Raw genomic sequence first — 127,759 nt, forward strand, 5'->3', positions numbered from 1 at the left:
GCTGGCTCATGGCCGACCTGTCGTCCACCAGGACACCCAGGTCCCTCTCCGCAGAGCTCCCCTCCAGCAGCTCATCCCCCAACCTGTACTGCTGCATGGAATTATTCCTCCCCAGATGCAAGACTCTACACTTGCTTCTGTTAAACCTCATCTGTTTTTTTTCTGCCCAGCTCTCCAGCCTGTCCAGGTCTCGCTGAATGGCAGCACGGCCTTCAGGCTGTCAGCCAATCCTCCCAGCTTAGATGAGAATGGCCTCATGTTGTGCCAGGGGAGATTCAGGTTGGATGTTATATATTTCTTCTCTGAGAGAGTGGTCAGGCTGGAATGGGAGGTGGTGGAATCAACATTCCTAGAGGTGTTCAAGAAACGTTTAGATGTTGTACATGCTTTAGTTGGAAATATTGGTGGTAGGTGGACAGTTGGACTGGATGATCTATGATTCTGATCCTCTAAGCACTTGGCTCTGAATGTGTGTGAGCTTCACCATAGCATATACAGCTGTGGCAGTGCTCCTCTAGGCTCAGCTGGCTTCTAGGAAGGTAGCCTGGAGAAGGAAATTTGTGACTCTTTCTACCTGGTCATGTACATAAACTCTTGGGAAGAAAACAGGTTGCTAGGCATGATACTGAAGTGTCAGTGCTTTCATGTCCTCTTCTCCCTTCACTGGGCTGCTTTTTACGTCTTAATGATTATTTTGGAGTCATCTGAAAAGGCAGAAGTGCATTGAGGACTTCCTTTAAAGAAAAAAAAAAATGCATAACAGAATCACAGAATGGCTGGGGTTGGAGGAGGTCTCAAAGATATCTAGTTTAAATCCTCTAGCCATAGGTAGGTTTGCCAACCACAATCAGACTGCCCAGGAACTCATCAGGGCTGGCCTTAAATGTCTCCAGAGATGGGGCATCCGCAGTTTCTCTGTGTACTTTTAGTGCTCTTTGAGTTTCTTCTTTCCCAGATCAGGGTGCAGTACTTACAAGGGCAGAGCAGAGGGGGGCAATCACCTCTCTTACTTGTTTATCAACAATCTCATTGATCTCACTGATTGTATGAGAACTGCTCTGAAAGTAATGACCCTTATTGTATTACATTTGCCCACCAAGTCAGAGATGAATATTGGTGGTATGGCAGTAAAAGTTGAACCTTCCTGCCAATATTCTGGTACATTTCAGTGCCATGTTACAGACAGCAGAAAAGGAGCAGTCTGACAAAATGGAAATGTGTATGAAACAAAGGCGTGTAATTTAATTATCCTTGCAGAAAAAAAACCAAACCAAAACAAAAAACACCTGCATCCATTGACATTTGCACTTTGAGTACTGTGTTCAGTTTTGGGCTCCTCACTACAGGAAAGATGTTGAGGTCTTGGAGTGTGTCCAGAGAAGGGCAATGAAACTGGTGAGGGGTCTGGAGCACAAACCTTATGAGGAGCAGCTGAGGGAGCTGGGATTGTTCAGTCTGGAGGAGAGGAGACTCAGGGGAGACCTCACTGCACTGTACAACTTCCTGAAGGGAGGCTGTGGTGAAGAGGGATTTGGCCTCTTCTCCCAGGCAACAAGCAGGACACGGGGTAATGGCCGCAAGTTGTGCCAGAGGAGGTTGAGGTTAGACATAAGGAAGAACTTTTTCTCTCAGTGATCAGGCACTGCAATGGCTGCACAGGAGGTGGTGGAGTCGCCGTCCCTGGCAGTGTTCAGGAGGCGTCTGGACAACGTGCTGCGTGACGTGGTTTAGTGCTTGTGGTGGCAATGCTGATGAGGAGATGGTTGGACTGGATGATCTTGTAGGTCGTCTCCAACCTTGTGATTCTATGATTCTATGATTCATCAGCTCTTGCTGAATGTTTATGGAGACCTAAGAACACTGCATGTTAGCACAGCGAGGCAGTGTGTGGTGCGTTTCAGATGTAGTGGTTGTCCTCTGCTGGTGCAGATCTGTACAAGTACATCCAAGTACAAGTGCAAGAAAGACACTGAGGCCCTGGAACATGTTCAAAGGAGGGCAGCAAAGCTGGTGAGGGGTCTGGAACACAGGCCATATGAGGAGAGGCTGAAGGAGCTGGGAATGTTCAGCCTGGAGAAGAGGAGGCTCAGGGGAGACCTCATTGCTCTCTATAACTTCCTGAAGGGAGGTTGTAGTGAGCTGGGGGTCGGCCTCTTCTCTTGTGTCATTAGTGATAGGAGCAGAGGGAATGGTTTCAAGCTACGGCAGGGGAGATTCAGGCTGGACATGAGGAAGTATTACTTTTCAGAAAGGGTGGTCAGGCACTGGAATGGACTGCCTAGGGAGGTGGTGGAGTCACCGAGCCTGGGGGTGTTCAAGGAAAGACTGGATGTTGTGTTGAGGGACATGGTTTAGTAGGAGCTATTGGGAATAGGTGAACGGTTGGACTGGATGATCTTTGAGGTCTTTTTCAACCTTGGTGATTCTATGATTCTATGATCCTGCAGGCTCATGTTCATTGCTGTCAAATATGCACAGCTAGTGGTGTTGACGACTCTGAAAAATAGCATTCTGTAGCTGAGAATTTTCTTCACCAAATAGTGTCATTGTGTTTTTGTATCAGTTGTATTTTCCATGGAAATAAACAGGAGGCATTACTTTTGGAGAAGACATGCTTACTACAAATAGTCCCAAAGTGTCTGCTGCTTTTCAGATTATGTATATGTATATGGTTTGGAGAACTTCATGGGCTTGGAGAGAACTGCTCTCCTGTCCTGTCTAGCATGGCTCTGTCCTGACTTTCTACATTACTGTTATCCTTGGCTACCACTACTGAGCAAACCTCTCAACTTTCCGTAGGGCAACCACTTCCTTCAGTTGGATGTTGGTTACATCTGAACTGACATTGTACTTGTTTAAAACTGACAGGTATATCTACTTGTTGGGTTTAGATCCTGTGTCACCCTTGAGATTAAATTAATGGGAGGTGGGCAGGGCTACTATATTTTATAAACAGTAAATACTACAAAATATTACAAAGGTCAAATAACTTTCTGTTTATGAAGAAGAATCAAGAATGCAAGTTGCATGTGCTGAGCATTTAAACTTACCTAAGGCTTGCTACTCTGGAACACAAACCAGGAGAAGAGGCAGAACTTTTTCACATACGTGCACACTATGCTCTGTATTTTTTAAGAAAGCAGGAGGCCTTATTATTTCTGCAGGGAAGCAAAGTCATACAGACACCTCAGTGCTGTAGCTGTAGTCTACAGTAGGTTTACTACAATTTTTGGAAAAAGTTAAAAGTTCCTTGCAAAGCTCTTGACTGCATAGCAGAAACCATAGGGATCACCTAAATGCAATGTGCAGAACACTGCACTGCCATCATGCAAGCGTGTACACCAGGTGCCCGTAATTCACTCCAGGAAAATGAAACATAAAAAAAGAGAGAGGAGTAAATCAGGAGCAACCTGTTATTTTCAAAACACAAACAGCATTCATGGAAGACTTCCACTTTAAAAGTGATGCTCCTCTCTGGATAAACTTACCTGGCACAACTATGAGAGTAGGAGCGTTTATTCGCAGGACCTTACATCTGCTTTTTGCATACCAGCAGCTTTACAAATATTTGGTTTAAAAATTCTTTGCTATTTGTGGTGCATAATTAATTTCATATACATATGTGTATGTATATATTACCTATGGCCGTGTGTACAAAAACTCTAAAAGGATTTAAAAAAAGACACCACACTCCATAATTCATTTTCTAGGATAAACTATATTTTTAATTAATCCCCATTGAAATTGAAGCTGTTGTTGATCTTTTAAAATGACTATACATTATTCAGCACACTGTTAGATGAACACAGATTTTTTTCCCCCTCCACTGCAAGCAAAGTTTAGAGAATCAGTATTACTTCTGAGGGATAATGATTATGCTTCAATTTTGTTTCTTAAAGGTTTATAACTAGACTTTGTGATTGTGAGCTTTTTTAAAAAACTGTTAAAGTTCAAGTAATCAAGAAACAATGTGCAGAAATTAACTTCTTTATTATATTGTATATTCTAGTAAGTAAAGATTGTTTGAAATGCATGAATAAAAAGTCAGTGAAATCGCAGGAGGAACAATGTAATATAGCAATAATAGGTGCATTCATTGTGCATCTGAGAGGAGGAGGGGGAAAAAAAAAAGAAAAAAGAAGAGTTTTCACTCGTTTTGGCCTAAAACATTGTGTTCAGGTTTCCAGGACTCTGACATCAGAACCCAGATAACACTGGTTAGAACCATAGGGCTTTACAATAAAAGCTAAAATATTGACCATATGATGGCAAAAAGTCTTTATTTTGCAGTTAACTTATTGTCTTCTAGCTACTCTCCGATGAAGTTGGTGGTGCTGTGGAGGAGGATCTCCTTCTTCTTGACAAAGATCGTGATCGCTCAGCACTGTAGGTAACATGCTTATCATAATTTTGCATCTGAGCCTCAAGGAAATCCCTGTGTTGCTGGCTGATCGTCTGGCTAATCAGTCCAGGGAGAGCTTGGATGCTACCAATTAAGGTTTCCAGTTTAGTTTCCAGAGTAACAATTCTCTTCTCAAAATCTTCGCTTCTTTCATTTAAGTCAGAAATCATGTCATACATGATGTTTTGAGTCTGGAAGCAGAAGGATGTAAACAAAGGTTTAGATAGATCTTGCAAATACTCTAACATGCAGTAAAATCTACTTATGCACACCAGACATACACGCACACACAATAAAAGAAAAATATGATAAGATGTAGCCTTGTGAAATAATTACACTTGCAGAATAAAATTATTTAGCATTCAGTATAAACTTGCTGCTGCATTTGCTGACAGAAATGTAATGTGTGTTGAGAAGCACTTTGAAAGTCAAAATGTAAATGAATTAGATAAAACACCAGGCCTATCTTCAGAAGCTCAGGTGCTTAGAAACACACCATAACGAGACGTGAACAAAGTCAGTAGTGTAAGCCATAAGACTAAGCATGACAAAGCAGCTTTGTACCCCTTGACTCTACTGTATTTCCTCTTAAAAGCTTTCGTTCTTTTAAGCAGAACACAAATTTTGTTCATTTGTTTTCTCCTTAAATTGACCAAAGTTTCTTATACTGCCTGTAGTAACAGTAGTTGAGTGGGCTGGCTTTGAATTGCAGTGCAAGGAGTACAACTGAATTGCGTACTCCTCCACTTCTGTGTTCTCCTATTCACCTTCCCTCTACAAAAACAGCAGGTGGCTACGGGAATTATACAGGATGAACTTTAAAATGTCACAGTGTGCAGAATTTACGTCACAGAGGTCATCACTGTCTGTTATTTTCCATTTCCTTTTGTGTTTTTTTTTTGTGCAAGCGAGGCAGGTAAGTGGTCAAAAATACTGAATTTCACCATCTTGTAAATTGAGGTTTAGACTTAAAACTAAAAGTGCATATAATTCAACAGACAAACTGGCTGAAGTTCACAAACCATCCAAAGAGAATAAAAATTAACTGAAGGACAGACTGCCTGAAGTATGAAATACTTCAGATGAGTGCAGACAACTCATTTCTCTGCCCTTCCTTTCAAGATACCAACACAATCCCTGAAAGTGAAGCATTCTTCATTAAATAATCTCTGAAAAGTCCTTATCAGCTGCTTATCAGGAAGCAGTAGAGTGAAATGTACTTTCATTAACTCAAATTGTCAGGTGATTCTCTAAAATAAAGGAGAAATAAACACTAAACTGTTAATTTCGGTGGGAGAGCCTGTGTGCTATGATTCCTCAAGGTAAAGTCACTTTCATTGGACAGGAAACCTCTTCAATACACAGGATTGCATTGCTAAGGCCCAGCTGCAGTTCAGTATTTACCACAACCACTGCAGTCACATCAGCTCTCAGGGTCACCCTCTTCACCTCTTTTTCAAATAGCCAAAAAAAAAAAAAAAGAGAATTTAAATTTTGGTCAGAGGCACAAAGAAGATGTTTCATTTAATAAGCCAAACCCAAAACAAATCCATACCTTCATTTCCTTAAAAAAAAAAAACACAACATACCCACACTCTTGTCAACAGTACCTGCATTTGCAAACTCTTCCATTTTGAAAGGATGCATACTAAAACAAGAATAATAGCCTACTAACCTTTGCCAGGTCCACCAAAGTGTTGGCTTGGTCATTCAGTTTCCTTTGCTCCATTTTTACACTTCTTAATCTAAAAAGTGGAATTTCAAGTCAGACGCGTGTGAGAGATCACATAAGGATTTCTAAAAAGCATGCAAGAAACTCACAAGAACAAGTAACTGCATGGACAATGCCTTGAGTACTTTGTGTAAAGTCAAAACCGTTCATGTGCCTGCTACGATGAGAAGCATGCTTCTTCAACACCACAAAAAAAGGAAAGAGCAAGGAAATGTGATGTCCTTGAGAAAACCGTTTGCCATGATTAAAGTTGAATTCAAAAAGGGAGGTAACAGTTTATCCGGACTACATGAAAGAAAGCCAAAACATTCCTCAAAGCCTCAGTATCGTGACAAGTAGATATAGGAAGAAACATAGAACAACTGTTTTGGTTTTTTTTCCATCAGTGTTGCAGTAAGCAAGAATCTTCCCATGCCTACATGACTAGATACAGGTATTAGCCCTGTTCTGTCGGAAATGGATTGGGTTGGCAGGTGTTTGAACCTGATGGAAATACAGTGATAAGTGAGTTTCACATTCATTTAAACACAACTCCCATCTGACTAGCAGCTAAATAATCAGCACACTTGCCAATACGCTTAATTTTCTTACATAACTTGTGAATCTAAATATGCTTACATTTTAAACTCACACTAGACATACATTTACAGGGTACTATTTAAACTAGAGCAGTGAGAAAGTATGCAAGAAGAAGAATGTTTTTCACTTTAATACCTAGCCATGTGCATTACTACTAATTAGTTATGCACAATATTTGAAAGATATACAAACGTTTGTATAGGTTCCCTGAATCAAAGTAAATATTTCTTTTAGATCAACTCCTAAAGGAGTGGTTTATAGGTGTGAATTTCACAAACGAACAACTTCTTGTGCAAACATGAGTGCTTTGCAGCAAAGAATTTTGTGTACTTTCAGTCATTCTGCTGAATGCTGCAAGATACAGCATTTTTTAAAAAATAATACTCTGATTTACGAAAGACACAATAAGGTGCCATGCAGTCTATAGGATGTTATGGGGCAACCAAGATAACCATCTGATAGCTTTCACCAAACGAAAATAACTTGGCAGCATTCTGTGGCATATGATTTGCTAGCTGCCCTGCCTATTTCCCAATTATCGTGCAACTTACAAGGTTAAGTGTATCTTATAAAGCAAACATGATTTCAGTCAGGCATATAAACCTGTTTTTGTATAAACAAGAACTCAACTCATAGCAGTGGCACCAAAGTGTCCCGTATCACTGTGGCTCACCCTCTGCAGCTGCAAAGGAGTTACTCTTCTTCCTTTCTGTGGGCCTCTAAGTGCTCTAAACACTAACGTGGAAATTCGGATCCCCTTTAAAATTAATGACAAAACTGCTGAAGTCTGCAGTGGGATCAGAGTTGTTTCGCCAGTTTTCTGGAACTAAACAACATTCTTCATCTTCAACAGCTGTATGTTTCTGTGAGGGCTTAAAGTTATTTTATTTTAATCTAGAGGCATAATTGGACTCCTTTCTAGTGATGCTTAATTTTCCCACAGGGGAAATGGCTACAAATGACCTCCTAAACACAGAAGTAGATGTCAAGAGAAGTCTTCTTCAAAATACTCTAAAATTGGGAATTTTTTGTTCAAACCTGTAGCTTGATACGTAGCACATATTTATTTAATATCTAGGCTAACCTCCCTGAGAAAGAAAGTGAAGTAACTCCAACTGCTTGCATAAAAACTGACATTCCAGAAGCCTTTCCCTGAAGGCTTCCTTTGGAGCACAACATTAATTCAGATTGTAGGAATGGTGCCTTCAGAGGCTTATGAACTGGAGCTATTCTGAAACCAAAATACGGAGGCATCTCCGAAATATGGACATGTATCATTACAGTCTCAGAAGAGAATAACTAGCAATAGGTGGGTATGTAATGATTTGACTAGAGAATGGCAATCCTGCTGTTTCAGTAGCTCCCAGTATTTGCAGAGCACGTGTTTTCTGCTTTCCTTCTCTACTTGCTAAGTGAGCATGTCAACTGTAGAATTTTGAACACATTTAGAAATTGGGAAAAAAAAATAAAAAAAGGTGCTAGCTGACACCAACATGATAATTCCTAACCACAGTCAACTCAGAACATGTATCCCTAGGTAATGGCAAGTTTTTAGCTGCATCAGCCAGATATAAAGAAAGCTGTCAGATTGTTGTTCTTAAATTCTTTAAGTACGAAACATGTTGACTTTATAAACTTCACTTATCACAGCAAAAGATCATGATTCTGGATCGCGTTTCCATGGCAGCAATCAGACCATTGAAGTTCACAAATAAAACTCTATTTTTTGCATGCAGACAGTGGTAAATTCTGCAAATTTAGAAAGGAATAGCTCATAAAACTTACTTCCGAGCTCTATTTTCATTTTGTTGAAATAAAAAGACAAAACAAAAGAAAAAAAAAACAAAAAAAAACTGTAAAAGATACTAAAACAACCAGATGAGCACAGTGAGCTCAATTCAGCAGGTGAGAAGTACTAGAGAATTGCCACTGCTCCCAGCAATTGCCACAGGTGAAGTTATGATGAAGGAAACTTCAAACCTTCCCACTGACTATCATCTGTACATTTGCTTAGTCATAGTATTTTAAAAGTGGCTTCTAATATATTATTGTTTACTATGATAATAAGACTTTCACCTTATTTAGTATGCATGAAAAGCAAAATCATCCAGGCCAGCCATGGAGATTACCATATTAGGACTGAACTTGTGAGTTTGAAACTGTTATCATAATCTGCTCTGGTTTTAAGTATGAAACTGGCCCTGAAGCTTCACTTGTTTTATTCCTATCTTCAGCCAAATGATTGGAAAGCTGAAGGAAGTGGACCAGGAAAAAAACAATAAGAATCCATAAAGATAGAAGAGAGCCATATTCTACCATGAATTTCTTGGACCCTTGAAAAAAGCTCAGAGATGTACAGGGATAGAAAATAAATCACATTCAGCTACTCAGCTGCAGCTAGAGGGAAGCAAACTGCTAGAGCAATGTTTTCATCCATGAGGCATTCCTTAGCATACTGAAAAAAATTTTTGTGGTTGAATATAACACGTTTTGCAATGGGATACACAGTGCCAAGGGGCAGAGTTACATGGATTATTAACACACCTGTTTGAAGTTTGGCTGGCACAGCAAGGAAGAAACTTACTGCTGCCATGTTCTCCACCCAACCCAATTAATGAATTTTTAAGGCAGGTGCAGGACAGCAGTTTACAGACTATGAAGCTCTTCTGAGTTCGAATGAGCTGCAGATTGAGCCTGCTGTGCTTTTTAGATTCTTATTTGCATACAAGTGCACGCACACATACACACAAGAAATAGCGAGGTTAAAATGTTAAGGAATAATCTTTGCAATAAGGCATTCAAGTCCAGCAAAGGATATGCAGGACATGCCATCCTCTACCCTAAAACCCCAGCCAGCCCTCTCCCTGCCTCCCAGTCCTTTAAGCTGAAAAGGATAACTCAACTAGGCTGATACACTTTTTACTTATGAGAAGAATGTCTCAGCTTTTGCAGTCCTTCCATTGCCTCAAGTGTATCTGTGGCATAGTAACATATAATCCCGCAAGTTTGCTAAGTATGAAGTAGTAATCAAGGTTATTGAATGCTTAATACCTTCAAGGCTTAACTACCTATTCATTTAAAACATTGTTATGAAACTGAGAAGCAATGTCTGTAAGCCTATATTTACCAATAGGAAGTAAGGAAACCTTGCTTTTCTTTCTCTGCCTCATGGAAGATGAGCCAGGAATCCTTTTTCACTGCACAGAAGTGGATCACATGGGCACTCTCCTTGCAGGCTGGCTCACACAGACTCACAGGGAGAACTTATCAAAATATCAGTTCAAAATGAACCTTAAACACTTGATCCACATTTCCCCAAGGATCTCAGAAAACCCATTTCATAGGCCCTACAACAAATGGCTTCCTCAGTCTGGATACAGACATCGAGCAGCATGGATAAATAGTAGCATGGGTGCTGATCATTCCTTATGATGAATTTGTGGTTCCTGGGGACAAAAGCCTCTTCCCCCTGACCCCCGATATGATCCAAAGAGTAATGGAATCATCACAGAGGTCTGTTGAGCTTTATGTGCTTTATGACAAATACATACTATGAATTTCAGTTAATACTTAAAGTCTGGCATTATTATATTACTGCTCACAGCTCTCATGCTTGTCTGCAAACCTTTGGGAGTTCATTAGGGAGGAAGAACTCATTGGAATTACAGCAAAGGTATTCAAGGGTCGTACAATGTCTGTTGGAATATGATAATTTTCTGTGTATTGGGTTCATACCTTGCACACCAACACCTGACCTCCTCTACTGAGGAAACAGAAGCAAACTGCTGTTAAGCTGTGAAAAGGAAGCTTGATGCACACTCTTAATTAAGTACTACATCAATACTGATATCCTCTCTTCAACTATTTCATTCTGATCTGAAATTACCGAATCTACAAATGATTTTTTTTTCTTTTCTTCTATCTGTTGTAGCTTGTATCTTACTACCTGTAAACAAATACATAACAGCAAAGGACAGTTACAGTGGCAAAAGACAAATATGTCTTAGCTATTTCAGGAAGCATGGGAAACTAAGAAAACTACAAACAACTCTGATTTAACTTGCGTTGGGCATACACAGTTAACATACCTTCTGTTGAAAGCAGGTATACAGTAAAACCTTATTTTTGTCATTCTCAAATAAAAAACTCAAGAGCAATATTTTCTGAAAAGGGAGAAAGAGAGCATAGGAAATAGAAACTAAAGGAAACAGAGAAAAGAAGGGGAAAAGGGAGAGAAAATAGCTGGAAAGGAAAACCAAAACAAAATAGTACTTACTGATGAATAGCTTGCAAGAATTTGCGCTGATGTTTCCTTACTTTTGCATGGTCTATCTTTTTAACCAGCTTTGTGTTTTTATAAATTAACCATGTTTCCCTGAGTACATTGGCAGCTGCATTTTTCACCTGTTTAATAAAAGAAAAACACCAACCTGACAAAAAATATTATTATGTCATGTTTTTTTTTTGTTTGTTTGTTTTCCTGTTGCTTTTTTATTATGTCCCTGCCAAAACATGGGAAATGGGTACATGGAGGAGCTGCAGCAGAAAGAGCAGAGAACAGAAGCTGGACCAAGGGCACTACTGAGCAATTTCTGTGTTGTTACTTACAATAATGCTACCAACTATCTTTGCATCTGAGAATCACCTGTCCTTCTTTAACAGAGCTTGTACGACCCGGCATTTATGGCAATACAAATTACAGCAAGAAAATACCGATAATTATCTGCATGGTAATTCACTGCAATATTTTATCAGATCATAAAGTTCTTCTCGTTCTTGTTGTATTGTTATTACCTTCTTTCTCTTCGCAGTTTTTACAGCCTTTTAAACATCCAGAGCTGCTTGAGCGTGTTTTTGTTGTTTACATTTTGCCGTCGTGTTTTTTTTTCTTACCATTCTTAGAGGAGATGAAAAAAAAAACAAAACTCCCTAATTAATGTAGACAATGTTTTGTTTCTTAAGGGTTTTGATTTTTTTTTTCTTTAAAAGAGACTTTCCATAAAATGTTAAAGAGTACCCACAGTTCCTTCCTCCGTTACCTTCAAGAACGACTGAAAACAACCAACAGAGAATTTCAGTGCAGTATTTATTAACAGAATTAGTAGGTTAGTTGCAAAGGCTATTGATCTTTATATTTTCTCCTTCCAACTGTACATTATGCCAGTTGCTGCGGCATCAAAGTAAGCCACTGCATAGGTAATGGCACTGTAGGAATGCAAAGCAGCAGCTCCATCCAGCAGGAGGTTCCCACCTTGTATGTGCACTGCAGAACCCTGGGCTTGACTTCAGTGGGAGCTAAGTCACATTTTAGAGACTGCTGCACAACCTCTGCCTGGCCCTTGCAGTTTTCCCAGAAGATATGGCTAACTTCAGGTGACGTGGAAACCTCTGCACTGTCTGTGTAATGCTGGCCAGTAATCCGTCGTGCACCTCAGACTTGTTTGCTTTTCATTTGCTTTGAGTGCCATGCGTTTGAAGCTACAAAGCACCACTCAGGTACACTATGAGACTGATAATTAGATTTACATGAAGGTATACAGGAGAAGCTTTAAAAAGCACAAGTGAACACTAGGCTCCAAATCTGGCCAATCTCTGCAAAGCCTTCTTTTCTCCTACAGGACATTTAGAGTTCAGTTGTCGGTTTCAATGAAAAAATATTCCTATCAGATCTTCCAAACAGCAACTTCTTACCTCACCATGGGCAAGCACTGAAGCTGTCTGTAGCTCCTACTCACTTTTGTGTTTCCTCACCAGTGACCTGTTTTTCTTCTATAATGGACTTCTTTCATTTTCTAAGATGTTATTCGTGAATTAAAAAAATAGGAATGTCTCATACAAATTGAAATTGGTGTTTCTTTAATGAGTTCTAACAACTTCTGAAGTCTTTTTTGTTTCGTTTTGTTAAACCATCGCTTTTGACGTATTTCTGTTATCTACAAAGCATCTTTCAGGGTGCTTCATTGCTGTATGTAGCTGAATGAACGCTGTGCTGAGCACACCAAGCAGTTGCAAAGACTGCCTCATTCACAAGGTATGAATCGGGATTTTTTTTTTAAAAGAATATCCTGCATAGCTTGAAATTCTTACTTATCAGTCATTTTACCTATTTTAGCTATAAATTCTTCTCCTATGCTTTGCATTTCTTTAACATATAGCTCTCTAGTTTCACCATATTTTGCTGTTGTTTACTCCAATTATCATACAGCTGGAAGACCCTCCACAGAAGAATACTCAAATCATCAAAAATCTGCATTTATCCTCAATTCCAAGAAAAGCTCAGAGCATTCGACTTCCTCCTTTCGAAATCACAATTATGAAAAAGTCCAGTAGAAGAATGGAGCAGGAGACCACTTAAAACAAATGCAAAAGTAAGTTAACATACATTTCCTTTTCAGTTGTGAATATAAAGTGTGACTTACTCTTTTAGTTAGCTGGGTGTCCATCATGAAATTATGCACATGTTTTTCAGCTTTGGTAAGTTCTAACTTCCTTGCCACCACAGCTACCACCAGTGCAGTGCACCCAGCACCCTGAAAACAATAAAACAAACCCCCAAAATGTTACTACTGCATTTTGCAGAGTTTTTAGTGGAAGTTTCTCCTTTGTTGTAGAAATACAGCAAGCATCAGGTATTTCAAGCCTGTTAAATACACTGAAGATGCTACAGCTATTTCTATTGAAAGTAATAGAAAAAGTCAGCAGTTACAGGCTGGTAAACTGTCAAAGCATCCAAATAATTAGTGAGCAGCATCATTTAAAAGTCCTGCTTTGTATTTTTCCTCCAGTGGTTAAAAATTTGAAGACATCCCATTTCTAGTGCATAAGAAAGGGAGGCTGGTGAACAAAACATCTTCCAAAACCCACAATGTTAGTAAAGAAATGCAAAATATGCCCTGCTCTTAACAACTGTCTCAAAGTTACAGCAATTGCAAAAGATGAAATAGGATTAGATGAGCATCTAGGACACACACACACACACACACAAGCTTCCTAGAATTTGTTATATGGGCCAAAAATAAACGTATTATCAATGCAGTATTTATTCATTTTAATATAGTTCTAAGTTGCTCTCTGGAGACTTCACTTACTTTTTCCTACAATACTTCTGCTTTGCTTATTACCATTTGAAACAGCACACGTAAACAACACATCTAGTAAAAGCTGGGTAGAGAAAATACCAAGTTCCTAATTGGTGCTGCCTGTATGTATGCATACACATTGCATATGCACACATCCATGCTCCTAGCGTCCAAGTTCCTTTGTTCCTTTTGTTCCTAGTGTCCAAGCGAAGTATCTTTGTTACCATTATAATTTTTGTGGGGTCTTTTTTTTTTTTTTTTGGGGGGGGGGGGGGGGGGGGGGGCACTGGAGTGGTTAAAGGGGTTAATGGGAAGAATATTAAAACCTTAACAATAATCTCCACCAAAGCTGACCTCTAGATGAACCTCACAACCAAGCACTATCTGATCATTACTGAAACATAGCTTAGATAAAACGTCTCATCAGAAAGAGATGTAGCTTAAATAAAATGTTATGAGAATATTAACCTTGCCTTGTTTAGAAGCATGGTATTTAATGCCTGAAAAAGGCACAACTTTAAAAAGTACACAAACTCCCTTGGTTCCTCCTTGAGAACTGGCCAGGCTTGAGGTGGAATCCAAAAAAGGAGAACGATACCAGATGTTTCTGCCCTTGAAGCAGTGGAAACTTGTTTATCCAACAATATAAGAGCTGGATCCTTTTGCAGAGAAATTGGAGAACTCACCTAAGGATGGATACATCACATAGGACATCCCAGTTGCTGGGAAAGACTCTCCAAACCATTGCTGTAACCAGGGTTCCCCAGTGACTGTGGATCTGGATGACGGTAATGTATTAAGGGCAATTGGTGATGTTTCTTTCCTAATCACTGCAGTTAATCTTACATTGTAATGATTAGGTGCATTACCTCGACATGTTCTATTGCTTCTGTCTCATTTCACCTTGCTTTGTTTTGTTCTTGCTGTCTAATTTCACTTACTATTTTATTGCTTTAAGTGTAAGTAAAGATAAACCCATTTCTTTAACTTGGTGTTGGTGTCCTTTGTGCTTGGAAAGGACATTGTAAAAACGATCTGTCACACAGTGAGAAACAGCATGTATTATACACAATCAAGGTATCATCTACTTGAACATCATTACTAAAATCAGCTGGGTTTGTAGGGTTTTTGTTTGTTGCTTGTTTTAAATCTCTACATGTTCTCCTTTTTTTTAAGTGTAAAAATCACATTAAATAAATAAGGCTGCATTTAACTTGCATGTTCAGTCCCACCTACGCGTTGTTACACTTGCATCAGTTATTCTCTAGTGTAAAGCAGTCTCTTGTTGCACATTCAAACTTGCTCTATTTTCAGCCACAGAACTTCCTTCCACTTTCTGTATTTCTCTTGTTAATTTGTTTTCTCGGTTTCTTTCTCCTCCAATATTTGCCTTGCTGTCTCCAGAAGATGCAGACTACATCTCTGAAGCTAGCTTCCTGAATACAAATTCCACTACTAAACACATACAGAATGGAAAATAAACTCACTGGAGCCCCTTATTCACAATGCCTCCAATTAAGCTTCCATTCCAATGATAGATCATTCCAGGAAAATCACCTGCTCTCTCAGACAGACCTGATCTCTGCAGTCAGTTCTTACCTTGCAAAGGTACAGCACTCTTTAACACTCTCTTCAATGTATCCCTTGTGATTTTGCTGCACTTCCCCATCTAGCTTCTCTTCTGTCCTCCACCCAAGCTTTAAAACTTTGCTGTGCCCTCTCCCTCTGCTTGCCAGTCCTTTGTGTTGAGCAAAGCTGTCATACATTTGAAGTCTCTCTTCATGAGACAAGGGCAGAACTGGGACAGCTACAGCCACTCATTTGCATTCCCACATCCCATTCTATGACAGAACGTATAAAGACAACTAACACTGGGGACTGAGGGCTTCAGGAATGCACCCAGCTTTTCAAGGTCTGGGCAGGAGCTGCTCTCTACCGTGTGCCCTACACCCCCCACAGACAGCTCTTTTCCAGTCTCCTTCCTATGAGGGATAGCAGGAGGGAGCTGCTAACATGCAAGACGCTTTTCTGCGGGCAAAAGAATAAGAATTTCATACAATAGGAAGAAAAAAAAAAAAAAAAGGGAAAAACAGAAATCTTTTGGCCCACTCAGAATAACTGGCCAAATGTTGCTCCAGTGACATAATCTGATTTCTGCCTGCTTACAGCAAGAATGCTAAAATAGGTTGAGGTGGTTAAAACAGTCTGGTCTGGCAAAGTAGTACAAAACAGCTGTTTGTGCCAAGGAAAGACAAATACTAGATTCCTGTTGTCATTACCACCAGAACAGATTCTTGCAATCATGCAGCACGTTAGATGCAATTACCCCTTTTGGCTTTTTAGCTTTCACAGTTTCTCAAAACTGCAGAAAAATTTTGCATGATGAATGTTTGAGCATGTTGGTAACTTGCTCCATTTGCTAGAAACATGCAAGTAGATAAAACAGAATTAACCATCCAGCATTTCTTCCACGTGCTGTATGAAAAAGAGCTAGTCAGCAATCATAAAGTTTAAAAACTAATCTATTTGAATTTTTCTGCTTGCCAGAAAAATCACAGAATGGCTTTGATTGCAAGGAACCTTAAAGATCATTTAGTTCCAACCGCCCTGCCATGGGCAGGGTTGCTAAGCAATACATCAGGCTGCCCAGGGTTCCATCCAACCTCCCCTTCAGGGATGATGCATCCACAACATCTCTGGGGAACCTGATCCAGCACCTAACCACCCTGTGACAAAAATCTCCTAACATCTTTCAGTTTAAAACCATTCCCTCTTGGCATATCAGTTTGTGCAGAAAGACAGTCTCCCTCCCATTAATAATCCCCTTCAAGTACTGGAAGCCACAATGAGGCCTCTCCAGAGCCTTCTCTTCTCCAGGCTGAACACTCTCAGCTGCCTAGTCTTTCTTCATAGGAGAGGTGCTCCAGCCCTTTGATCACCCTTGTGGCCCTCCTCTGGACCCCCTCCAACAGCTCCACATCTTTCCTGCATTGGACTCAGTACTCCGGATGGGCTCCATGAGATGCAGCTCAAGATGCTGTCGGTCTTCCATGCTGTGAGCACACACTGTTGGCTCAAATCAAGCTTTTCATTCACCAGAACCCCAAAACCCTTCTCCATAGGTCTGCTCTCAATTTGCTGTGCATACATGGGACTGGCTCAATTTAAGTGCAACACCTTGCATTTGCCCTTGTTGAATCTGATTAGGTTCACAAAAAACGTGGTAGCTGAACAAACTTAACTACCAAACCAGGGGAAGCATAAAAGATATGAGCTGAAAATTGGCTTCTCTAAAATGACAAAGACTCTGCTAATGAACTGAGTGAAGCCTATATTATTGCTGTAAAGATCTAGCATTGACAGACACAGATCTTCCGAATGCTTGATTGATATAAAAGATTCTCCGCTGGTGTTCACAAAGCACAAAGTCTGAAAACAAAGAGATAACACATGCTCAGTCTTTCAAACGGGCTGAAAAAAAACGTTGGCCTGGATTTGACTGCATAGTGGCATCATATCTCTCCTTTTGATCATCAGATCTCTCTTTTTAATTTAAAACTTGCATTCACGATCAGTAAAATCTCGAAGCATGAGATTTACAACCATTACACCGTGCAGAACACCCTTTGACTGTCAAACCTTATAGCCTCAGTCCTGTATGACAACTTCAGCACACTCTTTGTATCTAATGTTCTAAGCATGCTACTCTATCCAGAACAAAGAATGACGACTCAAGTTTAGATGCTCACACAAGTAAGCAATAATCCAGGAAAGATCTCCTTAGCTATTTTTACTGCATATAATCAAAATAAATTTGCATGAATAGAAGTGTGCGTGGTTATACATATATGGGCTCATACATGTATTTACACACTTGTTAAATACTTGTAGGCTTATTTCTTAGTTTCACAAGCCTAGTTGATGACTGAAAAAGTGGTAGCATGGACTAAGTTGAGCCAAAAAAATACAATATGTCAACAAGCACTGGCTTTTTGACATAAAGCTTATGCTATTACAAAAAACAGACAAGAAAGGTGAAATTAATTGAATTTTAAGTTATATTTTAAATTTACCAGCTGAAAAAAAACCTAAATATTCTATTCAGAACAAAGTAACTGTGACTTGACACTGCCTTTCACTTTGCCATTAGACCTCAAACTGCAGCATTTCCTAACTGCTCAGACAGTTAAAACTTTCCTCTTGGTATTTAGATCTGAATTATTCTAAGCACTGCTTCATCTGCTTGAATAAAGCAAACTCCCTTCTCAATGGCATCATACATGGAACATTTAACCTCAGTTTCAGTATTTTACACCTCTAGGCTCTTCCAACTCATCAGTATGGAAGCAATGTATTGTGGTTCTGATAATCCCTTTTTCAGACAAAATCCTTTGCATTGTCCCTTGGCTAAGAAAAATTTCTCCACAAAAAGCCCAAATCTAACATGTAGTTTTCTTTCAAGTTACATCCTCCCCCACCATGCATCCCAGTCTTTTTTAGGCTATTACTACAAATCCAAACAAAACAATACTAAGGATTCTTGCTATGCTAAGATCACCTAATACCACCTTCTCATTCCCCATTCATTTTACATGACCAAGATGCTGAGCTGCTCAGGAATTTGGAGTATCTTCTTTGTAGTATTTTTATACAGTACCAATAGGGTAACATGTTTAAAAGTATTGAAGGGTTGCAATACTATAAATGACAATAAATGAATATGGTGGGTATTAACCAACATCATTAAAGACAACACATCATAATGCCAGACCTGACTGTCCTTCTTCTCCTCTAGATCCTGCTAAGCTTATGCATTAATGCATTCTTTCATATAGCAGAGGATGTGCCTTTTGCCCTCTATCATTCTTTTCATTGAAGCAGCTCACCCTCAGCTTTCCATCCCTATCAGGATTGCTTGTCCAGAGCTGGCTAGCTTCAAGTTCTGATAGGAAATTGTACACTATGGCAAACCACAGCAGACACAGCCATGTCAGCTAGAGGTAAAATCTATTGTTGCCCAGAGAGATTAACATGACAGAAATCAGATCTGATGATAGTGAGGTTATGAAGTTTTGGCTGAGATCATGCCTTTCCTACCACTCAACTGACAAAACACACAGTGACGCCAAAACGGCAGGGTTCAGATTAAGAGGTAATAAAACCTACTGCTTGCAATGAGTGCCCTCAAGGGGGCTGTTGCAGTGAAAACCAGAGAGGTTCTTGAAGAATCTTCAACTAAAGGGTTATGTTTGGCGGCTACTTTTGTTATCCCTTTCACAGTCTAAGAGAAGGAGAGTTAACACTGGCTGATGAACTGCACCGCAAACAACAGCAGTTCAGAAGGCTGTGATTCGGAGAAACCCCACACTCCAAGTAAATGCATCTGGCATTTCCAGTTGGTTCTTTCTTCAGTAAGGTTCCATAATATATTTACAAGACAACAGTGAACTGAGAAATTTCTACAGCAGCCTGGAGGTCATATATATAACACATATGCCTGAAGGATTCTACTGGTGAAAAAGGAAGCGACATGGGGTATCAGTGTTTCAGCTGAAGGTCTCCTGGCAGCCTTGGTTTACTGGACTGGAAGTGAAGTGCAGTCTTTAGTGCTGTTGTTGTCATGAAAGCGTCCTGCTATACTTGCCTGTAGCTGAAAGAAGAGACCTGCAACATTTCTTGCTCATTTCCCTTGGGATCCACTGGGGGAGAGAGAAGGTCTGCTTTGCAGACACATGGCTCTGGTGGGAAATCTAGCTCTGCACCAGAAAAGACACAACATTCTTCCTGCTGCTCTGCATAAAATGAAAAGCTTTTAAGAATTTAAACAGATACTCTCTTCACTCGGCTCTCTGGAAGGTGGAATTAATGGACCACAAAGGGAAGGGAAAAAAAAAACTTGCTTGAAGTAAAAAAAAAAAAAAATCTCCAAAACAAGCAATGCAAAAGTTGAGGGAGGACTCCATCCACAGGACAGAGGGTATGGAAGAGGTGTTGCATGAGTGTATTTTGCATTTGTCAGAGTTCACTGGGAAAGATGTGTAACTTTGCAACACTGAACCAAAGGAAGATGAGTAATAGGACAAAAACTATACTGTTTCAGTCAAAAATATGACTAAAAATAGTTTTGCATTATTTATGTTTTCATATATTCAGTATTTGCATGGTTACTATTGTCTTCAGGGGAGTTTGCACTGCAGCTAGAATTCTGTTGAATTATAGATCTTTCATCCATGAACAGCAGATGAGCAGATTCCTCTACTTCCCATTAGCCCGTAAAGTTTTCATCAATGATGCAATAAATAAGTAATGAGAATTTCATGCCATACAAAAATAACTGCAATTGATTAAATGTTCCTACACAGTAAGGGGAAGTGGCAATGGGGGATGAAGTGAAGTCATCTTCAGTAAAGCAAGTTGAGTACAGGGAAAGGCTTCTGGAGACATGAAAGACAATCTCTAAGAATCTTCTAAGAAGGAACCTGTAAACAGCAGTGCTGCTGACTCAGACGAGTCTGGTCACTGAATGCACTATGGTGGCTGGGTTCCTGGGAAACCTATAGTGGCCATAAAATCCCTTTTGGCAATCATGATGCTGCATACTTAACATGAAAAAAAAAAAACTTTTTACTGAGCAAGGAGACAAAATCCCATTGCACTTAACAAGCAGGCTCATCAGCCTACAAAGCTGATGGGAAACACTAGTCCATTAGACAGAATGATACCCAATTATGATGTTCTTGCCCAAAAGGTAGGGTAAATACAAACTCTCCTAAGAATACATGTAAAAAAAAAAAAGTATACTAATGGTCTTGTGTTAAATCCGAAGTTATTGCAGGTGAAACAAAACCAACTTACATACTTTCAAAACAAAGTACAGGTTATCTATTCTACAACAATCAGCTCCAGTCATATTTATGTAAAATGAAGATATCATGGGACAACTGCTTTTCATTCTAGTTAGTAACTGTCTGCCTATGAACTTCAAAAATCCTGATGAGATATGAGTGGGAAATAGAGCTCCTCTCACACTTCACAAACTTCCCTGCTCTGCAGTGAAAGAGGCAGAGTTGGAAACCTTCAGAGCCCCTGCTCCACGGCAGGCCTCTCCTACAGCGCAGGGAACTTCTGCTCCACACCTGAAGCACCTCCTGTCCTCCTTCTGCACTGACCTTGGTGTCTGCACAGCTGTTTCACATATTTCACTCTCATCTGCTCCTGTGCAGCAGTTTTTTTCTCTTTCTTAAATATGCTTTCTGGAAGTGCAACAGTATTGCTGGTCCCTTTTGTGGCAGCTGGAGATGGCTCTGGTTGGATGTGAGACACCTGCTGGCCTCTTCAGTCTTCCCACCATCGTAACACTGCCATATAAGCACAATACACTTCTAATGGGGGGATTCAGATGTTCTTTCTAGAGGAGCTCAAGAGTTTCTGATCTGTGAAACTTTTAATAGTTGCACTGCACAATGCAAAAACCTTTAATTGTCTTTTTCATTTTATGTTTCTGCTTGACACACTATCTAGTTACATTCTATTTATTTTAAGAGGAACAGAAACTGTCTCTTTTGAAACCTAACATCACTTACTATTGAATGATACCATATACCTGAAACATAGACCCCAAACACTACCAATTTGCATGAAGAGCTTCTCATATATGTCTTTCTATACTTTTAAGGAAACAAAAACTGAGCTGTGTTCCAGTTTTTAACTCCTCCCATAGGCTTTTCATCAACAAAGTTAATCAAAACACTGCAATCTTTTGCCACCAAGCAATACAAATGGTAGAAATTTTAGAGATTCCAGATCAATGTGCAAAATGTTCTAAGCAAACCTTTAAGTGCAAACACAAACTATTATTCCTGTTCTGCCACTATAAAATGAGGACTCTCTTCTATCAGTTCAGTCAGATGTCAAGCAACCAAGCAGTATACAAGTGTGCAAATCAAAACACGTTTCTGCATTTCATAAAAAATTACATAATTCTGCCACTCATCACAGAATCAATGTAAAGAATCATCTTTTTATAAAAAATCCCACAATGTGTTAGGCAATATTATGTGAAGCTATGTGCACAATTTTAGTACATTATCCATAAGAAGTTCTGTAACACAGTTCTGCTATCAAGCAGCTTCTTATTTAGACACTACAATCTATAAACACATCGACTACTTTCTAACTACTCAAGTGGGAGCTCTTCATCTAGACAAAAGGGGTTCAAAGATGCTACTTAAAAGTGTTCCAGATTAAACATCAACTTTATCACATTTAAGAAAATCTTCATATTTAAAGTGTTTCTTTCATAGGATAATTTGGAGTTCCTTTCAGTAACAGAACCATTTAAGCTGCAATTTTGGCAACAACGTGCCGTGACTCTGAAAGAACAGTTATTTCACCTAAAGCAATCTTCATCCAAGCCGCAGCCAACAACTTTGCATACCCTTGCCACTCATAATTTTCTTCTGGCAGGATAAATTTGGCTTACCAGTTCAGCATGTCTGCTTTTCAACTATGGGCAGCTGGCCCTTCAGGAAGATTCTGCATCCTCATCTCTGAATCATACAGTAAATGCACAAGCTCACCACATAAAGTTCAAAAGGAAAAGAATACTTCTCAGTCCTTGCAAAAGTTGCTTGTATCTGCAGTCATAAGAATGGACTGATATTATTTAATCCGGCATACATTTTTTACATGTAATATTATTTAAAAAAAAAAAGTTACTTGCCAACAATTGTGCTACAAACTCCACAGAATTGCAATAATATAGCAGGAAGAACCAACTGTACTTTTTCTAAACATAAAAATTATGAATTGATATAAGTAGATGCCCTGGTGGTGCTTCTCAGTATCCTCTGAGATCATTCATTCATTCAAAGTCTTCTCTTCTCTTGGTCAATAATTACACAACTTCCCAAACGTTTTCAAACTTGCCCCCTCTTTTTACTCCTACCAGTATCTCCTTTAAACCACTCCAAGGCCCTGCCTCTATAAAGTCATCAAGTGGGTGGAAATGCTGCATACATAAACCAGCACAAAGTACTCCAATTGCAGTTGAGCTCAGCCTGCTCACCAGGACCTGAGAGGTCTGCTTGAATGTGCAGTGATAACCACTGCACAGTGAAGACAGTGTGGGTCTCCTCACCTCCTCTATACTCTGCTCTGACAACAAGGATGGCACTTGTATTTCTATCCATCTCTCTTGCAGGCCTACCTAATGCAAAGAGATGGAAGATGACATGTTTATTATCTGACTTGTACTTCACCTGATTCACAGTCTACAACTACAGCCTATTGAAATCTCATTGGAAGACACTGACAGGCAATCCAGTGAGGTAGCCAGTCCAGTTTAACTTCTTCGTATACAGACTATTTCTGCATAGACCCATTGCACGATTTCTGTACTACACTGCGTCAGTATCTTCATTAAAGGTCCAGCCTTTGTCCCATGCAGTCCATTTTCCATCTCACAGAAAGCATTTCCTGAGGCAGAAGTGGTACCAGGGCTCCTCCTTCTCTGGAGTTAAGACACCAAAAGAGCCTTGCTGAAGCCACCAGATTTGCAAAGCCAATATTTACTCTACAGTGGTCTGTGTCACTACATCTGCATTCATAAGTATTTCTATTCATTCTCCTTTTTACTTTTTTTTTTTTACTTTTTTTTTTTTTCCAATGGGCGCCTTAACCAGAAGGACACTGCATTGGTTGCCCACCAGCCTAACGATGCACTTGCTACTGGATGTTAAGGAGTTACATTCCTCCTCTTCAAATCGCATATATGGCTTGATTTTATTTCTCACAATCACTGCACAGTTATCCTGGTATATCTTTTAAATAGACTATTAATCATCCCCATTGAAATAGGAGAAAAAAAAAACAAGTCTGTTCTTTTAATATCCTGCTTTTTCCCCAACAAACACAAATTGCTTGCTTCAAGAGGTGCTTTTGAAGAGTGGCTGTATTTAAATAATTACCTTCAAACAAGTAAGGCTGCAGGATAGTTCATTATTAATTCAATGTTTCATACTTCATATTTTTCAGATCCTTTACCAGGAAATAAAAAATATGAAAAGAGGAAAAAGAGTAATTCCAAGATCTGAATTTGTCATTGCTCTGTAATTTTCTTCTGAAAGATCATCATTTGCCAAAGTCATTTTGCTGACAATTTCTTAGAATGCAATTAGGGATGTCAAGCTTCCAGAGACGTTTTAACATACCAGCGACTCTGCCCCTTTTATTTCTTTGTCAAGAGCGTCTCTCTCAAAGTTACATATCCCAAACTCATTACCATGCAACTCTGATCAGAGACTCAGTGGTTCCAAAGTATCTGCAGAATATTTAATCACAGAAAAAGAACCAACAACCTGAAAACATAAAACAAACAACAAAAATCCATACGAGCCAAGACCAATTAAAGACATGAAGGTGTCAGAACATTTTACAAGTTTAGTTTTCAAAGGAACATATCTTGTTTCTGCTGTGAAAAAGAAATGTTTTTTCGTGTAAGTGGTACATAAACAGTACTTCAATTTTTTCACCCAAGCAATAGAAACAACTGACATATTATTTTGCATCTGAATGTAAGCAGTACTGTGAAAAGCAAAATGACAAAAATGTCTTGTTGTTTCATTTTCTATCTGGCTAATTCACAGGCGTGCAGAATAATATGTGCATTAATCCCTTATTGTGGCTTTGCTTTTACTTTGTTTTCATCTTTACAAAATAAGATGGCTACCTACAGCCAGTAAAATAACAGATTGGATGCTGCTGCCATTTACACTACCACAATCCCAACAGCAGTGAAACCCACGGATTAGCATCAATTCTCACTGCATTTCTGCACAGCATTGAAGCTTCTAAGATTTGTTACAGTATTTTTTTTTCATGCTGAAATGCCAGTAGTGCTGAACAATTTGAATGCATATTCATTGCAAGCTAACCTAGAATTTAGCTGCTTCTGATCAGAAAGTCTAGTCAGACATGATAATGAGGAGGAATAATGATCTGATACCTGCATTTTGAAGCGTTTGCTTCTTATTTCTCAATAGTGCTTAGAAAGAAGGAAATTATGACAGAGTTCTGAATCCATCCCTGTGGCAACACCTCCTGCTCGTCCTCCTTTTTTCCTAATGAACTTAGAACCACTTTTCATTCTCTTAAGTATCAAAATCCAGCTCAAAATGAGGAAAAAAGAAACACGACCCATGAGATGGCAGATCTGAGTTTAGATAACCACCTTTAAACCATGCATTTGCCATTACCAGAAAAATGTAGTGGAAGTATTTTCTAGTAAAGGTCAGAGACCCAAAACCCTATTAGACATTTAGTTTGTTTGCTTGCTTTTAAGAAAAGGAAAAAGTGCAAAACATCAGAAAAATGCATTAATCTATTTTACTCTTTGCAGATAAAATGCACTTTTACAAAAAACAGATTTTCCAAAGGTCTGCTTAACTGAGAAATTTTTTTGCTACCATTTGTTTTCAGCCATAATCCTAATATTTCTGTTTTAAAAGAAAGTAGATGCTTGAGCTCCATCAGTGATCAGTGGCAAGAGTTCAGAAAACATACCTATCTGTCATATTTAGGATATACAGTGCTCCTCTCAGTCACATTTATACAGGAGTCAATACAAATAAGAATGGCATGATGAGGAGCTTTTCTTATTTACAGTAGATACACACAGATTTCCCAGACACTGTAATACATACTCATATGTTGTCCTACTCCCTGTCTAAGTTTGACCAATTCTGTTTAATACAGAAAAACTTAAACCCATATGCAGGACAGTTAATTAATGTGTACTGAACAGACATGGCCTAGCAAGTGATGCACTGTATCAACGATAGCCAAAAAAACTCCAAATATGCCAAAAATTGCACTGCATAAATCCCCTTAAAGCAATGGAATACTACATACAGTATGTTATCAAAATTATAAGAAAGAGCGCAGAAAACCAGGTACAAGTAAAATGCTTTATCAGAATACAAGCCAGCATGTGTCTAGATTTGCAACTGATCTCAGAAATAGAAAGCAGAATTGTAGCAGTGGTCCAATTGCACATGTCCAAAGACAACTGAGAAGATGTAATCTATTACTACTTAATGAAAGGTTCTATTAAAATTTTGAAGATGAAAATTATGTCATGGTGGAATTTGTTTTCCTGTATTTCATTACACGTATGTTAAATTCTACATCAAGAGGAAGTAAACCCTTTATTACCATGGGATGAAGGCCATGAGAAGGATGCAAGTGAGTCTACGTACTCTACGAGGGTATCAAATAAAATTTTCTCTACGACTACTACAAGTTTTGGGATTAATTGCAGCAAACAATCTCATATCCAATGAATAAATTCAAAAACACTCACCATGATTCCAGTGAGTAAACAGACTCCTTTCCCACAGTATGTATTAGGTACCATGTCACCATATCCAATGGATAGAAAAGTTATTGAAATCAACCACATGGCTCCAAGGAAGTTACTAGTAACATCCTGCTGATCATGGTACCTCGAAAGAAGAAGAAAACAAATACTTTTATTACGAGCATTTCAGTTAATTTTTAGGGCTGTAATAAAGAAATCTCAGCAACTGGTCACATAACCACTCTTGTATCCTACAGTTGTTTATTTTTTTAAAAACAGCTATAAGGAATTCAATAAAATGCATATTAAAAGAACATAAATTGTAAGGAATCTGAAGACACAATAATAGCACAAGCAGCAGCGACTCTCCAGACACCCTGTATGTTAGTATTTATTTATATTAGATTCTGTTACCATCATCAAAGTAGCATAAATCTCTTGGCTTTTATTAAAATTTTTCCACCTGGGCACAAAACCTGCTAATCCTCTGCAGTGTCACAAGACATCAGTCTACTATTGCTGTTGCAGTGAGAGACATAAAAGGATGTGTGGGAAAGCTGAACTCAAAGCACATCTTCATCTCATATTTAAGAAAATCCCCCTTTTGTGAAATTAAATATAATTTCCTATGTGCCATTTGTTGTCTTTGTTTCAATTTTCAAATTTAATACAATTATTTGTCTCCTTCAAAGAAAACAAGCTCTGATGAATAAATTCTCTTCACATGACAGAAATATCAACTGGGAAGCCATGATGGCACATTTTAGGAATAAAACCTATTGTTGACACTCATCCTGTGGGGGGAAAAAGGTCTAACAGCATAACACAGATGGACAGAGCTGCTCTGCAGCACAGACTATCTGCAACAGCTTCTGCAGACTCAAGATTGCAATAATGCCCACAGCTGCTGTGAAACCTCAGGTTAGTAATTGATGCCACTGGATCATGACAAGTGTCATTTCAGCCAGTCTCCAAATCAGTAGGTCAAACAGTGCCATTGGAGGACACGCTCATAAATCTGAAAGCAACCTGCTTTTGACCACCAAAATAACTGCTTCAGTCTTCTTCTTCCTGGAATTCACCCTCAAAAATGTAGCAGGAATGCAGAATAAGCAGAAAGAAACATTCAGGAAAACTGCAGTTCACTGCAAGTATCTGCAAAATGACTTTGTTATTTTCTTAGAAGTCTCACCTATGATTACACCGACCTCCAAACTCTTTACCTGCCAGCGACTACATCAACTGATCCCAACCCATCTGTTTCTCTGTTTGCCTGTGTCCTCATCTCTGTCAGTTTGTGCTGTTCTTCTCACACACTTCATGCAAACTTCTGAAGGTGTTTTGTTCTGTTCTGCATCACGAGAAATGTGGCAATAGTTCACATAGAGCTCCTAATGATGAGAGTGACTTAAATAAATACAGCCAGAACAGCAATGGTAGTAACAGCAGAGCTGTAAAATTGATTTAACTCATCTCCATTAAGCTCTACACAACAAAAAGAGATGTGGCATTGCTTTTTTCCAGCCTGCTCTACACTACATCTTATAGACCTAGCATATAACAGCTGTGAAATATATGCACAGAGAGATAGAGAGACATAAATAATTATAATAATTATCCCATTCAGGAGGCAAGAAGAGAGCCTGTGCATCATGCAAGTCCCTACAGAGTATCACATAAATGATATGACCCAGAGGCTTTGGATGAGCTTCACCATAAGTGAACTAAAGCCACAGCATAGCAAGTCAGTTACATAGCAATAAATGCCCAAATAAGTATTTATAAGATACTTCCCTAGTGCTCATCTTCGGGTTTTGAACCTGGTCATTTCTGTAGTTCAGATAGAAACCAGTTTACCTACAAAGAACATGCATTTTTCCTACATCTTGTCTGAATTTCTACATCTTTTAAACTTTCAGTGCTGTGTGGTGCTAACTATAGAAATGTTGATAGGACATAAAAACTGCCAAAATCTCTCATTTGATTAAGATTTTAAGGTTATGGTTCAGCAGTCAAATGATGCACACTATTTAAAAGTCCTCATCAATGCTTACTATTTTGTTGTGACTGAGATGCAAAGAATACTGTGTGTCACCTGTATGGGCTCAACTGCCCAAGAATGGCAAAGCCCACCAGCTAGAAGCCTACTGCAAACAGTGCTTCTCTCACAGCTGTGCAATGAGGAATTTCTCATATTAAAAATCCTCCAGTAAAATTGAGACAATGTAAAGAAGAGTTACTGTCCTGATAGTCTTTGCCTACCCCAGATTTACAGGGAGATGGACGGGTTTTGCCATGTTTTTTTGTTTCCTTTGGTAATCTGTCTGGTGATTTTTAAGTCTCTGTGGAGAACAGTTCTGGTACATGCATAAGCCCTTCTGATTTTAGTAAGATGACAAGAATATCCTTTCAACTACTATGCTGTGTCATTATGCAACGTGATTACTTGGGTTCAAGACCAACCTGGCAGGAAGAGTCTCCCTCCAATAGAGTGGAAGCAACACCAGAATCTGCAAGTTTGGATTTTGGCTATCCTACATCTGTAACCAAATTAAGCCAAAAAAAAAAAAAAAATTAACCAAAAAAAAAGAAAAAGTAATTTCTTAAAAGAGAAGGAATTGCAATGTCATATTTGTACAGCCATGGGAACTACTGAAAAGAAGGAAAGAAGGTCAGGAGGTATTTAGGTATTTTTCCTTTGTTTCAAGGAGGCAGACAGAAAATTTACCCTTTCTGACTTGCTTTCAAAGTCACCACAACTATAAAGACTGAACTCTGTTCATGCAGGAAAATAAGCATGTCCATCAATCAGTGCACCTCTAATGTCTGTCTTTCAAGGCTTGAGAAAAGCCAGCCACATCACTGTGTTCTTCACTGTTGTGACTACCTCCAACAGAGCTGTTGTAATGGACATTACACTGAGGATAAAAGCTGCCCACAGCTAACAGGAACAGTGCTGTCTCACTCACTGTTAGCTGTCATCAATCTCTACAGACATTTCCTCTTTCCAGATGGATCATGAAAGATAGGTTGGATACAACAGGCTCTAGAATTCAAAAACACTTTTCCTAAGCTACCTATTCATTCTGTTTGAGAGCTATGAAAAAATGGAAACTCAAAATCAAAATAAATAAAAATTTTCTTTCAGAAAATATAACATAGCTTCTTTTTTTTTTTTTTTTTTAATCACTAGAAAAAATATTTAAATTCCACTATTCTTAGTCAATAAAAAATTGGACTAGAAACATGGTGAGTCACTTAAAATTGAAGATACAAGTTCACACTTAATTTTGTTAAAACTGCAGCTATATACAGCTTGGTTTCCTGGATGACATCCAGTCCCACAGAGTAGCAGAATTAAGGGACATTTAGAAAAGCTGTGTACTCCCTGGAGGCAAGAAAATCCCTGACTGAAGTTGCGCAAGCAGAAGTATAATTTATTGCTTCTGCTTTCCTTCTCCAACAACGAATGTGCTGGCAGGCAGGTGGCACTACAGCTGGAACTTGCTACTCTGCAGAAAAGCCTCCTCCTGTGAAATGCCACAAGTCAGTTCTCACTAACTAGCATGCATCATTCCTGAAACTACTCTAATTTAAACCAAAAATAGCTGAATGGTTAGACTTGTGCAAAAATAGAGTAACTTGATGCCCTTCCAAACCAAACTGAGTGGGAGTTTTACCATTCATCTCAGGAAGATATAAATACATTCCTCAGCTGCTAGGGTTGTCAAAGTTATATTCCAGATTCTTTACTGAGCAACATTTTCTGCTGCTTTCACTATCAGTATAATGATTTTCAGTTCTGCTCTCCTTCAGAATTATGTTCCTTTTTGATGATGTTTCATTTCAGATAAAACATCTCCTTCCTAGCCTCATGCAGTTATCACAAATGAGTATCTTGACACCTAATAAACATTAATCTTATAAAGTAGTAAGTAACAGAAAATCAAATATAATTCTTAGCTTAACTACAGGCATATTAATTGACAGTTAGCAGATTCACTTCAATTCACCTTGCCTCTAAAGCCAGCTTCTGATAACTTCCAACTTTTTAGTTTGGCTTTCTTTAACGCATCAGTGAAACAACTGAAGACGAAGGTGAAAAGATTTTCCTTTTTGTAGAGAAGAAAATGGTCAGCTTTGATAGTAATCACAAAAGAATCTGAAGCTTGCAGTACAAAGCCAATCTGGGCAGTTTACTGTTGTGAAGTCTTAAAAATTTCAGACTAATTATGCCTGGAAACAGATTCAGCCCATTAAAGCAGAAATTTGTCAAGATTCAGCACAGACACTGATTGATCTAACTAGCTATTAGCACTCAATTACAGCACTGGGCCATTCTGTTACTAAGTGCCTGTAAAGTCTTAGACAGTAGACACTGGTAGCTTTTTTTCTGTTAATATAGATTTTTCTTCTGTTGAAATAAAGAAGAAAGTAAAAGAAACCTATAAATGCATTCAGATGAAACAGGAACACTGACTCATCCAACGGTGTTACTGGCAGAAATGCTGCCTACCTTCATGGGGGGATATCACACCTTCTCTTTTTTCTGTCACATCTATTGAAATCTTCAAATGTTTTATGAACAGCAGCAGAAATGCTTTGCCAAAAACACCTAACTTAATCCGCTAGCACTTAATCCAGTAGCACTACTGAACCCAGTCGAAACAACTGCTGCGATCAAGCAGCCTGGATTCCTTCTACAGAGGTTAAAATGATAATTATTTTACTATTAAGAATATCAGTGGACAAATGCATGTAAAATTAACAAAACCAACAGGGAAATGTTAAGTAAACATTATTACATGAGCAGCACGTGCACTATATTAACAAGCTGGAGAGAAACAGTAATCCAAAAGACACCAACTGACAGGAGAAAGAGAAATCAACACAATAACAGAAGGCTGAAATGGCATGTTTTAAGAAAGTTTATCATTATTCTGGAACATAAATCACATTTTAAACATAAGTGTGGAGACATACAAGGATTTGAACTCTAAATACTTTCATATATCAATGCTTGGACACGGGGTAGAGTGCCTTTTCAAAAGGCACTGAAGTTATTTGCCTGACACTCCTGAAGGTCTTGTCTTGCTTTCTTGGAGCTGATACTCTTGTAAATCACTATACCTGTCTGCAGTGCTAGGAGGTGGAAAGAGTTTATGTTTTTTCCAAGAAAAGCCATTTGGTTTCAAATTTAATCGAATATATCAATGTTACTAAAGTTATTTGAAGTGTTACCTACATTTTCTTCTTTATCTTTTAAGTAAATGTAGAAGTGTGAAGGAAAGCTGCAAAGGAATTCTGCAAGTGCTGGGAAACTGGTAAACTTGTAAAGGTGGGATAGACAGCAATCTGCTAAGAAACTGCAGCACAGGTGAGTGCTCAGTATACATGCACAGATAGGAGCTATTGGGAATAATGTTAGAACTACTGCTTCAGGCCTTAGACTGTAAGAAAACGAGTAGCATGGAAGTTCTCTGATAGTTTGTTCAAGGATCCTTTTTCTTGCCTTGTTTCAGAAGCGCACTCACACACACAAATCTCACCCTTCAGGGCTTATCCCCCAACTTGATCACACTTTCACTCCTACTGTTTTCTTTTCAGCAACATCAAGTTTTTTTGTTCCTTGTAGTGGTGTAACCAAAGAGAAACGTTATCTCCATTAAAGTCAACAGCAAAATTCCCATTGCCTTCACTGGGATCAGGAAACAGAAATCCAATTTCTTTTTGTCAAAGTTTCAGCTGAGCATTTTCTAAAATGTTTCCAGTTAGTGCTTCCATGCTCATCCATTTCAGAATTTTTACTGTGCCTTTGTGCTCATCTCACATCCTGGGTGCCAGGAAACCTCCACTGTTATGTGTATGACTATCAAGAAACATTCCAAGAAAATTGCTAAGCTAATTAAACTTCCAGTTTACAGGAAATGTAAAATGTGATGCTTTTCCTCTTCAACATTTAGAAGCACTACAAATAAAATAAATAAATAAAGAACATTAATAATAAATTAATGCTTATTTGGGAACTTATACTGAACTATAACATATCCTTACGTCCTGCGTGCTTGAGATTCAGTAGAATGGTGAACAAGCTGATGATCGTGGAAAGCTATCTTCTAAGTCTTAAACCAGAAACTGTCCTTAAGTGCTGGAGGCCTGAATAAGTTCTGCTGGCTCTGCATTCTGCCCGTCAGCAGCAGCCTTTCTTTTAAGAAAAACAAAGCAAAACACAGAAAACAAAACAAAACACACAGAGAAACTGCCAGGAGTCATCCAGTTGCACCATCATGAGAAGCAGCACTGTTGCATTCAGCTAATGAAACACAGCTAATTCTGTTACCCCCACACTCTGCACAGCAACTTGTTAACAGCTTCCACTTCCCTTTCACCTCTTGGTGAAACACGGCATCTTCAGTGTTTCTACTGTTGAAACTCTGAAGAAAAATATTAATAAGCGATAAAATGCTTTTCAAAAGGTTTTGTTTGTTTGTTTGTTTGGTGAATAATATGAACGAAATACTTTACTGGAGCTTTAGCATACTTCAACTTAGAAAGCACACCCTCATTGCCTTCTTAGACTACATCATCAGCCAGAAAAGAAAAGTTACCATCCAAACAGAGCCTGTTTTTATTTTGTTTTTTTTTTTTCCTACTCTTTGGACCTCTCTGCTTACTACTTTAATGCAGCAAAAAACTCAATTTGTTTTTGAACAAGGAGAATAGTGTGGTTACTATGAAAAACAAACATTTCTTATAGTTACCATATATGCTCAATGTATTGGCTTATAGCCATGTAAGTATATAAAGTATTATATTATATATATTATATTATATATATACTTTATATATTATATATAAAGTAGCCAGTAAGAATATAAACTTGAACATTTCGAAAAGCATATGTGATACCATATTTGTCCCAGTCTTGTTGATTCTAATAAGATTTAGCTGTATCTGTTTGTATCCGTTTTAAAGGAAAAGAGTCTACAGAAATTATATATAATTCTAGAAAATTGTGAAAGTGATGGGAAAAAAAACAGCAACAAATAAAAATTATACATATCTGGCTGCAATATGTTTTAGCATCAATCTATCAAAATTAGGGAAAAGCTAGCATGGAAGGTATTTTTTTTTCTTTGAACAAAACTACTGGAAAGATCTTTTAAATAAAAATGGTGTCTGGTTTAGGAAATAGAATTCCTAGACTCCCTGAATGAAAAGGAGAACAAAGTTAAATACAGATAAAAGGAGGTAGCTTTATTAACATTGATATTTCCTGACATTAGATAAGATGGAAGAATCATATTTTAGGAGGATTTAAAGCTGAATCCAGTAGCTTGAATAACAAAAACAACCAAGGTTACAGTAGGAAGACAAAAATGTATACAAGACATTAATCCTCAAATTTCATAGCACAAGGCAAAGAGTAAATGTCAGGCAGTAGGACAAAGTTATACCTACAAACACGTGTGACGGATCTGTTAATCTCTTTATGATTCACACTTGACTTAAAGCAGAAGTGATGTTGAACAATACACACAGGTATCTGCATGGGCAGAAGGAGTGAGCTACAGTTATACCTCACGGCAGGGCAGCAGCATCACGAGCATCATCTTTACTGTGCAGCGCTGCAGACAGACTGAAAAGCACGGGTCCATCACAGCAGAGGACAGGAAGACAGAAGAAGCAAGCAGGAGCTAAGCAGGAAGGGCCGCCGCCTGACACAGCACCACAAACAAGGCTGGGGTCAGGCACTCCAAGCTTCTGACTAAGCCACACTGTCAGCAGCACAAGGTCCAGACCCGTGGCACTGCACTTGCTGACAAAGCTGGTGAGCAGAAGCCAGGGGGCCCTCACCCTGCAAAGGGACTCTGGCACAACCCACACGCAAACAGTCTGAGGGACCACAGGGAGCTTGACTGAAGAGAAACAGCTGCTATTGTGTCTGGCGCAAAAGAGAAAAATGAACAGAGCTACTTCAACTTTGAATTGAATTCAAGATCGAGAGAGGGTGACTCTTCAACCTACTGGAGAGATACTGCCTAAAATGCTTAGAAGAAGAGTTGGGGAAAGAAACACATCAGTGCCAAACATAGACAAACCACTTCTCAGTAAATAACAGCTCTGCTTTCAAAGCCAAGTTTATAAAGTAACCCAGAAAGCCTTGAGACTACCAGCACACTCAGTTAAGAAAAATAAAAAGAAAACCTCCTGTAGATGCTTTTCCTATAGCTCAGTATATCATTTTTTACCAAATGAGGTTCAGAACAGAGGCTATTACAAACATACACCCAGTTAAAAGAACGCTGTAATGCATTAATATAATTGGGCCAAACTAAAGCAACATAAATGGCTTTGGAGCAATGCTTTTTGATACTGTAATCTTACAAAATAAGACATATATTCATGTGTATTTCCTTTCTGCAGCCATCCATTTAACGAAGTCTGAAATTTGGGGATTCAGTCAGAATGAATATTATTTCAAAGATTCACTGCAATTTTTCTAAGTTTCTAACAGAAGTAGATGAAGCTGTATAATTACTGAAATATCAATCTTTGAACAATCAAAGGGAGTTTCTTAATGAGCTCTACAGTTAATCCTTCTGTATATTCAGCAGCAACTAATTCCCTGCTAAATTTTCCTTTATTTTGCATTTTTTATTTTCTCCAGATACCTTGATACTTAAGCCCCAACTGGGAGTTGTTCTGTTTTCTTCTGTTGCTTTTTGTTTCTTTCTTTCTTTTCTTTTTCTTTTTTTTTAAGTTCAGAATGCCAAATACAATCAATTGATGCCTAAAGAATCTGAAGTAATTTGCTGAAGATAAATTTTAGACACAGAGGTTTATAGAATTAGTCATTACGCATCTAAAAATAAGCCCACAATCTTTTCTTTGTGCCATACTTGCCAGAACGACATAAAGGTTAGCCTTCCTTTCCTCCTGGATGCAGACATGGGTAAATGGGAGATAACAGGAGGACTACAAATTACACAGCAATGATGGTGAATTCTCAAAGAAGACATAGTGACAAACCAAGCACTCTGAAGGTGTTTTTCTCCCATGGAACTAATAGCATTTATCGGTATGCAAACTACTGCTTTTCAGTATCTTGCTTTTTACTGCAGAAGCTGATGTATTTCCTCTAACCAAAAGGAAGTACAAGCTCAAAGTCATTATGCCCATTCTATGTGCCCAAACATGAGAACGTCAACAGCATTACCAGCGTAAGTACTTATCCTAATGAAAAGCACATTGTAAGCAGATGACCATAAAAAAGACCTGAGAGAATTTATCATTTTCATTAGAATTTAAAAGTGGAATACTTAGATTCATTCCAATGTTCTAGGCACACGGAATCTCAGAACGGCCCAGGTTGGAAGGAACCTCAAGGATCGTGAATCTCCAGCCCTTCTGCCACATGCAGGGCCACCAACCTCCACGTTTAATACTAGACCAGAACAATAAGATTGCCCACAGCTGTGTTGCTACACACAGAACAGTAAGATTGCCCTATGCAATACCATGGAAGTAAAAAGTTTACAAAGAACAGAATTTTTTTTCAGCTGGATCTTTGTGGTAAAAAAATTATCTGACTGCTTTTTTGGACAAAGCTCGCAATTTGTATCATAGGCAAGGCTGGAAATGCGCTTAACTTAAATCAGTTTAAAATGTACTTGTTTAATGAATGTATTTTAATTTCCTTCCTGAAAATGACAGGTTGCATTGAGCTCAGCTTCCTGAAGCCACAATGCTTGATACTATGCAGATTTTACTGCATATTCATAAAACAATTCCAAACAAAAAGTCTGTATACCTGACACAAAGTCAGTCACCTGAAATTTGTGCCGGTTTTTACCACCAGTTGGATACCCATGCACTGATGGCAAAAATTAATACACTGACATTATGAAATATAAAGAAGTATAAAATGTAATTATATAATACTACATAGCGTATTAGACAAAGAAAATACTTGTAACGTGTTTTTGCATGTGAAGCTTTAGCATGAAGCAAACAACGTTAAAGGAAAAAAGTGCTCCTCTTTTTCAATTCTGTCCTTTTCATCTCTGATCCAAAGGCTAGGAAAATACTGAAATCACATTGCCTGTAATAAATCTAGAGACACTCACCTACTGTAGGTCAAGAAAGGTCATTTATGCAGGAGACAAAATTTTTGTTTCCCTTTGGTACGATGCCTCCATATTGCTGTATGCCTTACATCGGAGTGAAAGCATCACGTATGGGACAGAAGTTCTGTCACAAGTCCCACAGTGCAACTACACACTGAAATAATACTTTCAGTCAGGCTATGAGAAACATAATGCAGCTGTAGTGCTTAGCTACAGTGATGGTAATAAAAGGACTGCTGCCTTCATTACAGGCCTCTGTGGTGTCAGATTTGAAGGGAGAAGCGTTGTCCAGATAGAAAGAAAATGCTGAAGAGGCTTCTGCTGTTCAGTGTTAAAAATGCCAGATGCAGTTATGTTTCCCTTTGCTCTGTTTTAGACAGTGGCTTAATATCAAATTCAGCGTGAAACTGTATGAAATCTAAGTTTTCTGCTTTCTTCTTTTATCTTCTCATCAGAATGAAGATAAAAATCAAACTGTTTGGTTTTGCTAGTTTTTCAGTTCTAGTTTGTTAGCTTTCAGGACAGCATAACTCTCAAGGATCATCTGTCCTGTATGGATCAAAAAAAAAAAGAATAAAGATAGAAAAAAAGATCTTGCAATGTTTTCTCTAAATATCATGTACTAGAGAGATTTCCTTGAGCCTCCAAACTCTTCTTGCCAAGACTCTTTTATTGACTGATACTTGTCTTGCAGTAAATACTTTCTGATCTTTCGTCTCTCTTAATTCCAGCAAAGAAAGGAATGGAATTCTTTGCTCTCAAGGAACTTGAGCAAGTGATATTTCAGAAAGAAAGAACAGTTGCATACTGTCACTGTGCTGTACTGGAGGTAAGAAGTCTGAATTCACAGCTGAGCCCATCCTGAACTTAACTAACCTTTTTCACTACCTACACCTACAGCATGCGTCTTGTGGCTTACAAGCTGAATGTGTTAGAAAAATCCTCTAATGATACAGAATTTACCTAGTGTCTATGGATTCCTCAACAGAGCTAATTCCTAGGCAAATCATACTTTCATACTTAACTGCACAGGATTCAAGTGAGAAAGCACAAAACAAGGAACTGAGTCCCTGATGAAGTAAAGATGTACAGGGTGGGAACACACGACTTTGTTCTTGGGGTTGGACTCGATGATCTCTGGAGGTCCCTTCCAACCCCTATAATTCTGTGATTCTGTGATTCTTTCTACACCTTTATTGGTTTGCCTTGAATATTTTCTTTACTTTCACCTGCTAATTATTCATTTCCAGATTGTGTTCATTAAGGCTGTCAACATAATAAGCATTAAATTTCAACATAGCCAGCAAGAGCAAGAAGACATCTGTTAAAGCCTGAAATCTAATTCACAGTGGTCTCTCAGCCCTGTACAGAAGGTGAGCTCATGGCTGGGACAGCCTCACAGAAGTGCATACACATGAGCAGGTCTAGTTCTAGGGAACTACCCATGGGGAGCTACCAATCCTCCTCCTCCATTGAGTTTATTGGCTGAACTGTCCTTCTGTAAGATTTTACATATAAAGGGAACTGAATCCATCTAAAAAATAAATAAATAAAAATCATTTAAAATTTAAAATTTTAAATTTTAACTTACAAACACCACTGGAGACCTACAGTTTTTTTCTGGTGCCTTAGCTTTCAGCTGTCCTTCTTCAATAATTATCATTTGAAAGCATTCCAAAGAAGAAGAAAAAATTTATTTATTTATTTATTTATTTTTACTCTTATTTCAAGTAAGTAATGATGACGAACAACATGGAGGCCAAAGACACCTCATTCCAATAGAAGTCCATAACATTGAAGAATAAACAAGTCAGATATGCACAACAGACAGTGTTTGTTCTAGAAGAGAAGAAAAGAACTAGATACCAAACTCAAAGTATATGTCTTCCTCTATTGCTATTGGGACCACTTTATACCTAAATTGTATTTCTGCAGTTAAAAAGTGTTCATTATGCAAATGTACTAATGGGACATACTAACTCAAGAAAATATTTGAGTAAAATTACTTCTTATTTATCTTACAGAATAATGATCTCAGATTTGTCTAGATTTCTGCACTCAAGAAATTGAATTGTGTGTTCTTCATAGTGAATGAAGACAGTGACCTTCAACACACTAATTTAAAATCCATGGAAAGTACATCAGATCCAGTGTCTTGATTCTCCACACCACTCATCTCCACTTAATTCCTCCCTTAGCTACATGAGCTGTGACAAAATAGAAGTATGAGCAGAGTTGAAGGACAGCTACAAATCTTCCTGCCTGTGATAGCCCATGTTTCCTGAATGTCTTTTCCCAAAGACTGAGAAATCATAAAGTAAGCATACAGAATAAATTAAATTAACTGTATTTTCATACACTTCCTTCCTCCACAGAATGGGTAGAATTAGGTTGGACATCTACCCGCTCACTAATTTTAAGCAATATAAAAACACTAGCACTTCTAACATTCTTTAATAGCGTTGCCAAACTGAAACCATTTGGATAAGGTATGGGTCAGGATGACATTGTTTATGAACAACAGAAGGATGTATGTCCTAGAAACCAGATAAGCATTGCCTAATTAGGCTTACTGCTTATGAAAACTTGGTGGATTCTTCTAAAGTAGTGTCCTTTCGATGAATATAGCTCACTCTGACATGAAAATTACACCCCTGGAGACCCTTACTTACGGAGCAAATGTAGTCATATCAACAGTTTCTCAACTGTGAGCAAATCACTAACCAGTCTCCTGACAGAGGGCAGATATCTGGGTGGATCTTAACCATAACTAACATTGCGAAAACAGTACAGAAATGAAACTGAAGAAGGTGGTGTGCTAGCTTAGTGGAATTCCCACCTAGTACCCAACTTTGGGCAAAAAATCTGTACGTGAAATTGGTTTATTCATACTGGATATGCAATCCCATATGTAGTACTACAATAGAACTTTATGCTGGTTAAGTTTGAACCATCTTGTTATTCACTGGAAAAATCAACATACCAAATGTGTTTATAATTCTCTTCATGGAAGAGACAAAAGAGCTTAAATGACTTTAGAATCATAGAATCATTCAAGTTGGAAAAGACCTGAAAGATCACAGAGTCCAACCATAAACTTTGCTCAAGGGCAGAACAGACCTATAAAACAGACTCTCTATTTCGTTCTTCAACAAACATTATGTAGTCTAAATAATTAACCGCATTTTCCACTGAAGTTTTGCACATTTTTATATTTTTAGAAATGTGTGAGTTTTATGTTGGTATACCAAGACCTTCAGTTCAATGTTCTATCCTACCCACAGCACAGCCTGTTATCTGAATAACAGCAAAGCAAACATCATTGACATCATTAAAGCTATGCTAGCATTACTTCTAGTACAAATTTGTATTTTTCTTAAAACGAAAATGAAGAGGAGCTGACCCAATGTGCATTTCCTGGTACAGATTGTTGCATCTCCAGTACACACTGGAACATCTATCCTTGGCATTTGACTAATTATCTGTGCCAAAGCATCCTGTTCTAAAGATTAAGAGAAATCACATTTCTTTCCTTCAGAAGTACAACCACTGAAGGATAACAGTATCCTGCTGTGGAACATTGATTGCATCAGCAGTTCTGCTTTGCAGCACACAAAGAACAAAGAATGCAACCAAATCAATCTGATTGCAAGGAGATGCAACTGTTTGAGTAAATATCATGCTAAATGCAGTATTATTAAAAATTACCACACACCACCTTTGACAAATTTTGGAATACTTACAACAGATAGAAAAGTAATGCTGCAAATATTACTGAGAGCTGACAAATGTCTCTGCTGTTAAATTAACTAGACGGAAAATATATTTTTCTTTTCAATACCTTGGAAAAAAAATCTGCAATTTACCACTGAGGATTAAACGGTGAAGGTTACAATTTTAGCAGCTTATTGGTCTGAAGGCATATAACGATTTTCTGAGGAAATGAATGATTAAAACCAGAAAGATAGGTACTTCAGCATGAATATTTAATCTGAAATCTCACTGTCTAATTTCAGGCCACGTTGCATCTCTATGATTTTAGATATGACCTGCAAAGGTTATATTGTTCTTTCTGAAACACAGTGAAGAATTGCTTTCGTTAGATGACACTTAATGTCAATCATTTGCAAGGTCATACATGTGCTAGTGCATGCCTAGAAGGATGCAGTCCAGCTTGAGGACTGACACTAACGTCACAAAGAAAAACATTTTGTACAATTCTTAGGTCAAAGTAATTAAAATAAGAGGCAAAATAATCAAAGCTACCAGAAACAAGCCTGAAGCAGCAGATGGACAGCACATTTGCTCTTCACCAGTGTGTCACATTCACCACAATCAGTCCAGAGGCTGGATTGGGCAATGTTTTATAAGCCCATCTTTAAGCTTCACCCTCAGATGTACTCAAACAGTAAACTCAAAACAAAGTCACTGAACATTGTGACACAACTGATTATTAACTAAGTACTTTCCATGCCCTTCAACACTCTTCTGTGTTGGAAAAAGGAAGCAATTTCATCTCTCTGAACATCATGTGCTATACTAGTCCTCACGAGCAGCAGAATACAAGCCAAAAAAGGAAAATGCCTCCAGCCAAACTCCACAGCTCCCCTCAAACTACATCAAGCTGCACACAAGAGGACTAAAACATTTCTTGCTCCTTTCACATCAGTTCCTTCACTTTAACACCTGCACGGTCAGCTAGGCAAACACTGCCTTCTGACTCTCTGTTGGTTTGTTTCATTTCAAAACAGCCCCACAGCATGAGACAGCTAATACGCAACAAACCAATGGGGGGGAGGAAAAAAAAGGCAGCATTGATTCAGACTACTTCTTGCAAGTAAAGACTAGGTACTTATGCATCCTGAGTTCAGCTGAGACAGTGTCAATTGCACAGTATGTTTGGCAATGCCCAGGACAGGGCCACTTGGTGAAAGAGCTGCCATCATTATGGCCTGGTAGCAGGGGGCAGGGCAGAGCATGGACAGCTGGACTGAATAAAATAAGGGGTTATTCCACATCCTTTGCCACCACAGGAAAGGATTAGAAACTTTACAGCTGTGGGGAGCAGGCAGGGGTCAATGGAACTTGTGTTGCTAGCGGGATGTTGGACAGCAGGTAGTTGTTAGCTGGGCATCGGTCAGTAGGTGGGGAGTAGTTGTGCTGTTTTATATACATATAAATTAATATTAATAAATATATATTAATATATGCTATATATATGCTATATATTAATATATTTATATATAATTTATTAAAATATAATAAATATATTAATATTTATAACATTAAATAATAATATTACACAATATATTTTGGTACGTAGTATAGTTTGTGTATATAATATATAGCATACTATTACGTAGTATTCATATAATAGTATACCACGCAGTGTACGCACAGTTATTATTGCATTTTCTCTCATTGCCTTTTCTGTTTTAGTAAACAGCTTTTATCTCATTTCACAAGTTCTATTTTGCTTCCAGTTCTCTCCCTCATCCCACAAGGAGGGGTGAGTGGGCAAATGACTGTGTGGTGCTTAGCTACCTGTCGGGTTAAACTACAGCATTAAACAAGGGTTTAGTTATGGGTTTGTTCCCCCTCCAGTAACTCTCATGTTTGTAAATAAATAAATAAAAAATAAATACATACATAAAATCAGCTATTTTAAAGTCAATAATTAGACACTGACTTAAGTCTTACTACAAAAAATAGAAAAAACAACAACAACAACAAAGAAAGCTTTAAAGATTAGAAAAACCTGGATAATTTATCAATTTATTCAGTCAGTAGCTGTTCCCAAATACAGATCTGCATGGCTCAAGCTGTCTTACGAGAGAATGAGATCACTGAGCCCCAAGTTGAACTGGCATGTTATTATACTTAAGCCCCAAGCTTTTAAGACAATTAACTAAAAGTCTTTATCCATTTGCTCTACTGCACAATAGCCAGAAGACTGGCACTTTCATAGAGTGTGCCTCACAGCTCTCTTGCTCTGTCACTGATCCTAAGGAAGAAACTGTCAGAGATGCAAGGATGAAAGAAACCATAACTTCTGCTACTTTGCTGGAGTGATAGGATGCAAATGTTTACTTTTTCCACAAATTAAAGACATGGAAACACCCACTGAAATGGGCATGCATAATATAGTTGTGCCTTGGGCCATAATAACTGCGTTTTCCTCTAACTAGCAGGACTGACACCCTCCTGATGATAACAGCAGTTCACAGTGCTGTCACCTGTCTAATTACAGCTGCTAAGACATACTTTTATGACCTAAGACAAATTACACTCAATGCAGACAAACGTTTCCCACAAAAACGCGTTTGAAACATCAAGCAAGATGAATCAGACAGGGACACATTTTATTTACATGCCAACTCTTGTTTCTCAGAGGACATAGCAACATAGGATACTTGGAATTCCAATACATAAGTGCCAGCAACCACATACTGCCTATACAGTTACTTCGTTAACGCAAAACAGCTGGCATGAGAAGTGGCAGCTGCCATTTCAGAATTTCTCTGGTGAAATTAAATTGATTTTTGTGAAGGAGCCTTTCATTAACTCCATCAGGTTTAACAACACACAGTCTCCCAACAGTCATAAAATTATCCAACTTAAAACACTCTGAGATTTTATAAACATGAAGGAGTTTAAGTGCAGAAAATTATAATTATCTCCTTTCAGTTGTAATCCACTTTTTCTCCACTCACAGAGATTAAGAGACACACAGAGGTAGACAACCCAAGGTGATTCTAAATTGCCTTTCATATACACTGGGACCAGTAAGACTAGTTGCACATCTTTTCAGACATGCATCCCCATTTCCTCCTGTTGCAACACCTGCTTTCAAATGCATGCACAATTCCTTACAAGAGATACTTATGTCTACATCCAAAGCTCTTCCTAATGACTTAGCATGATCTGCATATTTATAAACAATCATTTCTGCTCCACACTCCAGGCCCTTGAAGTCCTCCCCCTCAGGGTTTACTGGCCTCTGTGGCTGTTTCTAAACAGCCAAGTAGTGCTCTGCTGGTCCAGGCTCCTGAAAAGGAGCTGTGAGAAAGCCAAATTACTGACAAAGGCAAGATAAATGACAAAAATAGGATGGCAACCATGTTTGCTGGTCTAGCTGGGGTCAGCAAGGATTGTCCATCCACCAGCACTGGAGGCACTGTGGGAGCTGGCAATGCAGCAGCTGGCAGGACGATTGCTGGGTGCTGAGGAGGCTGACCCTTCACCACTTCATCTAACTCATGGCTTCCAGGCCAGCAGGAGGCTCCTCAGGAGACTCACTGAGGTGAAGAGTACCTCAACTGTTAGTCTACCAGAGCACTAAAGCCCAGCTAGCCTCTGGTCCACCAGCAAGTAATAAAAGCGTAGCACCTTCAAGTACTGTACAACCTGCTCACAGTGTTTCTGCACCTTTTGACAATGCCCAAATAATCTTACCTGACAGAGGGGTCACAGCACTTCAGGTAAGGAAATTAAAGCATACTTGCAGTGACAACCCCTGAATTGCAAAAACTCTGGAAGTGATAGCTTTTAGCATGCTAATCTTCTGCAAAATCTGGTCTTTGTCAGAGTACATTCATTTGTTCAGCCCACACAACTCTAAATTCCTAGGGTTTTAAACCCTTTTTGCTTTGTACTCCAAAATTGCAGAGGGCTGGAAATATTATTAGTGCAACCTGTCCAAAAAGACAAAACAAATGCTATGTGACTAGATTTATATTTAAACAAGCTTACGAATATTAAAAATAATCTCTAACATGACAACGCTCTACTTTATTATGCCATCAAAACAAAATAAACACCTATGAACAATCTAATGCACTCCAAAGATTAGGATATAATCTTGCACTCCTGGCATAGCCATAATACTTGGTAATATAAATCCCATTCATTTGCATTAAGTGAATTGCTGGCTTATACCGCCAGGTGATCATTGTCAGAGACTACATTAGCATTAACAGCAATAAAAATCTTCTGTCCTACAGTTCGTTACATATTTAATCATTTTGTCATTTCTTTTCAGTGCATTACAACATGTTTTATTGTATCAAACACAGTCTTTGTTGCAAACTTTTAGTATTTTCACCTTGTTAACCTGCCTTGCAAGTCCAATTTACTTTTAAATACTTACTGTATTAATGGAAAAAATGAGTCTTTTAAAAATAACAATAACAAAGAAGCCAAACAGCTGTTTAGCTGTAACAGATGTTACTGCCAGACACCCTTATCTCTCACCAAATGCACACAGAGGTAGACAACCCAAGGTGATTCTAAATTGCCTTTCATATACACTGGGACCAGTAAGACTAGTTGCACATCTTTTCAGACATGCATCCCCATTTCCTCCTGTTGCAACACCTGCTTTCAAATGCATGCACAATTCCTTACAAGAGATACTTATGTCTACATCCAAAGCTCTTCCTAACGACACAATCATTTCTGCTCCACACTCCAGGCCCTTGAAGTCAGTGAAAGTCCTTTGCCTTCCACTAGTTCCATATCGAACCCCTAACAAGGCTGTAGCCTCAGGCCAGTGACACCATCTATCCCAGCTCCCACCCTTTCCAGGTAGCTGATAATCTGGGGCACCAGAGATACTTTTTATCTTCACTGCACCTTCCCAGCAGTCAGAGATAACCTCTTTTGCTGGCATCAAAAGACAGGCTCACACGCTACATCATGCATTTCATAAAGGAGCACACTGCAAAGACACCAGCTTAGTGCCAGGTCACTCCAAATCCACCTGATGTGCACTGACAGCATCGCTCTGTGCAGTACAGCTGAACACCTGCCAAGCAGTGAACGTTAAGGTCCCATCACCTGTGGAGCTGCTCACTTCTGCTCCTCTGCTGGATAAGTACAACATGGTGCTGGCAAATCCCTGTCCTCCTGCTTTGGCACTGCTCTCCAGTGTGAACTCTCAGCACGGCCAGCGTCTATCAAATCAAACAGCTCATCTTAAACTTCTATAGCAACATGTGACCACATTCATCTTCATCTGAATATAAGTACTTTCCAGAAGTACTTTGCTGTCTCTTTCCCTCACTAAAAAGCATAACAAGCATCACTTAGTACTGCAGTATCTTAGATGGAAGAGTTACTCTCAGATATAACTGTGCCCAGCGGTGCACACACATACACTGATAGCCCTGACCCAGAAGCTTACTCTGAAAAGCAACTCATCTTGTACCAATAGCTTCAGCTTTCCACTTATGCACCTCAATATGGAGAGCCATTCTTGTGGAAACTCAAGAGGAAAGTTGCCAATGGATTGTATTTAAACTACAATAAACCCTGTGTGTTTCAGAGAAGAATATCTGCAAGAAGATTCACGTTCTAATTTCTAACTGAGAAATGTTCTTGACTGCCCCTACAATCAGAGCCTACAAGCTCTGGAGTACTGTAAATCACTGTTTTTGGAAGCATGTTTGTATGTGATGGAATACACCACCTCCTTCAGGGTTAGATAATTAAGAAAGTCATGCATCTCAACCTTCAGACCAAACTCACTGCTATCGAGCACTGCATCTGAGAACACTGTGATCCCAGAACATGTACAAACCTCACTGACAACAATAGATGAAGAAGGGGAACAAGCTCTTCTAAAAACAAGTCATCATGCACTCCTCCTCATTCAGTTTCCCGAACATAATTATTTAAAACATACTACAAATGATACAATGTAGGGTATTTTTGTGAAAATTTAAATTACTACAGATTAAACAGGACTGAAATAGGGATTTCAAACACAACTGAAGCTTTACATAAATACTGCTGCAAGGATGTAAGAGGCCCCGTGTTTTGGACCAAAATAGGTAAGTGCCTTGTCACTTGCAATGAAATTGGAAAGCCTTCCCTTTAATATTTCACTTACTTTTGACTAAATAACCTTTCTATAAAGCCATTTAAAATAAATAATAGGATACCTAAAAGAAGAGGCAAGTGAGCAGACAGGGTCACCGGTGTGGCTCTTGCACTGCACACAGCTCAAACGCTGACTTGTGGGTGTTACGTCGAGGTGCTTCTCACAAATGCATGTGGTAGAAATCACTCCAATGCAGCATCGCCTTCTTCCTCCAGCACTCATTTCCTACATGCAGGAAGATGCACAGGCAGAGCTGTGCCCTCTTGCACCCCACCAGGAAAGGAAGCTGCCATTTCAAAAGTCTGAATCAATGTAATAGTATCTCAGCAATATTCCAGGGCGGTAATGATGAGACCTTTCCCTTCAAAGAGCACTGGTTTTTAGCATGAGCACTGATGAAAATTTGGGCTCTCTGTAATTGCTCTTAAGCTTTGTTACATGTTAAGATATCGAATGTTTCCATTGGGTTTGTGGGCTCACGTATACAACTGAACTGTACGCAAGAGAACAGGATCAGGGATCCTCTACAAACAGTCTTAATACAATACTTTTTGACCTGAAAATAAACAAGCCAGTAGTAAATTACCTGGTAAATTGGGAAAAAAAATATATATGTATATATATATGTAAAGCTATGGCACCTATGGGTAACAAAGTTCCATCTGGTGCGTTGCACATCCTTTCCACATATACGTTAATTCCATGGGGATTGTACAGGAAGCCACACTTAACTGTTACAGCTGTTTCCCTAGGCAGCAGGATGGCCACTACAATGATGTCTCTGCAATACCAGTTACCAAGTGGCTGAACAGCTGTAGCAAGTACTGTAGCCAATTTTGAGCTTCACAAGGTAGAAAACAACGCCAACAAAAATATATACATCTGAATGTGCTGAAACAACCAGAAGAGCACTAGAAAATAAAGAACATACCAAATACATTAAAAGCACCTTCTAACGTTTCCTTTCTTTGCTTAATTTCTTTAAACTTCTCCCACGCCAACCATCTCTAATTCATCAGTAATTCAACTTACAGACTTGGATTTATGTAATTGAATCTTAATTTCTCAATAGAAAGGATGATTTAATGCCTACAGTCTGAGTTCAGCCAGCATACTGCTACACAGAGTTAGCAGTGAACTGACTATCATGATACAAACTCCTCACTGTAGCCTGACAGCCAGATTAGGAAACTAATGGAAGTACTAAAGCATAAATCCTCATTTATGGGTGTATTTTCAAATGAATTAAGTTCCTAGAGCAAGAAATCATATTTTCAAGTGATAACAAACTGATTTCTGGTTCAGTATGACTGTATTTTCTAAGGACTGCTTTTTTTAAGTGGTACAGTAAACAACACTCCTTTTGAAGCGAGCCATCCTGACTAGTTTAATGTGTTGCTTAGAATAGGTAGAAGAAAAAGTGAACTACTGCATTTAAAACTGCAATAATGCAAAAGCCAGAGGATGCATCTTTGATCACTGAAATGATGTTACAAAAATATGTCCATAAATTGCTCTTATCTGAAAGTTTTTGGAAAGGCTGCAAGAATGACCATCCTTGCTGAGCAGAAGACAGATCATTCCCTGCATTATGTTTTGCAGATTAAAGACAAATGGAAAACAACAAAAAAAAGCATTTTGTCCTTGAAATCTGATAAGTAGCCCTTGACAGATATTCTCATCTCTTCAGCCTTTTGCTGCTGGAGAAATAGTATCATGAGACTTTGCAGCTACGTATGCACTCTTCCACTTCATTCTGTTCTTACAATGCTGCATGTAAATAGAAGGGAATATGACCTTAAATAAATAAATAAATAAATGGAAAGTCTTCCTACTCTAGTTAGATGACCCTGAAAACATATAAAGCAGTCATAAGATCTTTCTTCAGAATAAGGAGATCTGCTTGTTCTTGTTTTCCTATCCTATTTTGCCTTTTGCTCTCCGTTCTCCCAAGTTAGGCCTGCTATTTTTGGACTACAGAAACACCCATCTATTGGTCTGAAAATCTTTTGTTAAGGATGATGACTATATCCCCTGGCTTACTGTACCAGTTATTGGTACCTGTCACAATTCCAAGGTTAACTGCCTCTGTTTCTTCCATTAAAATACTTTAATGCCTTTGAAAAGCTGTAGAAGAAAGCACTTAGCTATTACTTCTTCTGGATACACCTGGAAAATGAATGTTTTATTTAGATCACTTGATCTCTTTGGGGCCTGGTTTATATATATTGAACATACACTGATGTACTTCTATGATGAACTCCTTTCTTGCCTTCACTATTTGATCAAAGAATAAACCTGATGTCTATTGCAAATATCAGACACTTAAAAAATGATAATTTTATTAAAAATTGCATCTGCTTTTTCTTAGAAGTTGATTTTGAGATGTAAATACAACAAAAAACTAACCTAACATTTACAGTTAATCTGCAGTTTGAAAAAACAAAAATGAAGACTGGAAACAGAATAATTCAGCCTTTTATAGCACAGATTCAAGATGATAGTGAACCATACTGAATCACTGTTGTGTTGAATATTTAAACAGTTAACTTTTATCGTGACTGAAGAAATATGACTGCAAGTAACATATGTTAGTTTCAGCAAGACAGGAGAAGGTAAAGAACAGCATGGTATCACCAATGCACAAACATCTTATCTGCTGTCAGTAATTAGACTCACCAGCTACAAAAATAAAAACGAAATATCTTTGCTGCTGAACTTCTGGGAGAGAAAAAACTGTGTGTGGGGTTTTTTTGTTTGTTTGTTTGTTTGTTTGTTTTAATATTTAGCTTTAAACTTAAGAATTCACAGTGCTGTGAATACTTGTGAATACTGTGTCCTGTTCTGGGTTCTTCAGTGCAAGGATGCCAGGGATCTTCTAGAGATAATCCAACAGAGAGCTACAGAGACGGTCAGGGTCTGGAGCATATCTAGTACAAGGAAAGGAAAAGTAACCTGGGACTGTTCAGCTTAAAGAAGAGAAGACAGAGAGGAGATCTAAGCACTGCTTATGAACATTTAAAGTGCCAAAGTCACGTGGAAGGGGACAGGCTCATTTCAGTGGCAGCAACAGCACTAAGGGCAAAGGGTAGGAGTTGAAACAGAGGGAGTTCCATACAACCATGAAGAAGAAATTCCTTAGTGAGGGTGACAGCACTCTGGCTGCCCAGAGAGACTGCAGAGTCTCCTTCTACAGAGATATTCAAAACCCATATGGATGTCTTCCAATGCAGCCTACTATAAGGAACGTTCTTTAGCAGTGGGTTGTACTTGATGATCTCCAGAGGTTTCTTCCAACCCCTACGGTTATGTGATATCGCCTTCACATGCTGATGGATTTCTTTGTTTTGGTTTGGTTTTGTTAAATCAAGGGGGAAAAAAAACATAGCAGAGGCTGATAGGGGAAAAATATGCTGACTAAACAACTTAGTCCAAAGCGACTTCACTACCAGGTGTTAGAGAGAAGTACAAGCAGAACTAAAAACGGTGCCAGAAAGGCGGTCTCTGGGGAGGCAGAAAATCCAGCTCTGTTTTCAGTTCTGCTGCTGTAAATCCATACCAACTCTGGGCATGTGATATGAGCCATTATGGACATACAACAGTGTAACGTGGGTAAACATGGCACATGTCATCCTGATACACAGGGTATGTCACAGCCATGTATGCATTCAGAAGGCAAGCTTTTGTGGGCTTTTTTTTTTTTTTTTTTTTTTGCAAGGAAAAACAGCAACTACATTCTACATAACCTAGGAAAACACAAATCTCGTGTAAGAGGTAACTATTCTAAAAGTGTAAAGCGTGTTTGTCAGACCTTTCAAGGATGAATGCTATGCACAGTAGCACAAATCCCTGAGAAACAGAAAACCTCTATTTTAACTGCTACAATTAACTACCATGCATAGAGGTATGTGAGTAACAAGTATAAGGGACTGCAAAAAGCAATCTGCTTATACAGTTCATGATTTATCTACAGAAGCGATGTATCATAAGCATTCTTGATCACGAGTCTCACAGATATTATAAACACCAACCTATACTGAGTAAGCACTAATAAGAAATTAGTTTTCCATTATGAAGTTCACATACGATAGGCAGCAATATATCAATGCTGGCAATAAACAAGCAGATATTTACACATGTAATGTAATCTTCCCTGCAAATGAGACATAGAAACAGAAGTAATAAGAAAACAAGAGTGCCTGACTTGAAGTACACAGTGACACTTCGGTGTTTTCACCACCTTTTCCCCTCAAACTCTGCAGGCATGTTACTCTGGAGCCCTGGCAACCCAGCTGCACTCTGTGCGTGAGGGCTGTCCACCATAATTATCGCAGCCACATTCTTGCCCTTGTGGATGACCTTAAACTGCAATCCTGGAAAATACCTTGCTCATCAACCCAAAGTGTCACTTGCTATAATTAGCATTCTGCGAGCTAACAATACAGCCATTAAGGCACTGAGATAGACACATGCTCTGTCTTAGTTCAGCGTGCATCAAGTGATCTGTCAGATGATCATGAAAGTAGTGAGGTCTTTACTTAAAACAACACAGGAAGGTGAGCTCATCTGCCTCAACACATATAAACTGTCTCTCCCTGCAAAAACAGATAAAGATGCACCTTTGTGTTATCTTCCTCACCAAGAAATGCAGCGCTTCCAACTCTCTTCCTTTTCACAGGACAGCCTGCGAGGGCATAAATCTGACTTTGAATAGAACAACAGTCTAAAAATCTTGCTGTCATTCAGTAGCAGGGCTACCTGCTGAGAAACCACAACTTCACAGTAAGGACATTAATTGCAGCCACCTGCCCCCTCAAAGACACTGCAAGTAGCGTAAGAATCTTAAAATTCCATTCTGTCATGTTACAGCTTTGATCTGATTATTATAATAAGTCCTATCTCTATGGTATCACTCTGATTTGGACGGCCAGGAAACAGTACAGAAATACAAAAACAATTTGTGCAAAGCTTTCCATAAAAGAACTGTTCACCACCACTTGACTTTGTTCATGTAAATCTCCCCTTCACGAAAAAAGAAAAAAAGCACCAAACTGTTCACTGTTTCCTATTTTTTGCTAAGCGTAATAAAACACATTACAGCTCTACGTATTCTGTCAAGCTCAATAGCAAATACTTCAATGGCAACATCTATTTATATTATTACATATATTATTACAATTTCCATTATATTACAGTAGTAATATAATAATAAATAATGTATATTATTTGTATTTTTATAATACTGCAATTGTAACATTTATTTTCTGAATCATTTTCTGTACATAAAATAGCCTACTCTAACAAATAAAGATTTCCTCTGCTTAAAACCCAGAAAGAAAAAAAAAAAAAAGAACAGATGAAATAAACGTATCTTATTAGTGTAAACTAAACTTTAACCATGGAGCAAATCAAAGCCATTAAGCTCTCAGGGGATATCCCCTGGAACCACAGCCCCTGCACAAATAGATTTAGTGGCCATATTTGCCCTTTCCCATGACAAATGGCATTTATATCTGTCTACAGCTATGCCAAACAGGACATTTCACTTTAGGCAGCAGAGTGCTGAGAGCATTCCCACGTGTGAGGTCTGGAGTTTCTCATATGGAAGTTGTGGAGTTTTTTAGATGTACTACTATATGGGCTATGAATTTACTAGAATTCAGTAGACTAATTAGTAACTGGAAGCTAGAGCCATTATCATTCGTTTGGCAAAAGTACTTACCTAACACCTCGAAGAAAACTAGATGGCAGATCACACAGAATTGACTGTGAAACAATTATGAATGACACAAGTAACTAATTCCCAAAGCCAAAATATATCTCTACCAGTGTTTCTGAAATGTAAAAATAACAAGTCTGTCATGCTTGAAGGAGCAGGACCTTTGACAGGACTCCACTGATACTAGTTACGCTTGAGATACATCAATCTAACAGTCACTTCCACATTTAACTTGTTTTAATTGTGTTTTCCTTTACTTTTAAGAAGTGACTGATTATGCAGCTTACTATCCCAACAATAACAGTAACTGTAGGTGCACCAACTTCAATTTAAAATGTGGAAAATTCACAACCAGTTTGCTATCAACTTGAAAAAAAAAGTCAGTTCTGTTTGCAACCGTGGAGTTCAGTGTCCCTGATTCAGTATCACAGAGATGCAGAAAGATGCAGTTCTTGCTCAACAATTTTCACTGTGACATGCACAAGTTCTATATGTTTGAATGTGCATCTTTTTAAAATTAACATAATGACACTTCATTGCTACTTCATAATAATAAAACCCAGTAATATGCAAAACAGTGACAGCAGTGGATGCTGAAGTTACTCTGAGCCACTTTGCAAGTGACAATTTGGGAAATTCTTAAGTAGACGTTCATGAATTCGTGTGCTGTGTTTCTGTGGAGCGAAAACAGGAACAGAGAATGCAAGAGAAAAAGGGGAGAAGTTCTGCAAAAGTCAGTCGCATTGGAGATGAGAACGTGTTTATTAAAATATAACTGCCATAGTGAGTTTCAATACCTAGAGTGCTCTACCAGCCTCCACTGCAGGGAATATTCTGGAATATGTTACTGTTAATCTGGCTTTTTTCTTAATCAAGTAAAACAGCAAGGAATAACATCCACAAGTAACCTCGCAGCTGGCATGCAATTTAGCTGCTGATTGAAATCAGTTAGCTGGTAACTACACAAATAACTCCCCTACCTTGTTTCCAAAATTGGCAGACATGTAAGAAAGAGGAAAAACAAAATGGTCAACAAACAGCAATAGTAATGCCTTAAATATGCTGAAGAAAATCTTCCTGTCTACATTAGCAGAAATTTATCACAGGATCTGCTCAAGTTGTTAAGTCTTTCAGAATCATCATTTCCCCTTAAAATTAGCTCTCATGTCCCTAGATAATTCTATCCAATCGAAAGTTTGTTACCTTTTTTGTTAAAGGTATGCCCAAAAACCTCATTTTCAAGGTGGCAGAACTGATTCTGCACCTACACTGAGGACTGTGAGAAGGGGAGGTTAGAAAAAAAAAATCACATGAAACGAACAATCTAACTCTCAAATGCAATTCTTCTGACTTTTAAGAGAAGGCATCAGCATTTCCTTAAATGTTATATTATTTCAACTTATCGCTCTTCCCCTTTCTTGATTTTGCCAGCTTCCAGAAAAACACATTTCCTTTCTGTTTTCTTTAGACAGGACAATAAACTCAGGAATGAAAAAAAAAAACACAACAGCAAGAACACACACACAGACACACACACACACAGACAAATACATTCATTGGAATTTTACATTGCTATTTTACTCTCAATAAATTCCTACTCATACACAAATAAACAAAAGCAAATATCAATGCAGAATACCAACAACCACAGTTAAATATATTGCATGGCATCTGTCCCCTGTGTTTTAGCCAACATATCTGAAGTTAGACCAAAACACTTAAATCAAATTGCAATTCTGCTGTAACCAGTGCAGCACAAAGTTCTCTTTGCAGTTCCTTCAGATTAAAGGCAAGGTGCTCTTGGCAATCAGTGACAGAGTGCTACACTGACAGCACTTCAAATACTCAGTACCCAGAAGTTCCATCCCATTTCATGTTTAGATGCCCCAAAATAAAAACTAAGAAAGCAAACTGAGAAAAAAAAAAACAACAAAACTAAAAAAACAGAATAACCTTACCTTTCACAAGCTCGGACGGTCCACGCAGCAATTATCCACAATGAGATACTAAAGACCAACAGTACAGTTCCTGGACATATTGTCATTAGAGTCTTCATAACAAAACGAGTATTGAAGTTTATCTTATTTAATGCTCCAATGCTTCTAGATGAGGCATCAGTGAAAAGTTTGCTATGCAAGAGCATAACTCTGGCGATAAGATACAGTCTTAAGAACATTGGTATAGATAAAATAATATCCACATCAGCTGTTGCTGTGGATGGAGCGTAAGAAAAGGCAAGTCGGGCTGTCCATGTGAACGTATAGTTCCCAGGTATGGGATGTATAGCACACACCAGTATTTCCAAGCAGATAAAGAAAATACGCTCATAAGTCATGGCTATTCTCCAGTCATCTGCTCCATTGTCCACCATGAACAACTGAAATAATAAAATATAAAGTTAACTGTAGTGTGTCATTAACAAACCATTTTTATAATCCCATTTTAAAATACCACAGCGTTCAGAGCTACCAATGACTGCTAAAAAGAAAATAAATACGCCATTTCAACAAATCATATTACTACATTGCTACGAAGTGAAACATAACTTTGGTTACACCAAAAATATTTTTTCACCATTTTTAAAAATGTATATTTTTATACATTAAAGAACTGTATTTTTATGCATAATTTCCTAAAAATTCCTCATTGTTTTTCATTTCTCATAAAACAAAACTCTGGATCAACTAAACCTCAAAATCAATTGCTAGCTCAAAGTTCATAAACTGGAGAAAAAATGAAGAAGATTTTTTCAGAGTGGAGAGATAAATATCAAACTGAACATTCTAAGGTTAAGCTCTCTCTAGAACATACCTATGCTTCAGCCATCACAATATTATAGCTTCTGAAGGCTGTGCAAGCTTAATTCAGTCTTCAAGTACCAACACAGATTGATAAAGAATGTGAAACATTCTCAGAAGCTGAACAACTCAAAAAGGTATCTCATAAGGAAAACCTGAAAAGCCTGCAAACATCACAGCAGACCAGGAAGGCAGGTGACATCTATTAGCAGATGAAAATCAAATGCACTTGTTGGTTCTCGTATAATCAGGCCCTCAGTTCGCCAACCAGGAACAAAAGCACTAACACATTTCACACTGTTTAGTAAATTCCTAAGGAACTGTGAAATTAATACTTCAATAATATTTTTAATTAGTAGTGAGTAAGGGGTATGTAAGAATTTGCAAACAGGCTATGTGCCAAAAAGGGAACGTTGTGACTAAGAGGATACTACATGATCACAGGAGAAGACTCACTTTAGCTGTAGTCTAGACAGAGCTGTTCATTATATGCATGAGGAAAAATTAAAAAAACAATAATAACTTAAAATTGGATTACTCAAAAAAAATCAGAAGCAATTTAAAGAATGAAAAAAAAAATAAATACACAAATAAAGCTCTCCTCAGTAACAGAAAACTATTTCCAGCATGCTACACACAGCTAAAAATACAATTCCTCATCTGCACTATTATTTACCCCTTCCCATCTTTTCCATCTAACAATTTCCTGCTCTGCTCTGCACTGGTATGGCATCACCTCGAGCAGTGTGTGCAGCTTCAGGTGGCACAATGTAAGGACCTAAAACTACTAGAGAGGATCAAAGGATAGCTATGAAGATGACTAAGGATTTGGAGGGCAGGATGTATGAGGAGTGCCTGAGGTCCCTTGATTCATTCAGCTCAGAGATGAGCAGACTGAGGGGAGGCAAAATGGTGGCCTGCAGCTCCTCGCAGGGAGTGAAGGGGCAGTGCTGATCTCTGTGACAGCAATGGGACAGAGGGAATGGCACGGAACTGCATTGAGTGTTAGGAAAAGGTTCTTCACCACACGTTGGCTGGAAGAGACCCCCCAGAGCAAGGGTCATAGTCCCAAGCTGCTGGAGTACGAGGAGCATTTGGACAACGCTCTCAGATACAGGATTTGAACTGTGGGTGGTGTTCCTGTGTAGCACTTGGAGTGTGGTCACCCTTGTGGGTCCCTTCCAACTCAGGATGTTCTGTGATCCTATGAAATCCCAAGAGTTTAGAAAAGGGAGCTTGATCTCTCTGTATAAGTTGTTTAAAACCAGAAACACACTCTGCAATCTCCAAGTAAATTCATTTGTCTTCCAGAAAACTGTTCCAGTAATTTGTTTTTGAAAATGATAATTATAAATTTATTGTAGTTGTACTGACATTGAAAGAAACAAAGAAGTTAACTGTAGTAAGAAACAACACAAAATAGATTGTTGTATTTGTGGTCATATCTTACATTCCTTTATGCTCTTTCCTTCTGTCTTACTTCATTGGGTATGTGTGATAAGGTTTTGATAGCTGGGGAAGCTGCAAGGATGGTTTCCCTGATTACTATGAGACACAGCTAAGCCTGTTAGTGAAGGTGGTGCCTGTTCCATGCAAATGTGTTTAAGAAAAGCCAAAACACTGAACAGTCAGTGAGGAGTAAGGAAAGAAGTGTGTGAAACAGCCTGGTGAACACTAAAGTGAAAATAGAGGGGCATGAGGTCCTCCAGGCACTGCAACATGGAGAAGACACACGGAGGACTATGGAGAGAATGGTATTCACTGTAGCCCATGAAGGAACCACATCAGAGCAGCTGCCCATTTCCTGAAGGCTCTGCTGCCTGTGAAAAGCCCAGGCTGGAGCAGATTCTCCTGACATGGCCCACAAAAGACCCATGCTGGAGCAGTGTGAGGAGGAAGGACAGGTAGAGGAATTGTAATAATCAGATCACAACCCACATCCCACACCTCTCTGCACAGCTTGGTGAGGAGGTGGGGCAGGAGAGAAGGTGAGCCTGGAAAGAATCAGCAGGAAGGGGGGGGTTTGTTTTTGTTACTTAACAGCCTACTCTACTTTTAATTGACAGAAAAACAAATTTTCCCAAATCAGTCTGTTTTTCCATTGGTGATTAGCGATCTCCCGATTATCTCAGCCCATCAAGTTTTCCTCTTAATTTCTTTCCTTTTCCTGTTGAGGGGGTAAGCTGCTGGCCAAGCTCTGTCCATTGCACTAATGCATAGATCTTACCTCCACTGCAACAGTATTAATAGCAAAGAAACACAAAGTGTTCAGTTAAGCTACAGAAACACACTCGGTTTAGTGTTTGCTAACATGAGCACATGCACCTTCTTTCCCATGAGATCATTTTGTATACTAGAAATAACTGTAAAATTGATACTGGTAGGAAGACCAATCTATTAATTTATTTATTAACTTAGTGGAAGTATTACTTGTTATTCAAATTACACTATGGCTCTAGCCCATTTGGTTCCTGTGATCAGTCTCTCAATGCCAGTCATATCAAAGTATGGCTATCGAAAGGTGACCTTGTAATACACATGATTAACCACATGAGGGCTGCTTTGAAAGTAATGCCTCCTATTCTGCTACATCAGGCCAGAGTCAAAGGCAGACGTTGGTGACATGGCAGTAGAGGTTGAACCTTCCCACCAGTATCCCATGACATAAGGTTGCCATGCGATACATGGCAGCAGATGGGCAGTCTGATAAAACGGCATCTGACATGGAAGCGTGTATGAAGAAAAGGTGCCTAATTGAATTCCTCTATGCAGAAAAAAATAAATGTGTCCATTGACATATTGATGCTTGCTGAACATTTATGGAGACCAGACACTGGATGTGAGCACAGTGAGGCGATGGGTGCTCCGTTTCAGCTGACGATGGCTTTGGGTCACCTCCACTCATGCAGATTTCTACAAGAGCATCATGAAGGCTGTTGCTCATTGGTGGCAAAAATACATAGCTAATGGTGGTAGCTATGTTGAGAAAGTGTTTTGTAGCTGGGAATTCTCTGTATTAAATAATGTAATCGTGCTGTTTGTATCTGCTGTTGTTTCCATGGAAATAAACAGGAGGCATTATCTTCACAATGACCTACGTAAAAAAAGAATATTTATATATATATATATAAATATAGCCAAATCTCTCAAATATTGTACAGTGTTCTGATGAAAAGACTAAGTGAATAGCAAGGCCAAGTATTCTAAAATATACCTTAAATGGGCAGTGTTTTAAAATTTCTTTTAGAGTTACAAAATCAGTTGAAAAATACAATGGTTTTCATCTGCCCTTTTTACCCAACTTCTCCACAGATTTCTAGAATAATTGCACTTAATGATACATAATGGAGAAAGCAGTTCATGAAAAATGGTATCTTAAGTACAGATTCAATTTAAAAATGAGAATAAAAGAATATCTACATTAGAAGTTGACCGTACAATCTTTATGGAAGAGAAGTATTATGTAAGCATTGATATGGGGAAAAAAAAAAAAAAAAAAAAACAACCCAACAACTTTGAAGTGTCATTTTAAAATACTTGAGAATATATTCACTTTTCAGTAGAATAAATCCTGACATGCTACAGAAAAAGAAATTTCTCAGTATTGCTCAATAGAATGGATTATGCTTTGCAGGCACAGGAGCTGCCTATCAACTTTCCTCGACCTCAGATGTACCAATTGCTTCTAAGATAAATAGTACCTGAAAGTGGTAATATCTTCAGATATCATATAATGATCTTTAGAAGGTGAAAACTTGGAAGGTAGAAAACAGCAGAATCTACAAATGACCAACAGATCACATAAAAATTTATATTTCATAAAGATATTAATATTTCAAAACCATGTTTTTAAGTAAATTTCCAAAAAGTTCTGTGTCTCTACATTCAAACCATGATGGCTACCAAGTACTCACAAACACTGGCCTGTAAAAAAGGCTGTGAGTAACAATTAAATTGGGACATATGGAGAAAAAAAAAAAACATCACAGATGCAGGTTTTCATGTACATTTTATACATTTGCAACTATGCAACCTTGTAAAAGCAAATTTCAGGTTTTTTTGTGGAAGGTATTTGTGAATGCCTGCTTGTTTGAGTAAATTTCCTATTCAGAAAGTGAGAAAGGTAAGTGAATGAAAAGGGAAAGAACAGCACATACAAATGCACAAGTGCTCTCAGCTGCTTTCAGTCAATTCTAATAATAATAGTGTATCCCAATAATAATAATAATGCATGCAATAACCATGCATTAATTTTCAGAATCTACTCCTGTTTGAATGGTGAATCATGCTAGTGATATAAAAAAGAGCACAATAAAAGAAAGTACAAAGTCCTCCTATACAATTGAGTCCCGTGCTTCACAAACATGGCCAACTCCAGTTGAGGTCAAAGATGTTATGTCTGTTGATAGCTTTCCAATTTATTATAATTATTATTTTAGTGATTAAATGCAAGGTAAGTGCTTAAGCAGTGTCCTGCAATGGTCTTCAAATAAGGAATTAGACTTCCATGTGGTACCTAGGATTCCCAGAAGTCTGACAGTCAAAAATGTTCTCCAAGCATATAATAAAGAACTGAAGACAGCGTAAGTGCAGGAAGAACAATTTAGAAGAGTGGAGACTACACTTCTGCTTCTTTCCTCTGCAAAATATGAAACTAACTAAAAAAAGTCAGTTTTCTTGATTTATAGCATTTCTTGCTTTGTTTTAGAAAGTAAGGAAGAAAAAAAAAAAAAAAAGAAATACATGTTGTTACATAATAGGCATGTTTAGTAGAGAACAGATTGGGTGATCCAGAGCAATCTAGAACAGCTGCTTAATCCACTTAACAAAGATAGAATAAAAAAATATACATAGTTTTAAAACCTAGCTTTGTTCCCAACAATCTAGGGATGGAACAAGGCTGTCTGGATCTAACAGGGTCCCAGGAAACACATCACCAGCTAAGCTAACCACAATACAGCCTGCTCTGAACCCAGATTCCATCAGTAACCACCCCATATGGCACTCTGCTTCTCCAGACTGGTTCTTGCTCTCAGTATCCAGAGTACAGCAGGACATAAGCTATGCCAGCTTCATGACATCTGCAAGAGCAAGTTGCAAAGAAATACTGAATGAATCACTTAGATTCTCCTTGCACTTTCGCCAGTATAAACAAGTGGTCACCATGAATGGATTATCATACTAATAAACCCAAAACAACTGAAAAAAAAAAAAAAAAAAAAACCTCCAAAAACTTCTCTTTTAGGTGATCTGCTGCGATAAGCAGAGTAATGTTGGCAGTATGGGGATGGAAACATTGGTCTCATTCCAAAGTTAAGACCAAATTAAGTTTTGCACTGAATCAGCAATTCTGTGACTTTATCTATGAAACACAAAATGTAACTGATGACAAAGTAACAGAGCTATTTCACCCAACTGATTTTCAGAACCCTGAAGACACTTGATGGTCTGTTACATTTTGCTCCCTTCCAAGTAACAAAGAAATTCTGATTCTATCCACATAAAGAAGCAAATATCGAAGGGGAGAACTACCTACATTTCAATATTTTTGTGCAATTTTTATATTAAGTAATTATTTTTAAATTCTTCATTTAGTACTTGTTTTTCTTCATTCATTACTAAAAGTAACATGTTGAACAGATCACTGCATGAAGAACTGCCACTACACAAAATGGCTGCCACCTGCCACTGCTTCCAATGCGAGAGAAGCCTCCATCTTCGAACGTGACCAGCTTCCTAGTAGGGAAAGTGCAACCCATTAAAAAAAGGATGTATTTGCTGGATAATTTGGCACTATTTTTGAATGCAAATAGGGGACATGGAAATGACAGAGCAAAACATTGAATCTGAAGCTGGATAAAATGAGCTTACTCATTCGCTCTGCTGAAGGAGAGCACCTGCAATTCTAAACTTAGAATGTATTTTTAAGGAAAAATTGGCTCCAACACATTGTATATACAAGTATCTGTTTTCTCTTCCCCTTCCTTATCATCTGCATTTGACATAAATTCTTTGGGTATTCGGGAAATTTCGTGTGTCTGCTTTTTAACCGATGAGGTTTTTTTATTTAACTGACCATGAGTGAGTACACATTTGCACCACGGGAATCATAAAGTCATTTTTGTAGAGTCTTTGCCACTTCAAAAACATTTAAAGTGGATACTTTAAGATACTATTTACGATTAAAATTGAAGAAACTCCAAATATAGAAAAGTATGAAGTATTTAACCATTGTACCTAACTACTGAATATCAAGAACAGGGCAGCAGGAGAGAGTGGGGTTTGATTTATCATGAATTTAAACATCTACATAAACATAGTCATGCACAAATCTTGACTGTATAGAGGCATCCCTGCAACAACTGCCTCTGTCATTCACCCTGGCAGGTAAAACTGGGACAAAGCAGAAACAGCCGCTGTTTATTTCATACCTTTTGCTTCTGAAGGCCTGATGTGAGTTTCTGGATAAACCATGCAGCAGATAAAGTCTTTAAGCTGCTTCAAAGATTAAGTTAAAGTACCTTAAAGAAAGCAACTTTCAACATCAGGTTAAACAACATAAAATCAAGTTTCTTTAGAAGTATTTACCTAGACTTGTTCATAAGCAAAATGCTGTTTCATTTGATCACTACTAATTATGACTGAAGTTGCTTCACCAACCCAAACAAAATAGAAAAATAAAAACCATTTCAAATGAAAAACAAGAGCAACAAAAAAACAAACAACCAGCATATTCCAACACTTCTTGGCATACATTATTCTTGTTGCTGCCCTTTAATTATTTGAATGTTACAGCTTCATTAAACCTGCCTGGTTAATTGGAACTAAAGATTCACCGTCCCCTAAGTTACTATTTTTCAAAAGAGCCTGCAATCAAATAAGTGAAACAAGTTTGCACTGCGTGCTACCAACACTATCATCTTTAGTACCTTAAAAAGTTGCTACTCAAGATGTTTTAAGCAGCTTTGTTTTCACAACTATTATGTTCAATATGATAGTCCACAGCAACGAAAAGTTGGATGACCAGCAATGAACACTGAAATGAGACAATAAAATGGTGCTACAGGAGCCCACACACATTTGTTTCTCAATTCTTATTTCAAATACACTGGTTAAAAGCATAAGCTCTTTCTTTGCCTCTGGTATCATCTCATGGATACACAGACTCAGCATCAAGCTAGATACTTTCCTAGAGAGGCATCCTTATCACTGGCTGTGGTTTTGCAAGACATATTACACTGGGAATTATGCCTGAATAGCCTTTAAACTATCTATTATGATGCCTGTGGCTCCTGTTCTTGCCTAAAACTTTGTTATGTGTATTCAATCAGAAACCAAATCTGTTGCTCAGAAATACAGAACCCAGCTCATCCCTTTTCATCTCAATAGCTCTACAACATTAACAAGCATAAAAGCTTAGAAGATGGCCCCTTGACAGAATGAGCTTTTCTGTCATAAATCTGTTTCTTTAAAGGGGAAAAAAAAAAAAACAACAGAAAATAACCCTTAAAAAGATTAAGAGTGGGTAGCTATTCTAAAACGTAAAGACACTAAAGCTCATCCACTGGTTCTAATTTACATGCAATTCACAGATGCATTTCCTTTCAGTCACAAAAAAGATTGGTACTTCTTCAAAAAGGATTTAATTATGAATGATCTGTGGCTCTCCAGCAAAATGAATGAGATAATGAAGCAGTTTAGGTGTGCACATCTCTATTCAGAATTCATCTCCCCTATTCATTCTTTCATGGAGTATCTAACTTAAAATATCAAAATAAAACAATTTTCATTAAGGAATATTTTTCACAGCGTGGAATGAATGCAATTGCAGACACCAGGAGACAAGAGCTGTATGAATCAGTAAGTTACAAATGTATGATCCCCAGCATCTACATTAAAACTATACTATATAAAATACTGATGTGTTTATATTTGGCTGCAAAATACATCAATTTCAAGTGTTAAACGCGTATGTTCTACCACATTCCTTACACAGTAATTATTTTTTCTATCTATAGATTCACTCCTGTGATTATCTCTTTCAATCTTCTGATAGCCACAAGAAGAAATTATCTAACGAAGCTTTCATTTAAATAACTGGACAAAGCCAATTTACACAACTTCAATAAAAATAAACTGTGGCACATAGATGTTTCACACATGATATTTCTGAATGGAAGTATTTCCATTCATATTTTCGGTTCTGTGCAGTTCATATTTAAAACAAATCACCATAAAAAGTTAAGTGCTATTTTTCATTTAACTGAACATAATTTACTTCCCCACAACATTTCTTGTTTTGCTGCAAACTTTTAGAGTTCCTTGTCAGTTAATAAAAGTATGTTTGTAGAATGAACGATATGCTCATCTTACCTGAAAGCTAATTATAATATCAACTATAGCCTCTCCTCTTAGAGGTGTTTGATGTTTTAAAAGGAGCTTCATGGGGTTAGAGCAGTTAGTCATCCTCTAGTAAGGATATGTGACAATGACTTTGTGACAGTGTGGAGTGGGGTGGAGATCCCATGGCCAAACCCCATGATCATCCTTCAAGGATGAAGACTCGTTGATACGTTCGGAACTGATAAACTGTTTTCCTGAGCCAGCAGTTTTGATTTACTGTACTGAATTGTATTACTCAGAATGTAACCCCAGTCCCCCCAGTCCCTCTCATATCTGAGAACAAGCTGGAAAGCAACGGTGTTTACTTTCTGCCAAACTTCTCTGCATGAGACACATTCTCAGGAAAGACACTCAAAACAACAGTGCCTGTGAACAGGCAGTCGTAAGTAGTGCCAGGCCAACCATTAAGTGGTCTGTACATCATAGACAAACTCCTCCTAAACCCTCATAGAGGCTGTTGGAAGTAAGCATCTTACACACACAGCTTCAGTGCAGAAGGCCTCCAATCCTTTTGGATGTTGAACATTAAAGGATTTCCTATTCTGCCTTCCACATCTTGTACGCAACAGTGCTCCCTTCTGTAGACACTGGGCTCTTGTAACACCTTGGAGGTCAAAAGGCTCTGCAGACAAAAGGTACTCTAAAATGTATTGAACGGAACTGAAACCAAGTATTTTTCACATAAACACTCACTGCATTAATTTGAATCTTATTTCATTTTCTGCTGCATCAAATGTGTATTAAACAAACAGAATCATAAAACTACAGAACTGAGTTGGAACTCGACAAGTAGAAAGCGATTTTCAAGTCTATAAATAAAGTTGCTGAATTACACATCAACAGTAATAAATAGAAAGAAATCACTACTTCTCAACGAACTGTAGATGAGAATTATCAAAGCTTATTTCTTAATTTTCATGTTATTCAATGTAGTTCCCTTTTTTTTTTTTTTTTTTTTTTTTTTTTTGCTGCAGCAGCAGCAGAAGTTTTAGTCTATGTTTGTTAGCCCTCATAACTCAACATAACCTAGGCAAAGGCATGTCTGATCATTACTTCTTGCAAAAAGTCAGCAGAAGCAGCCAATGAGATGCAAGTAAACCACCAAAGACACAGCAAAAAAACCCACACAGATAGAAACAGATAAGTAATCTGGCCTGCATAGCACCCATTACTCCCTGTGATAAGTAACTGTAAGAGAGTTTGACTTCAATTTTGTTAGTGAATGCAGGACTTTTACTAAAGAACTTTCCATTTATGTTGGTTGGATAAGGAAAGTCCCACAAACAGTTTTTTATTACCGTCATGTATTACAGAATTAATTTGCACAATAACAAGGTCAAGATATATATTTATCTCCAAATCCATTAGCATCACATTGTTCTGAAGTGGTGGAAAAATAACATAAGGACAGACAGTGCCTTATCCAAGCAGATCTAGTTGTTCTGCTGTGGAAGCCACAGCTTATCCTCAGCTTTGCACTTTGCAAGAGTTCTACCTCAACATGAACTAGCAGTATATTTTAGAATTGATTAGAAATTGTCAATTATCGGAGAAAAATAATGATTTTATTCACTCCTACCCAGCACCAATGACTTTATTTCCTGTACAAGTGAGAGCATCTATATCAGGGAGATGGACAAAGAGGTCCAGATTCTGTCCAGGAGAGCAACAAAAAGGCACATAAAGTCCTTTATTTACAGATTGGATAACCTAAGTAGTCCACCAAAACAAAAGTATTTCTGTGGACATACACCTCCTCCCTAAGGACATGCAGTTTTACTATGTGAACTGCACGTAAAATTGCCATGTGAACTTTTTAATTCCACTTTATTAACCTAAAAGCAAATTCCATTAAAGAAATGTGGAATAGAATAGTAAATTGCCAAGAAACAGTAGCTGTAACCATGTCGCACACTGCAGCTTTAATTATGTAAAATAGCATTCAAGTAAAAAACTATTTATGCATTAAGTGGGTAATTAGAGCAGTGTACATTATTATGATAATTGGATCACGCTGCTTTCTTCACTTTTCCCTCATCCACATCTCCAAACTCTCAACTGAAGTAACAGTAAGAGAAAAACCCATTTTAGGCTGTGATAACGATTAATTTGATGAAAGAAATCTTCCAAACACAGGACGCTTGCTCTGAAGAACTTAATCAACCACAAAAATTTGGAGGGAGAATTATAAATTTCTGTAGTCTCCCAAATCAATGTTGTAATATTACAAACATGACATCAGTGGGCTAAAAGGAGAATAAACCAACTTGAGGTTGTTCCTATACTCAATGCCACCCTCGTTACTGTAGTTCATTTGCATTTTGCTTTTAGTTTTCAGTTGTTTGGGTTTTTTTGTTTTCAAAGGGAGGATGAAGGAAACAGAATTCCTTCCTGGAAGGAATGTTGCTGGTAATTTCTATGCTCTTTTCTGGAAACAATAATGTGAGCAATGACTTCTGGCTTAAACATGCCTCGTAGACTGTTATATGTCTTAACACACTGATTAAGCTTAGCAACAGCTCCCACTGCAGATTTAGGATAACGCAGTATAATAGTCGAGACGCTAAACAAGTTAGCACCTGCAGTACTTCACCGGACAACACAGCATCCAAACACCACTTCTCGCCTGAAAACCACCGCTTCACGGGAGACTTCTGTCTTCCCACTGCAGAGCTCGGCTCAGGCTCGGGGACCTCGAGAAGCGCGGCGCTGCGCCGGCACAGCGAACGCCCCGTGGCGGAGCGCGAGCCGCGGGACGGCGCTGTCCGCCGCCAGGCAGCGCCGAGCCAGGCGCACCGCGTGGAGCTGTCCGCGGTGCTGAAAGGGCGGCGGGTGAACCTCCGCCCCGAGAGGCCGCGAAGGTGCCGCCGCTCCCCTAGGGCTCATCAAGCGTGCTCCGAGCGGGATAAAAGAAATGTTTATCTGCATAAAACACTGACGTGTTCCGCACACATGCACCACTCCTAGCCCTCGGGAAGAATTCCGGTAAGTCTTTTTAAATCTCCCTTCCAGTCCCCTTACAACGGGGCTGAGGCAGGTGGATTCAAGGGTTTGGTTTAGCTGACTGCGTGACCTGTTTCCAAAGCATAACGCATGTGGGATGTTAGTGGAAAGACTGCAGTCACCTGCTGTGCTGCGAGGCACTCCCACTGACTTGCTGGCAGCATGACTGTTCGGACTTCCTTCTCCACTAAGGTCACAGACTACTAAAAAGAATAGAGAAGCTGATTGCCACGAATGGACATTTCTGGTCATTGAATATTAAATCAGCTAGCAGTAATAGTTACTATCATCATTCTCTTACTCATATTTTGTTTTATTCTTTGTAGAAAAAACTGCTTTTAGCTAGGACAATTTGTTTACACTTGAATTTTAAAAACATACCACACGTAACAGTGAGGAATCAATACTCTTCTCTTCTACAGAACTCTTCTCTCTGCTCAGTCCAGCTAGTATATACAATGCTCCCCTGTAAAGTCTTTCAGAGAAGAATTCAACCAGAAGGCTTAAACCTGCACACAACTGACGAATAGCTGGTGCCTCTAGGACACAGACAGCCATCTGTGAGCAGGATTCTACAGAAAACAATTCATGAATTTGCTTGAATTAAAAATTAGTTTGCCTTCAAAATACAGACAGCTTTAAAGATTATTTTAAAACAACCAATTATCATCATTACAGAATATTTTATTTCATCTGGACTAGGCTCCATATCCACTTAAGCCTAAGTATTTTAAAGGAACTTCCTGTTTTCAGATGCCATGTGTAACACAAGTTTGTCAGCATAGAAGGATGTAAGTTTTGCTCAGCATCTTCTTCACCTTGTTTTTAAAAAGTCAAGACTGAACACAAACACATACTGCTCTGAAAGTAAAAAGCTGTCAGATACTGGACAGCTCAGGGACATTATGCCCTTCCCTTCTAACAGGCTCCTTGAACACAGAACTTTTATTTTCAAGATGAATGACAGAGTTTGGAACAACCAATAAGTAAAGAAATTACTTTTAATTACTATTAAAGGTTTTTAAAGATTGTTTTTGTCTGACCCACAACACATCTCTAAAAGAATGCAAAATTTGCAACTATTTCTCTGAAAAAAAATAAATAAATCCAAAACGACGACAAAAAAAAAACCAACAACAACAAAAAAAAACACAACCCAAGTCTCAAAGTAACTACATGGTGCAAGCTGATGCAAATAGAGACCTACAAATATTTGGTTATCCTGCATAACATTTTCCAAAGTTTCTGGGAAATGCTTTGAGTTATTTGCAGTGCATTCTTCTAATCTTTGTTCCTAATGCCTCAAGCACCACTTGTAGGACAGCGCATCAGAAAAGGAGGCTCTCAGACTGGAACAGCAATAGTCAGATTAAGAAAACCCTCTTTCTAAGTAGCTCACAGAGACGCTACTTCAGGAGAATGTTTGCTTACATTATAAAACAGATTTTGATACCTATGATACTATAAAACTATAAATAAAAAATGAACTGGTTTTTGAATCAGAAGTTTCGCATGTGTTAGAACAGCATGACAGGAAGCAGCCTGGCAAACAGTCTCCAGTTACATAGTATTTCTCCAACTTTATAGTAGGAGACTATGATATCCTCTAACATTGGAGCTACACCATTCATTTGCGTAGAAGGGAATTAAACTGAATCATAGGGGTCGGAAGGGACCGCTGGCGATCATCTAGACCAACTCCGCTGCAGGTTCTCTACAGTAGGTTGTAAAGCAAAGTGTCTGTGTGGGTTTCCACCACATCCAGAGGAGACTTCACAGTCTCTCTAAGCAGTTCCAGTGCTCTGTTACCCTCAAAATGAAGCAGCTCTTTTTCACATCCAGGTGTAACTTCCCATGTTCCAGTTTGTCCCCATCACCCTTGCCCTGCTGCTGGGCACCACTGAAAACTCTGGCCTCTTCCACTTGACACCTGCACCTTAAATATTTATAAGCACTGTAAGATCCCATATTCTCCTTTCCAGGATAAACAGTCCTCGGTCTCTCAGACTTTCCTCACAAGGTCCGGGCCCCTAACAAATCTATGCAGCCCTTCACTGGACTCCCTCTAGAAGTTCCCTGTCTTTCTTGAACTGGGGACTCCACAGCTGGGCAAAGTACTCCATAAAAGGGTAGCAAAGAGGATAATCTCCCTCAGCCTGGTGGCTATGGCCTTTTTAATGGTCCTTAGGATAACCCTAGCCTTCTTGGCCAAAACAGCACATGGCTCATGTTCAACCTGCTGCACACCACGATACTCAGGTCCTTCTGGACTGAGCTCCTTTTCAGCAAGTCAGCCTCCAACCTGCACTGCTGAGTGCAGTTATTCCTTGCTAGGTGTAGAACTATACTCTTGCTCTTGCTGAGCCTCACAAGGTTCCATTCCACCCAGCTCTCCACCCTGTCTAGCTTTCACTCAATGGCAGCTCTGCTTTCTGGTGTGTCAGACACTCCTCCCAGCTTTATATCATTAGCAAACTTGGTGACGGTGTGTTTTATCCCTTCATCCAGGTCATTAATGAAGAAGTTAGTTAAACAAGTACCAACTGCTGGGGAACACCACTAGCTACAGGCCTTCACCTAGACTTTGAGCCACTGATCACAACCCTCTGAGCTCTGACAGACAGCCAGTTCTCAGACCACCTCACTGATCACTCACCTATCCCACACTTCCTAAGTTTACCTATGAAGATGTTATCAGAGACTGTATCAAAAACATTAGCAGAAGTCAAGATATATAACATTCACTGCTCTCTTCTCATCTACCCAGCCAGCCATCACAGAAGTCTATTTAATAAGTCAAACATTATTTCCCCTTGATGAACCCATGCTGATTTGTTGATAACCTTCTCTTCTTTCACTTAGTTGGAGACGATATCCACAATAAATAGCTCAACCACCTTCCCAAGGACAGAGGTGAACCTGTCTGGCCTGTCACTTCTTGGGACCTCGTTCTTGCCAGTGAAACTGGCTTATCCCCAGACTTTAGGTACCTTTTCTATTCTCAGTGACCTTGCCCAGATGACAGAGAGTTGTTCAGCAATAACTTCAGTCAACTCCCTAAATACTTCTGAGTGCATTCCACTGAGGTACATGGATTTTTCTTCTGTGTATAGAGTTTGCCTAGGTGATCTGACCAAATCTTCCCCGATTAAGGGAAGATCTTCCTTTTTTCAGATTCTCTCTCTTACCTGCAAGGTTTCAAACTCCCGAGGGCCACTCTTATCACTGAAGATTAAAACAAAGAAGGTGTTCAGTAACTCCACCTTCTCAGTGTCTCCGGTTACCAGGGCACCCACCTCATTTACTAACGGGTCCACATTTTCCCTACTCTTCCTTTTGTTATTGATCTACTTAGGTAAGCCCTTCTTATTGTTAACCTCCTTTGTCAGATTTAATTTCTCACTGCATCCCTGTGAGATCCCTGAAAACATTTCTATACTCTTCCCAAGTGGCCAGACTCTTTTTCTCACATTTCATAAAATTTGATTTCCTATTTGAGCTTTTTCCATTAGCTCCTTACTCATCTTTGGAGGTCTCCTGCCACCTTTGCCTGATTTCTTTTTCTTATTCTTACGAATGCACCAATCTGGAGCATGGAGGAAGTGGTGCCTGAACGCTAACCTACTCTCCTAGACTCCCTTAGCTTTCAGTGCTCTAACCAAGTGGATACCTCCAAGCAGCTCATCGAAGAGGTCAAAGTTGGTACTCCTGAAGTCAAGGGTTGCAATCACACTCATTGTTCTGTTTCTTCCATGCAAGATCCTGAGCTCTATTACTTCATGGTTGCTGCAGTCAAGTCTACCCCTAATCTTCCCACTTCACCAGGACTTTCAACTGTCAAATTTCCTTTTCATTGATTGCTACTGCTGAAAAACACCTTTGCCCTTGAAGACTGTCATTTCAGCCTGTAGCTGAAGGTAGTTCTAATTAGAAAAATCAAAAGCACCAATGAGTACAGCATTTTTCACTTCAGAAGTTTTAAATAGATCTTTTTTATGTTTTGGTTTAGCTGAATTAGCAAGTTTTAACTTCTGGGTCAAAAAAATTTACAACTGATATTATAAATAAGTCTCTGAGACAGAAGCTATGGCAGTATTTGTTAGACTTAATATACACTTCGGCTGGTATGTTTCCCTGTCTTTTGCCCAGCTTTTCCTGACAGCTCTCCTCCATCCCATCCCAGGGCATTAAATAAAGCAGGTCAGACATGAGTCTTCCTCCTCTTTTTAAATATACTCTTAAAGTATGTTGTTTCTGAGACAGCATAGCAAAAATTACATAACTCACATCTCCGATAATTAACCTTGCCACCGAGGGAAAATGCATGGCATGAAGTTTATTCACTGGAAAACTAAGAGTGTTGCTGTACATCTACTACAGAAGACAGCAGGCATGTCACACACAAAGTGCATTACACCTAGGGCTGAGCGGTCCTACAGCATCACTGCTGCTGCCGCTTCCAGAGAGGCAAAGCTCCCCGGCACCTATGTGACCATGCTGCCTGTCACCTTGCTCTCCACTGAATTCCTGTTAGTGCCTACCGATAATTCGTGCTTCCCGAGGCTACTTACCACCTTCTGAAAAACCGCCAAAGGAAGCATTACCTGGATCTCCCGTGCGTGGTACACGATGATGAGTCCGAGCAAGATGATCGTGGAGAGGCTGATAAGGCATTTCAGAGCGAGGGAATACAGCGATTCCTGCAACACAAAAATACCACCGTCCCTCAGCGAGCCCCGCGCGAGGCCGCTGCCAACCCGCAGTGCCCCGATGGCCGGGCCGGTCTCGCCTCGCCTCGGGGCGGCAGCGGACCGGGGGGCCGGGCCGGGCTGCGGAGCAGCGTGACCGAGGAGAGCGAGCGACCCGTAGCCGGGCCGAGTACCTTGGTGTAGGCGCCCCAGGACAGCTCGGTCTCGATGACCATGACCACGATGCCGAACATGCCGAAGATCAGCGCGTAGTCGCTGAGGCGCTTGCGTTTCTCGAACAGAGCCCGGCGGTGCCCAAGCTTGTAGCCGATGTTCTGATTCTTCTTCTTGGCGGGTTTGCTCCCGCCGTTGTTGGGGCCGCCCGGGCCGGGGCCGGGGCCGGCGGGGCCGTAGATCGCCAGGTTGTTGGAGTTGTTGTGCTCGGGCTTGGAGACCACGACCTCCGGGCCGGCGGCGTTGGGGCTGGAGAGCGGCGGCTGCAGCAGCTGGGACTCAGCGTCCATCTCGTGCAGGTTCCTGCGGGACGAGCTCAGGTTGCTGAGTGGCCGCATGACGCCGCCGTTGTACCGGCAGCTGCTCATAGCTATTTCGGTGAAGGGATTGCTCTCCCGGCGCTGCTGGGGCTGCTGCTGCTGTTGCTGGTGGTGGTGGGCGCTGCCGCTGCTGCCGCTGCTGCCGGGGCTCGCCGCCTGCTGCAGGCTGTGGCACTGGTGGTGTGGAGCGTGCTGGGAAGGCTGCCTCGCTGCGCCAGCATGACTGGAGGGCAGCTCGCTGACATTCAGCTGGCTGCCCTGCCGGGAGGAGGCAACAGACGAGAGCGGCGAGGAGCGGGTGCGGAAGGTGCCCGACAGCGGCGAGGAGGCGCGGAGCAGCAGCGGCAGGTTATCCCCGGCGGTCGCCGCCGCAGCTCCGTAGTAGGCGCAGTTGTTGCACTGGAGGCACGGGCTCTGCTGCTGCTGCTGTTGGAGGAGGAGGCTCGCCTTGTCCAGCTTCTGCCGGCAGTGCAGCGGCGCCGGCGGGCGCTGCTGCTGCTGCTGCTGCTCCGGGCCGAAACCCGGCGCGAAGTGCCGCGGCGCTTCCATGCCCTGGTCGTTAAAGCCGCAGGAGTACCGGACGGTGCTGCACCTTGCGCAATGCGTTATGGTCGGTAAGGGAGAGTCCCGCTGCCGCCACGACGGGCCCATCCCGGCTCCCGTAGAATCCAGCCGCCGCGTCCGATTGGCTGGGCGGACCAAAACAACAGGCATGGCGTCACCTGCGGGGGGGGGGACCGGCCGTGGCGTGAGGCGGCGGAGGCGGCGCTGGGACCGCTCGGCCCCGCCCCTGCCGGGATCCCGCCGCCCGTAGGTGAGGGCTGCCCCCGCCCCCCTACCCCTGCCGGGGAGCCCCGCGCCGAGGAAGCCCGGGAGCTCCCGGCTCGGAAGGGGCCCGCGCGGGGAGCGCCGCCGCGGTACCGGCGCTCCCTCCGCCCGGCGGCGCTCACGTCTGCGCCGTGTGCGGAACGCGGGCGCAGCGCCGCTCCCCGGAGCTGTCCAGCAAAGCAGGGCGCCCCCCTCACGTGCCCCCCACCACCCCGCGTGCTGCGGCTGCCGGGCCGCGGGAATTGGGCCGTGCGCGGCGCTTTTCCGACCTGTGGCAGCCGGGGCCGAATTTACTAACGCTGTCCAGCTGTGTAATTGCTGGACATCGTACCGCGTTCAGTTTCCTTTCAGGCTTCAGCTTTGTTTTGGCATATCGTGGTTCTAAAACCGCGATAGGCGACAGTGAACAAAAACTTCTAAATCCCTGGGTACAGCGAAGATTATTTTGGAAGAAGCACCCATAATAGAAGTGCCTGGTATATGATGTCGTATACCACATTTCTTCAACAATGAAGTCTTAAGGAAAATCCACCAACATTCTTGCATGAATGATGAGGGACTTTCCAGCTATCTCACTCTGTGCTTTATATCAAACTCTATTTGGATGCTCTCTTTGGAAGTCAGAGGGAAAAAGAAAAAAAAAGCAGATTCAGTTATATCTCAGTGATCCTATTTTGTCTGTTTCCAAAGATATACAAATCACATAGAATCTGAAGCATGAAAGTCTTGGGGAACCTATGCTCGTGTCACCGTGTAAGTGACTTGCTGTCAGAACGTTCTGTAGACTAGCTAAAGATTTTAATGAGGATTGGTTTCATCTTTCCTGCTCCGTTCATGTCATGCCTTCAACATTTTCTTAATGGTATTCAATTTTACATATTTCTATCAACAGAAGATAAAATACTCAGAACCCAATTTACCACAACAGAGTTCTTAGAAAATCTGTAAATCTGCATGTTGTATTTAGAAGTCAGCAAATCAGTGTCATGTAATTTCACCTACTCTGATCATGCACAATTTTGTTAGAATTGTAAAGGAAAGAATTATCTTTTAAAAGTCTCAATGGACTAAAATACATGGTGGTTATGTTCTCTACAGGGAAACGTTTGCACTTATTTATCTAATTCACATACATCAGTTACAAATCCCAGTTTTAACATCTTGCTGATATCCTGATTATTAGTATAATTGGCAAGGACACTGCTATTACTTGCTTGTAGATATTTCATCTGCTGGCTTGATAGATTCATTATGTGACCAAACAAATGAGTATTCCCATGTTTAACACAAGAGGTCATACTAATCACACAGCATGTTATGGAACTGCTGCTGGTTTTGTTTCAGTTCTGTTGTACAGCCTGGATGGGACACTGCAGTTTCAAGGTCTATGGAGGGAATTGGTGTGAGTACTTCTTCATAGGTAGGGGGGTAAGCCTTCCTCTGTATGACACAGGTAAATACACAGATGCTATTTAATCAAATATCTTCCCTTCTGAAGTAATTTTAAAGTTCACTTTGAAAAAATGAATGTATTTAATTTCAGAAATAGAATACGTACTTCACACGAATTTAGTTGCTGTGTTGATCTGTGTCAGAAATAAGTTTGCATGAACAGCTCTGAACTGCTAAAGCATACTAAAATAATAACCCTGAACCCCTGTGATAAAGCATGAGCTGTTTGATCTTGGAGGCTCTGTTTTTCACCTTTTTGTTATTACTGGATGAAACTGCTCTTACTGGTTACCATCCTGCTGCTTTGCCAAATAGGCAGTTTTTACACATGTATATGCATGTGTCAATGTGTGCACATGCATCTTTGCATGAAATAAGACAGCTGCTGCAGGTCTCATTTTACAATGATGATTTTTGCAGATGTTTGGAAAATAGATTTATTTTTTCTAAGCTCACTAATTGCAAGATGGAGATTAATGCTGTTGAGCGAAACAATGGGACAGGAAGATCAACAGATGCAGGAAGAATTGTATTTTTGAGAAGAAAAAATACTGTGAAATATTTGAGGTGGCAGCTATTCATTCTAGCAAGTTGTCTGAAAAGCTCACATAGCAACCAATGAAGACAGAACACCTGCAGGCTACAACAAAATGTACTAGAAAGCTATTTTGGCTGCTATCCTGTTGCTTGTACACCTGCCAGGCCCCTGTTAAAATTATTAAAAATTCTGTACTTGTAGAAAAAGTCAAAGAATGTAAAAATACTAAAGGGAATAAAAGAATAAGAAAAAAACCTAGGAAATTCTATTCTTCAGTATCTTGAAATCAGAAGGTCTAGGGTTTTCTAGAATGCAAATCACTAAAGCAAACAGCCTTGTTCAGATGACAAAAAACAAGCTGGTATATGGCTGAGCATATACACATAAAGGTGCCCTTAGTGAAAGCAGAGTCACAGTAAGAGAAACGGAGCTAGCACAAACAGGAATATGATATTGCAAGATCCTTCAGACTGCAGCAAAAAAAGTGCTTTGTGAGACAACAGCAGAACAGTTGCACAGTGCTGCTGCCAAGATGGTGAGATGGAAACTACGTGTATGTGCCATGTGTGCAAGTTACCTTCTGCATAACATCTGGCAGGGCTTCAAGTACCAGATGGCTCTACATACACCTGCCACTTCTATCATGTACCTGTGAGCATCTCACCCTTACTGGACCTGTTCTGATTTTGAAGACCATTTGAAAGCATCCCATGGCAGCAGGAGAAGAGATATGACAATACGATGCAGATTGTATGGTCACATGCTATAAAGAAGAATGCTTTACAGTTTCTACTTTTGTTTTTATGCTAGTCCGCTTAACTGCGTATTCTTCTTCTCCTTCAGCGTATTAGCAACAAAAATGCAGATTCACTGTAGTTCAAGACCTTCACCTTTAGAAAAGGTGTTTATTGTACTCTAAAGACAAGGCCACTGGATTGGAAATTTTCAAGAGGGGATGCTTTAATTCTTAGGGTTGCAGTTGTAGAGATATCTATAAATGCTGCTTGCCTTTCCCCCTAGAAGATTAGATTTGGTTTTTCTTCCAGCAAAGTTTTTATTACTGTTAAACAGGTTGAAAATGTGAAATGGGGTTCACAAAAGTATTTTTCCCTAAGTTACTTCTCCAAGCTTTCTGGGTGTTTTAAAACTATTTGGATATTGTGCAAGCTGAATGACTTCCTCTCACATTCCTACCCTTTTTTTTTTTCCTTCCTCATTATCAGGAAATACTGCCATCTAAAAGGCTTTTCTCATCTAGTTAAAGGCATCAGTGCTAATACTATCTTGCATAGCCATCACATGTGCTGAGCTGGTGACTATATGTACAGTCAGTAAGTGTACCGGGGTGTAAAATCAATCGGCGTACAGAGTTTTAGGCTAAGTAGGATTATCACAACAAGACAATAAGTAGAAAATGCTTACCGATGTTGTAGGCTCACAACATCCTCCCCAAGGAGTGATCTCCAGAAGAGATCCTTCCTCAGTGGCAGTCAGCACTTAAATGGGATCTAGGAGAGGTGGAGCCAGGATCCACCCCTTCCGGTAGCACAGGTGAAATACCTTCACCTGTGCTCCCTTGGCTGACTCATTGCTCGCCTCAGCTGGCCAGTCAGAGGTTTGGGCCGCGATTCAGCCTGATTCCCATGCACTACTGCGTTATGTTTTATCTGACTGCAGTTTTGTAACAGACCTTTGGCTCAGCGCAATTGCTGAGATTCTGACATGCACTATTTCTACTATAACCTATGCAAAAACAGAGGCTTCAAGTGTGCAGCACTTATAGACTGTGAGAGTTTTAATTTTACAGATTCTAGTACTGGAAAAATTGTTGTCTTTTAAGGCCAGTGAGAGTGTTTTCATCCAATTATAAGACTGTGCCTTGCAGAGTCGGCAGTGTACAAACCAGTATTAGCTTTTCATCTAAATGTCATTTCTATTCAGGTAGCAATTGATATCCTAAATAAATTTCATTTACCCCTATTTGAAAAATAAATATTTTTCCATTGGTACTTTATCATCAGCGACTCCATTTAACATCAAAATATTGCAGTGGTTATATTTCGAAGTTGTTATATTGGAAGTTATATTTGGAAAGTTCCCTCTAGTGTAATTAATAATATGATTACTTACTATGCTTTTTTTAATATTACTGTACTATGAAATGCAAAAGACTTTGCTTTTAGGAGATGCCTGCCATGTATGATTGCTTTCAAATCTTAAATGCAGTGTAGGTTCCTATAGTCAGTACTCCTCCAAAACCAGAATATGAAGTGTAAGATTGCTTCTTGGATTGTGTTTACTGGGGTTTTTGATTGGTCCTGCAGTTCTGATTCCCTGAAAGATTCTACAAATTCGGCAGTGCATTCAGATCCCACATCACAAAATTCTGTTTGCTTATTGACACCATCATACCTAAAACCTTTCAGCTGTGCTCATAACGCTCAGATATCCGTTTATGTAGTGCTTCTGTTTGTAGCAATAGTCTCTCAAAGAAATGTGCAAAATTTCTTAGAATAAACAGAAGCAAAGGAAAGGAGGTAGTTATAAAAGAAATGTGCTTCAAGCTGGCTATTGTTTCATAAGCTTGGCAACCAAACAGCTATTTGAAGTGATAGAAAGTTTTATGAAATTTAATGAAACATATGAAATGTTAGGAAACTTTCCTAAATTTTTATGAAATTTTTGTTCTTGGACATGTAATTCTCTTCACTTCTCTCCTTTATCCACTCTATTTCCATATTACTTAGCCAAAAATTAAATGGGTTCCTAAGGAAAAGGCTAGACACTTTTAATGTTCAGAAGATATTTTTAAGGGTGTAAATTTTTGAATTTCAGCTGGGTAAAATCCATCTCTGCAACTCGGTGGAGCTCTTAACAAGTGTGTCCCAAAAGTTTTTCCTCAAGCTATTTTTCCTATTTCAAATGTATCAGTGTTGAACCAGTTTGAATAAAGCTAGTTCTTCTATGATTCTATAATCTTACATCTCATGCAGACCTATCACCACCAGTCATAGATATGGACAAATTCGTTTTCCACTTTGTCATCCTTATTGCAGAACAAATAAGGCGTGTAGCTAAATGGTACTGCCTCAGGTATGACAGTGCAAATGTCAGACAATGCTATGAGCAACATATTGTCTAATTCTCTGTCACATACTACTCAGCAATGCAGACAGTTTATTTTTAAGGACAGAATCCCTCTGTTCAGCCAGCCAGTCTTCTCCAAAGTGCATAGGTCTAGCTAGCCTTCACACACCTCATGCTAAGAATGGCAGTGTGCTCTGCAGTCTTCACAATGCCGTGGGGCCTGGTGTTATCATGTTGCAAGAGAAATGTTATCTTCTTATCACTGGAACAGGCTGCCCAGGGAGGTGGTGGAGTCTCCTTCTCTGGAGATGTTCAAGACCTGCCTGGATGCCGACCTGTGCTACCTGGTGTAGGGATCCTGCTTTGGCAGGGGGGTTGGACTCGATGATCTCTGGAGGTCCCTTCCAACCCCTACAATTCTGTGTGATTCTGTGTGATTCTTCTCTGCCCTAGCCAAAAGTTTGAGTCTTCAGTTTAGTATCATGGCTTGATGGTTTGTCCGGGTTCCAGAAAATCCATAAGGATCACCCCTTTCCTGACCTCAAATACAGTACACAACACTTTACCCAGTCAGGGCTGCATCTTGAATGTTTTCTTCTATGGGGAATCCAACATGTCTCCACTCCATGCACTGCCGTTTTGACTCCAGCTCATTTCATTTTGACTCCGCCATGTCTCATCACCATTAATAAAGAGATCCAGGAAACTGTCACTTTCATCCTCATATTGCTTCAATTAGTCCTTACAAAGTTGCATACAGTGTTCTTTCTGTCCCACCTGGTGCAAACTTTGTGATATTCCAATGTTGCAATCATGGTTTCCAACCCATTGAAGCCAATATTCACCTCTGTACACTGTTCCCTGTTTGTAATCCACTGATTTGCATAGATGAGCTGACTGATAAGCTCTTCATTTGTGGCAGCTGTTCATGGCCATCCAGAACATGGCTTTTTCTTTCACACTGCTGTTGCACATTCCTGGAACACACTGCTCACCACCTCACCGTGCTGACACATAAATGTTCAGCAAGCATCAATGAATGTCAATGGGTGCCACTTTTTCTACATGGAGGAATCCAATTAGACACCTTTCCTTCATACACACTTCCATGTCTGCCACATGCCATTCTGGCAGACTGTCCCTCTGCTACCATCTGTCACACAGCAACAAAATGTAAGAGCATATTGATGGGTAGGTTCAACTTTTGCAGCCATACCACCATCTGATGCTGCTGCTCTGGGCCTACATTACAAAACAGGAGGCATTCCTTTCAGAGCAGCCCTCATCCTTTGCAATACCCCTGTTTTTACTGTTACCTCCATGTGTGAAAATTCAGCATTTATTCTCTTCCATTGAATATGTTGAAAAAGGATGATTCACTGCAAGCTAATGCCATCGTGCTCATTTGCCTTTTATTAACACTGAGTTAACATTCAAGTTGCCTTTTTTTTTTTAATCCTGCTGCCCTTCCCATGCCCAAACCATATCTCTGACAGGGCTGTCATCCCAAGTTGTGAAGCTGCTACATTGCTGCTAATTTAAAGCAATTTTTAGTTGTTTGCAAGTGTTCTTTATTAATGCTGTAGAGCCACTTCAGCTTTGGCAAGTCTTTTTTCAGCTTCATCAAGCTTTTTTGTAATTTGTACATTATGAGCATGTTTTGCTCATAACAGACAAAAGAGAACAGACTTGTTATCTGACATAAAACATCCATTCTTTATTTATAACATGTCGAGTGATGCACTGATGATAAAAAATGCCACATTGTAAAATGTTTGCCTTTTTTTATTCACAAAAACCACCTAGCCTATTTTTGCTCTGTTTACCAGAAACTTATTCTTTAAACTGACGAAGAAAACTTAGAAAGTCAATATGTAATGGTGGCTAAAAGGAGGTTTCACAGTTGTCCCTCTTGAATTTTTCCTATCTTCTAGCCCTAGTGGCCAGTTCTGCAGAAGGTAGTAATTTGGTTCTACTTTTTTTTTTTTTTTTTAATTATTATTATTTTTGACACAGTGAATGTGGACCAGGTTTCTAATGCCCTGTTCATCAGTATGACTTTGCAGAAAGCACAGTGTAGATGGTATCTGCCTATTAAACTGATAGGTGCTGCCATGCAAACGAAAGCAGCATCAACAAAAGTAGGTAAGACTACAAAACTATGTGCTAAGACATTTCTACAGAGTCGAGAAATATGATGTAAAAGTGCCATGCTATCAGGTATGTCTGCCATGTAAGTTACAATGAACTCTCACATTTTTTTCCTGCCTGGTTGAAAACTGCAGTCCCCCAAAGTTCATCAGTTAGCAGTTTCTCCCCTGACTGATACAGTATTTTACCCTAACTAGCAACCTGTTTCCAAGCTGTTACAACACAGAGGTAAATCATCTGAAGTTGTATTGACAAAAGTAAATCATTAAAGTCCAGCTCCGGTTTCTCTAATAATTAACTGTTATTCAGTGTTCCTACTTTACACATTTTTCATGCTCTCTTCTCTGCTTGAGTTAACTAGAACAAAAATGTTTCTACTTCGCCTACCAAGGCTGTTAAATTCGATGTTAAACAAAAATGCCTCACAATGTGCTCATGCTTTTGTGGTTTGACAGGTAAGACCTGAAGCCAATGACCATAATGTATTTTCCTGCACCAGTGAATAGCTGTTCTTCCAATGCAAAAAAGTTCCAAAAGAACTGCATGAGCATGTCTCTTCTCGGAGCACATTCTGATGTCCTGTGGGGCAAGACTCCACAGTAAGGCCAGAAAGGTGTTCAGACTTTGCAATGTTCTGTGTGCCTTAGACTAACAGAATAATGCCACGTACAGTCAAGTTCTATGTTCATGCTTTTCCTTTTATTGCAACAATACACTTGTAATTACTTTATTGAGAGTTTCTAGCTCCATCTGCTGAAAAGAAACTCCTGAACATGGTTTCATCATAACCTAAACTTCCTAATTCCCAATTCTACAGCTGAAAAATAAATTATTCACTCAGTGTTACTCACACCTTCCAACCTGTTCAACTCTGTTTCAAGCACAGCATTTTTATTTCCACGGGAATTTGCACAGACCAAATGCAGCTGCCAGAGGATGTTCCTATTTTTCCACACAAAGATCTCTTTCCAGATAATAAACATATACACTTTTTTTAAATCTAGCCTGAATGCTTTTGAAAACTGTCCTAAAAGACAGTGGCAGTTTTAATTGCAGAAGCTGGGTTAGGAGGGTAAATCTATAGCAAGTAAAATGTGAGAAGCATTACTCAGTTTGTGCAGAGGCATGCTTTTCTCATGAAACACAAAGGCTTACGTTTGCAGAAAGATGGCTGCTGTGTTGTAGGCAAAAACGCTGCCAGTACATTTGTGTCTGTGCTTGCCACAGTGACTTCAGGACTGTGAGCAGACTGGAAAGTGCTCAACCTGTGAGAATTCACACACAGTTCACACACTGGAGGGAGGATTGGCACCTATGCATGGTGTGAGGCAATGCATGCACTTGCACGGCAATGCTGCCAACTATGCTCATTAAAAAACCTTTGTAATTAGTTACAAGCAATGCAAATCAATGAGTGTTGTTCCTTGGTCTCTGGCCTGCAATGGAAAAGTGATGAGAGTAGAAACAGAAATTAAATTAAGACAACAGTCATTACGATAACAGCATAACAGAATGGCCAGGGTTGGAAGGGACCTCAGGGATCACGAATCTCCAACCCCCTGCCACATGCAGGGCCACCAACCTCCACATTTAATACCAGATAAGGCTGTCCAGGGCCCCATCCAGCCTGGCCTTGAATACCTCCAGGGACAGGGCATCCACAGCCTCTCTGGGCAGCTGTTCCAGCACCTCACCACTCTATAGTAAAGAACTTCCCCTGACATCCAACCTAAATTTCCCTCCTTGATGACGGTATACAGAAACTGTAAAGATGAGCTATGTGAGGTGGAAAAAATGATAACGAGTGAGAAAAAAGAAACTGCATTTCCAAAATGGAAGTAACAGTAGATATTTGGGGAAAAAAGTAAAAATCTGACACATGGGAATTGAAGAGTACAATTATAAAAATGAGATGTGATGTTTTGGCGAAAAGAACAGCATACAGACAAAAGAAACTGTCTAAATTTGATGTGCCACAACAAGAATGTCAGTAATTAAATAACAGTGACACACTCTAGGAACAGATTTTATCCCTGTGGAGTACAAATATCATTTTGGCCCAAGTCCTGAGCGACAAAAGTTGGTTTGCCTGATGTAAGATGTGTGCTCTCTAAAAACAGTTCTACCAGTGATCTTGCCACTTCTCAAACAATCTGAGTCCTCAGCAGACAGAGGAGAGGGCTGCAACATCCCTCCTCTTCGGCTCAGTTTTTGTAGATGGATAAGTTTCATGAGCACCAAGCTGCCCCGCCAGGGGCAGGATTAGATGAGTATTTCTCCCTTGGGAGATAATCAGACTCTGAAGGCAAAGAGCACTAAGGACTTGGCAATAGGCAGAGGGATAATCTCTCACTCTTCTGTTTTTCTGTGTCATGTATTTTACTCCTAGGCTCTATTATTTAGCATTACAGAGAGCAAATACTTAGAAGATGACTCAGAACAGCTAAGTGAGGAGTGCGTGTTGCATATTTTCATAAGTGTTTTCCATGCCTTGCCAGCCGAAATTTATCCTTGCCCAGCCTTTGACAATGATGTGCCCTGCTTGAAAGGGAATGTCCAGTGTAGCACCTAAGAGAAAGCCACATTGCCTTCAGTTGAAAGCTATTAAACTATTCTCATCGTTATTCTTCATCTTGTGATTTGTACTTGTGTATCTTTGGCTGTAACTGATCTACCTGCAGTGACAAGCAATATTCCTTCCTCAGGTAATTTTGTAAGAGAATACTAAAATTGTTAATTTATTGCTGCACTAAAGCAATAGTTTCCTAAGGTTTCCAACTTCATAACATTTGTTTAAGCCAAGCTTATGTACAATGTCCAAGCAAAGAACTCATAATTAGTAATGACCAGCTCACCCTAACACAGTTTATCCTCGGCTTGTGCAAGAATTAACCCAATTTACTTTTCAGGAGACTTTTAAATATTCAAGTTTTTCTAAACAGTGTAATGTGTAACAAATCAGTAGAGTCAAGTGGGCAGAGCCTTTTCTGCTGTACTTGTGAAGAACACGGCATACACAATCAGCAGCTTATATCAGACTGTTAGAAATAGCATGGCAGATCTTTTGGGACTTTTTAGCTCACTTATTTTGCCAGAATGATCATTACATGAGCTGCATAGCAATTCTGAAAATTAAGCTAAGTCCTATGCTACTAACAGCTAGTACACTTTCTCAGTTCTTGCATGAGCTTTTATCTCTTAGAACTTGGCTGAAGGGTGCATGTATTCCAGATCTGAAGAAAGTGGTGGGATGGTGCTGAGCAAGCAAACAGGGGCCATGGATATAAACCTTTTTTTCTAGAATAATATAAATTTGACAGTGTCTTTCATCAGATTATGGAACTGGACATGTGTTTAGCAAACTGAGCAGAAGGCATTAAGACATCTATTTTTCACAGTGGCTTTCATTCTCTTGTAGCATTGTAGTAAGAGCACTAAATTAATGTAAACATATTAAAATAGATTACTTGAATTACACTGGTTATGGAAAGAGGGAGTAGGTGTTGCTGTCAGAGGCAACGGATAATTGGAGAGCACTTTCTCTATAGCAGTAGTCTGGTGGTTAAAATACATGCTAAATGAGAACTTTAAAGCACAACACTGAGAAATTTCCATCTAGATGTTGAAGAACTGTGCATATTATTATATTTTTCTACCTTCTTCATGTTTCTGCATGAAGAGATTAAATAAATGTGGTTAAGGAATTAACATGTTCTTGTATATGTTTGTGATTAGATGGGAACGAATGAAACAGAGATTCAAAGGAAAAAACTCAATATCTGTTTCTTACAGAGAGTAGATCTTTAACTTGGGCTTATAAAGCTGTCTGGCACAATATAGCATCTTAGGAATCTCTGAAAATAGAACTGTCTGATAGTAATTTTCTATAAATCTAGAAATTTCCAGTGCTACAGAGTAAAACCTTTGCATCCTTTTCTGTAAGGAGGGTCCCACTTGTTTTACCTTGCTGAAATATAATGAAAGGATAAGGTCATTGATGAATTTTAAGACGTTTAACAACAGGTTAGCTCCATTTAGCTACAAATAAACACACAAGGGCTGCTCCAAAAGTAATGCTTCATATTTTGTGTCATTGGCACACAAGGTAAGATGGTGGTGGTATGGCAATAGATGTTAAACCTTACTGCCAATATTCCATTCCATGCTGTTGCCATGTGAAAGATGGCAGCAGAGGAGCAGTCTGAGAGCATGGTGTCTGACATGGGTTTGTGTATGAAGGAAAGGTGTCTAACTGAATTCCTCCATGCAAAAAAAATTGCATCCATAAACATCTATCGGTGTTTGCTGAGCATTGATGGAGACCATATAGTGGATGTGGTCACACTGCAGCAGTGGATGGTGTGTTTCAGCAGTTGTGACAGTGACATGAAAACAAGCTACATTCTAGATGGCAAAGCAGATATTTACAAGTGCAGTATGCACGCTCTTTTTCATTACTGGTGAAAATGCACAGCTAATGGTGGTGACTGTTGAAAAAATGTGTTTTGTAGCCACTACTTTTTTCTATCAAGTGGTCTCAGTATCTGTTCTATTGTGGTCTTTGAATCTGTTGTAGTTTCCATGGAAATGAATATGAGATGTTGAAATGGTAAATAATCAGCCCATCCCTACCCACTCCACCACTGTATGATAAGCTAATAGAAGAATCTAAATTAGTAGCTCAGTAACACCTCACAATCTTATCTTCGAATATCTATGAGTCTGTATTTACTTGGTTTCAAAAATTCAATTGAAAGGTGCTCATTTATGATAGAAATATATAATATATGGATCCTGGGATGTCTTGTCTTATTTTAAGATTTGCCTGTTTTACATAGTAGCTCAGTGTCTTGCATGGTGTTAGTTACTCCTACCAAAATGTTTCCTTGTAGATGGGATTTTTTAATCATGATTTTTTAATTATCTGTCACTTGAGGAAATCTTTGCAGTAATTGTGCAAAAAGATAAACTCTATTACACTGGAACATAAACTATTTAATACAAGAAATGTTTACCTAGTGAGATTTCTCTCTTCAGAATATCCATTCCACTCCACAGATAATCACTTAAACCTCTGAGACAAGAACTAGAGGCTTATTAACTCTGTATCACACCAACCATGTAATTAAAGGCCATATTTCTTAGCGCTGCAACATTTCTCTGTTGACTAGGCACGTAATGTGATCCTTAATATTTACCTGTATGTTACAAATATAAGCTTTGTGGATTACACTGGGAGAGTTGGTCATCTAACTAGGAAATTGAGAAGAAATGTGGGAACCTGGTCTCACTGGCAAAGAGATTCCATCTGAAGCATCATGGCACATAGCAGAAGAATACACCACACAGTGCTCAGAATACATTCCCAGATCCAAGCTGATTCCTGAGGCAAAGTATTCATCACTGCTCCCTACAAAATGCAAGGAAGAATACAATGTGATGATGCCTGCACCATGCTTTTTCTGCTCAGCGTTCATCCGAGAGGCAGAACAAATATCTTCCTCTGCTTGATGACTGTAATATGTATCTTGTAGCTCACTGCTCTAGCCACTAACCTAGACAGTCCTCTGAAACTGGGCTATTAATAGCATATAATTTAAACACTCATTAGTACAATGACAAGAATCCAGGCTTCCAAGACCCAAGCAATTTCCTCGGCCATTAGTCTGTAGAGCTTTGTAACCGCTATTGAATTATTTTGTTCACAGTAAGAGTAATTGAGGTAACCTTACTCTATATTCTGACAATTAGGAAACTCAGCCCAGAGGGTTTTAAGATTTCAAGATACAGAAGAGACATGCAGCATAGTCAGGTTCAACTGACTATGGGTCAGTTATATATAGGTCCTTCTGGAATGGACTGCCCAGGGAGGTGGTGGAGTCACCGACCCTGAGGGTGTTCAAGGGAAGGCTGGATGTTGTGATGAGGGACATGGTTTAGTGGGAGCTATTGGGAATAGGTGAACGGTTGGACTGGGTGATCTTTTAGGTCTTTTCCAACCTTAGTGATTCTATGATTCTATGATTCTATGATTCTATAACAAAGCAAAATGCAAGGTTTTGCACTTGGGTTGGAGTAATCCCAGATATGTAGAAGAACTCCTTGCTAGTAGCCCTGCAGAGAAGGGCTTGGAGGTCCTGGTGGGTGAAAAACTGAACATGAGTCACCAGTGTGTTCTTACAGCTCAAAAGGCCTATGGTAACCTAGGCTGCATCAGAAGGGGGGTGGCCAGCAGGGACCTCTCTACTCTGCCTTCATGAGACCCCACCTGAGGTACTGCATCCAGATTTAGGGCACCCAATATAGCTGTTGGAGAGGGTCCAGAGGAAGGGCACAAAGATGGTCAGAGGGCTGGAGCACCTCCCCTACGAATACAGGCTGAGGGAGCTGGGCTTGTTCAGCCTGGAGAAGAGAAGGCTGTGAGAAGACCTCACTGCAGCCTTCCAGTATTTAAAAGAGGATTACAAAAAGGAGGGGAATCAACTTTTTACTTGGGTAGACAGTGATAGGACAAGAAGAATGGTGCTAAGCTCAAGGAAGGAAGGTTTAGATTAGATGTCAACAGGAAGTTCTTCACAGAGAGTGGTAAAGTGCTGGAACAGGCTGCCCAGGGAGGCTGTTGATGCTCCATCCCTGGTGGTGTTAAAACCAGGTAAGATGGGGCCCTAGGCAACCTGGTCTAGTACCAGATCTGGGTGTTGGTGGCCCTGCATGTTTCAGGGGAGGTGGAACTGGTTGATCCTGGGGGTCCCTTTCAACCCAAGCCATCCTATGATTATATGCTCTTAGATGCTAAGGGACAGACCTAGCCAAGGATGATACACATAATGTTTTCTTCCTTTCTACAGCACATTTTTCCCCTTTCCCTTTTGCTCTATTTGCTAGCAGCAATAGCGTGTTGTACATAACTACATGCAGTTGAAAGTTGTGTGTTTAATATTTAAAAGAAAATGAGATAGGATCCTTAGTGTCACTTTTCAGCTGACAGCTGATCAGTATTTTTCGTGCAACACTTTTCTTCATATTCTGAAAGGGAATCTTATGCCCACCATGTATTTACCATGAGGAAAAAAGAATCAGCTCGTAGGATTTTGCTCCTTTTCCACTGCAGACTCTCCTTCAGTAAAATGGATTTGGGAATGTTTTAGGTAAATTACAATAACAGGGAAGATCTAGATGGATTATTAATAGAGAAAAAGAGGAACAATACTCAGAAATGCTGATTTTATGGAAAGAGAAACTCTTCTGTATTGGAGATATGGAAACTAAGTCGAATCCACTTTCTATATTAATTTCATCTTCAAATTCTGAACTTCATCTGGCAACTTACACAAAACCAGTTATGATCCTTGAAAAATGAAGCAGAGATGAAAAAACTGAACTTTAACATTTGCAGCTGGGTTATTTATATCCAGTCTATAAGTATGCAGGAAATTGTTCTCTGCTCCCTTTGTATTGCTGTACTCCAAAATTAAAAAAAAAAAAATTTTTAAAAAGGGGATCAATTTTAGATCAGTTATAGCTTTTGTAGCACTCAATATTCTCACTATTTCTGGCAAAAATCTGTTTTCTACTTCTATACAGCTTCATTTGTATTTGCAGATGAGTTGCAAAAGATTTGATTTCAATTTAAAGGAGGTTAATTGAAAATTACTGACAAATCAGAGAAATGAATAATTCTTCTAGATCTCTTCATAAATTGGGAGCTGCATGACACCGTGTATTTTCTATCCCACTACATGAATATGCATACATTATGTTCATTTGTGGTATTCATTCTAAGTTCAGTGAGCCTGTATGAAGAAACTTTGCTGAAACACCTAATATTTCCATATTGGTCAATCGAGGTTTGTTTGTTTGTTTTAGAAATGGCTTTAAATTTTGGCTGCCTAATTTTTTGACAGCTATACTCGGCATATGTTTAATGGCCTGACTGTCAGAAGATACTGTCTGAAATACCCACCCAATTGAATGCATGAGGCTGAATACCAGAAGTGGTTCCAAAGCCAATGCAAGCTCTTGAAAGCATTGGTCTTACTGTCTTCCCTGCAATTGCAAAAATAAATATCAATCTCATCATAAAATCTCTCCTTGTTTAAGCCTACCATTTAGTTCTCTTTTGTCTGAAGCATATAGGTCAATGTGAAGCATTTAGAGACTGAATATGAGCCAGCAGTGCGCTCTGGCAGCTCGGAGGGCAAATGGGATCCTGGGCTCCATCAGGAGAGGGGTGGCCAGCAGGGACAGGGAGGCGATTGTCCCTCTCTACTCGGCTCTTGTGAGGCCCCATCTGGAGTACTGTGTCCAGGTGTGGAGCCCTCAGTACAAGAAGGACATTGAGATTTTGGAAAGGGTCCAGAGGAGGGCGACTAAGATGATCAGGGGGCTGGAGCACCTCCCCTATGAGGACAGGCTGAGGGAGTTGGGCTTGTTCAGCCTGGAGAAGAGAAGGCTGCGGGGTGACCTCATTGCAGCCTATCAATACCTGAAGGGAACCTACACCCAGGAGGGGAGTAAACTCTTCAAAAGGGCTGACGACAGCAGGACTAGGGGAAATGGTTTTAAGTTGAAGGAGGGAAGATTGAGGTTGGATGTTAGGGGGAAGTTCTTTACTAGGAGAGTGGTTAGGCCCTGGAACGGGCTGCCCAGGGAGGTTGTGGATGCCCCGTCCTTGGACGTGTTTAAGGCCAGGTTGGACGGGGTCCTGGGCAACCTGATCTGAATGTGTATGTTTGGTGGCCCTGCTAGGCAGGGGGGTTGGAACTACATGATCCTTGGGGTCCCTTCCAACCCGGGTGATTCTGTGTGATTCTGTGATTCTGTGATAGGTCACTGAAGCAGGGGGGACCTGTTGCTTACCAACGCCTATGAAGTGATTGGAGATTGCCTGGGATGTAGTGATACAGCTGTGATGCAATTGTGTAGTTCACACTCCTGATGGATGTCAAACAGACAAAGAGTAAAATCAGGACCCTGTGTTTTACGAAAGTCAACTTCCATCTTTCCAGGGAGTTAGCCAGCAAAACCCCCTGGAAATTTGTCCTCAAGGGGAAGGCGCTGGTGCAGAACTGACAGATCTCTAAGGAAGCTTTCCTTAGGGAACAAGAGCTCTTAGTCCCCAGCTGTACAAAGTCAGGAAAGGAAGGCAAGAGAACTGAGGCCTCTGGTCTAACTGGAGAGTGAGAAGAAAATGCGCAGGCATTTTCATGGAAGTAGGGATAGGTACCCTGGGAGGAGTACAGGGATGCTAGTAGGTTGTGTGGGGATGGGGTGAGGAAGGTGGAGGCCCACCTGGAACTGGAGTTGGACTGGGGAGAAAAGAAGAATAAGAAAGGCTTCTGCATGCACTTAAACCACAAAAGTCAAGGAGGATGTACTGCTCCAGAGAATAACACAGACAGTCTGGTAACTATGGACAAGGAGAAGGCTGAATTACTCAGCAACGTTTTTTCCTTAGTCTTCAGAGGCAACAGCTCTGCACAGACTCCTTGAGAGCATGTTTTGAAAGGCAGAGACTAGGGAGAGCAACGTCCATCCTGCTGCAAGTAATATTCATGCCTCATTTCTTTCCTAACCCTTTTAAAAAAGATAGCCCCAGTTTGCACCAGTATTTGACCACTGAAACTTGTTTTTGACACTACTGGACTTGCATTATTTTCCACAGCGGATCTGAATTGTTTTTGCATACTGACAACTGTAAGCTAAAGACTCACATGATGCATTTTATTCACAAATATTTCTGCACCTTCTCTGAAATCATTTATTGTGAGCTGAAAAACAAAAAACAAAACAAACAAAAAAATGCTTTCTCAACACAGGATTGCTAAAGATCTTTATACAGTTTTAAGATTTTTGTAATGGCTGCCAAATATTTTAGAAATGAAATGAAAGCTTGGGACAGGTTCTGTTCATTGCTAAAGTTGTTTCATTCAGGAGGTGAGGTCATTCCACAGCAAACTGGCATTCTGATAACACAGAGTTGTCTAGCTTTGGGATAACTAACACCCCTACAGCTCAGTGGAAAAAAAATATTGTGTCATTATTTAATACTCCTTTAAGATACAGCTTAAAATATTATTTAAACTCAGCAGAGAACTGCAAAACTATCCCTGTATGTGTTTCCAAGTACAAAGAAGAAAATCCCAGTGAGCAGGAGTTCTGGGTTGAAGCAGCCCTTACTATATTTTTCTGCCTCCTGTGGAGTCCAATCTTGCTGTAAAAGGCTTGAAGCACTATTAAAATACCTCTTGTGTAATTTTGTTTATTTACATGTTTGACACACTTGTGCAGTGGGAAACATGGCAATAATGTATTAGGCATTATTGCACATACTATTACATTTTGTATAATTATTTTTAAAGGTCACTGAGGGGAGACCAGATTTTTAAAATATATTGTAACATAAAGCTGGATTTTGGTAGGGGAAAGTCACAGATTTTAAGCTGTGTGTATTAAGGAGTATTTAGTTCTTCTCTTGCCTGATAGTAATTGCTGTAGACAAAGTAGGTACTGACTCTAGACTAGGCTGGCTGCACCTCTGACATCAACCAAATTTATCATATACAGGTGAAAAAGATGTTTGTCTCTCCATACTTTCCCCATCTTTCTCTTCATCCTGACAGCCACAAACAGAAACACTTATCATGCCTCTTTTCAACACACTGGTCTTTACAGCATGGCTCCCAGCACACATTTTCTGCCCATCAGTCCTTCTGAAAAGACACACAGAGTGTACAGTATCTCATATCTGCAATGAGAGCAGTAGGCATAAACCCAAGCCTGAACCAGTGATGTGCAAATAACTGTGTTGAGTGCAAAACTTCCATGTCAAAGTACTTGATATTTGTTGGTGGATTTGCAAGTAGAAAAATTACAGCAGAACAGAAGATTACTAAGTGAGTCCAGTGAAATTAGCAAGTTCCTAACCTTTCTGAACTAGAAAGAAGATATGAGAGCAGAGATTCAACTAAGACTTTGTTATGCAATTGACCCTTAATTAAGGATGAGATGTGTTCCTAAATGACCGAATGACAGAATCACAGAATGGCCAGGGATGGAAGGGACCTCAAGAATCACGAATCTCCAACCCCCCTGCCACAGGCAGGGCCACCAACCTCCACATTCAATACCAGATAAGGCTGCCCAGGGCCCCATCCAACCTGGCCTTGAACACCTCCAGGGATGGACGGGGCATCACAGCCTCTCTGGGCAGCTGTTGCAGCACCTCACCTCACTCACAGCACACAACTTCCCCCTGACATCCAACCTCCATCTGCCCTCCCTCCACTTCAAACCATTTCCCCTTGTCCTGCAGTTATCAATCCTTCAAAGAGCTGACTCCCCTCCTGTTTGCAGGCTCCCTTTAGGTACTGAAAGGCTGCACTGAGGTTACCCCGCAGCCTTCTTTTCTCCAGGCTGAACAAGCCCAGCTCCTCAGCCTGTCCTCATAGGGGAGGTGCTCCAGTCTCCTGATCACCTTTGCGGCTCTTCTCCAGACCCTCTCCAACAGCTCTCTGTCGATAAGCTCTTTTCTTTTCCAAAAAAAATTTTTTCACTAATAACCCAATGTATGTCTTTGTTCCAGCTCTTCCTTGCAGGACAAATAACAGAGTTTTATGTGATAGATTTCTGTAGGATGGATTCACTAGTCTTAGATAGGGTTAGCGGGTAGGAAGCACAGGATTTCTACCACAGAAAAGAGGGATCAAACAGACCTCAAGATATCATTCCATTAATTCTCTTAGCCAAATCCTTTCTGGCAGTCCTGACAATAGCTAAAAAACACAAGTGAGGGAAAGCACGTTGGCCTACAAGACAGTGTCCACAAAGATTAAAAAACAAAGCCTTCGCAAGCTTTGTAAATGGACAAAAGATATCTCTTACTCTAGGAAAGGTGTTGACTTCTCTCTCATGACCTTTCTGTAAGTATACTGTAGAAATACAGCCTGGCTGGGAGCTACAATGAAAAATGCACAAAAGTGGTTAGAATACTTGTATTCCCAATAATTCTTGGAATTCTTGAGTAGATTGTGCATTTAGCTTTTTGTGTGTCTGAAATGGAAAAGATTGCCCTCATTTTGGCAGAGAGCATTTGAAATAATCCGACACCTGGAGAAAACAATCTGTGCACAGTATTATATTTCAGTGCCAATAATCAATAACACAAATTCATCCTGAAGAAACACCATGAAGCTTTTCAGAAAGGACACAGAGGGACTCTATGGGACCAGATTTATCAATTCAGATTTTTTTGCAGTAAGACTTCATATGAGGTACTAATAAGAGTGTCAATAACCAGTACTCATGAAGGGACACACAGGAATATAGCACTTACTAATGCGAGTTCTCTACTTGTAGCACCACTATTTAGAAATTACTGCATGAGTGGGAAGCTTTCAGAGGGGTAACTGCAAACATAAGGGTCAGAGTGGAGGGGTGGGGACCAAGATCATAGGGATAATTCTTTGATTTAGGGACTGTACTGCATTAATTAATAACTATGCCCCTCTGTCTCCTGGATGAAGGAAAAGAAGAAATAGCTCTGAATTGCATACAGATTAGGCATTTTTCAATTGTGTGGATTGGAAAGGAAGAGAATGGATCGCAAACATTGTAACAACTCCAACAAAAGAGAATTGTAAGGAAACTTTCAGGCAGAGTTTCTCAAATTGGAAATGCTATAGAGCTTTCTAGCCAAATTCTCTACAGAGCTGTGCATCCAGGCCCTGTGCTGTGACACAATTTACAGTGGCACACAAACTGTTCTGCTTACTCAGTGATTCGGGTTTCTGGCCTTATACTGTCACGATATGATGCAAATGTGAGCATGTGTTGGCGTGCCTCAAGGGGCACAATATTATGCTATGGAGCACAAAGCCACGTGTCACCTTCTGTCTGCAGCCTGTCAATGGCAAAGCTTCCTTGAGACAAGTACAACAAAGTACCAGCATAACAACATGTTTCTTTTTTGCTGTTTCTATTCTAGAGCAGCAAATGTTTTTTATTTTATTTCAACTATAGTTAGTCCTGACTGGTATCTGCAGAGAACTTAGATGTGTGTTCACCCTTTCTCCTTTGTTTCTGCTACAGAAAAACAGCTACAGGACACAGATGGTTTAAATGTAGTGTAGGTAATCCATTTGAAAAAGAAAAAAAAAACAACAATTTTTCTCCTCTCTCACTGCTATCTCTTTTAAATTGGCACCAAATCATCTCCCCCTCACCCCCATGGAAAAAACACTGCTGATATTGACTTCTGGTCCTACTTTGCAAGAATGATCCTCTCTTCTGTTGAGGGAAAAACAGTGTCCACTGCTGGTATACTTTCAAGTCTCAGGCTTCTCATCCTTTCTGATCTTTACAGCAATAGCAGATACAGAAAATACAGCTATTGCTCAATCTTCAAACTCACTTCTTCAGGAAATCACTTAAAAATTAATGAAAATTAATTCAGACATCTGAAGCCAGTCTTCAGCTTGCAGATGCGAGGCAAGCCTGAAGTAATAGGTGTCAGAGAACAGACTACCTACAAAAACTAATTAAAAGACTAATTTAACTTGTTCATCCCCAATTGCTTCCATTTGTGTAAAAGGAATAAAATTTAATAGTAAACCAAAGCAATGGTATGATAATACCAGCTACCCTTTTGTATCTCCACTTGCCTAGAAATTACTAATCCTCCAAGAAAACCACCTTGATCTTGCCACACATATCTCCACTATCCAGGAGTGCGGAAAGCATAGTACAACAGAACAAAATAAAAACATGAAAACACACATCTGAAAATGAATAAAAGTATGGAAAGTTTATTACATGCCCTGTCATAATTTGGCTTACAGACTCCTGGTTTGGTTTTCACTGCAGATTGTCAACGATGCAGTTGCTTTGGAAGCACTTCCTTCAAGCAAAGAGTGAAACAACAAAGTTCTTCACAGTTCAGACATTCTTGCCTTGTAAATCTCCTTTGCTAGGGTATTGCTTAGGTGACAGTTGTAGAAATTTCCTAATGTGGATTAACACTTGGGGAACATCTTATTTAGTAATTCAAAACCAAATTCTGAGCATGGAGGCCTCTGGCAATTCTGCTGTGAACTGCTTATTCTACTGACAAGCTGGCACACAAAAGTATGTGCTAATGAGTAGATTCATTATTACAACGTGATAAGCATCATCAATTTTTTTCATTGTCTTTGACCCAACAGTCACTGGCAATATTGCAACACGTAGCAATTACTTATCATATTATTATCCTTCTATATTTGTTTAAAATTTACATATCTGCAAAGCATTCATTTTGTTGGTTTTCTGCACGCTGATGTCTTATCTGAGCACTCAAAACAGGGATTTACATTTCTCTACTAAAACTTTTCTTCATTTATTTTTTTACAACCTGAGTGACATTTTAGCTGCTCTGAAAGCATTTCCTTTTTCTAAAGGAGTCCCTCTTCTTTTGCATCGTGCCTCTCTCTTTTATTTGTTTGATGAAATTGTCATGTGAGTAAGCAGAATAATTACTTGCATGCATCAGACAACAATAAAAGTAGAAATTAAAATGCTAATGTATCTTCTTATCTCATGAAAGGAACTCCACAAAAAATAATTAACAGTTGCAGCTTTGCTTCATGAGCGCTGTGTGCTTGATCCTTTACTTCTCACAGCCTGCACTCACAAGCCCTCGATAGTTCCAGATTAGATGGAATACCAAAGAACTTCTCTCAGGTCTCTGTTGTGCTCTCTCTTGGATCCACACATTGTTTTAAGAAGCCTGCAGCAGGTGCAGCTCCTTGTCAGGTGGGCAACAAAGGGCAGTTAGACCAGAAAGGGCAGAAAACTTGGTAATCATTAACTACAAAATGTAGTACAATCTGGCTTTAAGATTTACAGCTTGACAGAAATTAGAGAACAAAACTTTAGCTCCTGAACTGAAAGTCCTAAATTCTGGACATTTCTGCATCTTCCTTTCCTTCCTTGCGATACTGTATATATAATAGGTTCCTATTATCTGAATCATTGAAAAAACTCTACAAAATAAACAAGTCTGGGGAGATTTGAGGTGCTACTGTTCTTGCTGCATTATTTTATATTTATTTTAAAAACTGCACCTACAACAGAGTTCAAGGGACAGGAAGGAGGTGAAGAGCAGAGTTAATGAAGCTCAGCTATACTTGAGCATGGAGTTTTAGGAAGATCCAGCAGGAATTAACACTTCTACTTTCTAACCTGAAATCACGTGTGACAAAAGTCTTTAAATAGTTATCAGAACCAACTCTAATTTAACAACAACATGACAGCACAAGCACGTTGCCATTATTGACAATAACAAATTGGCAGAATGCAGCTTTCTAAAGTGCATGATAACAAAATGCAGGGGCAGGGAGAGGAATGCCTGGCACTGGGCTCATAGCTGACAGATGACTAGTTAGATCAAATATGTACAGCATAAAATAGATTTGGGCACCATCTTCCTAATGTTGAGGTGGGTATCAATAGCCACACTGGCAACTTCTTTGAAGTATCTGGCATGGAATTAAACAGTGTTGTTTAGCATCTGAATTCTGAATCATTGCGAGAGTTGAGAAGTAAGGGAGTATTTCATAGTGCCTGTTGTATTATGATGTTTCTTGATAAAAAAGAAACAACCATTTGACATTAGTGAAGAGCAACACAGATACGTAACCTGATTCAAATGCGCCTCCCACGGAAGCTGTCAGAAGGAGGAACAAATTATTTTTGTGTGGGCATGTTTTCAATGACGTGCCTCCCTGTGAACATTATTTTTTATTTAATACATTGTCATCTTGAAGGTAGTCATTTCTCCATGAGTTTACAGGAAGAAAATACCACAAGTCATGGCAGCTTCAAATCACATCTCTTAAGAAAAGAAAGAAAGTACCACTGGTTCCTGTAAAGCTTTCAAGCACAGCTGCTTTTCCTTGAACAGCAGAGTTATTGAGCCTCTGAATTATAAACACAGCTGCTCCTTCAGCCACCAGAAATTTGGTTAAAAAATACAAATACTTCTGAATAGATGGGATTGTAATAGCCTGTGAGTTACTAGAAAAGATGTGAACACAGCTGGAATCTATTCTATTCCAAATGCTCAGAAACCATCGCAACAGTAACTGCATTTCTTCAGATGCTCTTAAACTCAGTCCAGCCATTGTTAAGTGAATCATAGGCTCTGCAAGAAAGCAGCTGGTGAGCTTTGACCTTTATTAATTTTACCAGCCAATTTTATTCCACTGGTGTTTCAACTTTGTTCTCTTGTTTGCTGCATCCACTCATTTTTTTGAATTATACTTGAGTAACTCTCCTGGGCAAGAATGACTTCCTCAAGGTACATGGACAGTGCCTGGCAGGGACAGTAAGACCCTTCCTCTAAGACAGGCCTCTGAAAGCAGAAATAAAACACATATCAATCTTTTGGTGCCATGTCCTATCTTGGGTTTCTTGAGGTGAGAACCTTACTTGAAGTTTTTAATCACTGTAATTTTTGCCTAATTATGAGACCCAGTAGACATACAATCACACTGCACTTGGATGTCAGAGAAAAAGCAGCAGATAATGTCTGAAAGATGCTCAGTCAGCCTTCTTCAGGAAGTAAATGTGGAAGAACATGGGCAAAGTAAAGAAAACGGTTGACTGTTCTATCAGTGCTAGGAGCAATAAGAAATGATACTGAAGAACTGTACATGTCCTCTTCAGTATTTCCTTTGGAAAATTCTGTATTGGAAATACTCCAGAGTGAATGGAGCTGCTGGTGTTGGCTGTTCATTGAAACGAGGAGCTTCAGGAGGAGTAAACAAGAACAATTTTATCAGAGAATATATTGTAACTTAGAAGGAAAAACAGTACAGGAGGAGTGAAATATCTCCACGGTAGACTAACCATGCCAAACTACTTGAGAGGAGGCCATCCTCTGCTTTTCTATTGATGCACAAAGCACCCAGGACTTACAAGTCCTTTCTTTTTCTGTTTCCGTGACAAATAATGGTATTCTAGTCCACTTTTAGAAATGGAAAATGAAATATCAAAAATAATAATAATAACAATAATAATGACATCTTCATTCAATAGTTCAACAATAAAATGAATGAAAAGGAAATGTGGCCTATATTGATGTATAAGAGGTCATAGAAGAGAGGGCCTTATTTGTAATGACTTTCCATCTAAAGGCATTTTCAACATCAGTTTTTTCTCTACTAATGCTTATTTTATGATGAGGTAATTGAAGAAGTCTCCAGGGCTGTTGTTTCAGTTTGTCTCCAGTTATAAACTCGGTAGGTTGAAGTAAGACAGATAAAAAAGTAAGCAAGAAAAGGGAGGGAGGGAGGGAGGAAGGAAGGAAGGAAGGAAGGAAGGAAGGAAGGAAGGAAGGAAGGAAGGAAGGAAGGAAGGAAGGAAGGAGGGAAGGAGGGAAGGAGGGAAAGGAGGGAAAGGAGGGAAAGAGGGGAGGGAGGGAGGAAGGGAGGAAGGGAGGAAGGGAGGAAGGGAGGAAGGGAGAAAGAAAAACAAAAAAAGTTACTGAGAATTAATCTTTAAAAGATCAAGTACAAACTGGACTGAGGGAGCAACTAGCAGAAAATGTTATGGTTTCACTTCATATTGAAAGAAATACTAACATCTCTCTACAGTAATTAAACTCATAAATCTGGGCTTCCACTTGCAGAAATCCTAGCAGTTTGTTTCAAGTACTCCAGGGATATCACCTGAAGCCTGCATAAGAGAAATGCCTGTTATAGGAACGTTGCCTTCAACAGTATTCCCAAACAAGAAGATGTAAAGATGCAGGCACATGCATATATTATGTCAGATGGGGAGTAGGCTTTGGAAGGGAATTTTCCAATTGCCTCCATACCCATTGTTTGATGCCACAGAGCAGGCTCAGGCCTTAAAATCTGTATTCTGTTTGGATGATGTAGGAGATGTAAATGCTCCTCAAGAAATTACCTATATACTCCAACCATGAATCAACCAGACTAGTGCTTTTTAAAAACCATCTCCCCCTAATTCCCCAAGATGGTAGAGTGTTGACATCAGGCCTGTAGAATTCACCATTTTAGTCCACAGGCCAGCTCTTGCCAGGCTTTGATACTTGGGAATCTAAACACAGCTGAAGTGTAACATGACGAGAAACAACTGCAGCTCTGCTGGTTTAAATACAAGGATGAAAATATTTTCTTTGACCTTAAGGTATTTTCTATTCCTCTTGAAACTTCCCAGATATACTTTTTTTTTTTTTTTTTTTTTTAGATCAAGTCATTAGCAGAGCTTTCTTACAGGAAAAGTCCTCTCTTCGTAGTTAGGAATAGCATTGAAGGATGGAAAGACCGCAGGAAATTAATGTTAATAGCTGGAAAAACTCAGAGTGCTATTTTGCTCAAATCATAAGAGGAGATGGAGAAAAGATGGTATAAAAAGGCCATGAATACATTTGGACTGGAGAACAGAGGGAGGGTCCAAAAGAAGTTGAAAGCATCCCAGAGGCTGCTGCTATTACTTCTAGCCAGCTCAAAGATGGAGCTTGATTTGAAGGCTCTGAGGAGACCTCATAGTGGCCTTCCAGTATTTGAAGGGAGCTTATGAGCAGTAGGGGGTATGACTGTTTACAAGGGTGGATGGTGACATGACAAGGGGAATGGTTTTAAACAAGGGAGGTTTAGGTTGGATATGAGGAGGAAGTTTTTCCCCCCGAAGGGTGGTGAGGCACTGGCACAGGTTGCCCAAGGAGGCTGTGGATGCCCCATCCCTGCAGGCATTCAAGGCCAGGCTGGATGTGGCTCTGGGCAGCCTGGGCTGCTGGTTGGTGACCTGCACACAGCAGGGGGTTGGAGCTGGATGAGCACTGTGCTCCTGTGCAACCCAGGCCATTCTGTGATCCTGTGATGATTCCATACTAAAAGTGATGGTATTTTAGCAACACTAATATACAGGAGATTATGTTGGACCAAAGTAATAAAAGTTTAGATCAAAATACTCCTAGTGGATGTAGCACGAAACAAAGTAATACAGACACACACGAGTGTATTTTTAAATGGAGGGGGATTGTGGGTATAAGTGAGTTTGGTAATTTTTTTATTCAAAAAGTTGAAAATGCTTAACAAAACAGAAGTCTACACCATTTGTATATTTTAATGTAGAGATGGGTGTGAGGAGCAGAATCCTTCACCCTCACTGAAGAAGAGTAAGATGTTCCTCATATAGCAGCTCCGTTCCCCTGGGGCACAGCAGCCCTGCCCTGAGTTGTCGAAAGTCACAGGGCAAACAGATGCAGTGAAGAACCTCATTCTCACTCTCAAGCCTCCCATGTGTTTTTTTCTCCCTGCAGCAGATACCTTTTCAGTACATCTCTTATTAACTGCCAAGTCTTTATCACAGTTTTTTCCTTAGCAGAGCCTGACATTAAACTCAGCCAGCACAACATAGGAAGAAGGGATGGGTAAAGGGGATGGAGCACAGGAAGCAAAAAAAAGACAAGCAGATCACTACCCTCTCTTTGGCCTTGAATGAGTATGAGAGTAGTACCTTCTGCTAATGATATCATCCATTTAATTGAAGCTGGCTTACAGACTGGATAACCTGGCACTATACTCATCACTTATACTTGGAAATAAAAATGAAAGATAACCTGCAAAACAAAACTCAAAGTAAAACTTTGTCGCACTATCTGACACAACATTTCCGTAAGAAATGCAAGTGACTTAGGTTTGAGGGTGTCCTTGGGTTCCAATATGTGACACTCACATCATTTAGGACTGCCACAGAAGCAAACCTTTCTCCTTTCAGGGAAAGCACATAAATTCCTGTGTTAATAAAAAGAACATTCACAAAAAGACAGTCACTTTATCTCAATTTGACACAGAGTATTTGAATAGTATAGCTCTAGGGATTAGGTAAAACTTACTGGGTACATTCAGACTTATCATTATTAAGATGACTGTTTATCAAGAGCAAATACACTCTCACCCTCCCCTTTTACATAACCATTCAGAAGTTAATTTTTAGAAACCTGGCTCTCAAATGGCATTTCATCAAAGAAGGACTGAGACAGCTGTTGTCCTTCCTCCTTTACTGCAACTGACACTCTTATGAAAAAAGGAGAAATTATGTGAGGAATTCTGAGGTATAACATCTGAGTCTTAGAAGCTGTGTTTTAGAAGAAACTGACACCACAGTGCCCTGAGAAATGTCTAATCACTGAGACAGGGAATGTACTACAAGTACAGAGACAGATCAGAAAAACTGGTGGTAATACTGCTTGCTGAAAAGCACCTGTTGGCCCTGATACAGATTGTCTTGTGCAACCACCAGCAGTCTGACAATAAATATTTTTGCCTGGATTTATTACAAAGATAGTACTTTAAAAGAACGTGAATATCTTATCAGATATCATGTCCCACGATTTGACTTAACGTCAGAAGATTTGTGAAATGTCTTTGTGAGGTTTCAGTTATTGCCTCAGCTCTTTTTAGTTTAAGGATCTCTATGACAATCAAAAACTAACCTATCACTAACTCAAATTCAAGCAGCAGCATGCTTCAATGACCCTGCTGCATGCTGTGGGATTTGAATATGAGTTATCTTTAGTGAGATGTCTGTGATATAGGATGCCTACGTAAGGTAGCTGTAGAACAGCTACTGACAAATCACACACAGACAGAGTTCTGGTGCAATTACTAGAAGGATATTGCATATTTTTTATGTATTTTCATTTCATTTTGTGATTGATGGAAATGCTCCTCTTTGTCAGTAGTAATGCAGTTCAAGACATGGCATGCAATGGCCTGAGGACAAGGTGGGTCTGCTGCAAGCTTTACAAACTGGTACTTATCTCAGAGGAATGGGGAGGAGGCAGAAAATAGGGATGAAGGAGTAAGACTGAGCCTGGCAAAGAAAGGAACTGGGGGGCTGAAGGAGCAGCAGAGCTTTCCCACCAGAATAGCTTGGTGAAGATCACACAGCCGCTCACTGCAGCAAAGCCAAGAACAAAACTCTACTCTCTGCCTTCCCATGCCTGTGAGTCTTAGTGTTTGCCAGTTCTTTATCCTTCCTGGATACAGCAGGAGGACAACCCAATTCATACAGATGTGCACAGAAAACATCATCAAAGTACAGACAGGAAGCAGCAGACAAGAGCTCGAATGCTCAGGCTAATCCATGATTCCGGGTGCCTCAACCAAAGTCAAAGGAATAATTGCACTGGCTCTGTATGGTAGGGCTGAAGAGGCTGATTTCGGTAAGTACTGTTGGCACGCTGGCCACATCAGCAGCATTTCATATAAATAGCATCTGCAGAGTGTCAAGAAACCATGCCAGAATAATGTTTTGTTATTTTTACACTCAGATTTGTCATCTTCAGTCCAATCCAAAGATCTAACTCTTGCAGGAAAGCAAAAAATAGAAAAAGGTCTTAAAATTTATGTTTTGTGAAAATTTCTACATGCCTTCTGAACAGCCACCAGGTATTCATTTATGATATATTTTAACTTTTATTACATATAGGTGAAAAACGGTATCTGTGTCAGAAGAAGAAAATAAACCTCAGCCACAGCATATTTAAACTAACCAGGATGGAATTTGAATAACATATCTAAAGCCTGTACACAGTTATGCAATAGAAACCCTGGTATTTATACTGGCAGTTATTATAGCATTCTTTTAGCTATCTACTAGGGCAGAACACACATGAATCTACTACAGCATGCAGTTACAAATGGCCACTGACCACATCAAGTGCCCACTGCTTTCTGCATTTCTGGGGAGCAGAGGAAGAGTCAGGTTGTGAGGCACCTGTTCCAAATTTCCCATACCCTCAGAATCTGGTTGAATATGTGTTGTGCTCATTATTAGGGCACAAATGATTGAATTGATTTTAAGAATGCACAAGTGGTAGCAGTGGTAGCACATGGCAGAAGTTCAGATCAAGAAGTTCATGAACTTAAGCTGCACATTTGCAAGACAAAGCCAAAATGGTCACTGTTTCAGTAGCTTTCTTTGTGTACCTATGACTGTGCTTGAGCATGTTCTAGGCTGCTTAAATACAAATGGTGAGTTGTATTATAGCAGTAATAACACCTGTGAGGAGAATAAAGTTAAAAATGGCTAACTAATATTTTACAGATATGTTTATATGACAATCACTGACAATGCAAAGTCATTATGAAAATACTCTCAATCAGGTTAGAACCATGAAAGCACCATTCTTTGCACCACACTCAGCAAAGATTAAAGCACTTTAAAAAACTTCTGTGGATGTATACTGAAGCCCAATTAGGGAAGTGATTTCCTGCAAATTAAATCTTTTAAGATGCATTTTTAGCAGCCTGACAGACACAAACATAATGTTACAGCTTTGATCTTGTTTGAATCCTTGGGCAACAGAACATCTTTGATTTTGTAGCACTGTATAAAGGCTCTAAGATAGAGAAGACCATGGAAAAGTGATATCAGAGTGAAATTAAGTTTGGTCAAGAGAAGTCTGTGCTGAGACTACAAGACAGAGAGCACAGCCCAGAATTTGAGAGTAATGTTGGTGTATATATTATTTAGCTGTAGATCTAAGATCTACGGTGCCAAAACTGAAATGGTTTCATGATGAGACAAGTAAAGACATAAGAAAAGGTACAGATACCAAACTTTCTAATTAATCTCATTGATTACAACCTCGTGTTGTTTTGAATTTAAAATAAATAATACTCACTGCCTAAATGCCTCTAGCAAGAAAATGCATGTTGTTTCTGTTTTATCCATAACAGTTCCTAACACCCGCATTGCTTCGTTCATCCTCTCCACAAGTAAAACTGAGAGGGAAAAATGAACCTTTTAAAGTTCATCGCTTTGCTTTGTTGACTGAAACCAAATTGCATAGGCTAATAGGAGATACATGACAACATTTTCCATGTCCCTCTTGTATTTCAGAGTATTCAACAAATTTAGAGGTGGTGCTATCCCCACATACAGCTACAGTATAAATGCACATTGCTCATTATTTAGCAATTGAGCAATATTTTTTTAACATTTGAGAGGTGTTGTTGATCCAGCAAGGCTCCAAAGCAGCCATTCCACTTGTATGAAAAGCATCCCACAATCTAGATATTCCTTATCACCTCAACACATAGTAGAAATGCAGATTTGGAAAAGGAAACTCTTAACAAGTGAAGCACATTCAAATTAAATGAACATCAGATAACAAAAGAGCTGGATATGCTTTAGGAAAAACAGATTGCACAATAATAACAAATGCTCAACAGGGATGTAAGTAAGAATTATATAATCCAGTTCTCCCTTGTTTGAGCCCTTACCTCAAAAGACTTTTCAGCTGATAAAGGCATCTAACTGGCGAACTCCATGTTTACCTAAATATGAAATCATCTCTCAGCTTACCTGTTTGTCCCACTGTTAGTCCAGAGGGATGCTGTTCTGATACCTTGTCTTTCCACCTAGAGACTGGTCAGACTGCCCCCTAAGAGCTCCTACTCCCAGCGTGCGGATGGGATGCAGACACACAGCCTTCCAGTATCCTCATGTGTTTGTCACTTAAGGAGTCCCCTGTTAGAGTACAAGGGGGCAAAATCTGTAGGTTTACTTCACTCACTTCCCACTTCCAACTGAAACATTATCTTGTCTCTTTAAAGTGAAAAAACAGCAGATGAAGAAAAAGAGATCAATTGTACACAAGATGTAAAGTTGTTTTTTTCTTTTTTTCTTTTAAAGAGTACTAGTGAAACCTTCTGAGAAATAAGACCAGCTTCTTTCAGCTACTGAGAGGAATAGGGAAAAATATCAAAGGGGAACTTCTGTGCATTCAGGAGAGAGATCTGACAGGAAAACCGTTTATTGAAGTGGAGGGGGATGGCTATAAAAACATTTGCATGATTGGCAGCCTGAAGAACCATTTTCCTTTTGATTTCTGTTCCTTGCCCTACAACTGCACCTGGATATAAAAATAGTAGTTGTTTTCATACCCTTAAGAGACAATATCTCTTCGGCTTCTAAACCTGCTTCAACAAATCAGCATTTCCTATCCTCCTTTGTCACCCATCTCATACCAAGGGTTGTCACAGACTTAGCAGAGATGCTCAACCCTTTGAAATTCTCAGTGAGTGCAGCATCTGACTGTAAGTACTTGCTTATAGCTAAAGGAAAACCTTGGCATGTGATCAGGAGAGTCCAGTCTGCCATTTATCACACAGACCACCCAGAAACATAACCTCCCATCCAACATGGATACTTAAAAACTAGTCAGGATGGCCAACAAACAAATAAATAAAAATCAGTTACTTCTTAAGCTCCTTAGCAAGTTAACAATACAGATTGTTCTGTATCTCACTAACCTTTGTCATTGTCCCTGTATACACAAAGTGCTCTGGATGAAAACCCTTCTGCTGATTTTCATATGTGCCGAGCAAGGTAATCATTGTACTGTGACTGCTATTACATTTGAGATAAGACACCAATCAACTTTCTGGTGGAGACAACTATTAGCAGGCCTATCTTTAAAGACACCATATTTCAATAAGTCGTACAAGACTTTTTTTTCCCTTTTAATGATCATAGGTTTTATTTCCCACAGTAATCATAAATTTGTTTCTCTTCGAGTCCACTCAGTTTTCTGCGCACTTTTAGTCCAAGGAAAGCTGTATAACCTCTGGAGATTCCTGAAATAAACAAGTGAAAGGAAGCCATTTGGTAAAAACAGGCTGACAACAAAAGTGGAAGCTACTAACTAATAATAAACCTCTGATCTAGAAGTAAAACAAAAAAATGCAAATAAGCCCAAATCCAAATGCAAAGCAGCAAAGCTGGAAAGGAGGCGCTTAACAAAGAAAATTCAGTGCAATGGAGAAATCTGTCTCCAGTGAAGGCTGAGATGAAAAGGTAAAAGGAAAAGAAACAGCACATCATAGGTACAAAAAGTGACATAAAAACAGGTCAGCTGTCCTGAAATTGGGTTAACAGTATTTAAAATTAGCAAAACTTGGGACTCCAGTTGTAAAGCAATACATGCCTGTGCTGGAATCCCAGAGGTACAAATGCCCACAAACTGGCTGACAGTGTTTTACAAGTAGCTTTTTAGAAGAATGCATGGGAAACATCAGCCGTGTTTCAAGAAAAAGATGGAGAAAATGTCAGGTTCAAACTACAGTGCTATAAGCCCACTGTTTACAGCAGCTTCCTTATCCAAACCTCTGACATTTAACACAACAACAGCTGTGGTGTTCCTCTTGTCCTCAACCAGAGTGGCAGAGGAGTGTGTTCCACCATGCAGCAGCCCCACAGTGTGCCTTCAGTGTGGGGACATGAGAAAGCCAAAGCATGTTTGCCACTGAGCAACGCAGGTCAAGAGAGTGAGTCCTTCCTTTGGGAGGACACAATATGGAGTTGGTTCATTTAAACTTGCTGACCAGGAAGTAGAAGCACCTATCCTGCAAAGGAACAGCTGGAAGACTTACATCTCAGGCAGCAAAACTGAATTTATTTGAAAACCAACTGAATTTATTTGAAAGCCACCTCATTCTGATTTGTTTTAATGAAATAAGTGGTATGTGTTGAAAGCCTTCTTGTGTCTGGCACATCTTCCACTAAGGAAAAAATACAAGATTGAGGTTTGTCAAATCAGTAACTTGAGAAACAACTGATTTGTCCTGCTCCTTGCCAGAGTTGCTGTCTGCCTGCAGTGTCAAACCACCAAATTGCTTTCCAGTGAGCCCTGTCTCTCTGACAGGTTAACTCAGTAACTCAGGGTAACTCTGACTCAGTAAGTCACCTCAGTGCCCCACTGCCTCCCACTTACCCAGCAAATCAACCAATCCAAATAACTCGCATTCCCAAAACTCCCAGTTTTATCTCTGAACAAAGAATCAGAATGGCCTGGGTTGCACAGGAGCACAGTGCTCATCCACTTCCAACCCCCTGCTGTGTGCAGGGTCACCAACCAGCAGCCCAGGCTGCCCAGAGCCACATCCAGCCTGGCCTTGAATGCCTGCAGGGATGGGGCATCCACAGCCTCCTTGGGCAACCTGTGCCAGTGTACATTTAAACTCAGCAGGCAGCTGAGCACCACATGTTTGCTCACTGCTCACCCACACTGGGATGGGGAGAGAACTGGAAAAAAAAACAAGAAGTTACAACTTGTATGTTGAGATAAAACCTACTTAATAATACAGAAAAGGCAGACAAAAACCAAAATAATAGTAATTATAATAATATAATAGGTTTCTAAAATGAGAGATACTAAAACAGAATAGAAGAAGTAAAGGAAAATAGTAGTAATTACAAGAATGTATTATCTGTTTCCAAAACGAGTGAAGTGCAGTGCAATTGCTCAACACCCACTGACCAGTGTCCATGCAGTCCCCAGGCAGCTGCTGTTTTCCCACCTCCTGCCAACTACCCACTGATTTTAAGGGTTTGGGTTCTTTTTTTCCTGCATTACATCATATGTTATGGATTATCCCTTTTGCCATTTTGGGTCAGCAGTCCTTATTATGCCCCCTCCCAGCTCCTTGTGCCCCCTCAGCATTCTCCACTGGTAGGGCAGTATAAGTTGTGATGACCTTGGCTCCCTACAGCTCTACTCAGCAATAACAAAAACATTGCTGCGTTTTCAAAATTGCTTTTATTCCCAAAGCCAACAAGCCAACACATAGCATCATACCAGACGTTTTGAAGGAAAAAAATCAACTCTGTCCCAGGTGAAACCGGGACACACTCAGCAGACAGCGTATTTATCATCTGTGATCCAAAAGAATCTATAAGGTGTTGCATCAGTAAGGAGTACTATTCATGAAATAAAAAAGCATTAGTCTTAGGTATTCCCGGAGCCAAGATTTATAATCAACCTACTGGCATTAGCTTAAGTCTAAAAAGCATCCCAGAGATGAGATAACCTTGAAGGTCAGTATTTTAACTTCCACACTGTCAGGAAATGCACCACAAACCCTCAGAGAGGAATTGCAAGGCCTGAAGAACAAGGAGCAAATAATGCCTGGAAGGCAGTGGGCCTGCCTATCCTAAAACAGCTTATTAGTAAACGAATAACAGCTCATACAGATATATGCATACACACAATGCACAAGGATGTTCCAAAAGTAATGCCTCCTATTTTATTTTGTTGGCCCAGGATGTCAGAAGTAGACATTGGGTTGAACTTTCCTCCAGTATCCTGTTATATTTTGGTTTTTTATATGTTTTTATATTTTGCCATGCAACAGATGGCAGCAGAAGGGCTGTCAGACAAAATGGTCCTTTATCTGCTGTAGTTTTTATGGAAACTCTAGTAATTATAACTGTTCCTTATAGTTCATCTTTGCTTAGAGGGGCAGAGTGAAGTGAAAGGAAACCTCTAGCAACTGAAGAGGAGTTTCTAAATTGCTTTGGTGGAGAAAAGACTTTGTGGATAAATTAGTTTTTTTGAAGAAAAAAAAAAGGAAACTTGAATTTTAGGAAGACACAGATCAGTTTTGACTGAAAAAGTGAGTATGCAAGATGTGACTTCAGACTGAAATCTCCAGAGTACTCCTCAGCTGCTGAGCCAAAACTTACACTCAGGACATGCAAGACGTGCATCTCAGAGAACATCAGCCAATGGTTGTCACCTGATACAAGCCTTTGGTCACATGTTGCAGCCAAAAAAGGAATCTGAAAATAATTACCTCTTACCTATTACTCTATCTCTTTTCTTTTTTTTTTCTTTTTCAGTAAGAAACAGCTTTTCAATTGATGAAATAATTCTATATGGCCTTAGTGAGATGCCATGGATCATCAATAAGAGTATCTGAATACTGCAACAGCAACAACGAAGAAGAGTATGTAGACTGCATCAGCCATTTCACTTCTCATAATAGTTTAATTTTTTCCTTTAAATTTGGGAGGATTTTTTTTTTCTTCTTCTTCTTCTTCAAAAAAAGATAGTAAGAGACCTCTGGTCCACACTGATGTCCATAAACTATGATTGCTTCTAGCAGGTTGGGAAGGTGGGAATTTACACTCAGGAAAGAAAAGAGTAAAAACTGTAATATCTGATAAATCATAGAGAATCTCTTATCCTTTCTCTGTATCAATGCACCAGCCTGCCTGACTTACACATGCTCTTCTTTGTATTACCAAAGATCTCTGATCCAAAAGGAATAATAGGAAAAAATTGTTTTGCATTTGAAAAGTAACACTAATCCTTCAATGATCCATTCTCTGTTGCTCAGTGTTTTACTTACTCTTTGTAAGTAAAGCTGTAAGTTAGCTGAGTTAGGAAGGTGAAATCTACAGTCAGGAAGAAAAGGAAGAAAGAGAAAGAAAGGAAAAGAGCAGTTTTTCAAAAGGGAACCACAACTGGAAAAAAAAACAAAAACAGAACAAAAAAAATCCCAGGTAATTCCACTAGAGCCAAGTTGTAAACTGTGCAATTGTTTGGCTCTGTTCCCTACAACAGATGGAGTTTTTGCAACCGTGGGCAGTTATTTTCCTGGAGGACGGAAAGAAAATGATACATCCCTATGGTACACTTCTGCACCATGGAATGCTATTACAGAATTTGTAAGACACAAAGAAAGTGTAAATCACTTGATGCAGTGGTATCCCTAAGATGAATGAGACCTCAGCAGAAAGGAAACAGCAGAAAACAGAATAATGATAAACATAATTTCAATATCTCATTATCACCTGCTATAAAATAGTGTAATTTGAAAACCCCCTTCTTCCAAGACAATATGAGTATATATATTACCTAACAACATCCAAAGCTATTCAAATGATTACAAGCATAACCAAGTTAATGAATGCTTCAGTCCTCAAGATTGATCATTTGCTTTTTAAGCTGGGAGTTTTAAATGCATGAATAAAGAATCACAGAATCATAAAATCGTTCAAGTTGAAAGAAAAGTCATCCAGTCCAACTCCCCTGCAATCAGCAAGGACATCCACTATCCACAGCTCCATCAGGCTGCCCAGAGTCTGGCTCTGAATGTCTCCAGGAATTGCACATCCACTAACTCTTTGGGAAACCTGTTCCACTGCTTCATTACCCTTACTGTAAAAGACTTTCTCCTTAAATTCAATCTAAATCTCCCCTCTTTTAGTCTGAAACCATTTACCTTATCCAGCCTTCTTGTTAAGAGAGCCTTTGATACCTGCATTTCTCCCTTGAAATCATTCCTATCACAGATAACTGACCTTCAAAATACTTCTCATCCACATCAATCATTCAATAACACAGCACCTGTGAGCTTTGTCACTCAGTCTTTACATACTGCTCTTTTATTCTCTCTGCACTGGTTAAGCTGATCTGTATAACTTTATTCCATACATAAATTTGCTAGTCACATTTGAGTTTCCACAGGGAAATGTAGAGGCTGCATCAGAGAAATGTGCCAAGTACAAAACTGCTCAAAAAACAGAGGAATATTGATGCTTTATCAACTTAAAGCTTGCAGGATACTTACAAAATTAAAAATGAACAGAGGGCTTATATTGAATTGGAAATTACTTCTGATTACGAGAAGAGTTACTTACTGAAGCTTATGGTTTTATTAGTATCGTATAATTTTTGAAGGTCAGAACGAAATCTGCTTTTAGATTATTTGAGGATTGCCAAAAAGTTATTTTTCCTGTAAGTCAATGATACAGTCAGATAATCAAACACTTGTTGGCTTGACTCATTATGTAAAATTGATATCATCTTCATTCACAAATAGGTCTAGTGTCCACCTTCACAGAGAATGTTATCCAGAGAACATGAAAAACTGTATTTATTTCCCAGTCATTCCACCACCATCATCTCTCTGCACGTATCTGTAAATGAGATCACAGGTACAGGGCAAACCTCAGCTCACCTGTAAAGCATACTGCAGATCAAAAGAAGACCCCATGTTCAGTAAACTACATGCCTAGACAGACTCTATTATTTTTCAAATAATTCTTATTCCCCCATTAGTATTCCAGAAGACAATAATGCATTGTGGCTAAGTGAAACTCTAACCATGTGATCCACTGACAAATTCAGATGCAAAAATATCTTATTTTCATCAGATGTGCAAAGGAATATGCACGTATGTACATACAATTTGAGCTGGAAAAAATGAAGAGGTGGCTATAAAAAGAAGGATTTAGAGCCCTTAATGTCTGTACAAAGCTGATGGGATGGACACTCTGGCATCCATTCCACATTTGATCAAGAAAACAATATCTATAGTTAAGTGTGGCCATCAAGTCAAGAGGAACAAGTAGTCCTCCCTCCCTTCCAGAAGATTTTCCCCTACCAGGGTACCATGACAGAGTACTAATAGGATGTGAGATTGCCAGTCACCAGGCATCTCAGCTTTCTGGTAACCCAATGCTGAATGTGCATGTTGGAGCAGTGTATGTAATTGCTCCTCTGTGTCATCAAACCAAACCTTCAACAAAAACTCTGAAATACAGGGGCTTTAGAAAAAAAAAGTTTCTTTTGCCCTCTTGCTTAATACCTGTAGGTATCAATTTTGATTACTAAATGGAAATGTTTTATGGGTAGAACTCAAGGCTGCTTACACTTTGAATTCAAAGGTTAAGACAAATACAGTTTTACTCTTTCCTTCTCTGCTTTTTATTCAGTTTTTCCATCTGTAAGCAGGTGTTGTCATCAACATTTATATCAAAGTCCCTTTTGATTTTAATATTTACAAGCTATTTCCTTTTTTGTTTTGTTAGCATCTTTTCTCATACATATTAATTATTGCAGACCTTTGTCAACTTGTGCTAATATCCAACCACAGTCTCGTTAAAAGGGAAATGTCAAAGATTACATTCAAATGAAGGATGACATTTCAGTTCGCATATTCCACGAATAATGGTTCTTCCCCACCTTCTAGAATCTGGAGGAAAAATGACAAATTCAACACAAAAGTCTTCCCTGAAGCTCCCTGTATGTTTTATACAATAGCTAGCTCTCCAAACCGTTCTTCCAGTGTCAAAAAAAAAAAAAGCTACATTAAAAAAAAAAAAAAGAAATTAAAATCTTTCAAAATAGAAATGTTCGGCTTGCCAGGTGCTAACAGAGAACTCAGAAAAATAATAAAATGGATCTCACTCTTCTGCCCTTTTGCTCTGCCTGGCTGTGTGCTTGAGAATAATGCACTAATAAGCGCTTCTGCTTTCCTTAGACAATATTCGCTGCTTTAAACTGATTCATTCTTGTTGATAGGTTTGTACCTGAGTGTCCAGAAGCAGCAAGGTCAGGCTGTTCTGCAAGGAAGACAAACCACAGCTGAGCACCAAAAGGACAATAGAGGCAATGACTCATCAACAAAGGTACAGCACCATCAGGCCCACATCAGAAAAACAATGTGAGGGCACAGCGTCCCTGCAACGCAGCTCAGGTGGAAAACAAAGGTGAGAGCTCAGCCCAAAAGCCTGCTCTATGAGAACGAACAGTGAGATCCCTGACCAGGACTTCTCAAACCTCCTGGAAGCAAGCTGCATAGCTGTCCTCTTAGACTTGGGCCCATTCCCAGGCAGTCAAACGTCAAGGAGAGGATGCACTCATCTCAGACCCTAGAAATCAGGGAGGAGAAGATGCAAGAATAGCTTTTGTACGATATAGAGAGGGAAATCATACAAACCAAAACTTGTGTTTGTTCACAGTTTCACTGAAAACATTTCTTGTGAGCAGCAAGGTGAAGAACACTGCAAAGTACTATTCTCAGTACTATTCTCTATTCCCATTCTACTCTCATGGACTGAGTGCTGTCCTCCTTTGGTCATCTCAATGGCCATGTTACACCCACACAGAATTCTTAAAAGTTTTTTAGAACTCAGAAAATTAACATTGAGTTTAATTGATAAGTTACTTAGATAATCTTAAGATGAGTGTCCTTGAGAATCATTTAAGTGAGACATGCATTTTTATCATCTACTTTTCTCCTATGGAATGTCTTAAGGTATTTGAGCACAGAAAAGGCCACAGCTGACTAAGAATTAAGACCCAAGGAAAAAATAATAGCTAGAACAGATTAAGAGGGAAATATGATGAGGAAGAGGTCTTGAAATGCAAGTATTCTTTTGCTGCAGCACCTTAGACTTATGATTTGCTACAATTAACACTTGAAGAATCTGTCAGAATCAGTAGATCCACAGAACCATAGAACATACCAAGTTAGAAAAGACCCATAAGGATCATCAGGTCCAACCACTGGCTCCACACAGAAGCACACAAAGTCCAAAGCATACAAAGAATCATAGAATTATAGAATCCTATCACAACCTACACTGCAAAAGAGTCTCTCCCTTTCTTTTGTGTAACTCCTCTTTAGATACCAAAAAAGCTGCTCACAAGTCTCACCAGAGCCCTCCTTTCTACAGGATGAACAGCCTGAGCTCTCTCAGCCTCTCCTCATAGAGAAAGCATTTCATCCCTTGTATAATTTTTGTGCCCTTCTTCTGGATATCCATTTTTCTCCTCTACTGAGGGTTCCACATCTGGATTACTGTATCATCAGTGGTCTCATCAGTGCAGAGTGGAGGGGCAGGATCTCCTCCTTCAATCTGCTGGCCACACTTCTGTGGATGCAGCCCAGGATACGTTTGGCTTTCTCTGTAGCAAGCGCAAGTTGCTGTAATCTCTCCTTTCATCTCACAGCTTCTCTTCAGAGTGGGTATTGCTCTGACCCAGGTGCAAGACCTTGCCCTTGGCTTTGCTCTAACGTGTCTGAGTCTCTCTGGATGGCATCCCATCCTTCAGGCATGCCATAACTTGGCGTCATCCACAAACTTGATGATATTGTACTCAATCCCACTGCTAATGTAATTGATGAAGATACAAACAGCATCACCAGAGAGACATCATCCTTCCATGCACATTAGCATAGCTTCAGGAGGGATCGATTCCATGATCTTCCCCAGCACAGATGTGAGGCTGACAGGTCTGTAGTTCCCTGGTTCATCCTTTCTGCCCTTCGTAACAATGGGGAGAAATGCCTTTTTTCCAGTCACCAGGGACTTCACCTGACTGCTATGACTTTTCAAGTACCATCATGGGCAACCACATCAGCCAGTTCCATCAGGACTTTAGGACACATCTCTTCAGGACTCATAGACTTACAGATGTTCAGGCATTACAACTAGCCAAAAACCTGATCTTTACTTGCATCACAATGGACTTCCCCTGTCCCGACCTTTCAAACCATCATTGAGTCTGTGCAGAACTGTTTCCTCTAAAGACTATGGCAAAAATGTCCTGGTATTAACAAGTGCCTGAATAATCAAACTAAATATGACTTACACATCACTTCTCAGCTTGAATTTAAAGCACACTGATAATTATGTCTCAGTATATTTTCTTAGCACTTGTAATCTTAGCGTGATATCTCAGTAATGCACAGCATCAACAGTGACACTGAGGTTTCCTAACTCGTGGTGGGATTCAGAACTATGCCCAATAAATGTTCCCTAGCATACTGAAAGATAAGCAGTGACAATCTAAATTGAAATACGTAAGTTCTATAGTTCCAACTTGCAATCTTTCAGCATGCTGGAAATGCTAATTAAAATTAAAAAAAAATAAATAAAATTAAAAATAAAAAAAATAAAATAAAATAAATTCTGTTACTTCCCAGCAAATTTTCTCAAATATTGCATTATATATATATATGAATGAATAGAGAGAGGAAGAATCTCAATCACTTTACAAAATTCCTTATTTGAATCCTAAAGTAGATCAGGAAGCCTCTTAGTATGTTTTTACACTCATCAAATATTTCATATGTCATAGTCAAAACCATCAGCTATGCATTTTTACCACGAAGGATGAGAGCACGTACGATGCACTTGTAAAAATCTGCACCAGAAGTGATCTACTGTCAGAGTCATTGCACCACTCCCCAACTCACTGTACTCACATTCACTGTTGGGTCTTGATAAACACTCACCTAGCACCAATGAATTTCAATGGAAATTTGCAATTTTTTCCACGTTGGAGACCTTCAATACACAATTCATCTTAAAGACTGCTCCTCTGCTTCCACCTGTTGCATGGCAACAAAATGTAATGGAATATTGGCAGCAAGGGTCAACCTCTACTGCCATATAGCCATCATCCACAATTCACACTGTAGGCCAACAGAATAAAATAGGACAGATTACTTCTGTAGCATCCCTGTACACACAGATGCATTTACGTGACATTTTCTGTTAACAGGGTTACATTTAAAAATCCCTCACAGGCATGAAATGAAAGAAAATGTCATAAGAGGTCTTCTGGACACAATCTTTAAGAGTTGTGGTGGTTTCTCTCCTTGCCCCTTCTGTGGCTGAGCAAGTTTCCTATGGCACAATTCCCAATGGGAAGGGAAGGCAGAGCTCACCTCTAGCTGCCTGTCCCCACTGCCTGGCAGGAGGTGATGGTAGGTGCTGTCCATGGCACCTGCCATGTTATTTCTTACTTTAAGCTTTTATTCTGATTGAAATGCATTTCACACTTCTCTCAACACGATTTCATCCTCTGGTCCTCAGTCATTTTTAAAACCAAATCAAAATACCTTCTTTTCCACACTATCCAATGCTATCCAGTGCAGATAATTTCTACATGTCTAATGTTCATCTGTACAACTAAGCAGCATTGTGCATACTCCCTTTGATTCTTCTATATCCTGAATGAAAGGCACCAAGAAACACATTTATGAATTCATCTTTCATAATTCATTTCTGTTATGACATAACTTCTAATGCCCTGCTTAAAAAAAAAGAAGAAAGAAAGAAGGGAAGGAATGAGAGAAGGAAAGAGGGAGGAAAGGAGGGAAAGAGGGGAGGGAGGGAGGGAGGGAGGGAGGGAGGGAGGGAGGGAGGGAGGGAGGGAGGGAGGGAGGGAGGGAGGAAGGGAGGAAGGGAGGAAGGGAGGAAGGGAGGAAGGGAGGAAGGGAGGAAGGGAGGAAGGGAGGAAGGGAGGAAGGGAGGAAGGGAGGAAGGAAGGAAGGAAGGAAGGAAGGAAGGAAGGAAGGAAGGAAGGAAGGAAGGAAGGAAGGAAGGAAGGAAGGAAGGAAGGAAGGAAGGAAGGAAGGAAGGAAGGAAGGAAGGAAGGAAGGAAGGAAGGAAGGAAGGAAGGAAGGAAGGAAGGAAGGAAGGAAGGAAGGAAGGAAGGAAGGAAGGAAGGAAGGAAGGAAGGAAGGAAGGAAGGAAGGAAGGAAGGAAGCGTATTCTGAGCACAGTGTATATTTAGGAAAGACTCTTCTACACTAAATGCAATTTTGACATGAAAATTTGTTAAATTGAAGATGGATAAAATGATACACTAGAATTGCAGAATTGTTAGAAATGGACAGAACACCAAATATTTAACTAGCTGCAGTGAAAACATCCTCAAATTAGCAAGTTTCATCCTCTTCTTCCCACCCAAGTGACCACCTCAACAAAATGTGGAAGGTCTTGGTGAGTTAAAAAGAAGTTGAACCATCTGATGTGCTGTTCTAAATTAAAAGAATAGAATAGGTGTATGTTACAGCAATCGCTCTGTTCTGTTCAGCCTGCTGCTATGGCAATTACAGATGTTTTATATTCTTGTTCTCACACTTAGCTACCATTAAAAATACATTCTAGAATGAGACAGTCTTTTAAATTTCAAAATAAAATTAAGCTTTTTTTTTTGTATTGTGTAGTATTTTGTGACATGACAAGAAAACAGAGCATTATTTATAAACCACACATTTACATCAGTTTTTAAAATGTGCAAAGAAGCAGAATAACAGGGTTACTTTAACACTTAGAACTTCCTAATGTGCTTAGTCAGCCAGTTTCTGCAGAAGTACCTCTTCCAAGCACTGTGACAAATATTACTTTAATTTCACTTTGTCAGCTCTGTTCCTTGCTAGAAGGAAAGTCCACAATTTTGATAGGTGAGCTTTTGCCTTTTGCATATTGCAGATTATCTATGTATTTGCCAAAGAAATATTTCAATGCCTGGTCTTGTGTTTATCTTCTAGTTGCCCCAAAGGAAGTCTGAGTGACTACTGACCCTTTTTGCTATGGCTTTTGCCCAGATGTAAGACTAGGGTAGTTGCTTCTGTAGCTATAGAGAGCTATAGGTTATTTTTGCAATGCTTGACAAAATAACTATTCAAATTCTGGGCACCTATGCAAACAAAAAGAAACTTCCTTAGATAAAACTTCTATGCCCACAGAGTAAACAAAGGTTCATTTTGATAAAAGAGCTAAAATTTCTCATCCACTTCACTTCTGAAAAAAACAACTCCTGGAATACAAAACCAGTTTAGTTACATACAAGAGCAGATGATTGCATGAGTATTTGTGTTGTCATACTGAAAGATGAGGCAGTTAGGTTTTATCCTGACAGGAGATTTAGATGATATTTAGCACTCATGCAAAAGCAAGTTCTTTTTTTAATGCTTATGAAATAATAATAAATAACAGCAATGACCCCCAAGTTCTTCATTTAATCATTAACATGTTACAGACAATGCTATTAATTTATACAGTAGAGTCACAACATTTTTGTTATTTTTCCATGAGGAAGGGAAATAAGATGGTAATGAATATCATCTGTGGTTTAGAATCTTTTTTTGAGTCCCACAGTGCAGCAGAGTGGGAAAACCAAGGACAATTTGCAACATGTCCAGTGCAGGCTGAACTGTATCAGTATCACAGTAACTGTATTTGCCACCATACAAAACTTGAATTCATTCATTAATTAACGAACAGGTAACTCTAAGGCTCATGTATAAAACACAGAATTTTGGCTTACTATCCTTATTAGGATATTAGGCAAATATTAAACATAGTCTGTATTTTGATCCCTGGTAACCTTCTCATTAGTACAGACAGAACAGAATCCAAGAAATGTGTTTTTCTACACCTATATACAAGAGGCATGTTCAGCTTTGCTATGCCTTGGACAAGTTGGACTCTGCTGTTGTTGCAATTAAAGGTAAATACCCAATTTGGTGCTACAAATCCAGTCGCATTCCAACAGGCTCTCAAGGAGTTTGTCCATGCTCAGTGAGAATTCTTACATTAGTTAAGTTATTGCTCTTTACTGAAGCAATAAATGACAGATTCTTTTGGATTGCCAGTGATTAATACACTGTCTGCAGAGCATGTGTGAGTACAGTAACATGAACAGTACAGCTGACATGAACAATTCTGTAGAGATCTGTAAGTTTCCTGGGAAAGAACTCGGTGTAAAGTAGTGTTGAAATGTTGCCCAACAGCTGCCCCAGTGCAGGGGAGGGAAGGGGCGGACTGTCCACTGGTCCCAGATGTCAGTGGTGTCCTCCTGTCTGCTATGTGTTGGTATCCTTCCCAAATTCCTGTTCTCTTAAGCCATTTTACGCTATTTCTTAATTTCAAATGGAGCTCGAGTGACTCTAATCAGACACCTCTTTGTTGCAATTGGTGTAGCAGAAAAATGGAAAAATGAAAATGCCACCCTGCTGACTTGGAGTGACAACTACTTAGCTCATTAATTCCATTCTAAGACTGAGTCCTTGTCCCTGTAATGTTATCACAGACCCTGGCTAAGGTATTTACACTCTGCTGCATGCTCCGTGCTGTATTTCTCACAGTCAGCACACCAAGCTTCCCTAGTGCTGCTTCCAACGTAAGTTTTGCAGGTTTTACAATTGAGAGAATCTGAGAGAATAATTTCAGATTAAGGTAATATTCTGTTTTGTGTATCTTTATACTAGCACTGTCATCTCTAGTTCCTCTCCATATAAAATTATCTATCCGGGGCACAGCGAATTCAGAGAAGGCAAGCTTTCCAAGTGAAAACTCAGCTCCACTGCTGGAGCTACTCAAACAAAAGTGATACAAGTGAGAAGGAAAAATAGAGCTGTCAAGAAACTGATAGAGCATAGTGGTTGTACCTGGTCACTTTGCATCTGAATGTTAAGGTCAGTGCTTATCCCTTGGAAAGGGCAAATGGATGTTATTTATTCTGCTGTGTACTGATTTCTGACTTTCATCAATTTTATATTAGTGGTCAAGAGTATATTTAGGTCAAGAGTATTATTTCTATTGTTTGCTGCTGAAATAGATGAATCGGGTACTATAATATCCTTTACTGGTTATGAACAGAAGAAGCCATATAATAAGAACATGAACTTCAGAAGGACAGTTTGAAATTGAGCCTTTGGAGTCATTTTGGGGTTTTTTTGGGAACAAAACAAAATAAAACAAAATAAAATAAAGTAAAAAATTATGATGTGACTCAGATAAGCAGTTTTCAAAGCGTCATGTTAACCTGTATGACAATGTTCAGCTTCACAGACTTACACTTTTCACACAGCTTCAAAAGTAGCATGCAAGCATTTCAGTTGGAAACGTCCTACTTTACTTTTTGCAAATGTCATTGATATAATAGTTAGCAGATGATGGAAACCACTGCTGTTCAACTTGCAGAACTGCCTTTTTTCATTTTAATATACTACTCATTCTAACATCCTGTTCTCTCACACTGAGAATATTAACGAAGGTAATATTTTATTTGAATGCATTAGTAGAAAAATGCTGTGCATAAGGTAATTTTCTAGCAAAATTTCTATTTGCTTGTGTGTTTGTTAACAATTTTGAAGCAGAAAGATCCATTTACCTCTTTCAAGAAATGGCTGTTGTACAGGAGAGGTCTTTTGGAATGAAAAAAACAGTTGATTTGTCTTAATTCATAATTCACATTTCACATATTTTATAAACAGAGAAACTGCAGAATTTTTTTTTTTGACCACTATTACTATTTTTTTCTAAATATAATTTCATGCTTGTGATAAAAAAAGTCCAGTTCTTCTGCTTGGATTCTAACCAATGCCTTGCCTTATGCATCAATAAATGGAAGATGGTGATAATCACTGTGACCCTGGCAGCTATTCCCAGGATGCAAACAAAAAATTTTCTCAAGCTATCTGGAAACATCTTGACTTGGAAGAATTAATCACACATTCGGTATTGGATCAGGCAGTGCCAGTCCCTGGATGTTCTGCTATATCCAAGTGCCAAAGATTCAGGATCTGACTTTTCTCCACTAATAACTGACAGATATTGCCGATTCTGCTGTTCCCAGATACACTCGCTGGTGCGTTTCTTTCGTTTCAGTAACATCATTCAGTTGACTTTGACTACTAGAGCAGACCATTATAAAATAAATGGAAGTATTTTTTTCCAGTGGTGAGTTTTTATTTTTGCTATTTAACCTTCTTCACCTTCTTTCCACTGCCATCATAATACAACCTCTTTACGTTTTGTTAAATTATTCCTGCATTCCTAGGCCCGTTGTCTTACCACCAAAAGAACACATCTGTCTTGGCTCAGTAATTAGGGATTGACTTTCTCCTGTTATCGTCTCTGGCAATCTCTTGTAAAGTTATGGCTCTTCATGCAGTTTCTATTTTCTCCTGTACAATGGCATTATGCATTATGCAAGAAATGACAAGAAGTTGTTTGCGTTTAAAAATGTATTGGATAAACATTAGTAGAATTGTAGTTCTAGAGGAATACCAGAACAACTACTTGCCTGCGTGTACTCTCATTCCAAAGTAAAAAATGCTGCATGAGTAGACTTGCACTAGTGTAATTGTACTGTTCAGAGCACGCTGGTGACTGGTCTTTAAGAGCTCGCTTTGGATGACTCCTGGCCATCGTCTTTATGAACCTCAATAGAATGAGTTTGACTATGTACATATTAGTACTTTTTTTATTATTAATGTCTCTAATAAAGTAATTTTCACATAAATATACAGCAGATGTGAATAAAACAAAGCTGCACTACATTCAAAGAGACTGAGAAAAAAACAGCAACCAGCTTTGCACTTACTAGTGATGAGATCCCTCTAGCCAGGGACTATATGAGAAAACTCCTACCAGAAAGGGCAGAATCATTTCCATTGCTCTCTGAGTATAATCATTTATCAGTACAAATTGAATACAGTTAGAGTTCGTAATGGCACCCTGCAATCATGAATCCCATAACCTGCTCATAATGGCAGCTTGTTGGTCTTGCCTTGCTTCCATTGGGAAGGTTGTATTCTGCGTACACAAACTAGAGCTTTCTTTCTGTGGGAAAAGGGTGCAGGGAGAAGAAATGCCCTGTGCACACAGCCCAGGACACGCTCAGGACATGCATGAGATTGCTAGGCAATGGTTTTATGCAACATCCTGAAGTAGGAAGCTATCCAGCATGCTGTAAAACAAGGGTGTTAAATCTTTTGTCTCGACTGGGCCACACAGAGTGGAGAAGAATCATACTGGGCCATATATAAGTTTTATAATATAGTTAATGTATATAAGTAAAAAAAAATCTTTTTTAATATGTCTTTTTCATATTTTTTTAATTAAAACATTAAAAAAAAAAAAAAAAAAGCAGCAGAAGCATAACACTAGTAGGATATTTAACCTTGGTTTTGTGAAACCAAGTCTGATTTGATGGAAGGGACTGCAATTCTCAGTGAATTTCATGGTGCTCTCCAGAAATTTTTGATACTTTTCCTGTACTTCTTCCTTGAAAACAGTTCACAAAAGTTGTTCACAAATGTAAATATTGTCAAACAGCAATGACATGAGTAAGTGCATGATGATGAAGCAAGGGATATTTTTCTCTGGTAAGACAGGGATTATAAAAGTCTATTGAAGAAACAAGATTGATTTTTTCTTTCAGTTGGATGCCTGATTGCAAATCTATACATTTCCTTTGAAAATTCATGGGTAATATATTTATGTCAACCAACAGTGGAGTCACAACTGTCCAAAAAATTGATGTTTTTTCAGAAATCTTGAGACCTATTCTCCAATTGCCCCCGTGTCATCAGGATAGCAGAAATACTAATTAAATGCATGTCACAAAACTAATTTTAAATGTATCACAGATTATTTTATATTTTTGTGTCAGCTTTTAAGACATAGAAAATGACAAAGTTTGTCAGTGCTGTACTGTTGTGGTTTCACCTTGGAGGCAGCTAAGCACCACACAGCCATTCAATCACTGCTTCCCGCACTGTGATGAAGGAGAGAACTGGAAATAAGATAGATCTCATGGTTTGAGATAAAAAAATATTTACCAAGACATAAAAGGAAAATAGAAATTTTAAAAATTCTACAACTGTAGAATTATCTACAGAATTATTACTATATAGGACTATACAACGACATAACTATACACTTACGTGTATGTAATTCTATATACCTATATAACTGTATGCATTTGTGTACATACATAGTATATATATGTCTCTACACAATGCAATGTCTCACCACCCATCCACCAGTGCCCTTGGCCAGCTGCTCACCCCAGCCAGCACCTCACAGCTTTATAGACTTTTACGTCCTCTTATAATCAAGAAATGTGTCTCCACAAGCACACACACGTAGGTGGGTTGAAAGACTCTCTGTAAGTAATCACTGTGCTTTACTCACAAGTGGCACAAGTGCATGTCACGTGTAATATGTGCAGGTTTTGACCTGAGTGTGTGTGGTGAGCATGGGAGGCAGACTTAGCACTGCACTGCTCTCTCCCCTCACAGCATTTGTGGAGTCATCTGTGCAGTCCACGCTTTAACTACACAGTTAATTCATGACATATATCCCTAAACATGTGTAATAATGTTGAATGTTTACAGCCTCCGGGGGCTGTGGGTTGGACCCTTCTGCTGTGAAACACGCTGAGAACTTTCTCAGTGATGCATCCTGTCTGTCTTTGAATCGATGATATCATAATGCGTTAGCTGGAAACAGATTCAGAAACAATTTGCATACTGACAGCCAATTTCCATTCCTGATACATTTGCCTCTTCCTGGGGCATGTTCAATGAAGAAAAATGAACCCATGCAGAGCACAGCCAGATCAACACATCACTTCAACAGAAGTTCAGTGTGCCCCAGAATAACTAGTTAGAGGAAGCCAATTTATTTCTACAGACATTCAAAAATTCTGGAGCGCCTTGGATCCTAATTAAAAATAGCCTGTGATGAATTGCTGTGACAACTTACCTCCCAGGCTTCTATTCATTACTTGAAGATTTACATCTGTGCTACAGCAGACTCTTGCTATATGTATAACCTTGTGACTTGAATACAATTATTTATTTGGAGTATCTCTCTCTCACACATAGAAAATTGCTTATAGGGCTGCATTGCCCGAAATAGCTATTCTTTGAAACAAATCAAATGTATTCATTTGACTCACTTGGTTGTCACTGAGGATAATTTTTCTGATGTTCGTTAAAGGTGGGAAGTAGGAATCAAGCATACACATCACATACAGAGTGAAATGTTAGTGAAGAAGTTCACAGTGGAGCCAAATGAGATGGTTACACTCTCAGCAAAGAAGATTGCAAGTAATGCTCTCCTAATAGGAGAGCTTTTTCTGAAATTAGGGCCTTCACAGCAGAAATTGTATACTCTATTGTGCACTCTGTGTACACCCTATTGCTTATACAGCAGTGCACATGTCCCTTCAACAGAAGCCTATGCATCTGCTAGGACATCACTGCCAGAAACAGCATCACGCTGTTCTTCTCTGTCTCTGGGCAGGAAATAGTGAAAAGATATTGGGGAAATGTGGCAGTACGAAGAAGGCTGTGTTCATTCTCAAAATCAGCAAAAGAAGGCGCAAAATAGAAATGCATCAACTTCACTGGTGAATAACTTTATAAAAGCTGGCTAATTAAAGTAGCCCAAACCCTGACAGTGGTATTTTAACCTATATTCTCATTACTATAATTAAAGAATTCTTTACATGTTGAGGCTTTTCAAAATTTTAGAAATGTATCTAGATACTACCCTGGGAATTCTTCTAAGGTACATTTAGGTTATCTCATAGGATATTAAATATCTATAACAGTTATTACTAATTTCTACTTCAATAATGAGCAAAAAAACATACAGAGAACTACTGTGTTTTACACTGTCATAACAATCTATTTAATTTTGTACATTTTATCTCTTATTTTCTCTTTCCAGACATTGATCTGAGATTTCTAACTTCCATCTTTTATCACTGTCAAAATGACAAGTCACTCCTTGGAATTCCTCTTTGTAATGAGGAATAATAAAAAGCAATAGGAACATAAAATCTGTCATAAGCAGATACTAAGAATCACAGAAAGTACACTGTAGTAGGTTGCAGTGAGGTCTCCTTGGACCTTTATCTTCTCCAGGATGAGGAAGCTCAGCTCTCTCAACCTTTTTTCATAGGAAAGATGCTCCAGATCTCTGATCATCTCCAACAGTTCTGCATCCTTCCTGTGCTGTGGGCCCCAAGCATGGATGCAGTACTCCAGCTGGAGCCTTGTAAGGGCTGAATGGAGGGGGACAATCACCTTCCCCTCCCTTCTGGCCATCTCTCTTTTGATGCAGCACAGCATGTAGTTGGACTTATGGGCAGCAAATGCATGCTACTGGCTCATCTCCAGCTTTCCTTCCACCAGGACCCCCACGTCCTTCTCCTCAGAACTGCTTTCTATGAGCTCTTCTTGCAGTTTGCACACATCTGAGATTGCCTTGAGTGCAACACTCTGCACTTGGCCTTGTTGAACCTCATTAAATACACGCAGGCCCACTTTTTGAGCCTGTCCACGTCTCTTTGGATAGGATTCCTTCCTTCTGTTGTGTCAACTGCACCACACAACTTGGTGTCATCTGCCAGTTTGCTGAGGGTGCACTTGATCCCACTATCTGTGTCATTGATAAAGGTCTTAAAGAGTGCCAATCCAAGATGAATCACTACTCATCAGGCAGTTTCTTCAGATCCCTGGGATGTATGTCATCCAAATCCATGGACCTGTCTATATTTAGAATCATGACATGGTCTTGAACTTGCTCTGCTCTTCCACTGAGAAGATTTCACTCATCCACCTCCCACCTAGAGGTTGAAGAACACAAGAAGAAATACAATGGCATGTTTCTTAAGTAATACAGTAAACAGACATTACATTATTTTACATAGCCCAGTAAATTTTTGGTATGTACATTCACACATTCCTTGTTCTGCTACAGAACCATTCAGCTGCTTGCATTTCAAATACTTCAGATGATTTGACTTGGACATATCTCTAGGGAAAAACACATGTGCTGCTCAGCCAACCTCCTACTGCCCACGTGAGTTCACATCCCATTCCACTTGTTTGTATTTTTGTTAATGCTTGTCATTTTCGTTTCATCATATGCATCTGTTGATGCAGAGAAGACATTCCAAACCTCTCCAAACCTCTCATAGGAATAGAGGTTGAGGGAGCTGGGGGTTGTTCAGTCTGAAGAATAGAAGTCTACAGGGTGACATCATTGCAACCAGACAATTCTTAATGGAAGCTTATAGGTAGGAGGCAGGACAACTTTTCACACCATCTGATAGTGATAGGAAAAGGGAGAAGAGTTTTAAAATAAAAGTGGGGAGATTTAGAGGTTTTTTTTGCTGTGTTTCTTGGTGGGGGGAAGGGTTCACCTTAGAAACAGAAAACAAAACTGTTCATTCTGTTGGGGCTGGATTCAGCCTACATGTCTGGAGTCAAACTGGAGCAGCAGCAGTTTACACTGTTCTACTTCAGCATTCATCCCCTTCAGCAGTATGCAAGTGAACAAAACAGAAAGAGATGAGGGAGACTATGCAGTAGGCTCCACACAAATTTGCCCATTCTCATTTAGAAAGAGACAACAAAATTTCAGCTGAGTTCAAGTTTTTAAATGTAACAAATGTAAACTACTTTTCCAGGAGATGCAGGCAAAAGAGGAGAGAGGAAGAGTGTTATTTTAAAGACCCTAAAAGAATTAATTGATTGCTTAGAAGATGTCACACATTTCCCTCCTCTGTGCTCTTTTCAGTATTCAGACAGCCATTTCAAACTTACTCATTTCAGTGGCATTAGCTAAAGTGCACTCATTTTCCACTGTCTTTTTCTATACTATACAATTAAGGATTATTTTTAACCTCACTGTTGAATGCTTCCTTTCATTGTCTGAACAAGTAGTTAATTCCTTCTACATTGTTAACCAAACTTTTTCTGGGCTTCAATTGTCAGAAATTATTTCACTACACAGCTGTGTTAGTGGTACCACTCCGTGGCTGCAAATAGATAAGTAAATCAATAATGTCTGTGTTTACAATTGGCCTCAAAGATCTCCTGGAATGACTCCTGAGTTAAATGAAACTTTTTGCACACATTTTCTGCCCGCAGAACTGCTGCAGCCAGTAGAGTAGCCCAACCTCTTCAGTTCACACTGGGCATTCATAAGCAGTGACTCCAATGAAAACAACAATCCTTATCCAGATTCCCGGAAAATTTCACATATAACTCAGCAGAATTGAGCTCTCTCTATTCGTTCTAAGGCTCTTAAATGACATTACTGTAATCAATACACAGAATGTATTGATAGTCCTCTCCAGGCCCACTGGGAGGTGTTTGAATTAGATTTTCCTCTTTTCTTTGCTGGTATAAATCCTGTTATGCTGACAGATCTTCGTACTCTGCTACAAGTGAGAAAGAACAAATGTTGTTTTTCTGACCAAGGCAGCAGGTCAAGTGACATCTAACTTTCTACTTTCTCTTGAGCTTTTATGTATTTGTCATAGCCAAAACTTTCCCTGCTCCAATAGTGTTTTTACTGCAGTGGAATACATGGAAATTCAAAAGAGGCAACAGAAAGTGTTGATCTCCAGCAGAAAGGGAGCTGGCAGACTTCTGTAATTAAGTTCCTGGTGCACTCTGTACCTTTTTTACTTTTCCCTCTATTAGTGGATAAAGTTGGGCTGACTCCTAGAAGTCACTGCATGTTCTGTTAAGAGTCACTGCACATCTACAGGTCACTGATCAGTTCCTGCAATTTTCCATTTATGAATCTGATCTCTTAATTGTTTCTAAAGTATCAAACCACTGGTGATTCAGGCCCATGGTGACCTCAGGTCTGCCTTTTCCAGACAAAGCCATTCCAGCTGGTCCTGACTGCAGCTGGGACTGCAGCCGGGCACTCCTGCTTCTATCAAAACTTGTCAGGATCCCATGAGCTGCTGTACTTCAGAAATTGTTTTGCTGAGAGAGTTTTCTATTACAAGCAATCAAATGGTACAGTGGAAACAGCAGAAACATTCAGGCTGGAAAAAAACCTTCAAGTTCATCGTATTCAAAACAGTGCTGTTTCCTATAAGTTTAACTGAAGACTCCTCCCCTCTTCTGCAGCATAGATAACTCCCAATTAAATCTATATGGATTGCTGTATAGTTAGGTGAATTAAAATGCGATGAGCTTCCTTTGCTTTTCACCCAGTCATTTCACTCCTCAAGTGGCTCCAGTAACAATTGAATACTACTTTTTTGTTTCAGTGTACAATGTTATGGGACTTCTGTGCTTGTTTCTAGCATTTTCCAATGCCTTCAAAGCTTGTAATAATATTTAAAGGTAATTTTGGAAAGAAAGTACTCCAAAGTTTGCCCATCCTGCTACTGGTAGACCATTACAAGTTCACCAGAAGAGCAGTTGAATAAAAAGAACTCTACAGAAAGACCTGGAACCAAATAAATTTAGATTCTGTACACGAGATCCTAAACCCAGAACTACTCAACAGAAAACTTAGAAACTTATCCCAGGTAAATGAGCAACAGTAGAGGTCTTGCAACTTCCCCCATTTTCGACTTTTGCTTGTCTTTGATTATTTACTGCATTTCAATGCACTCGAGTCACAGTGAGGCAGGTATTTTTTAGCACGGTGCTGCTGAAGGATTTTTAGGCCTCTGAAACTCAGCAGTGGTGACATTGCTGTATCATGCAGTTTGCCACCCCACAGAATCACAACGCTAAGCCCCTTTATATCAGAGGAAGATCTGTCTTGCTGGTGCATCATTTGCGTTGTGTATATGTTACATGGTAATTGTTATTACCATCATGTATCTTCATCATAACTATTATCCTATTTTTCCCTCTTTCTTTTCTTTATCTTAGCAAATAGCTTTCATCTTAACACAAGTTCTACTTCGTGTTTCTTTCTCTGATTCTGTCCTCCATCCCACTGGGAGCTGGGATGGAGCAAAAAGGAAAGTGCAGTGTTTTGCAACCTGCTGGCTTAGACCACAACACAGAGAAGCCATTTAGGACAATTACTATAATCAGGAAACAGCTGTTTACATATATCTCTCAATCTAAAGTTACTTGATATTAGCTTACTCTATTATCACTCAGCTTTAGAGTATAACTTTCCCATAGTAACTTAAAGTTGTTGAAATGGCTTCCATACTGTTATATTTAAAGTACTTCAGAGTCACAGAATCACAGAATCACAAGGTTGGAAACGACCTGCAAGATCATCCAGTCCAACCACCCTCCCATTCCTATCAGTGCCACAAGCTACTAAACCATCTCTTCACCTACTTAAGTGAGTTGAACTGCTAGCACAGTGCTGAAAGTGCTACATAAAGCATTTATATATTGAACAGGTAATTTGTATTCTCTAACACAGCAGGACACTTGAAAACATACATTCAATGCTTCACATACTATTCTGTTAATGTTTCTATCATGCTTGCTGCATACAGTCTGTAATCGGTTAAGTGCAGGCTTTTATAAATTGGCTCTAAGCTGACAAGTCCTGATACCAAGGGAATCATGCTTCTAAGGGACAATGCTGCTCCACGTTTGCTAGTGCCAGCATTGTGTTCACACTGAGTCAGTAATTATCTGCCACTAATACAAAGAATAGAGGAATTAAAAAAAAATCCTTATGTCAAAATGAGGAGGAAAATAAAAAGGCAGAAGCAAATAAATATGAGTGAGGAAGATGCAAAGAGGAAAGGAAGAAGCAGAATACTGTTCTGTGATACAGTCAGAAATTCTGCAAAGAGAAGTTCAGTGCTGGCAGGATGACCAGTGAATGCATGGGATGGACCCAGAAGACTTCAGATCCAGACACAGCATTGTAAGTTGCTTGCTGGAAGACCATGAAGCCAGTAGAATAACAGCAGCCTACCTCTGGTTTGTTCCTTCTTACATCCTTCTTTCATAACTAATTAATCACAAAACTAAGGTTTCTTTTGTGGTCACACTTCAGTAACACCAGACATACATCTCAAATTAGTATAGAAAATCTGCTTAGAAAAGTGTTGTGAAAACTGTATTTGCAGACATAATAAATTAAATCCTTATAGGCTCTGTTCTGCTCAAAGCAAAACTGCATGTTAGATTAGGAATAAGGTAAATCGGGCTGTCACATAAGGGTTAAGTATACTAAACTTAGAGAAACAATAGGGGAAGACCAGCAGGACACGTCGACCTCTCTGCTGTCAGAACCAAAGGAACCGTGCAAACATGAGGGGAGGAACAGCCTGAAGAAATTGGTTTTGACCAGTTGGAGTGGGGCAGCGATTGTAAGGTAAAAAGGTCAGGCCGAGGGAGACGTCTGACTTCATCCCCAAGACCACCACAGGGAGACCCT

At 39.5% G+C, this 127,759-nt stretch overlaps 1 protein-coding gene across 3 annotated transcripts; it reads right to left on the minus strand.

Moving 5' to 3' along the window:
- Positions 1-3,698: 3,698 nt before the first annotated feature.
- On the minus strand, positions 3,699-75,600 carry KCNN2 (potassium calcium-activated channel subfamily N member 2). Of its 3 annotated transcripts, XM_048932088.1 has the most exons (9): positions 75,569-75,600; positions 70,969-72,050; positions 70,691-70,786; positions 53,841-54,259; positions 26,154-26,295; positions 13,133-13,243; positions 10,990-11,117; positions 6,078-6,147; positions 3,699-4,593 (listed from the first exon to the last, which is right to left on the minus strand). In XM_048932088.1, the coding sequence occupies exons 2-9, from the start codon at positions 72,040-72,042 to the stop codon at positions 4,306-4,308; spliced, it is 2,328 nt and encodes a 775-aa protein (XP_048788045.1). In that variant the 5' UTR covers positions 72,043-72,050; positions 75,569-75,600; the 3' UTR covers positions 3,699-4,305. The 3 variants fall into 3 exon arrangements, with proteins under 3 accessions (XP_048788045.1, XP_048788046.1, XP_048788047.1); XM_048932089.1 differs by lacking the exon at positions 13,133-13,243; XM_048932090.1 differs by lacking the exons at positions 70,691-70,786; positions 70,969-72,050; positions 75,569-75,600 and adding an exon at positions 54,694-54,824.
- Positions 75,601-127,759: the final 52,159 nt, after the last annotated feature.

This window comes from Lagopus muta, chromosome Z, assembly GCF_023343835.1.
Source record: "Lagopus muta isolate bLagMut1 chromosome Z, bLagMut1 primary, whole genome shotgun sequence".
NCBI classification, from domain to species: Eukaryota; Metazoa; Chordata; class Aves; order Galliformes; family Phasianidae; genus Lagopus; species Lagopus muta.

What these genes read in the sequence shown, in the direction of transcription:
- KCNN2 (XM_048932088.1), bottom strand. Translation starts at nt 72,042, where the DNA reads ATGCCTGTTGTTTTGGTCCGCCCAGCCAATCGGACGCGGCGGCTGGAT. An exon ending in GTTTACTCACTGGAATCATG is followed by an intron (nt 13,244 to 26,153) that starts GTGAGTGTTTTT and finishes TATTGTTTTCAG; the next exon opens with GGTGCTGGGTGCACTGCACT. An exon ending in CTTTGGTGGACCTGGCAAAG is followed by an intron (nt 4,594 to 6,077) that starts GTTAGTAGGCTA and finishes TTCTGCTTCCAG; the next exon opens with ACTCAAAACATCATGTATGA.